Source organism: Mastacembelus armatus, chromosome 14, assembly GCF_900324485.2.
Source record: "Mastacembelus armatus chromosome 14, fMasArm1.2, whole genome shotgun sequence".
Lineage (NCBI taxonomy): Eukaryota > Metazoa > Chordata > Actinopteri > Synbranchiformes > Mastacembelidae > Mastacembelus > Mastacembelus armatus.
In genome coordinates this window covers 22857030-23001208 of record NC_046646.1, presented here as the reverse complement: position 1 = coordinate 23001208, position 144179 = coordinate 22857030, and the positions used below count along the sequence as shown (strand labels likewise).

At 42.1% G+C, this 144179-nt stretch overlaps 1 protein-coding gene and 1 long non-coding RNA gene across 3 annotated transcripts; both read left to right on the top strand.

The window, feature by feature from the left end:
• The first annotated feature begins 35244 nt into the window (after positions 1–35244).
• On the top strand, positions 35245–37642 carry LOC113143435 (uncharacterized). The gene is made up of 3 exons (XR_003297030.2): positions 35245–35398; positions 36101–36169; positions 37550–37642. It is a non-coding gene; the product is annotated as an uncharacterized LOC113143435 (long non-coding RNA).
• Positions 37643–56122: 18480 nt separating this feature from the next.
• On the top strand, positions 56123–119594 carry LOC113142778 (polypeptide N-acetylgalactosaminyltransferase 10-like). Of its 2 annotated transcripts, XM_026328021.1 has the most exons (12): positions 56247–56405; positions 78889–78991; positions 80076–80214; positions 84048–84214; positions 97292–97477; positions 98283–98466; positions 102988–103105; positions 106734–106841; positions 111490–111711; positions 111986–112102; positions 114630–114779; positions 115270–119594. In XM_026328021.1, the coding sequence occupies exons 1-12, from the start codon at positions 56247–56249 to the stop codon at positions 115432–115434; spliced, it is 1818 nt and encodes a 605-aa protein (XP_026183806.1). In that variant the 3' UTR covers positions 115435–119594. The 2 variants fall into 2 exon arrangements, with proteins under 2 accessions (XP_026183807.1, XP_026183806.1); XM_026328022.2 differs by lacking the exons at positions 114630–114779; positions 115270–119594 and adding an exon at positions 112181–114623 and having other exon boundaries at positions 56123–56405.
• The last annotated feature ends 24585 nt before the right edge of the window (positions 119595–144179 follow it).

The window sequence follows — 144179 nt, the reverse complement described above, 5'->3', positions numbered from 1 at the left end:
AGTACTTTTACACTTTTAAAGTTGTCTACTAGGATTTAAAACACACACACACACACACACACACAAAAAAAGTCCCATTTTTCATTTCTGTTGATATTTCACACTACAATTATTATTTACCACTTGCTTTACTGGATCTCTACCTGCTGTCGATCTTACAGGTCCAAAACTTCTACAGCCTTGGTGAATCATCATTTCCACAGCTGAAATACTGCAGGTCAGGGTACTGACACTTTAACTGCTGCAGTCCCGTATCTTAATCTCATGGCTGTATTTTGTATCCACAGCTGGAAAAAAACTGCTTCACTGGAGATACAGCTCTCCAGCAGTTGTCAGCCTCAAAGAGCTTTTGATTTAATAGCAGAGAGGACTCCTCTTTTGCTTCTGAGAGCCCAGTAAGAAGCTCTTGAAGGCTTCTAGCATTAACTGATCTGTAACTATAGTGCTCTGATTTTCTCTCCTCTTTCATCGAGATGGGACCTGGAATATTAATTAACCTGAAGAGTCCCCGCGGACAAAATTAGTAATTTATTGCTAAACAGGAGCAAATTTCTGCAAAAGTCAAACACTGGTTTGTTCCTCTGCTTCTTGCTGAATCAGTTTCACATTGACCCAGAAAGTAAAACTGATTATAGCTAAATGTTTGATCAGTTTGATCAGTAGCACATTAGATGCATGCAACAGACTGAAGATCAGATCACGTCATCACCAATTAAGCAGAAAACCAGGGAACTGCCCTTAGTCTTTTAATGTGAGGCAGAAACTGAATGGAAGAGACACGTACAGTTAAAAGACAAATCTCCATCAACAGGCTCAGCTGCTGAATGAGGTACAGCAGATAAAGACCAGGAACATAATTGAGTGTTTCTGGGAGGTTATCTGCTCCTTTATCAACTTTTGGAAGCAGAGGGTGGTGTGATCTCACGGCATAAACGGGGGGTTACAGACCCTGCAGCATTTTTAGGTGGGAAAAATGGTGGGTCAGCAGCTGCTGTGGACAGATGCAAAATCAGGTAATTACACTCATTTACATTTTGAGATCATGTGCTGTTTTAACCCCAGGTGCTTTTGGTTTGTTTTGTCATGAGAAATATCTTTGTGTGTGTGTGTGTTGGTAATGAGCAGCAGGTGGTCTGCTGTGATTGGTCCATTTGAAGTGATTGCAGCAGATGACACAGGTGACTTAATGTGACTTAATGTTCCTCAGCGTGCTCTTACCAAGCTCAGTTCTGTTTGTGTGCTGTCATTTTCTGTAGCTCTGTTGTTTCTGCCAAGTGTAAGTCCAGTTTTACCGCATTGTCTTGATGACTCCTGCTGCTTTCATGTTTTGTTTGGTAATCCTCTCAGAAAGAAGCTTTAGACCCTGAGAACCTGGTCTTGATCAGGTACCTTTCCCCACTGAAAAACACAGAGGAAACAAAACCATAAAAAAGCAGTGGGTTTATTGTCTTCCTGCTATTGCTGCACTACACACCAGTGTCTGATGTCTGAAACCAAACAAAACTAAATACACTGCTGGAAAATATAAATAACAGCAAATAAAAGGTTTTTAAAATCCAACATTAGTTAAAATTTATATTCATTTCAAAATGATTCAGTGCCAACAAAAAACACTTTCTCCCTCTGTCAAATGACCTCCGCATACACATTACAAATTAAATCATGAATAATAATTTGTGTTTTCTGTTTTACAGTTGTGTTGTCATGCAAAGAATAATTACAAAACTTTAAGTTGTTTTTCATTTTTAATACGTTTTATGAGAAAAACATTTGAATCAGATGCACCAGCAGATGCATGCTATATACAGTATATATATATATACCTAAAGCAAATGCAAATTTCAGTTGAACCACTTTCTCGGTACTTGATCGCATGATCCACCAGAAACCTGTGAGCTGCTGTGCTGCCAGGTCATGTGATAGTCGCTCGCCTGCTGCTCTGACTCATTTATTGCATTAACAGGCCTGCTGTTGTTTTTGAGTTCAATACAAAGGCAGGTAAAATATAATCCGTTACAATAGTCACTATTATATTATTGTTAACAACACCAGGCTAAAATAATTCAAAATAAAACATTTTTAATCTTCTTTGTTTCTATTTAGTGCTGTACCGTCACAGCCCGAGGGAGGGACAAGTTAGCGTATAGTGCGACGTGACGGTAATTTGCTAAGTGAAATGTGCCTGAAATATGCAAACAAACAACAGCGAGTGAAGGTGAAAGGCTGTGTAATCAGCAGTGATTATGGTGCACGTGGGAAACTGCTGTAAGGTTTCAGTGAAGTGTGAACACAAAACCATACCTGCAAAAAAACAGAAGCTCAGGAGAGCAAGAGGGAAAGTGCCCAGATGCCAATAAAATCTAAAAGTGCTCTCACATCTGTTGCTTTAGTTTTGTGTAACACAATTATCAATTTGTTTTCAAATCAATTATCTAATTCTGTTCTAATTGTATCTGTGAAATGTCACTGATAGGTCCACTGGAAAAACCCCAGTGCTATTAAAAAGCGCTGTACTGCAGCAGCGTGCCGGGATAAGACTTTAATTATGAAACAGAGTTGTAAGTATATGTCGAACAAAAAAGATGAAGAATAATCTACATTCACACATGATGTGTCCTGTTTCCTCTCAACTGTGGAACTGCATCTATGGCCAACACGCTCCATGCACTTTCTCCTGGGACTGGTTTTGCTGTATCCAGTCCCACTTTTCACTGTCTGACGACAGCGTTTCCATCTCTTCTTACTGTGCTGTCATTCACACTGAGGACTGTCACAATAAGAGCTCCTGTTTGGAAATGTGTCTGACAGATGTTGACAGGCTCTGACAATGGAATTCTTTCCTGGAGCCTAAAGGGAAACACCTCTGAGGAACGAACCTCTGAAATGTCACAGAGACGGGACAGTCTGTACAAACTTTATTTTATCTCCCTGTGAAGGTCCCAAAGTTTCCAAACGTGTCAGGCTGAACTCTGGGCAAATATTTAAATTTGATGGAATAACAGAGTCATAACAACATGGAGTCTCAGGGCGTACGTCACATCGGTTCAATAATATTTTTATTTTGTGCTTTATTGCAGTGTTGGCTCCATACTTTGTCCTCAGTGCCTGAAGTTGGACATAAAATCTAACTTTAGCAGGTTGTGTCTGTTACTTTGTGAGTGAAGCAGCACCATCGAGCAGGTCTGAAGACTTATTTACACCATCTGGACTGAAGCTTGTTCCACAGAAAAAGCAGCAGTGAAAGTTAGAAATTGAATCATTGAAGGTTTTGAAGGTTTTTAACATTAACACACAAACGTCATCGTTCAGTTTGAAATAAATTGCTGTGAATTTTTTCTGGGTTTGACACTGTTCTCGCTTCATATTTCATTTTGAAAGATCTTTGCCTCCAGTGTTTGATAAGTCCGAAACTAAAATGATCAAAGTTTGACATTTACCTGAAAATATTCAGCTGACATTAATAACAATGAAAGACCAGAGTTCACCTGTGCAAACCTCAGAAAACAGAAGCAGTAAAAGGCGACGCGTGTGCACCTGGGTCTGTGATTATAAAAGATGTGTTCTGTCGATGAGGTCTGTATTGAATTCACCTGTTAAATCTATTTCATCCCTCAGAGGTTAATAAACCAGAGGGAGGGGAAAAAACATCGAGATGAAAACCCCAGAGATATGGATTGTTAAAAAATAGACTGTTTTTATACTCAAGTGCATCACAGTCCAGTGGGAGTGAAATTAAAGCCTCATTCTGTCTCTGCTGAGATGTTTGCTCCCGATGTGACTAATAACCATAATGACAACTGTTCCACTGGCCTGTGAGTCTCCAGCTGCAGCGAGCCAGGAGATGTGCGACAGTCCCGCTCTGCTCATCACCCATCAGCTGGATAATTACTCCTAACCTGCTGCTAGCCCCACTGTCTCACACTAATGGAGAGTCACGGCGGTGGCAGTGTCGCAGCGGGAGGTCACTGGGGACCAGGGTGGACGTTTTCAGGTCACAGTTAATGTCTGGAGAGGAAGAGTGAGGCCTTCGAGTAAAGGACCATGAGTGAAACATGCTGTTTATCATTCAGCCAAGATTTCACACGATCAAGGTCACGGAAATAACCGTCAAGTTATGGGTCAATGGAAGCATATGGTGCACATGCTCTACCTGCTGCGGCACGTTGTTTGCTAGCCACAAATTCTTACGTTCCCAAAGTTGCAGTGGTTTGCACTGGTGCCGCACGGAGGGAAGGTTCTGGGTTTGAATCCCGTTCAATCCCAGTCTCTGTGGGTTTTCTCCTCCCACAGTGCAAACACATGCAGGTTAGGCTGGATGGTGACTATAAATTGTCCATAGGTGTGAATCCTGAATTTTTTGGTTAATTAAATTACCTGGGGTTGAAGGTTCTGTTGTTGTGTGTAGCCATGGTTACATCGTGCATAGAAAGAAGAAAGTCCACTTGTGTGCTTGATGAGGCGTTCAGGCATTTGTCTGCATATTAAATTCTCATTTGATGAGATATATATATATATATATACATATATATATATATATATATATATACAGGCTTCATTTCTAAACACTCTTCAGAAAGTTGGAGGCTGTGTAGTTTTTTTTCTTCAACTGTGTAAAATCCATCAAAGGGTCATTTACAGAATTCATGTGCTGACACGCTCTGGCTGTTATCTGTTGTACATCGTATCTTCGGGTGTACTCAAAGACAAGTTTCACACACAGTAGATAAGCTAACGAGATTCTGCCTTTGTTGTTGTCGCTCTCTAATCCCCACTCGAGGAGACAGTGAGCTGGCAGTGTCGGCCTCTTCCTGCATGTTTTATGTTTTATCTTTGAGGTGTGACACAGTTTCTGTCTTTTTAGTATGAACACACATCCCCTGCATGCTTGAAAAGTGTCCTTACAGTCTGTTCAGCTTGGATTCACGTTGGTGAAAATCTTTCACTGTGGGGAAAAAATACTCCAGGAACATCCATCCATACGTTTCAGTATACGGTATATTTTCTCCCTAATAGTGTGTATGTGCACACATTCGCCTTAACATCTAGACAGATCTATTCAAAGAATAAAAGGTTTTATTTTTATAGCTCTGGCCATTGGTTCTATCATTTCTATTACGTTTGTATTGTTTGTGGTACATGTGCATTTAGATTAAACTGTATGTATCTGTGCTAAATGCACAGGAGGCTGTGCAGCCCTGCACATAGAATGGCCTCTTTCAATCATTTCTAGTTATGTATTTTTTCTGGTATATCACCAGTTAACACACAGCATGTGCTGAGACCGCAGTGATACTGCTGGTACTACTCATATTATGCCAGTGGTTGAAGAAATGAAGATGTTGCTTGAGATCTCAGTACAGCAGATTGTGTCTTAATTGGTTGTTTATGAGTTTCTATTCTCTCTCCTGTAGAAGATAATATCAAAAGTTGGCATTATCACATGCACACTGGTGCTGAAGCAAGCTGGGGTTTCTTAAGAATGATACAATAAAGTGAATACATAGAGTTTATGTTAGTAGATTACAGCACGTGGTGTGTTCCTTCAGCTAAACATGGACTCTTTATAATAATCTATCAATACAGCAACACTTTAGATTCACTGAGGCAGTTTTACTTTTCACAAGCTCTAAATTAAGAGTAAAGTCACCTGATGATGATGTTGACTCAAACGATATTTTCTCTTTTCTGCCATAACTTTTCTTGATCTAAAAATTCTGTGTCTAATTTTGATTAGAGGCTCTTAGCCCCACATCTGCTCACCAGTCTGTCAAACTCCTGAAGTTTGCAGACGACACCACCCTCATCGGCCTCATCTCTGACGGGGACGAGTCGGCCTACAGGAGTGAGATGGACCGTCTGGTGTCATGGTGCAGCACCAACAACCTGGAGCTCAACTCCCTCAAAACAGTGGAGAGGATTGTGGACTTCAGGAAGGACCCAGAGACCCAGAGACCCCCCATTATTTTATTTTATTTTTAAGCTTTATTCTTCTTCCTAGTTTATTATTTTTAAATATCCAAAGGGAATACTTTTGTTTTGTAAACAGGATGTGAATGAACCCTGATCTCGGATGTCAAAGGTCACCTGAAGCAGCTCTCTAAGCCTGTGGAGCACTTGGCAATCACTACGACTGCAAATCACATGGGCCGAGGCGCAGGCTGCAAACACTACAACACACCAGCTTTTCACAGTCAGCTGGGACTCGTACATTTCATTAAGAAAACATCTGGCCCTTTGATTGGTGCACTCTCTTCCAGCTAGACCCCTAAATTACAGGAGGCGGGACGGAGCTGCAGACAGGGTTCTGCTCCATATATAACTACATACATGTCTTACATGAAAATATCAAATTTCTTAGTGGCTTCAATTTATGAATGAAACATTCATGGGCCTTGTACAGCAGCATCCTTGGTCTTCACCTTGGCTGTAAAATGTAAGTCTGGATTTAAAGTTGAGATCAAAGTGAATGTTTGATAGAGAGAAGGCTGAAAGAAGGTTTTCTTCTCACTGTGCCCTCTGAGAGAGACATGTTGTCCATATCCTGGTGTTCTCAGGAGTACCCAAGCCTGAAAGTAGCTGCTCTAACATTAGTAAAATCATCCAGCAATAAGAAGTGAGGTAAGAGCAGTGTCCTTTCATGCAAACAGCACTAAAATGTTTAAACTTGATGAAAAAAGAACAGGTGCTCAAATTTCTGATCGTCACCTGTGTTTAGTTTATACAAAAGAACAGACCAGAGAGCAGCATACCAAACATGTTTAATAAGAATGCTTTCCTGCCATCAGCCTTTGGTTTCAGTGCATTTCAGGACACTACGAAAGGCAAATGCCAGACACGTGAACGCAGCTTCATTATTTTGTCTCCTATTTTATTGTGTCATGCTGCAGTTGTAAGAATTGTTGACACATTCAGTATTGAAAAGCTATTCTCTTATTTTTCTGTATCACTATGTCACATTCAGAATAGAAACAAATAGATGTGACTGTTGTGGAAAGTGATGAGGTTTCAGTAAACGATGTGATACCGATCCTGAGCCAAAGACACATGACGCGAATCCAAACCGGCACATGATAATTACTGTATACGATGTCAGCGACATAACACGCTGCTGAAACCAAACAAAATAGAATATGCACACACGCTCCTTTCATTGTATTAATGATGCATGTTGTCATGTCACGTGCACAAGCCTGATTTTCACTCCCACAGATTTTCTTAGGTATGAATCAGCCTGTCCACTCCATTGAAAGAACAGCAAGGATGCACACAGCACATCTGGGTCCTCAGATTATCCAAACTACAAGCTGTGATTCCTACGTACACATGTGCTGACTGACATCTTGAAACCACATTCACGGGATTTAATGTCCTGGTTGGGTTGTGGATCCACTGGGAGTGAATGGAAACTTTGAAACAACAGATTAAAGCCAGTTGACTTGATATAAATACGACCGATCAGTGAGCAATACTGAGAATTTTGAAACTGAAATAAATTTCATGCATGTGTAGTGGCGTTACTATCAGTCAAGATGTTCATATTTGTATTCTGGAAATTCTCCAGAATCACTTTGGACAGTTTACTGTTCGCTTCCACGACCACTGGTTTGATCTTTTAAACCATCATCTAATTTTTTCAGCTCCTGTTGATGCTTTACTGTCAGAAAATGTTTTAGTGGAGGCAGAAGGGAACGTCAGCAACAAAATAATTTGCATTCAAGTCTTAGTTCTCATTTCACAAAGTGCTTTGTGGTGAATTATAACAGCAGCAGCAGGTGTGGGAGGAAACATCAGTCTGACAAGTTCAAATGGATTTTGGCAAGGACACACCAATCATTTCATCTGTCACAACTGCTTTGTTTAGTCATTGAGCTTAGGAGTCAAACACTCGCTGGTTATTCAAAGAAATCTCACAAAGCCAATAACCACAAACACACACACACACACACACACACACACACACACACACACATATATAAGAATTTAAAGTGCATGTGCACCCAAGCCCAGAAGGACTGTAGCTCCAAATACATGCTAATATCATGATTTCTTGATTATTTGTGCAATTTTCGTTTCCACTTGAGAGTCAGCACTAATGTAATCTCTGTGCATACAGAACGAGCAGGTCCTACCTTCACAGGGTGACTGAAAGCAGGGAGGAGCTGTTACTGAACGTCCCCGTCACAGCTAACATGTTTATGGCAAATTTAACATCCTCCTGTGACACCAGCTCACTACATGTAAATTCATTCAAAGCTCCGGAGCTGACGAGAACTCGCCTCATTTTCCAGATCAGGCTGCTTCTCTCAGGACACGGTGGATGTTTATACTTCATTATTAATGTATTAGCCACAGTGACAGGGGAGCCTTATCCTTTGTTGATGCCATTCATGCTCATTAATGCCATCAATCATCACTTGTGCTTTCAGCTCATAGTTCAGAGATGTGTAGTGACAATTTACAAGGCAGAGATTTGTTTATGACATGAGAGTAAACAGCAGTGTAAATACAATATATATCAAGTTTATTTGAAAATTAAAAGGATCTCACATAAGCTTTTTTTGTCTGGAGTTGATCCCAGCAGACACTGAGTGATAGATGGATCCACCCTGGGCAGATCACCAATCTATCACAGGGCTGACAAAGACTGACAAACACAACAAAGGTCATTTGAGCCAAACCTGCTTTTGTACGTAAACCTAATGAAAAAGTGACGGGTCCGTAATCATAACTGCGTGGACCAACCTGAACCAACACCAACACCTGAACACCTGTATAACTAACATTAACAGAGCAGCAGCACTGATTTCACCTCCTGACTTCTGAAGTCACCTTCACTTAATTCTGATGACTGTCTCTAAGCGAAACAGTCATTAAAATCACTAAACCAATATTTTCTCAAAAAGTTCACCCAGCACTCTGCAGGACTGTTGCCATGGAGATGCTGAGCACTACTTCGTGGATGAGGTTAAAAATACTCAGTATATCTGTTGGATAGGTGTGTTGGAAGATGATTCGGAGACAAATGAGAAACAGTTCAGCTTCACAGTTTAGCAGCTGATTTACACAGACAAACAGATATTCCTATTTAATTCGGTACCTAATGGAAAAAAAACAAAACACTGACTAATAGTAATAACAAGTAATATGTGTTCACTGATGACAAACCAAATCATTATTATTGTTGGAATTATTAATATTACTAAATCTCTGAAGATTATGTTTGTAATTTCAATCCATCATCACATCATTGTATTTTCAGTCTGAATTCATTTTTCTGTTCCAGTGTTTGAAGAAAAAATCTGCTCTTCAGATAATTTTAGTGGGAAACAAACAGTCTGTACAAGGCCGTTGTGTTCAAGCTTCAGTCTGTTTACTGTTTGCTAATTATTTGCCAGAACAATAGGAAATGACAGTACAGCAGAACATATCCAGCGGTGTTCTTCTACATAAGCTACGTACTAGATCATATCACAGACGGAGGATTATTGATTTAATTACTTCAAGCACTGCAGAGATAAAACCCTCGTTGGTCAGGCTGGCACAGTTGCTCTGTTTATTCAGAACAAACAAAACGTTGTTTGATTTCGAGGGAAGTGATTCAAAAACTCAGGACGGTCAGTGCAGCAAAATGTATGAGAACAGTATCCGAGAACCACACACAGGCTGATTTATTCAACATTCAGGTAAAGTACCTCTGTTTTAATTTAACATCATTAATTCATTTGAAGTCGTTTTTAATTGCAGAGGGTTTTGTGCAGACCTGTGCAGACCAGCATCAACCTAGTTGGTGTAGTGGAGCAATCAGCTGCTCACCTGGTCTTTATTAGCTGCTGATTCCTGGCACCTTTTCCTGCTCCTGATGATTGTTTAAAACTTGAGTCAAGATCAAGAAGCTGCTGCTGCGTCTCTGGGCTGTTTTTGGAGCTTTAACTCTAAACTGACAGGTGTTAATCTACACACTGCTCTCAGGAGCTCTATACACATCAAACAGAGCAGAAACACCTCTGGACCTTGCACAGAGTCCATGTTTTGCTCAAAGACCTTCCTGCAGGACAAACATAGGATCACAGAGAATTTTCCCCTTTAGATTTCTGACATATTACTTAATATAGAAGCAACAAGGTTCTGCATTTGGAGGAAACCTGCGACAACAAGTAGGTTAACAGCTCCCAAAATTAGAAAGCCTAATGTTACTCGTTTGGTACGGAAACTGGATACCAGGCTTCAACATGGCTGCCAAAGATTTAACAAGGCTGTGCAGCCTGGAGGCAATTCAGGCTGCATTTAGGAACAATGGGATTTGTTCTTAAAGAATGATCTACAGTATATTTGCAATTTATGACTGTAGAAGCAACATTTTGTGTTTCGTCTCGAGGTTCAACACAAGACAAATTAGAAGTTCATAAAATGTATCTTAACAAAATATATATCAAGTCTTTACATAAAAACCACAGTCCAGCAGAGTTTTTGTAATGATGGTTCCCCAGAGATCAAAGATTTTGGAGTTGTTCTAACACACACACACACACACACACACACACACCCCACGCTTTTCCAAAACGTTCTCTCTTCTCTTAATTGTCTTCCATATTATGTGGCCCATTGCACGTGCTCATTAGTGTTTCTTTCCCTGACACCTCTGGTCCATCCCAAAGACTTTACAGTGATAATATATAATAATTCACCTCAGAAGGTTTTACAGAGCAAATAAATCGTCCTGTGATTCACCTTTTAAAGACTAATTGTTGAACAAAACTATTATTATCAGCATGGCCAGATATCACCAGACGTACGTGAAATATATTATTAGTCATTTAGATGAGCCGACGCTCTAAAGCTGCTGAAAGTCTAATTTCTTTCATAGAGCTCCAAGAGCTTGACAGCTGACTGACAAACAGTAGCGTTTTCAGTGGAAGAGCCTTCTAACTCCACATTATCCTGTTTGATGAAAACCATGTTTGCTTCTTGTTTATCAGATTTCAATGATAGTTTGTGTAGCTGGAGCTCAACACCAGCATCTTGGCTCAGTCTCCAGACTCAGCACTGGATCCAACTGTGATGTACTCTGCCCAGGCCTGGAGTGTCTGTTGTGCAGACAAACATGTCTGTTGTGCAGAGAAACATCATGTCTGTTGGAGAGAGAAACATGTCTGTTGTGTAGAGAAATGTCTGTTGTGCAGAGAAACATGTCTGTTGTGTATCGAAAAATATCTGTTGCATATCAAAACATCATGTCTGTTGTGCAGAGAAATGTCTGTAGTGCAGAGAAACATGGCTGTTGTGTAGAGAAACATGTCTGTTGTGCAGAGAAACAACATGTCTGTTGTGCAGAGAAACAACATGTCTGTTGTGCAGAGAAACATGTCTGTTGTGCAGAGAAACATGTCTGTTGTGCAGAGAAACAACATGTCTGTTGTGCAGAGAAACATGTCTGTTGTGCAGAGAAACAACATGTCTGTTGTGCAGAGAAACATGTCTGTTGTGCAGAGAAACATCATGTCTGTTGTGCAGAGAAACATCATGTCTGTTGTGCAGAGAAACAACATGTCTGTTGTGTATCGAAACATCATGTCTGTTGTGCAGAGAAACATCATGTCTGTTGTGTATCGAAACATCATGTCTGTTGTGCAGAGAAACATCATGTCTGTTGTGTATCGAAACATCATGTCTGTTGTGCAGAGAAACATCATGTCTGTTGTGTATCGAAACATCATGTCTGTTGTGTATCGAAACATCATGTCTGTTGTGCAGAGAAACAACATGTCTGTTGTGTATCGAAACATCATGTCTGTTGTGCAGAGAAACATCATGTCTGTTGTGTATCGAAACATCATGTCTGTTGTGCAGAGAAACATCATGTCTGTTGTGCAGCTTGATTACTAATTAAGGATCTCAGTGACTAAAAACCTGCAGATACAACACTGATGGAAAATAAGAAAACATGTTTTAAAGCTAAATATTCAGCCCAGCACTTCAGTAAATACACAGTGGTGCCAGATGCATAATCCCAAAATCAAATTAGCTGTAATTTCCAACTCTTAAAATGAATGAGCTCTCATTTAAACAAGTTTTTTTATTTGACAATTTGAAGCACTAAGGCCTGTGGAGAGGATCAAAAGTCACCCTGACTCCCGCAAATCCACTTTCTGAGTGTACTCAAGATGCATGCAAATGTATTCAGAGTCAGTGTGAGGAGAATTATCCATTAATTTGATATTAATGTGGGTGTTCTGTCTCACAGGTGGTGAAAATGGAACCTGACCATTCGTCTCTAATCACTGCATCAGTTCGACGCAGAACCTAATGGAAGGTGCTGTCAGACCTAATGGCAGAAGGTGCATTCTGTGATAAAACAGGGTAATTCCACTTCACAATAATCACAGGGGTCCTATCAAGTCGATAACGGCGTTTACAGCAAATATCTCTCAGCACAGACTGGGCAATTTTCTCTCCTGCAATCGGCGGAAACCCATTTTACTCGGGGAGAGGAGGGAATTGGTGGGTGCTGAAAGTGAAATTTCCCAGGAGGGCTGGGACATATTGTGAAAATCACTCGTATTGGAATGTATCCAACAGATTGTCACTCAGCGACGGGTGAATTTGGGAACAATACTGTGTGCACTCACAGGAACAAATGTGCTCCAAAGTCGAAAGGGGCAGCCATGTCAACACAGCAGTAGTTTTTGAATCTGTTGGACTAAGGCTAGAGATTTTATTACTTTACAAAAATGCTTTAATTTTCACATTGTACAGTAATGACTAGACTGAAGGATTTTATGGTCAGAGTTTGGCTTTATTCATGCAAGACAGCTCAACCTTTCAGTTGGCAATTTGTTTAATCTGCATGGTCACATAGGGACAGTTTTGTCGCCCAAAGCCACCACAGTTTTGTTCTGTAGAGCAGTGACTTAACAGGAAATCTATGTTTTATAGCCTCATGTACATGTTGGAAAATACATCTCTGAGTTACACATACTGACACTATTAAACTGTTTAGCACCTTTACACATTGTGACCTTCTGAGCGAGCAGTGCTGTCACCATTAATACCCTCCACCAAATGCTTCTTCGAGAGGCTCAACACACTGACTTTAACTCCACTCTTGGCTTGATCCGAACCTTTTGCTAAAGTCAGGGTGCTGGCACACCAACACAGCTTTGCAGAATGACTGCAGCTCCTCACAGGTTATGTTAAAGTTGCATTTGAATGCAAGATGACATGCAAGTGCCTGCTGACTGTCTTCATGCACATACGTCCTGGTTCTCCTTGAGAAGAAACATGTTCTCAGATGGCAATAAAAATGACCAAACCAGTTCAGCTGGAACCCAAACTGAGAAAGTGTCTAATTAGACAAAACTGCAGCCAAGACGCTAAAGTTTCACTTGGCACTTAGTTGTATTGTCAGCCTTATGCTTGTTAACAAAGTTTGACAGGTGAAAATAAAGAAAGTAACTGAGGTAGGACACAAAGCACAATGTCACAGTGTAAGTTGCAGCTTTGCATGCAAGAGAGAACAGTTATTATTATAATTATCAGTCACGCAAACGTAAACATAAGTTTTGTTAAGCGCCTGAAGTAACAAGTGCCTTTGTTTTTCTTTTGAGGACAACTGGGTCAGACATTTGATGCTGTCATTGGGACGAGGTCTTATAAAGGCCAAACCAGCTGAGGGCACAAAAAATGTTTGTCTGCATTTATTCACATCAGTCACAACTTAATTAATCCCAGCTAATTCTTCATAGTTTCTGGCCACTTTCCACAGAAGACTCCAAACAAGCACTGATCCACTGGATATCCATTTCTTCCTCAGTACAGCTTTTGATGTGACAAATCACTGTTTTGACAAGCAGGGTATTTTAAATGATAAGCATTTCTCCCCAGCAAAATTAATTTCGATATGTATCTGGCAAGTGGAGCCATGCTATCGCAGCCAGGCAGCTGGCTCTGAGTCAAGGTAAAGCAATCATTATTTCCCAATTAATCTCAGCAATATCAATCCTGTCCTTATACTCTAAGTGGCAATGGCAGGAACAAAAGACACAAGTTCTTTGACTCGGTTTGCGTGTGGAATTGGCCTCACGTGACCAACAGGTTACGGCTACTCTATCCTTAATCCTAGTTTGGTTCGGATGCATCTAGTTCTAGTGATATATTGTCATGACCTTTTCAAGAATATGATGGGAGACATGAATTAATTCTTTCAGCAGACGTAATCTGCCACAGACTGTGGCTCTGCTGTAAATAGTTCATATAGGTCACATAAATAAACCAAAGGCACAACTCCCACATGGTGATCAGTCAGCAGAGCAGCTTATTTATTCAGTAACACACATATGTGGCAAGAAATTAATACACAGATATGACATTTGTCTGTCAGCGTGCCTGTCGCTTCAGATGACTTATTGTCAGCTCTAGAAAAACACTTCAGGGGAAATTGATATTGAAAGATGTTTTGTTTAGAAGTGACAGGTTTAGAGTATAGTTATTAACTTAAAGACAGACTTCACTGTTTCCCAGCTGTTTGTCTCAGTGAATAACAGTGATCTTTCCTCCGTGTGACCTATGCCCTGAGCTCTTTGGAAACTCAATGAAACTCAATGGGAAAAAGCAGAAATCCCAGTGGCGCTCCAACCTGGACACCATGATGACTAAAACCTTCCTCAACGAGTCTAACGAAAGAAAATCAAATGCTCGTCCATTACAGCTCGTCTCTCGTCAAAAGGAAGTTGGTGTTAAACTAAACTACAATGGACGTAACATTGCGACACACTGGGCGCAATGCATCCTGGGTGTTGTAGGATTTTTCACCTTGGGAGCTTTTAGGTATAAGACATCCTGTTTCACTTTACAGTTTTTAGATACCCCAATTGCAAAACCCAAACTCTACAATACGTACAAAAACCTTGGATATTCCTTCATGGCTGATGTCAGTGTATTTATCTCTTCTTCTTCTTCTTGTTTTGTGCATGTGTCACTACAGTGTGTCTTTAGGAAAACAGCACTGGGCCATTGCATGTAGACACAATAGAAAGGCAGTTTCCTTCGAGCATTTACCAAATAGATCTGACACATATTTTCTAGTCACCCGTTTTTAAAGCTGCTGGTATCAATTTCAGCTCAGTTCAGCATTATATTGTGGATGACCAACAGCGATTCCATGCTTTCAGTTTAGCACCACGATTCAGTGGAGCTTTTATTATTTAGTTTTTAATACACTTACATGCTGATTTATCAGTGTCTCAGGTGGTGTTGAGAATACTATACATATACCCGAATTCGATCTACTTTTATGTTAGTTATGCTGAAATTTTATATTAAACCACAGAGGGCCGAGAGCCAGCGATACATCATTGTTCAGCTGCTGTCAGACAATGTTTCTTTCTACTCTCTGGGTAATACTGTAATGAATGTAGTTGTGATGGTCTGGAGATAATGATGTCATTTATTTGAATTATGATAATAAACAAGATGAGGTGCTGCTTGCTGTCAGGTAAGAGGTGCAGCCTGTCAAATGCATTTCATGTGTTGGTTTACACAGATTGATTCGGTGGACGGTGATTTAAGCAGCTCAGGCCTCAATATGCATTCAGCCTGATGTGTTGGACAGAAAACAGACAATTTACGATTGTTTATCCCAAGAGTGCAGGTGAAACCTTGATTGGTTTGCTGGGACATAAAAAGGTGGAACACAAAAGTTAGGGGAGGGTCTGTGCACCTGTCACTAGCCAGACTGAATTATTGCTCTGAAGCTACAGACTCAAAGGCTGCACTAACTGCCTCCTCTGTCACAGCCTAAAGATTAGACATATTCATCAGCAGGAAAACAATTGGTCTTTATTAATTATACTGACGGCATTATTCATTAACCTGTGGGCTCTGTCGTATGTCTTTCAAACAAATACTGATTGATTTGAGGGTTGATATCCACAGGGGCTGAGGTTTACAATTCCAGCATAATCAATGCACTTTTTGTCACAGTGACACCAGAGTGTCCATGATGATGGATTGAACGCCCATAAACTTGTTTTTCTTTTCCAACAAGCAGCCTAGTTGCAAATGCAGCCATTTTATGATGCTTATTGGAGAATTCTGCATGCAGAGATGAGGTAGCAGGCGGTTTTAACCAAAGTGTGCTAAATAAACAATGTTAATGTTTTCCTGACAAAGTTAGGAAAAATATACATATACAAAAAGACCTGCTGAGGTTCTAACGCCACAAATAATACTTTCACTGCAATGGGGTCTCAGTTTCGTTGAAGCCATCTAGTGGCCAATGAAGGAATTGCATCTTCGAGGACCTTTAACTTTATGTTCACCCTAATGAAATATTATCATGCTATTCAATGGCCTGTTTGGGCTTCAGACTATTGTTATGACACAGTACCTATCTACTCAGCTACTCAAAGGTTCAGTAGGTTGCTATCTTCCCATAGTTCCTGATTTACATAAGTTACACCTCCCGCCCCCCTTCCCAGTTTTGTTATTTCTGAAATGTAAATACCTGTGAATAATGACATCAATATATTATTATGAGGTTGTCCAGATGCATGAAACGCATCTTACTCACACAATCAACTTGTCATACAAACTTCAACGCATTTGTGACCTCGACCTGACAACCTGCAACTCAGTTGCATTGTTGATATCGGGAAATTGAAGCAAGCGTCACTCAGGTGGTGCTCCACAAAAAAAAAACAATATATACATGCAAATTTAAAAACAGCTGGACGGAGGAATTTATTCTCATATCTGAATATCAATGGCCTCTACTTTTACAAAGTGTGTCACACTGATTTTAATATCAGAAAAACGACATTAGCCAGCACATTAAATCACAACGGGACAATCATGTAATGGAGGCACTGAATGGCACGTCGTCACTAAAGGACAGGTGGAATCAGAAACTGTTACAGACGGTTTATGCTTTAAAATTTAATAATAAAAATACGTAAAAAGAAACATAAGTCACCTTGTTACCGTAGCCCCCCTGCCAAATGCCATCGACTCTGATAGGTGCAGTCAGGCCCTACTGACCCCCACAGTACATATGGGACTGATATATATGGATACAGATGCATTCAGAGGTAAAGTACCAATTTTTTATCCATTGCTTTGTTACCTGAACTCTTCTGCTCCTCAGCAAATTGATTTAATCACAAAATGGGATTTTGGTCTGAAATATGAATCCAAAAGGTCAAATAAAAGTACATTTTTTTATTAAGAAAGACCTGCAGCAGCAGTGGCCATCTGGCTACCAAAACAGTCCACAGGCTATTGTCTGGATGAGAAACATTACTCAGCAGGAAGGAGGTGAGAACCTGAGCTCCAGGCAAGGTCAGTGGACACAGACCAGACGAGCTGGCTCGACTCTTCCTCACACACACACACACACAAACAGATGGATAACCGGCCCCTGAAGCTTCTGTCGATCCTTCTGTGGATTATTCTTATCATTTCAAAAAAGGTGATGATATTGATTTTCTGGGGTTTGGCTGAGTGTTTGTGTGTTTGAGTGATGCCTATCTCAGTATGCAGCACATCACCTGTCTGTCAGTGTCAGGCTGCAGAACCAGTCTGAGTCAAGTAAAGGCCTGCACCAGCCAAAAAATAAAAGTGTCATTATTTACCATTTAACTTGATACCATAAGTGATAAAACCATTTGTGTTTGCATAGAAACAGTCTATGGAATTAATGAAGCTTTCACGATTAAAAACACAACAACTGTTTTCAATGCAGACGACAGAGCTGCACAGAGCCTGATCATCTGTGCTTGTACCACAGGTCAAAGCCCAGAAAAATCACAGCATCTGCCAAACACAGATAAAAAGCTAAGCTCCAACCTGTATGTGCTGTTTTTGTTTAACAGCTAATTTGTGCAGACGGATTCAAACTGCTGAACAATCTGATAAACACTTGACAATAATCACCTTGGTATTTGCAGATGGTCCAGAATGACTGTGCTGCTGAAGAACCTTTGTGCCCTCGGGAAGCGTCACCAGTAGAACTTTTGTCTCAAAATTAATTTTGCCACAAATGAAACCACTGGGCACTTTATTGACAGCCTGGCACCAACACCTCCTCCAAAATAGGTAGCAAACCATGCCAAAGGTTTTCTGCACCTCAAAGAAACAAATCAAGTGTGGAAAATGGCAGAGATACTTAAAGATTTACTTATTTTTCCTTTAGGTGTTTGCTACACTCGTGCTGTGCTTTCACCTATTGACTTAATTACAGTTGTGCTTAACTTTCCTCTGCTAGAATCATAGAAAAGTCTTTAACACACAAGTCTCTATATACTCCACCTCCAGCTGCTGAGTTCCTTTTTATAATGGATGTTTTTTTTAAATTCTTTATGTCTTATGCTACCTGCATGGTGCTGACATTTCCTTTGCTCTGGGCTGTGTGCTTGGTTGTTCAAACCAGCGTGAAATGGACAGAACTGCACTGGGACATGGGGTCTCCCATGAATTACCTACAGTGACCTACAGGGGATAGCACTTAGATTCAGCACACTGCAAATATCCACCTCTGTGAACACTGTGACTGTCGTTTGCTCTCCGGCAACATGTTCCCAACAAAGTAGAGTTTCACTTTAAGAGGTGGCACAAAGTCAGCAGAAAGACAAGTTTTTAATAAAGACAAGAGAAACTGCACTGGCACAAACTTTACACTCCAAGCACAACACTCAGGAGAAAACTACTCTACCACAGGTGAGACCCAGCACCTTTTAACTGTGGGATGTGAGTCCACTTCCTGTGAAGAAAAAGCCACAGTTCATACAGATGCCCAGTAACAATTTGACAAACCCAGGAGTTATAGACTCTGGTCTATAGGGAGCAGAGCAGAAAATACTGTGGCAGTATTACAGAATAACGAAGTCCACAGACAGACAAGCTCCAGGTGGATGGATGGTCAAATAAATTGTCTTTGACGCAGGTACTTGCTGCTCACTTCCTCTTTCCTGCCCTCAACAATTATTCCCCCATTTTAACCAGTAGTTTTTAGCTTAAATATAAAAACACCAGTCCCCTTTTCTTAAGGAAGCAGTGATTTTATCTCAAAACATCTCTTTTCTCTAAACCTTTTAAAGTCTTTTTGTGCTGAAACCTGTCAGATCAGATTATTTCCATTTGTAACGGGGGCTTTGTAATTATTCTGAAGGACAAATACAAACGTCATGAACCAGGAGAACCAACAAAATGTGCTGCACTGGGTGTGTGTGTATAGTGTAGCTGCACTTTGAATACATTTTCAGTCTGGGTATATGTTTTCTTTCTTAAGCTTCAGTCGGAGATTACTATAGTCTTTTAATGTGCAGCATTTGAGGGTTCTTCGCAGTGTCTTAGCTGTTCCTAGCACTGCGCTCCTCTGGACTGAGAGCTCTGTTCCTGGGATCTGTTGGAGCCACTCTCCCAGTTTGGGGGTCACAGCCCCGAGGGTGCCGATTACCACGGGGACCACTGTTGCCTTCACCTTCCACATCTTTTCTAGCTCTTCTTTCAGCCCTTGGTATTTCTCCAGCTTCTCATGTTCCTTCTTTCTGATGTTGCTGTCACTTGGGATCGCTACATCTACCACTACGGCTTTCTTCTGCTGTTTGTCCACCACTACTATGTCCGGTTGGTTAGCCATCACCTGTTTGTCGGTGTGTATCTGGAAGTCCCACAGGATCTTAGCTCGGTCATTCTCCACTACCTTTGGAGGTGTGTCCCACGTTGACCTTGGGACCTCCAGCCCATACTCAGCACAGATGTTCCTGTACACTATGCCAGCCACTTAGTTATGGTGTTCCATGTACACTCTGCCTGCTAGCATCTTACAACCTGCTGTTATGTGCTGGACTGTCTCAGGGGCATCTTTGCACAGCCTGCACCTGGGGTCCTGCCTGGTGTGGTAGATCCCAGCCTCTATCGATCTTGTGCTCAGGGCCTGCTCTTGTGCTGCTACGATTAGTGCCTCTGTGCTGTCTTTCAGTCCAGCCTTTTCCAGCCACCGGTAGGACTTTTGAGGGTTCTTCTTATGTGTACATATATATATATATATATATATATATATATATATATATATCATGCTGAGCCTAATTATTTTCAGTCTTAGTGTTTGTAAAACAAATGGGAAAAGTCTCCATCTTGTTAAAAATGTTCCTCCATCCATATAAAATATATTTTACAAAAATCTGATAGAACCACAAGAATATTCTTATGCTGGTGATGTAGTGATTGTTGTTGGGTTGTAAAATAAACGTTATCTGGTTAAGCCGTAGGTGAGTCAGTATAGTCCTGACTGGTGTAAAGAAACGGAGAACAACATCACAGACTGCGTCAGGCTCATTACAGTTGAGGTTTCAGCTACAGATTTTCCTGCCTCACTCAGTGAAAATCTTTTTGAACCACAGACAAAGTGTAAGCCTAGCGGAGTGAGATACAGAATTACAGCTCCATTGTAATATGAAATATTCAGCATCTCTCACATGTCCCTGTCTTCGTTCATTTGTTTTTAATTTGCTCCAGTTTTAATGTCAAATGAATTAATGACTCCATACATTCCTCCTGTATTTTCACAGCCCTGCCAGGCACCTGAGACTTAAAGCTGCTGTCTGCTTTAGTGGAGAGATGTATTTGGTGCAGCAGTAAAGTATTGAACTGCGAGGAGCTGGTGTCACCGTGAGATGGGAGATGCTAGTTAACCTGCCATGATGAACTGCTTTAATGCCATTTGTCCAGCAGCAGACTGTGAAGCTCTGCTAGACTTGGGCTCCTGGAGGGAGAGGGGGGGAAAAAAAAAGAAAAACTCCTCCAGACAGCACTAAATAGTGTAGAAGGTCAGATTTATTTCAAACATATATCACCATTACTGGCACCCAACAAGAGAGTGGAGCTCAAACACTCCTTTGCCTTTCTGCAGTGAAAGGATTTTCATCAAATTACAACACAAAGTTCACTGTGTAGCCAATAAATGAGCAATTTATGGACAACAGAATTAAGCTAATGCATTTTGTGGTTTTTAATGCGATACAGTTTTATGTTGTAAGTGTAACTCTTGCATGATTAGATGTTTTTTTTTCTGTTTTTTCCCTTCTACTTGTGTTATATGATGTGCTGTAAATGTTAGCTTACTAAAACACACTCTGATCCATAGTGTGTGTTCATCTGTCTGAGGAACAGAGCTCTTTCTAATGAAAACAAGAAACTTTTGTCATACATTTTACTTTTGAGCGCAGATGTGAGGGTGGTGGATTCAGGTGCATGTGCTGGTTTATGGAAAGCAACAGGATTCAGGCGTCACCACGTTGCTCTACTCCTTTAGTGTGCCGTCTTTACAGAGCTGAAAAGAAAATGAATGTGATTCCTTCCTGGAATACTACAGTCGGGAGAAGCCTGAGGACAGGTGTGTGTGCGGGAACACCTAATAAACCATGTTGAAACCAATCTCTGCACTTGCAGTACTACTACAGCACTGCTTGTTTTATTTGACCTCCTTCATCAGTGTGATTGATTTGCTCCACAAAACCCGTTTACTTTCGGCAGAGAGGATAAACACTCGACTTCTCCTGTGCTTTGAAATCTGTTTTGAGACTAACTAACCAAAAACCTGTTTATACTGTGTACTGATATTATCTGGTACCAAAATGTTAAAACCAGAAATGTCCAACATTTTGTTTCACAGCTTAGGTTGAACACTTCACAGGTTTTCAAGGCCTGAAGAGCTGAAAACGTCAAAATATCCAGCAACACTAGTTTTTTTTTTTTGTTAACATCAAGTCACATAAAAAAAATTCACCTTGAAAAAAGGACCTGGGCAAAAAGCTTTGTAGTTTACTTCGCTTGATTTCTGCACCTGCAGCCTGTGCCACAGAGAGATTTCAGTTTGTTTTTATTTGTTTTGTTTTGAGCATTTTTTCTCAGACTATACATTTGTGTCAGGCCTGCTGTGAAAAAGTCTTTATTCTGGGTATTTCATGCAGCTCAGGAACGCGTTACTGATGGATGGTGATGTGATTTAAAGGAATTCTTTTGTGCAAGCACTCAGATAAATCTCCATGTATTGAATGCTTTATACTGTGTGTGCCACCTCCAAAGGATAGTGGTTCACATTTTCCTCTAGGAACTGAACAGCAGATTCAGGTAATTGATTAAACCACAATAACAAAACCTTCCAAGATGACCATCCACCACAATCAGTGGCTATTTATTGTGATGGGGTTGTGCATCATCCAGGTGGAGTTTCACCAACTTTAATGAAAAATAAAACATTTTTATCTTAGAAGAGCTGAAGTTTTTTCAGACATGAAGGACCTGCCTTTTTTTTCTTTTGCATAAATACCATATCTATATATTTCCTATACGATCAAGGGGTGAAAGGATAATTTTTAATGCAATATTTTTCATGCTATTCATTGCATGAGGTGAATCACATCAATTAAGAAAAGCATTTACACTCGTCGTCTGCCTGTGTAACACCCACAGATGATGACCCAACAGTAACAAATCATTTCCTGGGTGACAATTTGTCATTTAATTAGCGAGCACACAATACCAGCAGGATAGTCACCCGCCTTGGCTGTGTCATCCATCATGAAAATATGCCAACAGTATTGTATATCCATAATCATTCCCTGCAGACGGAATAGAAAAACAATAAGCCACCTTGCCCATCTCTTTCCTTTTGTCTCCACACCTAAGGCGAAGTAAAGGTTGGCCTGCTGTTTTCCTGTTGCCATTTATAGGACATCTATTATGGAGATGTCAGGGCGCTGAGGACTGGGCTCCCACCAAGAACCTCCAGCAGGCAGACAGAAGTGAACTTTGTTGCAGCGCTGCCTTCCATCTCTGCCTTTTTATCTAATAAAGTCGAACTGACATTAGAAACAACCTTTAATAACAGAAGTGACCTTTTAGCGTGGAAGTGTGTATATGTGAGTGGGTGTACGGTGCGAAATGGTGGCTCAAAGTTTTTGGGATCATGAACTCAAATGTCTCTACTGGTGGCATGCAAAGTGCACGGCTCTACAGACAGACCTCTGGGAAAATGAATACAAGTGTCAAACTGTAGTGCAGGTATATATGAAGAGTATTAACGAAAAAAAATGTGGTGCAGCAGCGATGCAGGAATTACATTATGTGGCAAATGAATAGGAGAGGCATAAAATAGTGTAAATGTCTAAATACTTATATATATATAAGTATATATATATATATATATAAGTATATATATATATATATATAAGTATATATATATATATATATATATAGATATACTTATATATATATAGTATATATATATATATATAAGTATATATATATATATATATAGTATATATATATATATATATATATATATACTTATATATATATAAGTATATATATATATATATATAAGTATATATATATATATATATAAGTATATATATATATATATACTTATATATATAAGTATATATATCAAAACACATCAAGCAAAAACATCTCAACCTCCAGTCAAGGGAAAAGGGAAATCAAGGAATTCTTAGGTGTTGCTGCCTCCCATTGTATCTGCATGTTCCTTCACCTGTTTGTTGACTGAACAAATATGATTTCTGTCATTTCCCTCCCTCCAGGCAGCTGCTACATGCATCTCTGGCTTTGGTGAAGTGGTTAGCAACATGCTGTTGTCTCCAGTGACCAAACATTAGAGGCCGATGCAACAGGATGCAGACAGGAGAAGGTTGATACCTTGAAAACAAGTAGAAAATGCAGCTCAGCTCGAGGTTCTGCTGGAAGAAACTGTGTTAATTACACGTGTCAGTGCTGAGCGTGTACTTCAGCTGTTAAAATCCCGTTTTGCTGCTTGTTTTTTCAGCACCAATCAGGAATTTTTTTGCTGCCCTCACTTCAGGCAGCTTTTTAATGATATTAAGGCTTTTGATGAAGTGATTAGCAGCATGCTGACTGAAGCTAGTAAGCAGGAGATTTAAACTCTGATGAAGAGAGAAGGGTTTCAAATTAACAAGCAGAGCTTTTAAGGCAGTTTGCACAGATCAGTTTCATGATGCTTTTATTCTATAAAGTCATTATTGTTAAAGCCTGTGCAGCTGGAGTTGGAGCAGGACTGATATGTTTCATCAATGGTGACCAAAGCTTTCCATTGAAATCTAATCAATGACAGGTTAACAAGTAAAACCGAGAAACATCAACAGCCTTTTTTTTCATTACGACTTGTGTCTCATCATCCACTTGTTGTGTGTGCACATTCATCCATTCTTCCTCTTTTCAGCTTCGTCCAGTTCAGGGTCATGGTGTGCAGGAGCCAATCCCAGCTGTCACTGGGCGAGACGACACCCTGGACACCAACAACTGTACCTCCTGTATGTTTGTGTTGCCAAATATTGTCTAGAAAATACAAGTGAGCAAAGAGCAAACTACGTAGCTGCGAAGCTGTTTTCAGGTGTTTGACGTTGCGCCATTGTTAGTTTCTGGACTTCCTTAGGGACTGTCATTCCCTCCTCCAGCCTCCAGATGTCCTGAGACACCTTTCCATCCCCTCTGTTCCCAGTCACATGACCTCTGCTCACCTGTGTCCACTTCCCAGTCAGTTTGCCAGATCATCTGTTGTGCCTTTCTTGTTTCTGGTCATTCCTTAATGCTTTCTTAGTGGCTCACACATTTTTGGATTTATATACCTGCTGTGGACTCTGCTTGGATTGTTGCTTTTGTTTGTTTTTACTTTCTCCCCTTGGGCTTTGTCAGTGCATTACTTGTTCCTGTCGGCCTCAGACTGGACTCTGTTTCTCCCTGTTTAATTTATCTTCCTGGATCCACAGTAAGTCTATATGCTTTGTGTTTAATACTCTGTCTAAAGTTATCTGCCAGCTTGTCTGTCTTATGTGTCTGCAGATGGGTCCCAATCTACTGTTTCTTACCAGGATCTTGACAAGTGTGAGGCTCTTTCTTTCCTCCAGCAGAACTGAAGTGAGGTGTTTGTTGGTGACTGTGCAGATGGTCTGAGATGAGCCAAGTCAACACTATGACACCCAACAGAAACTTTGATTCTATTTGATTCTAATATCCATCAGCTTTTTTATTCCCTTGTGTCTCATCCCACATTCTTGTCATGTGGGTTAGTTTATTCATTTCACCAGACAGCTCAGATTGCAGAGCTGGTTGTAAGATAGTAAATTTTGCTATATACCCTCTATTCATTAAATTAATTACATTAAACAACGGATTAACAATCTTATCCAGATCTATTTGCATTAGATTATTATCATTTAAAGATAAACTAGAAAAAAAAAAAACAGAAAAGTGAATTGCAGGAATGTGATGAGTCAATCATGCTCTATTTTACTCTCATTAACACCCTGAGACACTTAAAGGAAGTTAAGAAATAAAACTTAATTAATCTAAAGTCTGATGAAAGAAACTCTCCACGAGAAAGTGCACAGAGTTACAGAAGGTAATGCAACAGAGGCCAACTAGGAGAGGGGGTGGCTGTATAGGGGCCCATAACTTACTAACAAGTATTGGGCGACTGTGTGGGCCTGTAAAAACTTGATTTATTGAGGGCAGCATGTGTGTCATTAGAGGGAGTTGGCCTGAGAAGTGCTTGTACAGAGGGACGTTAAATCTACAGTAAATTGTTTCTGGCGGCACCTGCCTCTGATGGAGTAAATTTTAGACAGTAAATGAATCACTGTGCAAGGAGGAACCATGGGAAGAGTTTTGTTGAGTCAGAGACGCCGTGCACCCAGAACATGAATGTAAATCATATGCAGAAGTAAATGCATGACAGGACAGCACTGAAGGAGCGAGAGGAGAAGGTCTGGTTGTTCAGCTCCTTTGCTTTTGTCACATCCAGAAGTGAAAGTGCAGTGGAGTCCTGTATGCTGGAGGAGGAGAATCTGCAAACATAATACAAACATAATGGGTCTGCTGGTATGTGCTGTTCCCCTGCAGCCTAATGGCTCGGCATAATGACTCCGATGTAAAGAAAGCGCCTACCACCCACCAGAAGTAATGACACAAATGTGTTACCCTCCCATCAAAGTGCATTCATTTCAAATGAGGGATTCTATTAGTGCTGCATCTTAGCATTGCTAATGCACTGCATGCAAATTACTTACTGTGCAAGGGTTTATTTAGGCTTGCACAAGCTGGATGTTGTTTGGCCCTGGGGCTGACATTGTATTTAACAAAATCTTCAATGTTAACCTAATAAGAAACGTGTCTTTTTTTGTTCAGCAGGATCAGGTGTTAATTAGGCAGCTTCCTGTACTACTCTTCAGCTCCTATCAGCATTCAGGAGTGTGATCTGTTTAGGATCGCAGGAGAAGCTGCTGTTTCGTTCTGCGGCAGGCGACACGTCAGACGAGCCAAACGGGGAGGAACTCTTTATCTTCACAAGATGAAATACCTGCTTAAACACTGCTGTTCTTATGCCCATGCAGATTCATCTGTGTGACAAGTTACTGTGGAAACAACAGCTCTCCACCACAACCTTTGTCTGTGTCGAACATGGATGTGGATGATTCATTTACTCCTTTGCATGTCTTTGTCTGTTTCCTGGGTCAACCTGCTGCTGTCTGGCTAATACAATGTTCTAGCTCTGAGATAAATAAAGGCTCCTTTCTTATCTTCATATCTTTGAATCAAAGCATTGAAATCCTCCTTATATGTTTTTTTTTTCTGAATCTTTTGGAAAAATAAATGAAAAATGTGATATAGAAGATACGTATGTACATTTAAAACTATAAAATCAACAAGATGATTCAGAGATTTAAGCAGCTGATTCAGTTTTACTGTTGACTAGAAGCCTTTGGGTTTGGAGACTCTGCAGAAAAGTGATTAGTCGCCTTATTTTTCTGGTGTCTGACCATGTGAATAGCAACAATGGCAGTGTTATTTGGCCTTAAAGTGGTGTTGGAGAGGAGGTGGAGCGGAGGGACGGGTGTAAAAAGCGTCTGGCTTCAGGGAGAGTGTTTGATATTTCTTTAACCTGAGAGCTGAAGTGGTTTGGGGAAGGCACAGAAGTTGTACTTGGATCATCTGATTGGAATCAGCTGGTTCATCTGTGCTTCACCATCAGCTGACAACAAGGACCAATCACCATTCATGCAGCTGTACCACATGACCTTCATGTACAGGCACTTTTACAGCTGGCTCTGTTTGCACCCTCATGCTGAACAGTGTTTCATCCTTTCTCTTTTTACCTCCAATAATCTGACGCCTTTAAACTCCTTTTTTTTTTTCTTTGAGTTTCTGGGATTAGGGCAAATATTTGCAGCACCAAACATTTGTTTACTATAGTTAATTTGTTCTAGTATTTTCTCATATGATGACACTGCAGTACACATGTATACACACTATGTTTATCTGTTCAGCAGCACCCACATAGAGCACAGCTACCCCAGCAGTCAATTCACTCTTCACATCTCTACACTGAGAAATAAAAAATAAAAAAAAGCAAAAGCCAGCAGGGGGTGATCCAAAAGAGTATTAAGTGCTCCTGAATAAGTGTCTATGCCAACAGGCAGAGATTAGCAGATAATGTTTTCATGTACCAGCCAGGAGATGCTTGCTTTCAGTGAGAACACGGCTTGGCCTCGACAAAGTGCCTCCACTGTAGCTTTAAGCCAAAATCTTCATGCAGCTCTGCTGAAAAACTTTTTAACTGTTCTGCTGAGACATGACAAGTAACCCTCCACTCTCTGTGCTGTGGGGGAACAGAGAAACAAACTGTGCAGAGAGGAGGACAATACAAGCTGCACACTGACAGTGAAAACACAAGGCAGAACAGAAACCCCAGAAATAGGAAGGTTTTCATCTTTTCACACGTAGTGTCTGAATATTACAGCGGAGTTTTTTTGAAATGGTGCGAAAAAACCGAGAATCTGAAGTGAAAATCAGGGAAGTCTCAGACAGGCGTGAAGAGGAAGAGCAGCAATGCACAGACCAGTCTGAACACTGCTCTGGGATTTCATTGTTTTGTCCAGGTTTTCATTCAAATTAGAGGCTGTTGCTCCCATGAAACCTGATTTTTTTGGAAAAGCTGCAAGTTTGTTTTTTGCTGAAAACTCAAAATGTGGCAAATAAAATCATTTGCTCACAGCAGCTATGGAGGAATCACTGCTCTTTAGTTTTTGGCCTTAGAAACAGTAGTTTGACAGAAAATATCTGTAATATCTATAAGGATGGAAACAACGATCATCTCCATTGTGCCCATCTGTGTTTTTGTCTGGCTGTGCAGCATCCAGACTAATCCCTCTCAGATCTGCCCCGTCAGCCTCACAGGAATCAGATCAGATAAAGCAGCGTGGTCCGGCTCGTACATGTCCTGGGCTGCAGTCGGTCATTAAATGGGCTGCAGATTCCTCTCAAAGTGTTTCATCCATTGTTCGTCCTGAAAAAAAAGATCTAAACTACAGCTAATGGACAGCTGCTTCAGGTTGGCTCATCAAGCTGCTATTTGTGCATTTTGAGTTTTTATATTTTTTGTCCCTACTTTTGCTGTAAATGTTCCTATTTAGTGTCATCCCACTGTGCCTATTTGTTTTATTTATGGTAAGCTAAATAATTCTCATTGTCCTCTGGTGGTTTGTCGCCGTGCAGACGGTTTTATTATTAAATATGTGATATATTTTTGAACAGCACAACAAAGATCTGCTGCTGGGATCATCACATCACACACAACTCTAAACCTGGACGTGTTAAAAACCAACGTTCAGAACATCATTTTACACACATGCATGATTAACCTCATCAATCAAAGCTGGTTGTCCTGGGAAAGACGCTCACACACGCAAGGAAAGCGTGTGTCCTTGAAGAGGATCATGTTTGACTTAATTTAGGTTTAACTTAATTATCCTTGCAGAGAGGTCCCAATTTCTGTCTGACTTGTTGTGTTTAACATATAAATGTAGCAGAGTGTGTGTTCCCACTTCACTTAACCTTTGAATGTTTTGGTGAGCTGTGACACACCAATTACACCGGACAAAAACTGCCTGTAGCCACAAAGAGGACAAATCGTGTTTTGGAAGTAAATCATTAATAATCACTAACCTGACTGTTTGTCTTCAGCACCTCTAAAACTCCTCATGCTTTTTGCTGCTAACACCACTGTGCTGTTTCCACCAGGTCTTGTGCTTTTACTCGGATGTAGCTTCCAGCGAATGCAGCTTGCTCATTAGCATTCACTGTGTTCACCTCGGTGCACTGCTGGCCCATCTCGTTCCCACTCGCAGCGCTGTCTTCCTCACTGTAGGACATGATACATAATGCATGTGCTCCAATGACTCCCTTCTCACTCCCTCTTTCCTCTAACTTCTCTCCCTCTGGTCCGAGGAGAATAATCGGGTAAAGGATGAAGAAAGAGAAATTCCTTCTAAATCCAACTTCCTGACCTCAAGCAGCAACACATCAGCAAATATACAAATCACCTTTATGTGAAACTGGCTAATGTCAACTTAAGCAAAATTGTCCGTTCCTCAGTACCAGCGTGAAGAACTGAAGAAGCCTGTAGGCTGGATGGAGGAAGATGTTTAGATCCTGAGTTAGACGGTTAAATCAAAGTGGATCTCAGTTCCTTAGTGTTCATTTGCTGTTATTTTTAGCTTTGTGTGTTTGTATATTATTAAACTAAACAGAAAACATCCAGTTTTGGGGCATCTTTTGGTTCTGGGTGCAAACGTGACGTTTTTTTAAGAGACTGAATCAAAAACTGCTCAGTCTTTCTTCTGATGCTGTGAACAAAGACCCTGCAACATTTTTTTTTTGGCAGTGATTTTTCCTGCCCAGCTTCTTCCACCATGAAAAAGTACATCAGTGAGTTTGTGGCTCTGAGTGTTTCAGCTGAAACAGTTGCTGACTGTTTGCTTTTAGCGGCTGATTGACAGGCGCTAATGTCATTAGATTAGTTGCCTCGCAACAGTACAAGGATGTTGTCGGAGCTTTTTCCTGTGCAGACTTCTCAGAATAAAGACACAGTCGTGTTCGTGTGTCTCTTTAGCATCACATTTTCTCTTATTCTACTTGTTCTACGTGCAGCACATTTTACATGAAGCAACTAATTCTCTTGAGGTTAGAAAATCTATTACCAACCTTTACTTTTTCTCTTTCTTCCAGTCTCCACAATATTTCTTTCTAAATAAACCTCATCAATCTACTGCAACAACAGAGCCTCCACAGTCTTCAGAGACGGCCCACGTCATGCTCTGCCGCACCTCAGACACGGCCCAGCTCGGCCCTGGAGCGGAGGATTCACACAGTTTTGGGTCCAGCAAAATGATTCTCGGACTGATGACTGAGAGCAGGTGTCAGGCCGAGAAACATCAATTCAAGGCTATAACCTGTAGAGTCTAAAACTAATTATGTGCCAGAGGAAGCTGCAGAGGGGGGACAGCGCTGTGACGTCTTGCTGGACTTCGAAAACAAGCCCAGAAAACTAACCATTAAATGGCTGTTGTGAGTTGTTGTTTTGCTTCTGCAGGGACAGACTGGACCTACCAGCAGGCCAGAGGGTGCATATCATTTTACATTAGTTAGAGTTGTTAACTTGACAAACTGAATGAGAGGTCACAGCACTCCAAGGTTAAATATTCCCTTTTACACTGTTTGTTACAAGCATCTTCTACAATTATATGCTCAGCCCAGTGATTATCTCTCCTCTGTATGACCTATGACCTGAGCTCTTTGGAAACTCTGAAGCAGTGAATTATTCCTTTAATAGTCTTGTGTCTTCATTCTCTTTGGATTATTTGCTTAAAGTCTTTGCACTGAATGATCGTTTAAAGTTGCTGGTCAATCTTTATTTCTGTCAGCAACAAGAACTGACACTGTAAATTTGTAAATCCGGTCGATTTGTAAACTAAAGTTTGTAAATGAAGTTACATCACCACTGATTCAGCTGATGCTTGTGCAGCGTTACTGACAACAGCGTTCAGATTGTATTACTGAACTATAATCGGGATGCACAGTTTCATGTGTAGTGTTTTAATATTTCAACGCAGATGATGTAGTATGTATGTGTATGTATGAGTCATGGAGGAACAACTTGACTGGACATGTGGGCAGTCATGGCAGATTAGTGAGAGGTGGCTGCTCTGCAGGTGCACCGGTTCACTGTGACTGAGACAGACCAAGAATATTTTTGCATAATCTAATAATTTAGCATAATCTTTGAAACATCTTTCATGTGGCGCTTTTATTGTGATTTTCATGAGGTTTTAAAGTCGTATGCACTGTCCTGAAAACCAAGCATGCGATTGCTCTGATAACTGAGATGGCAATTATTCTGTAAAAACAAAAGAATTGTCTTTACTCGTATTTGTAGAGTCGGTGCAAATGCCACAAATGGAAACTGCACTGCCCACTCATGAACCCTCACTATTTGAAAATGGCTTCTGTAATACACATTAGCATTCATTTCATGCAGTAAGGAAGGAGAGATAAAGAGAGAGGGAGAAGCAGAGCACATAAACAAAGACTGAGCGAATGGGGAAATGGGAAGCAGAATACTTCGGCAAATGAGCTGACGATGAAAGTTTCACCCATTTACTGAACCTGGACTTCAGCCTCACAGAGATCCTGCATGAAGCTGTTCAGGAGAAAGATGCATGTCCTAATATTAATGAGCAGCACGTTACCATTAATGTCTTTGCCTGTTGTTTGTCACAACCGGAACCAGCTTTTATTCAGCTCCACGACACCAAAGCGAAGCCGCTGAGAGAGAAATGAGGCTGCCATCTTTGTATTCAGTGAAGTCAGTGTTATGTTGTGAGGTCGGCAGGTTTATTCCTACCAGTATTTACGGATGCAGCTGATGTTAGGTAAAGAAATAGTTACACAGACTGTGATTTCAACTTTATGACTGTTCATAAAGTTCAGTCTGTGGGTGACAGTTAACAGGGCACTGCCAGGTACCAAGACCCAGTTCACCCTCCTTCAGATCCAACGGACTTCAGCACCAAACATCCTGCATTCAGATCCAGGAATTAATTTCCAGTTTATGTCAGTTTGTGGTAGTCTCACACTCAGGGGGGATGTTTTTTGGTGCTGAACAGTGAAATTGCATGTGGTCTCATTTATTAAAGACTTAAAAGAAACAGATACAGCAGTAAATTGCACATTTGGTCTCATGCGTTTATGAAAATGTAGTGTTTTAAGACGTTCCTGTTCAGTGAGGAGGATGGAAATTGGTCCACATGCCTTCAGCAGCTGATTTCCCAGCGCTGCCGAGGAAGCAGCGGCTGATATTCAGCGTCAGGAGAGAGCAGGTTTAAAATGTGCGGCTCTGTCGTCAGCGTGGCAGCTGTTCTGTGCTCGCCCTTAACACGTGAGGAAGGAGAAGCTGCTTCTGCATCACGTCTGTGTGTGTGTGTGTGTGTGTGTGTGTGTGTTTGGGAAGCCAGAGACGTCTATAGGTTTTGGGGTCAAACTGTTCTTTACGTACTGAACCAAATGAAAGATGATTTATGTGCAAAACATTACATCATTGCAACTAATATTAGAGTTCAGTGAACTTTTCTTCTGTGGTTCGTCTCCACACAAACACAAACACCAGTGTATTCAAATGAGCACTGCTGCAGCTCATTTACATCATCAGTGAGTTTCAGTCAATATAATCTGTGACAGTTTATACATTTAAGTGATATAAAGGGTGTCGCCAAGTTAAACAGTCCTGTAATATAAAATGATGCATTGCACACCTCATATCCTCATTGAATCCAGGCTGTGGTTATATATATATATATAAAGGTGTAAATGCCTCTGTGCAGGGTGTATATCTACAGTATATGCAGACACACAAACAGCCCACACACTCACATCTAGCCATCAAGTGGATGGCTGCTCATATTTTTACTGCAGCCATCAAAACACCTACTGAGGTTAAAATGTCGACTGCTCTGAGTGACTTCAATCTGCCCCGGTGCTACTGGTGCACAGGAAGCCTCGTCTCTGCCCGGTCTAATCTTCTGTGTAATCCATGGCCCGACTGCAGTCCCAGTACCACCATCTGCACCGCCACCCGAGCCATTTGGCAGCAGAAAAAGCACAGAAATGGTCAAAGAGGCAGGATTTTGTCACTTTGTGCCCAACGGAGCAGTTCTTTTAAATCCAGGCTGCCTTAAACTCTAATGGGTTCATCTCACTTAGTACCAGATCTCAGTGGAGATGGGGGCTGTACGATCATTTTTAAAGGAGACAGGGTTAGAAACTTTTTTTGTATGGGCACTTATTCTAGTGCTGTATTAATGAAGATACACACCGGGCAGTTATTTTAGTGAAGATAGATACAAAGCAATGGATGGATTAAGAGGGACCAAGGAAACAGCCTCAGTGACGTAAAGTGAGTTTGGACCAACTATCTGCATCTTGAGGTGCATCAGTGTAGCAGCTTTACCCTGATACACCTTGAAACTTTAATAAATCTGTCTCACTCATTATACTGCCTGCTTTACTCGCTGAGATACATGTTTATCTTGGCAAAGGGGGGAAGGTTATCAAGCTTGGGGCAAATTATTTTAAAAATGAGTCTGAGGCTTTATTGTGATATTCAAGGTGAAGGAAAATTGAAATTCTAATGAATTATTTCTCCATGCTGCATTACGGTGGTTTGTGCGCACAGACTGGTCAGGTGGGGATAATCAAGATGAGGATAAATCACATCGTACCAAGACGCTCAAGGTTAAGACTGAACTGTTGTCCTCTGGAGGAAAAGTAGAAGACTGAAACTTTGCTTTTTAAAACTTCATACCTTTGAGTCTGAGCCTCCACTTATTTGGGAACACGCTCCAGACGAACCATGTGACAAAATGTGATTGAAAAAATTCAATTCAATTCAACTCAATTTTAAAATCACAATACAAATCATTTCAGGGCACTTTAAATAAACCCAACAAATCCCTTATGAGCAGCACTTGGCGACAGTGGAGAGGAAAAACTCCCTTTAACGGAAGAAAAAACCTCCAGCAGGACCGGGCTCAGTTTGGGCAGCCATCTGCCTCGACCGGTTGGGGTGAGTGGATAGAGGAGAGAGAAAAGAACAGCAACAATTAACAACAAATAGACACTGCAGGTTGGTGGGACCAGTAACTGCACATCAGCGATATACAGCTCCAGGACCAGGGACACCTGCAGAAGGTACAGAGAGAGAACAGAGAGAGAGGGAGAGAGCACAAACTAGGGGAGAGAGAGAGCACAAGGTTAGTGACATTCAATGGTGGAATATACATGTGAGGAGGGAAGAGAGGAAGAGAGGGGAGGGGAGCTCAGTACACCGATGGTTGGTCCTCGGGCAGTCTAGGCCTATAGCAGCATAACTAACTAAGGGATGGTTCAGGGTTGCCTGAAGCCAGCCCTAACTATACGCTTTGACAAAGAGGAAGGTTTTAAGTCTAGCCTTAAAAGTACAGAGAGTGTCTGCCTCCTGAACCCAGGCTGGGAGCTGGTTCCACAGGAGAGGAGCTTGATAGCTAAAGGCTCTGCCTCCCATTCTGCTTTTGGAAACTCTGGGAACCACAAATAGACCTGCACTCTGAGGGCGAAGTGGTCTATTGGGATAAATGAATGAAGTAATGAAGGGGAACGAGCAGGCTGCTTTAGCTCGAGCTTTGGTGTCGGTGAAGCTGCAGCTCTTTCCTTTTAAAGCAGAACAACAAATTTAATCTGGGAGATGAGAAGGCTGCTAAAAGCCAACGCTCTCTCACAAGCAGAGTGTGGCAGCTGCAGCTCCACGGGCACAGGAGGTTCACAGCAGTGAGTTGTAGCCGTCAGCCGCCCTTTGCTCAGATGTGTATGTACGTTTTTATACATCTGTTAATGTCAGTCAGGAAAGCGTGTGCAGTACGTTCTCTGATGCGGTGACTTGAATGTTCATTTCATTATCGCTGTGGGCGGTAAAGATCCATCCATCTTTAGACTGGGATCTTTGAAAACAATGCACTGGGGTTGCAGTAAATAGTTTTACAAACTGGATCTGATAAATGCTGACTTGGAGCTGCTTTAATCCACTTAAGTCAGCCACTAAACAAAACATCATAAAACATGGGATACACATCCACCACAAATCTCTGGCTCACAGATCTTTGCTTACACAACAGGGTCATCCAGTCGGTTTGGGGTCCCCCTGAGGATAAGTAAATCCAGTTTTCTCTTTTTTGCTTCTGGTTTGGTCTCCACCAGCTGCTGATGAAGATAGCTAGATAGATTTTTTTTTTTTTACTTTAAATATTCCACTTTCATCACCAGCTAGTTTCAGTTTTGTCTGTCTGCTGTCTGGTGGTAGGCAGGCGGTGTGAAGTGGATTGGACTGTACAGAGCTAAATCAGGATGAGCGTCCTCACAGAGCTCCATTTCTAAAAAGGCTTTGGTGATAGAGGCTGTGCTACAGTATCCTGGAGGCAGTGATAAAATGGATGTAAATCAGGTAATATCATAAAAATGTAAAAATGACCCAACATAGATAAAGGTCACTGCACTTTATCTAACCTGCAGTGTGTAGACTCTTCTCTTATCCCTGAGGCTTTTTATCACAGAATCTCTGCTGATCTGGATTTTGTGAAACCTGAATTGTTTATTGGGACTGTGCTTGTCTGGTGCATTGCTGCATTTCTTGGCCGGTCACAAACTCTCAAACTCTGGATTTGTGAGTAACGTTTCATCAAGTGGAACCACTGATAGAACCAAAAGGAAAAAACAAAAAAAAAAGAAAGACCGACCGACCTTTAATAAAACTGCGTCTTCATCTGTCTCACGCTGCGACTGCAAATCACGGACGGACTGCAGCAGGAAAAGTCGGTGGAACAGAAGGACGGAGCAGTCGCAGCTTTTTGTTCCAGTTCAAGCATCAAGCTTAATGTCTGAGCCAGTTAAGCCTCAACTGCATTAAACCTCTTAAACTGCACAGACTCGTCATTACAAACATATGCAGTGCAAACATGCACAGCTAAAAACTTTTACCCTCAGTACGATTAGATGGTTAATCCATTGTGTCAGCTCTTTTTACTTCTCACCACTTTCCTTCTCTTTCTTCTTCCTGTCCGCCCTCTGTTTGTCTTGGCAGCTGCAGAAGCTTCTGCCCCTCTGGCTCCCAGTTATCAGTCACTTATTCTCTAATCTCTCCGTCCAGGAGCAGCCTTGGTCTGGCTCCATGTGGCAGAAAGCTGAGGTGGCGCTTTACCACAGTACTCCTATCCAGGTTACACATCAACCCACACACACACTAACAAAAACCAGAGTAAGCACACACACACACACACATATAAAGTAACAACGGTTTAAACCCTATCACATCAAAAAATCAACAAGGCCCACTGCAGCATGAACATCCTGTCAGGGGCAGTTTGGACGTCTGAGTCTGCTGAGGACGTCCATGAACCCGGGGACGACTGCTTGACTGGGGCTGTTAATGGTATTCCAGAGTCCAATTTATCACCTTGTAAATCCTGTTTCGACTGAAAGACTCTTACTTATTGAACCCATCTCTTCCCCTGGTGCTCCTGTTTCTGCTGCCTCCTGTTAATGTCTTATAGCAATGGAGAAAAATGTTGTGGGTTTTAGCCTGATCAATACTGATAGACCTCTATAACCTCATAATATCGATAAACCTCCTAATCACTCCAGTAAACCATCACACACTTAGTAAAACGACAGCGATTTGAAATCTTTGACTCACAGATGAATGTTGGAAAACAACAAAGGTTTTCACCACAAACTGTTCTCGCTTAAGCTTGATATTTGTGCAGGAACGAACAGTATATAACAGATTATAGATCACACCCCTGATCAATATCATTACAGTGTTCTGTAATTAAATAGCCTGTCTTTTAAATACAGTTTTATATGTTTTGAGCAAAAAGCAAGAAGAACTTAGTCAATTTGTCTGAGTGAATCATAATGAAAGTGCTGTAGATGGATGAAAGGTCTTTATTTATGAACCAGTTGGAACAAGTCAGTACACACTTTATTAGTGACTTATTTTTTATATTTTGTTCACTCACCTTCATTTTTGATGCTTCTGGCCATGGATGACACTGTGGAGAGATGTTCTGCTGATGTTCTGTCGCTCTATGTAAACAGCAAATGGTCAAAGTCATTTTTCAAGAATGTTATTTTATGACTCGTCCTGTTGCTGCGTCTGTGTAAGTATCGGACGACGCGTCAGTCGAGGAAACTACTCATAGTTTGTTTACGTAGCCTGTTGCTGATTGGTCATTGTGCCCTCTCTGGCTTTAAAACCTGAATACTCCTGTCAAGCTGAGCTTTTTGCAGCAGAAATGCTGCTGAAATGGGTTTTGGCCTGAATTCAACACATGAATAATCTGCACTATTTTCTCAGGAAACAGGACAGGAAGACCCCCACTATGCCACGTTAATAACTGAATCACTGAAACAACTTTGTTTTGTGAGATCAATGTGGATAAACACACTGAAAAACACAATATAATAATATATTGCTTCAGAACTAAAAGTGATGTTGGGATAAAATTACAGGTTTGATACAGATAACACTTGTTAGTCATTTCATTTAGCCATTTGTGTTGCTAATGGCTCTTTCACTTGCTTTTTCTTTCTTTAGACGACCCACCATGCTCTATTGTGGAGTCAAATCCCTCCTTGTCAAGCATCGGCAGCAATTGTGTTTGAGTCCCATTGTCCAAGTCGACGAGTGATTAAATGAGTATTACAGCAGTGAAAGGGAGAGGACCCCGGTGACAATAATCAGTGTTGTAATAATGAGGACTAATGGACAGTCGGGCACATCCGGCCTGTTGTGTTCAGGCCTGAGCAGCATCTGCGAGGGACGAAGACCAAAAACCACAATGGAGAACACGGAATCCTTAATAATCCTCGGTGCTTGTCCCTGTTCCGGACAGCGACTCCTGAGCCAGATCACAAATATCAGTGGGAATTCTGATCACATGATCATTTCTATGGGTGAAAAATCGAATTCAATGATGCAAGAGCATTTTCATGCTCGCACCCTGAAGCCCTTGTGATTTCTGTGTTCAAAGATTTTGCACAACTCAACTCACCATCTGGCTGTCCTGACCATGCATGAGCATGACTGAGGGTTGATTGCATTGACTGCATAAAAACCACCAGTGAGGTGCTCCATAACGCTACCTGTTCTGCTCTATTTATGGGCCATATTCAGCCACAAATGTCAGGAACAATTTCACACTGTGGAGCTTTATATCCGGCTGTCAGCACAGTGTAGTGACAGAAATCTACTGTGACAGAAACAAAGAACAAACGGTCTGATGTGCATTGAAATGCCAGAAAATGTACTGCTTTAAATATTTCTGCTTTTTTATTATAATAAAAAGTATTAAAAAAATCATCAACTGTAGCTTCTCCAGAAACACGACTGCAGATGAATGATGTGACTCTATGGGGACATTAAGACACTGTCTAACGAGCACATTGTGTATGAGTGTGTAGTTATGATGCTAAGATACTGTACCTTCTGTCTGTAAACTAGAAACTCAGGGAAAATATTAGTTTTATTAAACAGTTGGCAGCTGGATTTCAGTTTTGACAAAGACTCAAGGAACCAGAACTGGGGAAACAAGACTAGAACAAGTGAAAGTTCTTTCTTTCTCTCTCCTTCTGAAACATACGTCACATCAGTAAAGAGGTTTGAGGTAATGACATACTGAAGCCCAAGACTGAGGCAGAGATAACCATGGTTATGAATAACGGGGGGACTAAAACATCCCACTCTGCAGATCATTTCAATGCCTCTGCCACATAGAGAGCTCCAGTTTCACGCCAGCAATCATTTTGTTGGAACAGGCATCGAAATGAAGCTTTTTAGAGGAAGAATTCACTATTTTCTGTGATTACACTTGAGTGTCAGACAGTTGCAGCAGCCATGTGATTGCTTCCTTCACATTCGCAGGCTGGAGACGAGCGCCTCCTCAGTTTCTAATGCCTGGGTATCAAAATAAAAGCAGAGGAAAATAAACATGCACATGATAAATGTCATTCATGAACTCATTATTTGATGGCACACTCTCTGATAGCTTGTGTATCCCCCACAACCTCAGGTCCTGATATGCTGCTCCGCCTCCTGAGAGATGAGTTTTCAGCAACATATCGACATAATGAAGCTTTTTCTGGAGCCTACAAGTCACAGGGACCCTGATCACTGATAAAATGAGAAAATGTTCTGTGCTGATTACTGTAAAAAATATTCTTAGTGGGAATAAGGAGAAAATATTTACAGTAACTGTCCAATAACTTTAAGAACAAGAAGTTCTCAGTCTCCCCACTGAGACTGATTATATATCGCACATCAATTTAAAATGTTGTTTTTCTCCTGAGAAAAACTTACTCCTTTACCGGCAGGTAAATGTTTCATCATCTTACTTCACACTAGATTTTCACAGCAGCTGTTCGGAGCCTGCAAACACAAAGAAGAGCAGAAAACAAACATCGGTACAGGACCAGTGAAGTGCACGAGGGTGTGTTTGTTCACATTAGGGCGGAATGACCACGTCTGCAGCCTCAGTGATTAATAAACTGCTTTTACAGCCAACATGTTGACAGACTCTAATACTCAGATGTGGTGGCTGCTGGTTGATGTTGCATTAATAGATGACGGTGCAAACCTTTAGATCATTGCATAAGTTCATGAATAATAAAAAATGATTTTGCTTATTTTACTTGTTTAAGCTTTTACAAAGGATCTGCACATGCAGGTTGTTCAGTGACTCTTAAATGTCCTTTTAAGTTTAGCATCGTAATACAAACCTACTTGTGTCACATCTCTGATGAATAAAAGATAAAGCTTCAATTTCGAACACCGACTTTGAAATATTTAGACTGTTTTTCACGAGCAGGAGCAGCTGAGAGGATCTCAAACACATTCACACATTTCTTAGGATCACTCCGAGGTCTCCTCTCCATCTTTTGCCCCTGTTTCTCATCTCTTTTTCTCTGTGTGTCTCTGCAGCAGGCATAATTAATCGGCCACAGACTGTGTTTACAGAGTCTGATGGTCTGAACTGGAGAAAAGTGTCTCTGAGGCGAAAATCAAATCCCTGCCTCAGCAAAAACAGAAAAGACTCTGATAAGAAGAGACAAGAGGAAAGAGTTTAACTCCTGCCTGGTCCTGCACTTTACTCATCTATTTTGAAATGAATGTTTTTTTAGTTTACATCAAATAAATGTGGTAAATTAGTTTGTGTCCATGTTTTAAACAAGAGTCCATAATAAAATAGCCATTTAAATGAAGGCACTTAGAAATTTTTAATGGAGAAGTCCGGGGTTTTAGGTATTCTTTAGTGGTCTTTTACTTTTTATGATCTCTTTTACTACATCATTTACAGTAAAGAGAGCAAGAGGAGGTGTGAGGGGAGTGAGATAAACAAGGAGGGGGGTAACGTCTCATTAAATTTACAACTGGGAGCATTATTCCTGATTCTGCACATCCGATCACTTCTTTTAACACTTTGACTTTCTGAGTACTGTACTTAAGATTTTACACAGAGTTTACAGCCAATTTTAGAAATACTGCACTCGCTAAAATGAATATATCACATATGAAACACATTTCTCACTGGTGCAGCATCGTTTTATATGCAGGTATGCAGCACATTTCCACCTCTGGGGTGGGGGATTTACCATGTACCTAAAAATATCTGCAGTTACATTTTGCAGGATAAGGTACTCTGTGGTGTTTACTGTGCACAGTGACCAAAACTGTACCGAGTCTGGAAAGAGGTGCTGTTTCATGTCTAATTGCATCTTCATCTACAAAATCTCATCGCTCAAATCTGTCTCTACTGAGGTAGATGTTGGCACCATGTGTCTGTTGTTTAAGTGTTTTGAGGCCCTGATGGTGATTGAGTGAGAAAATCAGCGCAGGCTCGAAACTGTGTAAATAAATATACGTGTTCCAGGCTGGAAAAGAGGTGCTTGTTGAATCAATTGACTCTTTGGGGGCAAAGCAGCATCATCAAGTGAAAACTAAAGGCACTGGTTGATGAATCACCTTGATATGTAACATGCATTCCTCTGGTTTGATGTGTTTTTATGGGACATCTTAAATCGTTGTTAATGGAGTGTAAATTTAGACGCATCAGCACAGTCAATACAAGTGTAGTCCATCTGACCCTGCACACAATTAGTCAGTGTGTATTTAACCAAACCTCACTCGCTGTCAGATCCAGTGCTGGACTAACCAGGAACCTTTGTTCTTCCTCATGGCGCTCGTGTTTTCTTGTGTTCATTGTTCTTTGGGGGATAAACTGTCAGTCGGGTTTTTCTGCAGCATTTCAGTCCATCTCCTGTTTGGAGTCATTTCCTTCAGGTGTCGTTAGACCCTGGATCTTTCTGTTTTGAGTTTGCTGGTGCAAAATGATTCATATTTGTTGTTGTTTAGTCTGAAGTAATGGAACTGGCCTTTAAACAGCATCACGGAACAAAATCAGAATATTATCCAGAATAAAATGTGCTTCAGTCTTTATGTTCCTGTGAGCCCTGCAGATATTTTGCAGCTTTTTATATAAGCTGTCAAAGGACAAGAAGGTTATTACCAAATTACATACATGGAGTGATTATTAATAAATCCTCAATCTATTTGGCAGTAAAAAGTGAAAAGGTAACAACCATTTTCCTGGTTAGAAATATTTAATGTGCAGAGATGTTTCCACTCCTCTATACAATAAGAAATAAACTTTTTTTTTTAAAGATTGAAGCCATTTAAACAAGCAGTTAAAGACTACCTTTAATCTCTGTTTGTGGTTTCTCTGCAATGCAGCGATTATTAATGCATGACTCCTTTCACAGTTTCCTTTCACTCAGCCCCGGCCACGGCTTTAATATGCTAAGTGTTTATTTGTTTGTGCTCTCTCGCTGACTTGGTTTTGAAATCTCACTGCATGAGAGGGAATTATTAATCAGATACCAGTTTCTCTGACTGCTTCCTACTGTTATACATTAACTGGTGCATCACAAGCTGTTTGTGCAGCTTAGGAGAGGAGGAAACATCTCCTCCGTCTATTGCTCCTACAAATTATCTTGCAGAATTAGAAAGGGGGGCCTTTCAACTAGAAAACACCATCCACATGCCCCAGAAAGTAATGAACTTTTCTCCTCTTTTTAGTATTTTGTAAACACCACAGACTTAGACTAGTTTTGGCAACGATTAGAAATGGATTAAGAGCTTTAAGAGAGCTAGACAGTAGCCCCTGGTCCACTTTAGGCTGCTGCTTAATTTTATGGGTTTGGAAAAAAGCACATGAGTCACGTCATCATGGTGAACGTAACATTATAGTTTGTTTTCTTTATGAAATACAAAGTCCAGTCCAGGCACCGCTTTAATTTCTCATAATCAGTTACTTGTTGCTGAGCCCTTTGGAAACATCAGGAGGGGATGATGAAGAAACACACAGCACATTATGGTGAATCATGACAAACACTCTCTGAGTTTAAGTCCCATCTTCAGGTCCATGTCACACTTTCTTTGTAATGTGTCCTGGTCAGCTGTTGGCTAAAAAAAGGCTTGAGTTTAAAGAGATAGTAGCAAAACTGTTCTTACTTTTCATCTCTTAGCGTTTTCCTGTATCGCTGTTTAAGGGCATTTTTGCAAATTGAGGATGAGCACACAGCTTCTTTTCATTAACCAGCTCAAAATACAAGATCTCATTTAGATCAGTGCAGCCAAGTGAATGAAATACGATGGCTCTGACTAGACGGAGGCTCAGATTAAATTGTCCAGTTATTGATGGGCTGATGATAATGACGAAGAGGAGGAGGCTGAGGGGGCTTTAACATTTTGATTATTGCACATCCTGCCTTATTCCTGCCTTAGGGGCTTTGTTGTGTCTGACAAAGCTGCAGGTTTAAAGTTTTAACCTCAGCATTGTTTTACATTGACATCGGATTTGAGGTTGGACAGTCACATCAGTGAAGGAGGACGACACCTGCGGTCACTCACCTGTACAAACTCTGCAGTAAGGTCAGTGCTACTATGTTAGCAACAATGCTAAAGCTAACCAAAGCATCAGAAGATATGCAGACCCCTTCATTTTTGGCACATTTATTCAGCTGTGAATTTCATTTTAAACGGATAAAATCACCAACCCTGATCACAAGGTGAACATATTAGCAAATTTAATCAAAAACTGACATAACATACCAGCAGGGGGCGACAGTCTGTGACCTATACCGCAGATATACAAAGGAAGAGGTGGAGATGGGAAATAAGGAGAAACTGCATGAAATGGGTGAAATCATTGATCACACATTGATCCAGCAGGATCAGCTGCTGACGCCAATCAGACTAGTGCCAATTGCAAAGGACACATGGCGAAGCTGACCATCAGTTTGATGTGTCACAGGCTCTTCCAGCATCGTCTAAACCATTTGCTTCAGGTCACCCTTATGTTGTAAAGTGAAATGTGGCCCAATGTCAAGTGAGTGAACTCTTTTCTTCAAGAACCTCTATAATTGGCTGCATGGTCTCCCTGTCCCTGCTGCTGAGAAGCCCCCAGTGCCTGCTGTTCTCCAGACATAATTTTCCTTTAAATGCTATTTGGCAAACGCTCTTTTTACTCAGAGTGGCTTCAGTCCAGCTACTGTTCTTTAAATCCCCGATCAGTGGAGAAGCTGCTCAGATGGTTGTCATTCCAGCAGCTGAGGACTTCTGAAGCCCTGTTAGAAGGACTGACGGGTTCTTGCAGTTCCAGTGGTGATTCAGGTTTACACAAGAAAAAGCAGCAAAATGACCTTAGACAGCCCTCGAACACTCCTGCAGTATGATCCAGGTGTCTGTGTGCCCATCTTGTACTGCAGCCCTGCCCTGTCCAGACAACAGACCAGTGAGATGATGAATGTTCTTGTCATTTATCCACAACACTGCAGTTCTGGCAGCAGAGGAATCAATGTGAAAGTCCCAGACAACCAACCTGCTCTTTATATTCCCACCAACACACACACACACACACACACACAGTGACCAGAGCATGAGGATGCCAGAGACGCCTCATTCATCATCCAGTCTTTCAGCGTAAAGACTGAGTGGAACAGTTCTTCTCTCCACCTTGAATTACAGGGTAGAACCAGTCAGGGACATGTGCTCAGTGCTGTCTTCTGTCCAGTTAGTCTGAAAAACATGATCCTGCACTGAAGGTAAAGACACAGTGTCAAAAGTTGCATTTTGCAATTTTTATGACGTCTTTCAATCATTTCCTCCCAAACCGGATCTACCCCTGATGTCTTGTTCTATTATTCCTCGGAGCTGAGGTGGAAATGCCATTATTATTGATTTTCTAGCTCCCATGCAGCATATTCAGTGGTGAAACATGCTAACGATACAATAACCAGCCCACTTTCATCAATACACGACATAAGGACTCTGACTGTTTATTTATAGCACATCTTAGAACATGAAAAAGCAGCTAGACTTGTCCTCATGGTGATTCTCTGCATCTGCATCTCTTGTTTGCTCTAAGCTGCTTGGCTTCATCTTTACTCTCTCCTCTCCCATCATCCACTGCTAGTCTGCGTTACGCCGTTTGTCTTTCCCGCATTGGACATTTTCTACTTTTAATCTTTTGGTCTTATTTCCTTGTCAAGAGTTAAATGATTAACTTCAAAACCCTCTCACATCTTTACACTTAATCTGTTGAGTGAAGCTAACTATTAGTCGGCTTTAGCTGCAGCTTTACCGTGGAAGTACGTGCTGGGTGGTGTATTCCTCAAAATGTCAATTATTACTTTGTCTCTGCTGCAGAGGCTCGTGGTTGGTCATGAGCTACCAGCTCAGGTTAGAGGTGGACAGAGATGCTGAGGTTTACATGAGGTCGCTCAACAAGCAAAAATGCTGTGATGTGGCCTCTGTTTGCAGGTGCAGAGTGAAGGAGATGTCATTGGTCTAATCAGTAAATATAAACCAGAACATGTCTGTAAGTGGACTGCAGGTGTGTGTGCAGACTTCCAACATCTCCACACATATTATGAAGAACTATTCTGCTGAAGGTGACCTGCAATCCTGCTCGCTGCTCACAAGCCTGAGACTAAATGTACGATTTTACTCTTCTTTTATTCAAACGTCTCCTTCTGGGTGTCCTGCTCAGACGTCCTGCTGTCTTATAAAAGTAGAGAAGCAGTGACGGGGGCAGACGGCTGACTCCTCTGATGAATAAAAGAAACCAACTTTCCCCCGCTTATGGTGGCTGACAGATAACAGCATGATATCAAGAATCACAACAGATTCTTTCTGTTTTACTCTTACAGCGGGTTCGGTTCTCCCCTCTGGTCTCATTAAACACAGTTCTCCTGTCATGGCGCTGGAGGTGTGGTCAGGGTTTATTGACATCTGGCTCCAGAAACCAGCAGAAAAAAAAAAAACAAAACACTTCAGCTGGAGACTCCTCTTTAGAGCTGCTCTACACAAATGGCAGGTTTCTGCTAGAAACTCTCAATGTCCAGAAATCCTCATCAGTAAAACTGCACCCAGCCCGTTCATCTTTACAAACCAGGACGCTCCATGATGCTTCTCACCGAAGAGACAAGTGGGAGAAAGGATCTCACATTTGTGTCATGCAGATTCCTTTAAAGAGGAACCTGGTTGCTGATCTAGACGCTGTTTAGATTTAGATGGCAGTGTTCAATGTGACTACATGCTTCTTATGTCCCTGTGCCCACCTGCAGGACCTGGACTGGAGCAAACTGGAGTTTTTGACTACAAAATGCTTTGATAGTCCAGTAATTACTTATCAGGACAAACACTCACAAGGATTTCCTGTGTTTGTCTGCATTGAGAAATGGTTCTGCACAAAACAGCAGCAATCTGAAGAATCAGCATAACCTCCGATGGGCCCATGTCTGTCATTTCTTCTGACAAATAGATGAATTAAAAAAAAATGAGAGTAACCATTATTGAAAGTAATTAGCTGGAGATTTAGATGGATGGAGCAACAGTGGTATAAGGAAAAAAGCTAAAGTTATTATCAGTCATTAGGCATTACATTTCACTTGCAAATTAGACACTGGAACAGCAGAAGAGATAATTGAGTCTTTGGTTCTTTTTCTTTCAGGCTTGAAAGTTTAAAAAAAATCAAAATCTCTTTTGCACTTCGGAGTTTATATCCTCAAGGATACATGTCCCAGCTCCAAACTCTTGAATATAATGCGGCCTCTTAATATAGCCACGGCCTCTCAGAGCCGGTGTGACAAGTTGAGAATTATGTGACATCCCAGGAGACTTAGGGAAATGGACCAAGCTGTAAAAGCAATATCACTCCAGCTATGAACACATCACTGATAGCTGCGCACTCTCGGAGTTTGCAAGATGCCAAGGGAAATGATTATGGGATTAACATTTAGAGAAAGTGTGTTTTAGCAACATCAGTGTGGGAGATGATTAAAGTAATATAAAACCTACAACAAGGAGTGACAGGGGAAGGAAATTAGAAAGCTGTGGGCAGCAAACATTCCCACAGAACGTATTTAAAGACGATGTCTGGGATGATGGAAAGGAGCGGGACGAGGGAAGAATGAGGAAAACCGATTCCCACTGATACACAGGGAGCAAATGAAAAGATGCACAACAGAAGAGAAGCCGCTACAAGAAAAAAATCACATTAACCTTTGTCCAGCCGCCACCGTATTGCAAACAACATTGTTGAGTCAGATGTTTGCATGTTCGATCTCATGGGAAATTCATTTGTTTGTATTAAAATGCAAATGCAAGTTTGTTTGTCAATACAAAAAAACACAGAATCCAAAGAAATCAAAAGCGAGGCTCTCCACGGCTGCGTTCAACGCAAAAAATAAGCTTGAATTATTTAAACCTTCATCAGGGCAAAGCAATTCAATGTTTGACACAAACTGGACATAAACTGTGTCAAGTTTTATTCCTTTTCTTTTATATTGCCAGTGATGACGTACGCACACCACAAGAAAGGTCCTGCATTCCTTATTTACCCAGTGAACGTGAACATACTTGTATTTATAGACAACTGGTGCTGAGACAGAAACGGGCTCCTAAAGGAATAATTCGCTAAATATAAGAGAACCATTTGTACAATCTTCACGCATTAAAGTTGTAAATGTAGCAATATCATGTAGTTATTTGTGTCAGAATATGACACCGTCTATCCTTAGATCCTTGATTTGAGTCATTTAGATACTGTGGATTTATCTATGCTCCATCCACACACACACACACACATGCACGCACACACACACATATATGTCTGTTATAAACACTCTCTCTCCTCCAAGCTTTCAGACATGCATGAGATGAAATGAATTGTTCACTCTGGTCTTCAGCAAAAAGATGGAGGGAAGTGAAATAGAACGAGCACAGTGCTAATTGACTCTCAGAGGTCGCGACCCTGGCAGGATTTTATCGATCACCATGACAACTTCACTGATAAGACGATAGGGACCTGCAGCATCACAGCCTCACCTGTTCTCTCTCTCTCTGCTTTTGTGTCCTTGACGTGTTTGTGCATGACGTGTTCATGCTCAGCAGAAGCGTAACCGCAGCACACTATATGACTGGATTTTAATTTATTCCATAAAAAAATCTGAATAAAACCTGGAATCATTTTTCTTTTGGAGAATGAATAGAAAAAATACACCAAGAAAACAAGATGATGCAAGAAAACAACTTCACATTGTACAATAGATGTGTCACTGGCTGCACACTTGGAAGATGAACTATAGAAATATACTAGTAGCTATACATAATACATATCTCACACATCATTACATTAGAAATCTCAATGTCAGCATGGACTGAGATAGTGTGTGCAGAATCAGTAAATATTAAATGTTATGTCTGATGATACTTTTAAAAAAACACAAAGTAAAAGTAAGTTCTTTCAATAAAATCACGAAAAGTAAAACATTAGGATCACACTCCTCTTGTCGACGATGAATAACTGTAGATATCTGAGCAGCAACCACCTAAAAATGTTAAGTTTCCTGTGTCGTTATGATGGTTCATCATCTGGGGAGCATGATTGTGTTCAGCAAATTTCACAGCAGGTTAAGTCATTGGGTTTCTTTATGTGTTGGTGTGAAAATGATGCTTAACGCCACAACAGGTTTCACGACACTGTTTGTAGAATTTGAACTTTTTAAACACTGACATTGAGACTGTCTCATGTTTCTACAAACAAAAATGGAAAGATGAGTCGCATACGTGGCAGTAAAAGAATAATTCCACTTTATTGCAGTTTGGCTTTTGGTTTAATAGGTCTTGTCATCGTTTCGATTGGTTCTGGTGGGGCTGTGCCGAGAAAAGTCATAGCTGGGGTTTGGGAAGGGGCCAGTCAGAAACACAGGCTGTCAGATGGTCGGACAGGCTGCAAACAAACCCCCAGCTCAGCCGAAATCCAAGTGATAAAAGTTCTTTCATTACTGACCGTTGTCTTCCTTATCCCGCCAGTGACACAGAAATGCAAAATAGTCCACATGTAATCACAATCCATTCACAGCACGTCTAGATAACACATTAGGTAACTGTTCAGTTTAAGTGCACAGGCCTGCAGCTTAACTTTTAGTGATTCACTCATGCACCCGCCTCCGCAGCGTTTCGTCAGGCAGAAACTTTAGACCAGTATTTATTTGTGTATAAAACACAAAGCAGCAGCCACCACCACCAACTGCCTGGGTGCAGCTGAAAATGCTGTGTAATAAGATGTCACCAGGGAGTACACAGGCTGTTAAATCAACGATCTCAGTCGCTGACAGGAAACACCAAATGACTATGTTTTCATTTCATTCAAGATCAGTTCACATTTCAGTGTTTGTTTAAACGCTTGCTCTTCCTATTTACATACAGGCTGCGGTTATGTAATATTTCTCTATTGCATTAGGAAGGCAGCCCAGGAGACTGAAAAACACTGCTGGTGATGTTGTGTGTCGACAGGGACGAACGTTATAACCTCATTTCGGTTCTGCTCTTGCAGCTGTTTACAAATCTGCACATGTGCATATAGGGTCAAAAGGTCACTTACATAAGTAGACAATAACAAATCCACAAAAACATTCGTAAATGTTTTACACAAATAGTGTTTAATATGAAATGTGTCACTCAGTCACTGAAAGCTGGACATTTTTCTGAGGAGGTGGACACCAAATAAGGGTGTAGGTCACGGGGATCTGTCTGTAGCTTGTTGTGAAACTCTGGCACCAAATGTCACTGCAGAATTTGTTGTAGATCTTCTTCTCTGACTCTGGGTCAGAATGTAAAATGTGATTTCCAGCTGCTCCTTTGAATATCAGAATTCCTGTTCGAGTCCATTTCTGCCCCTTTTCCCAAACCTTCTGTTCTCCAGTTCTCCAGCACTTAAAGGCTGATTTCACTGAATCGATTCATCAAATTTCAGGTAGCCCAGATGCCATCAGTAACTCTGAATTGCCACCTTCAGCAGTGACTGCTGTGTTACACTGTGACTGTGAAGGCGGAGGACAGTGTTCATGCCAAACCGGCCATATGGAGCAGATGTTCCCGTCTAATCAGGCCTCTACTGTGGCCTTTTTATGGCATCGATATCCAGCAGATTATTTGGGCTTAATGGACATGTGGCTGCAGGATCGAGAATGTGGGAGGTTTAAAACATCTGACTGGAGGCCACAGGTGTTTTTTGTAACTGTATTTGAAGAACACGCTGCCTATAAATATAATCTGGTCATTAATTATTTCTTACCTGAAAAGCTGCTCCCTCTTATTTTTTCTTTGTAGTTGCCTGAAGTGTGATATTTTCTGACAGATAGAGCCAGATGTCTGTGAAGTTCATTTTGGTTCATTCTGCACAAACAGTAAACGTGTCGCTGCTTTTATTTTTAATCCAAATAACCGTGGTTCATATCACATCCCACACAGACCTGCAACTCATTTTAATTTTAATATAATACATTTAATATTTTAATTGTCCCACCCAAAACTGATCTCTACTAAGCATTATTTTTAAAACACTGGCAATCAACATAAAAATATTTGATCATTTAACATATTCATATTTGCAGCATGGTCAAATATTGAAGTTGACCTCTGCTGATAGAACTAGAACACAGGTAATCCCTAAACATGACAGTTATTTTAATGTTTGATCAGGATATCTTGCCAAATCATGTGAGAGAAACACTTAAATAAATTAAAACATAAATTAAACAATAACTAAAGTGCAGCTTCAGGACATATAGTGCTGATTTCAAAATTCAGCCACAGTGGTTGCCGATTCACATCTAGGAACACACTTAACATTCTCGGACAGCAGCACGCTTTAAATTTTCAGCAGTGCAGCTGTCGATCACGGAGCTATCATTGATTGGTTTCATGGCAGGAGAAAGCAGAGTCCTTGCTCCTCACCAGAGGCCAAAACGAAGCATGTTCAGTCACTCACGCTGAGCAGAACTCCCATTAGTGAGAAACGTGTTTGATGTGCATCAGTGTTTCTGGAATCATATGCGGGTTAACTCTGGGTGCAGCAGCTGGGAGTCTGGGTAGCAAACGGCCGTGCACACCCAGTTTTTACACGTGCCAAGTACAAGCCAGGTATTAACTGAAAGAGTGTAACAGGCTCATTAACAGACGCTGAGGATTTAGCTAATGGGAGATTTGCATTCTTTACTATTTATGTAAACATAAGCCTTATTATTATTATTATTATTAGTAGTAGTAGTAGTAGTAGTAGTAGTAGTAGGGTGGGGGGTCATGTGGGGTCAAAACTACATGGCTTGTACTAAAATTTAGAAAATCATGGTCTCCTGTATTTTCTTACTTTCCTAGAAGTCAAATCAACTTAATGGCAGTCCAGGTCAGTGGAACCCAAACAGCAGAAATATGATTTTCCATATACTGTGAATTACATGCACGTGCAAAATTAGCTGTGCCCACCTCAAAACAAGCCCCAAAACACATAATGATTCAATATGATTCAAAAACAGACACATACACAGCTCAGAGCTTGTACAGTGTGTGTGCCAGCACAGAGACAAATATAAATCTGGTTTCTGTGTAGAGAGAGTGTGTGTGTTTAACATTGTTGTATGAATACACCCAGCTTGTACATGTGGTCCGTGGTATTTGGAGTTTCAGTTTTAGAAAGAAAGAACCGAGTGTCCTGTTATTTAATTATCCTCATGCACAAATAACATGAAAGTTCTTCTTTTCTTTCTTGGGAAGTCGGTGTCTCACTGCATTACAATGAGCCCCCTGCTGAATATTGGGATCATTAACCAGCCTGTTGCAGCTCTTGTCCTGCAATAATACTCACATTTAACTTGCCAAAATGTAAAGGGTCATTGTGGGCAAAGATTAGCACCATTATAGACTTAAAGTCAAGATGTGTTGGAATTGCTCTCTGTGCTAATCCTTCTCTTTCTATTCCTTCTCAGGATGCTGAGAGAGGGAACAGCTCATTCCCCTCTCCTCCTCTGAACCAGCCTGAGATGTGACAATTCAATCTGTTCAGTGTCTTCCGGCATGAATTATGGATGAACCCTGCAACCTCTCAATGTGGTGGGGATTTACGTTGATTGAGCGGCCTTTCGCTTTATAACTCCTCCTGCTTGTGTCACAGGCTCAGTGTGGATTTGAAAGAGGTCGGGAAAAAAATCAAGGTAATTTGCAGAGCATCAAAGCCGAGCATCCTGTTAGCACTGTTAGCACCTTTATTCCCCTGCTGGCAGACCGCTGATTGACTGTTGTGTGCTGAAAACCCATTAGCTGTGTTAATTCTGGCACAGAGTCCCTTCTGATAAACAATTATCAGTCCACTCAAGTATACAATGCACTGATGGTGTAGTAAATAAAAAGCTTTGGTTTGTGGAAAGATGTTTTTATGTATAAACTAGTTGAGTGCAATTGTAAAACATTTCTAAATGGACACCAAAGGTAAAATCCCATTAAGAGATAGAAAAACAAAAAACTGCGAGGTGTATCTTTTTTAGGTTATTACTCATTACCAGACCTGAGTAATCGATCTGTTTGATCTATTGGTCGACCCCTCTGGTCCAAACTGAAACAGCTCAACAAATATAAGATGGATTAAGAGGAAATAAACCTCCAGCCTCAGGTCAAAGTTTTCACTAATCTATTCAAATGTCTGTGGATCGTCCAGATGGTCTGGGATACATTTTGATACAGAACCGTATGATGCTCAGATGATAATCTTAGTGATGATAGTGATCCCCTGACTCCTCCAGCATCAGCATTAAGTTCATATTTGTGCAGAATGCCATTTAGAGATTATTAAACTAAAATTAAATCTGGCAATCATGACCTTCTCTTAATCAACTCTGGTAACTTTTGTGATCCAGGTGTTGTTTTTCTTTCGCCCAGTAAAGTGTTGCAGTTTGTATTTCTTATGCCGATTAGCAGAAATAAGGCCGATGTGAAGCCAAGCAGCTGCCCACCTGCATCAGCCTCACTAAAGGTAAATAATAAAGTCGTGCTCATGTTATCCAGCATATTGATGACACTGTTTTTGTTTTTTTTTTTGCAGACCAGCAGCAAAAAAGTCTAAAAACTATTTTACAACTGACACCCCAGATGTTTCATCATCTTTACTGCAGTTTGAATGTGACACACAGCATCTGACAGAGCGTTTCCAAACTGCTGTGTAAGGGCAGTAACTACTGTTTATCACAGGAGTTCAGCTGCAAATCATACCATGAAAATCAGAGGGGCCTGATTCTCCCTGTCCTGACCTGACAGAGCCTCCGAGCTTTTCTGCAGAAACTAGACCATTAAGCAATACTCGTTAAATGATTTATTTAATTTAGTAACATCATAGGCACCAACAAAAGCAAACTATTACACCTTATAAAGGCAGCCTGGGACCACAGACTGGCACTGCCCCCATAACACACACATATACACACACGGAGCTTGACAGCTGGCCGACACAATCGTACAGGATACGTACAGAAAGGCAACAAAACACAAACATTAAAACAAGCTTACTGGGTGAAATGAGACTTAGAATATCACCCTCCTATTAAAGTAGCTGAAACAGCAGCGTAATGTGCACCCATGCACCCGATGAACTATTATACTACTGTACACTGGAGGGGCGAATATTGTAAATAACTGCATGTCTGCACTGAAATTGTTTCCCCCCACTCCACTGGTTCAGTGAGAGAGAAGGGTTGAGTCTGTGTGTCCTCCCCGATGACCCGATGCCCGGTTTCATTTGACTGACAGCTCCGAACAGTGACATCACTGTACAGTCTGTAGGACACGATCCAGAACCGTGTCTCTGGGGTTTAACCTTAGGCTCTGTATGTACACCCCCAGAAAGGATGGACTCACACTCGTGTGGGCGTTCCCGAACGTGCACGGTTTATCAGCAGTGTTGACAAGGCAGGTTAACGAACACTGTGCAGCTGATTTTCACCCAAAATGACTCCACCCAAGTTGTTCTGTGGCACATTCTTTGTTTTCGTATTTTCCAGATCCTCCACCCAAGTGATTCATTTATTTAATCATCATTAAATTACACAGTATTTCAATACGTCAACAGGTGAAAGAACTTGTCCAACTCACGCTGTTCTCATTCAACACTTAATAACGTCCATGTCCACTCCAGCTTTGGATTTGTCAGCCAGCGTGATCTCTGGATGTTTGATTATCTAAAAATACTCTCAGGTTATTCTTTAAAGTTGTCATTTCTGCTCATGCATTTGATGCCTTTTGTTGTGTCACACACACTCCGTCTCGACTCGCATTGATTTTTTTAAAATCCATAACTCTGCAGGTTGCATGCAAAGACAGAACCAATGGTTTTTGTGGTGCTTGCTGGCAGCATGTGTAATACTGATGCAACAAACATTGAAAAAAAAAAAAAACGAAAAGTCAGGAGGCACAGAGCAGGACATCACAATAACAAATTCTTCCTCACAGTTTTTCTTCAGCAAACATTAAAATTCTCATTTATTTTCTGTGCATGAAAAAGTGAAACCCTGAAGAGATGCTGATATTCAGTATAGGCCTGTGTTTTCTCAGCTCATGCTCAGTGAGCCCCCCACATTTCCTCCCAGCCGTTAGTCTTTGTGGGTCTTCAACTTCATCTGGAGCCAAATGACACCAGCGTGCACACAGGCTTGAGTTTACCTCTTTCATTTTCAATGGGGCACAAGCAAATCGCTCTGCAAAGCATCCCAGGTGTGGCCACTGCTGCACAGAAAAGGGAAGGAAGTTGAAAGTAGCTGTCTTTATACAGATGAGGTTAAAATTGGCCCACAACTCTGCAGGGATAGAAATATGCAGCAGCGGCACCTGCAGTGGACATGTACAGTATAATGCATGTCTGTGGAGGAGACGGTTATTTATGAGTGTGATTCCCAAGTCACTCAGTAGACACACCAGCAGGAAGAGCAGAATAAAGCTGAGTTTCTTCTTTGTTGGTGGGCCAAGGCAAACTGTTCCTCCACCAACACAATGCAGGCGCACCTGCTTGCAGTCAGTCCGCAGACACAGGCTTTGTCCTGTGTTTACAAAGTAGGTGTGGTGGCTGCTTGGATTTCCATCAGAGATGCACTTAGGCTTGTTTCAGCCTCGGCTCTGGCTCAGCTGTGCTGAAGGATTTGCAGGAGATAAATAGAACAGATGGTTGTTGATCAGTAAATACCATCTTCACTTACAACTGTCTCTCAATGACATTTCCAACATGTGTTGATCGCACTGAGATTTTATTTTGAGTGACTGAAATATCTCAGGAATTATCTGCCTGTATTACAAAGTTTGGCTCGTGTCCACTGAGATGTCATGTGTGTTCGTTTTCACTAAATAGAGCAAAAACTATGGGCTTTTGTTTACTGATGTAAACAATGTGTTTACTGAAACGTTCAACTCATTCATTCAGAGGGAATCTTCAGTACTGTTTTAACAGTGTCTGGTGCAGCTGGAAGTGACACCACTGACTGCAGAAGTCACCGGTTAGTCCCTGTTGAGTGGCAAACACAAAACAGCCAGGATCTATGCCACCGTGCATCATCAGCCGTTGAAGAATAAAGAGAGGAGAGGAAACATAAAGCACCACATTCCAACTGGGCGGCTAACATTTACCACAAACATGCTTTTGAGAAAACGTGACGTGTCTAAATAGTTTGCAAATCACGTCACAGACAACCAGTTTGATCAGGTTCATAAACCCTGTGACGCACCCACAGGCTTCCTCACTGTGTCAGTGCGTTGTGGGTGTCAAGCCTCATATATATGTATGAGGCCTATGCAGTTCCTATCCTCACTCATTAAACACAGTGTCGTTAAGTGTTTGCTTTTTTCAGAAAATGAATAGAAACTTGGATTGTTTTGTTTTGTTGAACAGATTCAGTGTCGAAGGAAGTTTAGCAGTGACAGAAAAGTCCGTCCCACCTGATGTTTTTATGATCATCTCTATTGGTCTTCACTACATGTCAGAGCCAAACCTTGGACTGTGTCCTGCTCTACATTTATCTGATAACTTTAGTTCCTTTTCAGGATCAGATGGATCAAACAAAATACAGATTGATCATCAAACTTTATTGATCCCAGCAAGTATATAAAGTACTATAAATTATGATCAACACAATAATTCATCAATAATTAGAATCCAGTAATATCAGATACATTCATGTGAAATGGGCCATTCGGCACAATGAGTACTTTTACTTTGGATACTTCAAGTACATTTGGAGGCAGCACACTGGATTAGTGGTTAGCACTGTTGCCTCACATCAAGAAGGTTCCTGGTTTGAAACCCATCAGGGGCCTTTCTGTGTGGAGTTTGCATGTTCTCCCTGTGCTTGTGTGGGTTTTCTCCAGGTACTCTGGTTTCCTCCCACAGTCCAAAAACATGTATGTCAGGTTGATTGGTGTGTGAGGTTGTTTGTCTCTATGTGGCCCTGTGATGGACTGGGGACCTGTCCAGGGTGGACCCCTGCCTTTCACCCAGAGAGAGCTGGGATAGGCTCCAGCAGATCCCTGGGACCCTGGTTAGGACTAAGGGGGTATAGATGATGGATGGATGGATGGTGTGGTTAGTGATGGAAATATTCTTATGATTAAACAGCTTTTTCACGTGTCCTTTACATTTATTTTCCATATTTCCGGGGCGAATTTACCACAGATGCACTACAGATACGTGCACCTTATTTCCGAGGTGGTCCCCCTGGCGGCGGACCGCGCAGCCGCGCAGCGTCACAGGCAGCGCCGGTGTCCGTCGCCCAGTCAGAGTGAAAGTTGTCTCCGCTTGGCAAAGCGCAGCTTCGGGACTCGCTAGTTTCCACCGTCGCTGCTTCACTCGGTTCCTCCCGGAGACATGAGGCGGAAAGAGAAGAGGCTGCTGCAGGTCGCCGGGCTGCTCGTGGCCGCGATCCTGTTCTTCCCCAACGTGGGGCTGTGGTCTTTGTACCGGGACCGAGTGCTCGACAACTCGCCCGACGCGGCGGACGGTCCGGGCGGCATCCCCCCGGTACAGGTAAGGGAAGCTCGGCTTGGTTTTGGGGGAAGCGGTGTGAGGTGTTCACGGCTCTGCGCTGGTTCTCGCTCGTCTTAAAAATGTGAGTTTGGTGGATTCGTGCGCTGAGGACGCAGGGATCGGGGAAGCGCTGCGCAGTTCCCAGTGTCTCTCAAACGCCCCCCCTCCCTTCCTAAATACACTAACCTTCACATTCCCATAGTGTGTGTGTGTACATGTGCGTGTACGTGTGCATGTGCGTGTGCGTGCTGGGCCGTGGGCAGGTCAGGAGCTGCGGCCGGCAGGGTGATCAGGGAGCCACGTAGCTGACCCGGATCTGTGCGTCGCAGCGAAGTTCAAACAACACGAGAGTCCAGGAAGTTGTGAGAAAGCGACGCAGGCGGTGCTGACAGACCTGATGCCGCTGACGCTCCTTCACGTATCGTTTAATGTTCAGACATGTGCCAGGTGGAAGCAGAGTCCGCTGCTGTGAAGCTTAGACGACCGGAAACAGTTTGTTTTCATTGTCAGTGAGTTGATTGTGATTAATTAAAGTGGGAGCTGCCTTCAGGTTCTCAGATGCTGAGTGAGCTGCAACACAAACCTGATCAGATCAAAACAACGATATGAACAATAAGTACATTTACTCACATACTGCACTGAAGTACACATTTGTAGCTTTGTACTTCTACTCCACTACATATTGTACTTTTTACTGCACTGCTGCAGTACTTCAAAAAGTACTACTTCAACCTGGTCTAATGCAGTAAACTTCAACATATACAGTAATGCAGCAGGAAAACAGTTTACTGCACAATGAGTACTTTTGCTTTGATACTTTAAGTACAATTTGCTGCTAATACTTAGATACTTTTACTTAATGCAGGATTTCTCATATCTGAGATTCCTGCAAATGACTTTTGGGATCCACTGATTAATAAAAATATATCTCTGTGATTCGACACATCACATATCACAAATATTTCTGTGTAGAAAAATTGAAGAAACACCTGCTCCAATCCTACACATGTGAAGTACTTCAAACATTAGTTTTACCCTGATATAAATGTGATTTCTTATCAAATATTCACGAGTTGGACTGTGGAGGTTTCATGGATTTATTGATTAATACAACTCAGCCCTTTATGTGTGAATTGAATTGAAGGTTTTAGTCATCATGGTGTCCAGGCTGGAGCTCCACTGGGATTTCTGCTTTTTTTTTCCATATTAAGAGTTTCCAAAGAGCTCAGGTCATAGGTCATACAGAGGAAACATCACTATCACTCCTTTAAGTTGCAGCTTGTTAAATGTGTTTAAAGTCTGTTTGTGTGAACAGCAGACAGAACATGTTTGTAGGGCAGAAGAAGGTTTTTAAGATACGACTTCATAAGGTTCCTACATCCGTTTATTTCTCGAGGAAAAGTGCGGGTTGTTTATGTGGTTTCAGTTGATTCGTGATGGCAAGAAGATGAATAAATGGGCTGTTGTTTTCTTGGTCCACATAAAAATGCAACATCCTCCTCTAAGCAAACTGTTTTGCAGACAATAGTAGCTCCTCAGATTCAAATGAGGCAAACTCTGCTGAATGGAGGCTTTCATGGGTTGGATGTGTGTATGTGCATGTGTGTTAATGTGTGTTTTGTTGAGAGCAAACTTGCTTGACTGGACTGTTTGTGGGTGATTATTGAGAAGGGCCAAGTTCAGCTGTGATGTTTTAGCTGGAAATTCAGAATAAAGCTGGAATAAAACCAGAAATCTGCTCTGTAAACAGACGGACTGGCCTCATCCAGCCCGACAGACATGGCAGTCAGCAGTTTAACCACTGTGCCAAATCTAGAAAGCTCACATTTAAAACACTAGTGACCTGAGAGCTGGGTCAGTGGGACCTGGAAGTGAAATGTAAGACTTCTACTCTTTTCCTTAGAAGCTGATGGTGTTTAAGGACCAAAAAGCTCCAGTGAGCCAGTTCCAGGAACCAGCCCACTGAGGATCGGACCTGAGAACTGCAGACCTTAGGGGCCTTTTTTTCTCTTTGCATTCACACCCCCGGTAGGAGCGTTGACGTAACGTAAGGTGGCTCAATATGTCGACTGCGCGTCATTCGACAAAAACACTAGTGGAAAGTTTTACATTTCGCTTTGATCCGTCAAGATCTCTCTGAATTTTCCACGTCACATAGGAACAATAAAGCTTTGGATCCACTGAAAACTGTAGCCCTGCTAAAATGAACCTGTAAAAATGGCAGAGCCTGCATTGCCTTAATATAAATGTGTCACTCGTGGTTCCTATTGTACTAAAAGGCACTGACTCTGAAGTAGGAGCTAAAAGATTCCCCCATGAAAAAGGTTCCTCGACAACTGTTGTCTGCTGTTCTTGCACTTGAGCAGCTCCTGCTTTACTTTTCCGTCCTAAAGCTCAACAAAGATCGTCTTTCTCTGAGGCGTCAGCCTCAAACGCAGCAGCTCCGAGCAGTGGAAGCTGGACCCATGTGCCTGAATGAGAATCTCATCCTCCACTCCTGCAGCAAACATGAGCTGCCTCGCAGCTTCCCCACTGTGACAGTGACAGAAAGGTAATTTGTAAATTTCCCGTGTCTCGTTGAGGACGCCTGTAAAGCAGAGGTGGCTCGGCTTCCTCCCGCTGCTCAGGTTAAGTGGAGGATAGAGGAGACGAGAGCAGAAAATAAAAAGAGGCCACGTGCTCCGACCTTCTGACTGACTGGACTGGACAGGCTGTCTGCAGTGACCGAGACAAATGCATGTCCAGGCAAAAACCTGGCACACTTGTGCAAATGCATATTGCCTCAGATATTTTAAACCAGCTCCACCCTGATGAATGGGAGAGTCCCGCCTGTGGATTTGGCAGCAGTCAGCAGACTGTGCTTGTAGCCAGATTTGCAGGAAAATGTTGAACTCAGCAAAGCATTTTCTCAGTTTGTTGTTCAGTCACTTGAAACAGTCCACATCCTCGCCGGCTAAAGAGGGTGTTCCCCTCGGTGTGTCTCTCGAGCTTATTTGCAGCAGATGAGGTCTGAGGTCTGAGATAAGTTTTCGCCGTACCTCTGGTGGACTCGGACTGAGCTGTTTCAAGATTTCTCTTTGACAGCAGCGCATTTTACTTTGGTTTGCACAACCGTCGGTCTTTAGCTGTCGTGCCGTCTCAGCTGTGACATAACAAAGCTGTAGAGGCATCGATTTACCATAGAGCTTTATTCTCCTGTTGTCATATGTCACCTTGTTTGTGTCCGTGATCATTTCAATGTAAACAAAAAGAAATAAATCAAGGAAAGTGGCGCCCACTTCAGTGACCGCTGGCCCACACCCAAACCGTGCACGATTAAATAAATATGATTTTGTAAATGGGATTGATCAGCAGAATGTCAGAAACTTCCACCCCTGGAGTTCAGATTTTACCAAACTGAGGCTAAACTGCCTCCAGTGACTGTAACTCAGCACTTCCTCATTCTGTTTCACTGTCGGTCTTCCAGTCGAGGCAACAGCTCAGGCTTTTGCCACGAAGATGGAACCCCCATGAATTATTCATGAATCAGCCGACTGAGAAAATTAATCAATAATTAATCATTTAAGTCGGTGGTATTCTCTGCCTGCCAATCAGAGAGGATGAAAATATTCAGCCTACGGTCGTATGAATCTGACATTACTCTTATAACCTGCTTGAAAAATGACCTGACCTGGTAAAGCTCAGACTTGATAGTTTTTCTGTATGTATATGTGTTGCTGGTGGATTTTTTTCAGGATGTGATCAGCTCTGATAAAAATCCTGAAGATAAAGTGTGCTCCTGAAAGGAAAGTTGGCAGAGATTCACAGTCCTGTCACACAAGAGATGAGAATCGTGCAGGCTTCTGTACACTGGAGGCTACGTTTATGAGCCGCACACTGTAGGTCGGATTACTGTTCATTCATCACCGCAGGACCTTGTGTGTTTCGCCTGTGACACACGTACAGTACAGTCCCTGACACAGTTGTGTTTATATACTGCTTTTAGAGGCAGTGGAAGGTCAGTCAGCGACAGTCTGGCCTTATTAATGAGCAGAGCTCAAACGCGAACAAGGACATCTGTGTAGAACATTTCAGGACAAGGACAAATCCGAGCTGCAGAATTTTGCAGAACAACTTTTAATGTCTCGTGTGGTTGCAGCTTGTTGAATCACAGCTTGCAGAGGAAATTATTACTGTAGAACAAAGTGCTTTTCTGAATAAGTGCACCCTTGCTTCAGTCTGATTTTAATCTCCATGGCTTGTGATGAGCACCTGCCCCACAGTCGCAATGCACGTCAGTAATGAAGCCCTCTGTCCTTTAGGCCTTTAAAACACAGACTGTGATATCTGTGCTTTTGAAACCTGTTTGAAACCTTTTGAGGGGCACATGTTGGACATAATTAGGCTGCAAGTGTGCAGAGGCATGATTGGGCCTAATGAAATCATTTCATGGAGTAATTTGGTTTGTAGCCCACATCATTATAATAAGAAAAGCTAATATTTACATAACACAGTGTTGTGAAAAATCTGTAGCTATTTCTGTACATATTGACATGGTGTCGGTGTTAATTATGCAGCCGCTTGACGAATAATAGAACTAGCCGAATGACTGGTTTCTCCTTCAGCCGTTTAGTCTGCAGGAGACCACGGAGAAGTTGACATGTTTGTCGTCACTAAAACTAAATTTCAGGAAATGGGCCAAACTAGACGTGCGGTCAGCTAACGCCTCAGATTCTGATGCCTCGGTACCAGCGTGTTTGGCCTGGGCCCTGCTTTTCCACAGCGCTCGGCAGTGTCGAACTGTTTGACCTGCAGCTCCCTGTGTGTTTCCTCCCTGTTGCCGTCTGATAAACATTAAAGCTGAAGAACAGCGTAGCCCGTGGTTTTGCTCTATTGACTCAAGAGAGAGAGAGAGGGAACGATGTTTCACGCCAATAGCAGGCAGTGATTTCTGAGCACTCGGAAACCTCCAGGCTGCACCTACAGGAAGCACGAATCCAAAGAGCGCAGAGACAAAATTGAAATTGAATGGATTTAGGCTGCCCTTGCAAAACTGCTCATATGGATTGCACCACACATGCACAAAGATTTAAAGAAAAACTCAGGCTTGTCAAGGCACATTTTGGAATTCAGGGTAGTTTCAGGCTGCACTGAATTTCCTCATATGACTTCAAACACATGTGGGAAATGTTCAGCCTCTGTGCAATTAATGAAATCGCATCAACCCTGTGGATCCTGTGAGGTTAAGTGCAATTAGAGAGACTGAGAGAGCAGGATTAAGGCAGTTTAGCAAGGTTTATAATAACTTCTGAGAGTTCATTAGAGTTTATTACTCTGCATGCTGCTGTATGGTTGTTTTTTTTTTGTTTTGTTTTTGGAACCTCTTATTTTTTATTTATGAGTGATTGATTAATGTCAGAGAAGTTTTATCACTTTGTCATAATTATGAGAGGAATATTTTTGGTTTAAGGCCATTTTCTTGAACACTTACAATGTGATGACGAAAAGCTGTTAAAGTTGATTTTTGAAGCTTTAGCCATGTTTGTGGTTCTGCTAACAAACATACTCACCATGGTAATTCCTGAGATGGTATCATCAGTACAATGTCCACGACAGTCAGCTGGACAGTCAGACAGGTTTAAACCATGTTCTCCAAGTTGACCTTCAGACCTGAACTTTGACCTGCAGTACTCGCTGCAGTTGTGCATGTTTTCTGTGTATTTCCAGGGTAAATGAGGGAATTAAATAAATTGTGAAAGGGGCTGATGAAAGACAACAGCTGGGATGCATCTGCCAATAAATGCAGGTATCAATAGTGTTAGAATTACAACAAAAACAAATCTGTTTAGATTCTGAGGTGGTCCCTGTTGCTCCTGCTCAATGAAACAGTAAGCACTGCTCAGTAGAAACCAGTGGGAGAAGCTCTGCTGTTGCTTTGCTTCTCCCTGTTGGACCAAAGGTTATTCTGATCCTGCCCTGCTGTTTGTTACTTTCTTTTATTGTCTGTTGACCCTCTGCCCGTCTACGCTTTTCTTCTTACTTGTAACTTCCAACAGTTCGCTCATTGGCAGATCTTCCATTTTGGTTCCTTTTCCTTTTTTTCGGCGGCTGGTGAACTCTACAGTGACTCACTACTGCACTGGACCCTGCAGTGGACTGTGCCATCGACGTCTTCTATGTCAGAACCTTTGCTCACACCTTGTTTCATGGGGACACATTTGATGGCATCTCCCGCCCAGCTCTTATAGACAAAGGCCGTTTTGTTTCTTATCTACCGTTTGTTTTTAGAAGAATAAAATTGAGATTTTTTTATTTTCATTTTTATTTTTAAACAAAGTATTTCAGTCCATCAGTTTAAACCTAATGAGCCAATGTCAGAGTGGTTTTGTCATATTTGATAGGTAGCTAAATATTTTTCATTGTTGGTTGGACGAAAAAAGATGTGAAGATGCTACCTTGTTATCTGGGGAATTTTTAGAATTAATTTCTAATTTCTAACATTTTCTGGACAGAACTATTGATTAATTGAGAAACTGATTTGTTATTTGCAGCCTTGAGCATTAGATCAGAGCTCGTGCAGGCCACGTGGACCAAACTGTGTTATTAATCCTGATTACTGAAGTTAATGTGGTAGTGATCCCATGACTATTCCATTGAATGACATTGTAACTTGTGTTAACATGAGATTTTGTCACAGTGAGATCGTTTGGAGAGACAGTAAATCTGCACCAAGAGTTTGCGATCGGGAGAGAAGCTGTTAACGTCAGCACCTGATGCAGTCTGAGCTGTGGGCTGCCTGTGCTGCTGGGAAATGAGATTTTATCTTTAATGTGTTAAGCCTCTGGAAACGAGGGAGACCGAGGAGACTGAGGGGTGAAAGTCATTTGCAAAGACAAGTGGAGTTACTTGCTGCAGACTTAAGTCGTTGCACTTTATCACTGAGAGCTGAGAGAGGAAGGGAGGGGATGAAGCACCTCAGGACAGAAAGCCAGCGAGTGGGTAAAAGCGGTGTTTGTTCACAGGCTGACTTTGTTGGAGAGCATTTCCTCCCCAGGTTCCTCACACAAAGCAGACGTTGACTTGCTGCTGGCTGCAGCACAGACTGAGCGTGTGCAGTAGCTGCTCTGTATGCCTGTCAGGGATCTGCTGACCCAGATCAGTGCAAGGAGCCAAATGAGGGACAGGTGCAGCAAACAGCCTGTGGAATACAGGCTTTTAATTACAGCCATGTGGGTGATGGAGCTGCTCTTTTTTATGTTCAAATGATTAAGCTAATCCCTGGATGCTATTTAAGGCCGACCCTGTGCTTCACTTTGCTGAACCTGATGCACGCTGGTGTGTTATGTTGACTATATTCAGCACATCAATCTCACGAAAAACTGATCTTTGTCCCCGTTTCTCTGACAGACACTCTGTGTTTGTTAGACTTGCTGACCCTGGCCTCTTTATCAGCTGCTGCTAATCTCGGTGAAGCAGGAACCAAAGGTCACTAACTGTTAAATGCTGGTATTGTTACTGGTTTTCATCAGCCAAAGTCCTGTTGCTGTTTAACTTGTACTATTGATCACATATTGATATATCACGAGCTCCTTGTCACCTCAGGTTGTGTCCAGTTATGTTGCACTTGGCAGCAGCTGACCCTCGGTCACTGCAGGTGGATGCAGGGAAATGCACCAGTGTATTTAAAGCCTGCTGCATTCAAAGGCAGTGTGTTGTTGGCTTTGTGCATGTGCGATAAAAGCAGTGTGTGTGCGTACAAAACGCAGGCAGCAGTGTATCTTCTCTACATCACCTGCATGGCCGCCCAGCCGTAAAGATCAGGTGATAACGCGAACTCCAGTCATTTTCCAGACGTGACAGTTAAATCAGCCAAGCATCATGGGAAAAGGAGGATCAGTTTGAGTGTCCACGGCAGATGACCCATTTAACCCTGTGGTGTGTTCACATGCTTTTCACTAATGTGATTCTTCTTCTTTTTGAGTAGTGCCATGAATCAGAAGTATCAGTACAAATGTGAAGCCTGGTTTTCTTTTTTTTTTTAGCTTCCAGCATCCAGAGTGGCTCAGTGCTGGAGAGATGCCATAACCTGACTCATATAAAGCCCTTTATTAGCTTTTATTGAAGTCTTATTATTTCTTATCAAATCTGATTAAAGTCTCAGAGTAAAACGATACTCAGGAAAAATCAGCCAAGCATCATGGGAAAAGGAGGAACTGCTGCTTGTGATTGTCATTATATGTGTTTCTGTTACAAAAAGATGCAGCACTGTTGAAGTCTAGAGGGGATAACTTTCAGCCTGCACAGCTCGAACAGCTTCTCCTGGGTGACATTATTAGTGCTGTAGTCGGCTGTTCGCATGAAAAGTGTGAATAAAAAGAGTTGGAGTGAGAACATCAACAACTTTCCAATTATTTCTAATATCATATTAATAAGCTTCCATGTGTGTCCTTGAATAGGGACAATAAATAAAGTGGCGCAGCAGCGACAGGAGGAAGTGGCTGCCTTGTGACTAAAGTTGAAATCCATATTTCAACTAAGAGAAGCGAGACCTTTCGGCCGCCTCTCCTGTCCTGTCCTGTCCTGTCCTGTCCTGTCCTGTCCTGTCCTGTCCTGTCCTGTCCTGTCCTCTCCTGTCCTGTCCTGTCCTGTCCTGTCCTGTCCTGTCCTGTCCTCTCCTGTCCTGTCCTCTCCTGTCCTGTCCTGTCCTGTCCTGTCCTGTCCTCTCCTGTCCTGTCCTCTCCTGTCCTCTCCTGTCCTGTCCTGTCCTCTCCTGTCCTGTCCTCTCCTGTCCTCTCCTGTCCTGTCCTCTCCTGTCCTCTCCTGTCCTCTCCTATCCTGTCCTCTCCTGTCCTGTCCTGTCCTCTCCTGTCCTGTCCTGTCTTGCAGAAGAGTGCAGTCGTGGCAGAAACCCAAGCAGATTAGTTGATGTCCTGCGTCTGTTGGACCACTTAAGGACTTAAGGTTGTACATATCTAAACAGATTCATTTTCATTTTGGGTTAAAGAGCACTAGACTGGCATCAAAAGCTTTAATGAAGTATTGTAAACACTGAACAGAACAATTCAAACTCAGCTGCAACAGGTCGTGTGTTTCGTTCTTGTGATGAAACAGTAATGAGTTCCTCTTTTCGCTGAATGAATGCAAACCTGGAGACGCAGGGCTCAGCTCTCAGCAGTTGTTTTTGTTTTTTTGTTTTTTTTTTTACCCATGTTCCCACAGTCATGATCCAAACCGACCAGTTTCCTGAGCAAAAGCTCTTTTTCTCCTGCCATTAGTCTGCTGCCACCCCGCTTCCCTATAAGTGTGATGGCTTCATTTCATTTTGACACATCGTGGCCTAACAGACATGTGCTATAGAGCACCAGAGGAAAGGTCTGGACCGAGGCAGTCCTGTTTCAAAGCACTTTTCAGAAATCAGACTGCAGCACTTCTGAACAGCTGTTTGAAGATCGACGTGCTGTCTCCAGGAGAAATTGCTGCATTTTTTGCTCCAGTAGACCGTGGCTTTCCTTACTGAGCTACTTGTAGGAACAGCAGGTGATGTCACTGTTAGCATTTATGAGGCTTTGATCATTTCACACACACAAACACACACACACACACACACACACACACACCTTACCTCATCTTGGATCCCAGTCAAGGAAATTTCCCTTTTTCACCGTCGTCTTGTAAAATATTTTCATTGGCGTTGATTATGGATGTAAAGCGATGCAGGGAACGAGAAGGTGTGTGGGTGAGAAGACAGTAAATTAAAAAAAGCTGTAAATACTGGGATTTTTTCCAAGCTCAGGAAATGACTGAGTTGGGAACTGATGCAATGTAGTACAAGGCCCATGTAATTTAACATCGACGCTGCTGTCACTGAAACTGCTGATTTGCTGGATGCAGTTGTATTTTTTGCTGAGTTAACCTTTGGTAACTCCCCTGTAGTCATGTGACTTGTGGTATGACTGAAATAATTAGTAAATAAGGGACAACTTGGATTGTAAAATTACAATTTTTGTTTGGGCTCATTCTTCTAATTCTTTCCTCGTCCCCCCCTGATCTGATTAAAGCTCCTCCTGTGCAGGTACCTGTTGGCTGCGCATCTGGGGAATCATCACTATCAATAATACCTGATATCTATGGTATTGAGTTGAACTATGGTTGTTTCTGTATAGTGAGACGAGGGTCTGGCAGCCTGGTGATGTAGCGACAGTCTGGAATGACGTTACCTTGTGTCGGCTCCGCTGGATGAGCCGGTCTGGTTCACTCAAAACTGGATGCTTTCTGTCCAGATGTTGAAGCATTGATGAAGTTCTGTTGTGGTTCGTCAGTTCTACTTCACAAAACACACATTACGCCGTGTTGTCGTCTTTTATAAGTTTGAAATGATCCCAAACTTTGGACGTTTTCTGCCTTTCACAGACGGTTTCGCTCTCAGCCATAGGACCAACTGTTGATACTGAAATACTTTGTGCGACAGTGATTACGGTCCGTGTGGAACAATGATCCCCAGGTAGAGCAGGTCCAATAACACAAGTGATAGTAATTAAACGAATCCTCAAGTCATTGTGTCACTGTATTTTATCCCTCTATTTACCTGTCGACGGGCTGAGTTGCGTTTGATTCAGGTTTACAGGCTACCAGGGAACATGCTTTCCATGAACACACCCACAATCCTGCAAACTTCACAGGAATAGATATCCAAAAAATACTTCCACTATTTCTGGAGCTGTAGCATGTCAAACTGAAGACCTTCCCTCGGTTGCAGTCATTTGTAGTGTTTGCAGATGCTGCAGGTAGCACCCCTCTGGTATCTTTGTACTGCATTAAAATGTTTTTTGCCCTTAGAAGTAATTTACATAGAAGTGGTGGATGTCAACCTTCTAGGAAATGTGACACACACCCTCATTGGAAATGTGATTAGCTGTAGTTGCTTTCAGCCGAGGCCGATGTGTAACTGACACATGAATCGGGCTCATGACGAACGCGTCACGCTGTGGGAAAAATAACTCCTTTGATGTCATTAAAATTCAGCCATGAAACCTTTCATGAGACTCGAGATGTCACCGGTGTCAACAAGTTTCCAATGGCAGTAACAGCAGGTCAAACATCGACATTAGTCGAAGAAACAAAATCAGCGGATTAGACTTCAACGGAGTGAAAGGAGCCTTTTCACATGAGGTTTTTTCACTGTGGGAACACGGTCGGAGTGGGTTGTTTTCAGACCTTTGCGCTGTGTGAGGGTGGATGTTTGAGAAGGCGGAGAAGAGCTCTTAATGATTTCTGAATGCTGCTGTGAGCTGCTCCTTTCTTGAACTGCTGTGTGGCTGAGAAGGGAAACAGCTTCTGTTCTGTCAATGTGTCTTCACTTCTTGGACAAATCCAGTGTTTTGGAGTTGATGGCACAAAATTCTCTATAACCTCTTAAGATCTTTATTGTTTTAGACAATGGAGGTCAACGGGATTTTATTTGTGTAGCTTAAAGCAGGATGCCTTTTTGAAAAGCATGGAACAGCTTTATCTGAAAAATGGTGGTTCAAACGTAACAATGTCTCTGGATTATCATCTGTAAGATGAATAATTGATTATCTGTCCATCCATTTTCTTCTGCTTTATATGGGGCCAGGTCATGGGGGCAGTAGTCTTTCCCTGGACACTTCCTCCAGCTCTTCCGGGGTGACACCAAGGCATTCCCAGGCAGAGACAGAGTCCCCCCAGCTTCTCCTGGGTCTTCCCGGGAGCCTCCTCCCAGTTGGACATGCCCCCCAGGGAGGCGTCTAGGAGGCATCCAGATGGTGCCTGATGCCTGATCCACCTCAGCTGTCTCCTCTCGATGTGGAGGAGCAGCAGCTTTACTCCGAGCTCCTCCCGGGTGACCGAGCTCCTCACCCTATCTCTTAAGGGAGCGTCCAGCCACCCTGCGGAGGGGTGACCAGGACACTTATATCCCAGATCTTGTTCTGTTGGTCATGACCCAGAGCTCATGGACCTCCTTCTTCACCACAACAGACCAGTACATCGACCCAATAACTGACTAATCTGTGGCGTTTTTTAATTATTATGTAAAATGCCTGTAAACACACAAATGACAGTGATACCTTCCATTTGGTCCTTTTTTCTGGAAATTGATGTTCCACTGGAATTTCTGCTTTTCCCATTGTTTCGGGAAGAGTTTCCAAAGAGCTCAGGTCATAGGTCACACAGAGGAAAGATCACTGTTATACACAAACAGCTGAGACCGGCTGTTTTAATTTTGTAAAGACACATTTCTCCTCCCCTCCGTTGAACGTGGCAGCAGAAATGTCATGGACAGAGAAAATGTGAAGGGATCTTTTAAGGACGTGGCTGCTTTTTGTTTTTTAATCATCATTTCTGCTTCTGTTGGGAGTCTCTTTACTGCTGATGAGCCAGATCTTGTCATTGTGTCTGTGCCCGAGCGCTGATGTGAGGCAGCGAGCTGAAACGAGTTGAGGGCTGTACAGCGTGTTGTTGTGTTATGAACCAGCCTCTGAGTCGGGGTCTTTCTTACAAAGCGTTACCTCTGCCCTCTTTGTTTCACATTATGCTCTTATAGTGGACTGTTGTCTCCAGCCTGATTGCTCCCTCACTGACAAATGTTGATAATTGCCTTCCAGTGGAGCTGTAAAAGCTTTCCCTGCTGAACCCATTGAGTCGCTTACTAGCAACGGGACGGAGCCGAGCGCCCTGGGCTCTCCGACTCGACACGCCACAGTAAAGCTTGGCACAGCAGGATGAAGCAGCCGTAGGGATATATGTATGAAGGGATGTTAGCAGGATTAGGGCCGCTGAGATAACTGATTTGCTGATCATTATATAAGCCACATCTGTCCTCTTTCCCCTCAGTGGCGCCCAGCCTCCCACGCTGAACACAGCCAAACCCAGCAGCAACATAAAGAGACAGGGCTCTGACTTGTGCTTACACAGAGGAAGCCATGGGAAGGGGTGAGGGCGTGTGGGAGGCGGAGGTGAATACTTCCTGGCTGTGAGTCTCAGAAACTCTCAGTGAATGATGGAGGATACTGGAAATATGGTTCATATAGTGACAGAAAGAGTGACCAGCCAAGTGTGTGCAATTTCAGTACAAAAGCCTCCCCAGAGTTATCACATTTCCTTTGGACCTGAAGCTGCTGGACAATCATTTTCTGTATTGATCCATTGTCTTGATTGATAGGTGGTATTGTAACTTGTCAGAAATGCCCATTACAGTTTCCCAGAGCCCAAAGTTTTGTTTTGTTCCTCCAGCCAAGGTATAAAAGCCAAAACTTACAGCAGATTTAAAAAGCTGCAAAATATGGAAATAAGACCCTTTGTTTAGCCTGATACACGGCTTCATTGATTTAATCGATGACCAAGACTTGCTGAACAGCGTCGTGTGGATTTAACAGCTTTCAGTCTGGAGTTGAAATTTGTCTTCTTTGACCCCACTACAAGTGGAGGGACTTGTGTTGTTGCAGAGCAATGTCCCAGGCAGAATTAATTGGCATACTGAGGCAGATTGTCTCCATCATTGAAGCTTGACCCCGAAACAAGCCTGAAGGACAGTCTCCTCCTCTGCATCAGTTCCAGGGACGACAGGAGAGCTTTGGTGTCTTGGTGGGACAGAACAGCAAGGTTCTGTTTGAGCCGGCAGAATCACTGCTCGGTGCTTAATGGCCATCGTACAGTGTTTCCCTGCTTCCTCTCCCCCAGACATGATAATAAGGAGCTTATTTGAACAGCACTTTGCTGAGATGGGTTTGGACAGGAGCCAGTGGAGGCAGTGATCGTGGCAGCGCCAACACGGCTGTAAATTACCACTGAAGTCCCTCACACATCCATCACACTGCGTCTCCAGTTAAAATTCAATTTTTATCTTAAATGGCATGGTGTAATCTTTCTTGCGTAATGTTGGCTGAGTTGCCTGCAGCAGATTAACATATGGTATGTCATACGCATCTGTTCTAGTTGGAGTTTTGGTTCCACTGTACTCCTCTCTTCCAGCACATTGGCTTTAAATTAGGATGTTGGGGACGTGTTTCGCCACTTTTGACGGATGCACAGACTTTTCCAAGTTGTTTGTTCAATACTTACCCTGTTTGTGTGATAAAGAATTAGATAAAGAGGCCATGCTGATAAACAAAGTCTCATGAATCCTGCAAAAACGTTTAATACTCTGCTCGCCTCTGTTCCTGGCGGCACACTGCTGTAGGTACGGCAGGGGCTTGTTGTTGCTATTGAGTGCGGTTGAGATAAACACTGACTCCCTGTTTTCCCACAGAATAAACATCCTGCATTAGAGTCTAATTGCCAGTTTTTTCTTTTTGTTTTATTTGAGTCTATGTGCATCCAAGATTTAAGCAGAGAGTTAAGCAGAGCAGAGAGGCAGCCATCTGTCATGGCCTTTGTCCAGTCCTCTGCCTGGTGTGTCTGGTTGCAGCAGAGCTGTGGATAATGATTCCTGTTGGGAGATGAGAGGCTGTGTGGCAGCCCTGCTGGGCCCCGCTGCCACCAACGTCTTAAAGCCTGGGTCTCCACCCGGAAATCCTCAACTTCAGCTGCAAAGCAAACAGAGTTTTGGAATAGATCCAGTCTAAACTCCCACTGGCTTTTCTACATCTCTGTATTTTTCTGAAGATTATGAAAATACGACAGTAAACAACAGAAAGAAATCACTGCCACTATCTGTTTACTTAATAGTGTCAAAAGGTTTTTTTTCTGAAACTGTTTTCTTTTGCCCTTTGCCCAAGATCTTGCTGCTTATATTGTTTTTCAGTCTTCTTTTCTGCCTGAATCTTCACACCTACAGGGTGAGATCCTGGAAGAAATGATTTCCTTTGCAATCTTTCTTTTCTTTTTCAGAGAGAAGGGGACAGTATCTGAGAGACAGTTCAAAACTTTGGGGAATTATGCATCCCACTGCTGTGCAGCATTTTCAGAATTACAGTAGCAGTGATGACCATTTGCCAACAAACCACTTTGCAGGAGATGATGTTAGATTTACAGGTGGATCAATAGTTTGTTGGATCTGTGGAGGTGTGGGTTGTTGGTGGTACAGTGGTACAGTGTGCTATTTTTAGGCATGGAGGATCGGTAGCTGATGTTTGTGGGTGTGAGTCAGGACAGCCAGAGCAAATTGACTCGTCTGTGAAATGGTTGATGAGAGGAAGAGGTAGAGGAGGAGCAGAGGGTGAGGCAGAACAAGAAATCCAGGTAATTGTGTCTCTGGGGGTCGAGGTAGAGCTGTCTGTGATCTGACACAACAGGAGGGCGACAACAAAGAGAAGAGAAAAGCTTCGTCCTCTCACTCAGGGCTACTGTTGGCTCTCAGCAGGAGGAGAGGAAACTGAAAAGCGAGGTATTGACCCAAGGTGGTGTGATCCGTCCTCCTCACAGATTGAATGGGCAGCTCTGTTCTTATCAGACTTACATTGTTGGTAATTTTAGCCCTTCCTGTGTTACAAACAAAGACTCAGAGTTTCCCCAAGCACAACAATAATATGTAGGATAATTAATGTTTCCATGTATGAAGATGGAGCCTTCATGAAAGTCAGGCAGCCTCAGCTCACAGAACCGTTTTTCCTTTGGGTCCTGGGCTGCAGTTCCTTCCCACCAGCATCTTCCCTCTCCAGAGGCAGCATGTTCTGATGAGCAAGCATCAGGACAGTATTGAACAGCACTGACTCATACAAGCCTCACGACTGAATCTGCTTGTGTGCAACATTTTTAAGGCTGTATGTAAACACCGGTGGTTGCAGTGTGGTTCGGACAGGCCTCAGTCTGCTGTCAGCGCCGTCGGTCTTCATACTTGTGCAATGGTAAACAAATTTCTGTATGATGTAGTATCATTGTGTTGTTGCATGCAAAACTGACACATTTACTGCCTGCACTTTTTAATATATAATAGTATATAAAAGTTGAGGTGTGGTGAATGAGGCTTCAGCCTGTTTTAGTACAAGAATTTTCCTTTTTGTTGCATCTGCGAACTGCTTTGATAAAACTATTGAAGGTTTAGCTTAGCTTTAGCTTTAGCTTAGATAAACTTTGGACTATATTTTTAGGTCCACCGTGTCTCGGTGTTGAGCGTAGACGGGGGAATGATAACGACGAGCAGAAACTGTTTGAGTGTAGGTGTGTGAGTATTGACGTGAAAAAAAAAAAAACATGAACCTATTCTTTAAGCGCTCACCATAAAATCTTTACAGATTGCTTTTATACACTACAAGTCCCTGAGTCTGAGGATTAACAACACTTTAACATCATACTTGCTCCCTGTCTTGCTCTTGTCTTTTTATTGTTATAGCATGAATGCAATGAAAAAATCAATACAGTGAGCTGAGGCTCTTAGGCGGCACTACTCTTCATCTGTAACCTAAATTAAATGCAGCAGAAATTGTATGCAGCCTGAGAGGATGTTCTGTCTGCTGAGCCTGACAGAGAGCCCTGCAAAACTGCATCCTACAGGTGTTCCAGACCAGACCCTATCAGATATTAAGAAAAGTAATATGCATGCAAAACAACTCGGCGACAGATTTAGGATAGATGCAGTACACAAAACCACAGTGTGCGTCCACTTCATGTCCCAGGGCTTCATTTATGGCTGAATGCTGAAGGTGTCAGGCAGCTGGCAAGATAATGAATTAGTAAATCTGAAGAGGGGGAAAGAAATCTATTGTGTTACTCTCCAGAGCTTATTTTTCTCCTTTCTTTCAGTAGTGCCTCTCAGGTAATCATTCATGGGTGGCAGCAGCATTACCTGGACACTGCACCTCTAAAAATGAAAGAATGTTAGCCTGTTTGTGGTTGGACCTCAGCACTGTGGGGCTGAATGCAGCCAAAGTAAAACCAAACATAATGTTTTGTTGATCGTCTCTGACCAAATAATGAGAATAAGCAATACAAATATCTCAACTCCAATGGTTAGGCTTCAGGAGACACATGGGACAACACAGACTCACTGGAGAAGGAAACCTCATCCACGTCTGCCTGGCAGGTCAGAGCTGTGTTACTGTATAATGTCCCACAGCAGCTGCTGAGACCAATCTGAGACCAGCTGCGGCACCAATCCCACCATATCTGACCAAACAGCAAACATAATCTGCTGTTGGGAAGATTAGCAGAAGACCAGAGCACCATGGAAATGAGGTTAGGCAGCCATCGTTTCAGAGAGGCTTGTCATAATCTGCAAATCCCTCCATCGAGGTCACCAGGAGGAAAACCGATGGACCAATGACTGTCTGTGCCTTCCAGACAGTCCTGATTCAGGTGTTGCCCACATTTCAATATTGAACATGTCATGATGACTCGCCTTGTTATGGCCAGATGTTGAAGATGAGTCCATGTAAGCTTTGGGGCCTTAAGAATGTATGCCACAATCACATTTTAATTATCAGGTGTTCACAAATCATCAGAGTCACTTTAATCCACCCTCTTAAGCCCCGTTCTCTCTCAGTTCCTATGGGAAGGCTTCAGGAAAACAGAAACCCTGACAGAACGCGAGCACAAACACTGACAGCACATAATGTGCTATCATATAATGTGATCAATCAACAACACATCAGCAATAATATGAGGATGTCCTCAGAACAAGCTAAAAAAAGAAACCTGTTTATAGAGCAAAGATAAATTGATATAAATAAGTGAAAGCTGTTTACTATCAATAAATCAGGTTCTTATTTAATAGCGTTGTTGCTTCCTAAAATACGCTGCTGATTTGTTTATTTCCATTTTAAAGAAATATAATGTGAGCAAACACAAAGACGCAGGTTCATCATGATCATTGGTAGGTAACTCTCGTTAATATGTTCCACATATGCTGCTATAGGTGATTGTTATGAATGGGGTGAGTGAATATAGCATTTGTGACCATATATTACTGAATATGTTGTATGAATCGGGGGGGGTAGAAGACAATCCTATGTATCATCGTACAGGAAATATCTGACCTTTCTGCATGTGGCCTGTTGGTTCTGTACTGTGTAACACACATTCCCTGGTCTAGTACTATGTACACACAGTACCATACAGGTGACAGGTGGACGTAATGAATGCCTTATGCAGTTCATACCCATGTGTGATGATAACGCTGCAGGCTGTGCCATGTTGACTTAGACAATCTTTGCTCAGGGTTTTTACTACTGTTTGCTTTTCCAGGGCAGTGTCCTGGTCTGTAAACCTGACCTATCCTGAGTGTTAACTGTTGTAGTGGCTGCCTGGCTGGGAAAAGTGGGAGCGTAGCACAGCTGTGGCCAAAGCTCTGTAGAATGTGTCTTTTTAGTCGGAGCTGCAGCTTCAATGGATTAACCTGTGGACAAGCGGTCCTGAATTCGTGTCCAGCTAATGTCTCATTTTAGGTGGATTAGAAGACGCGCATGTATCTTTCTCCGTGACTTATGCAAATACACACACACATTTGTTAACTGACGCTCGCAGTCTGTCTTTTGTGAATCCGTGTGCAAACGCTGACTGACATGTGGCCTTCTGTCATCGGTTAAATAGACCACTAAACAGCTACATTAAATTTAATGAGGGATCACGCTGCCAGGTGACACCAGTTACATCCGTCTTCTGCAAATCTTTCCCTCTGCATCCCTTCCATTTGCAGGGATGCACGTTATTCTTTGCAGCTATATATCTGATTGTTACCCTTTAGATTTGCATATCTTTGTGTTAAAATCTACTGATGTCAGATGGAGACAAAACAGCCTGTGCGGACTGTGGTGTCATTCCCCCGACGTCCTATCACGGTTTGTGCTGTGTCTTGAATATTAATAGAGCGGAAAAGTGCCCAGAGTGGAATGAGTTTGTGGCAGCATGGAGCCTCGGCTTTCTGATGATGGCGATTATCGGAGTAGAGGAAGGCTGTGCAGCACAGCAGAGAAACCGATGACTGTGTTTGGTACTGCCCTGTTTCCAGCTCAGTTTCGATGCTTCATCTGGGCCGGCGTGTGTGTGAGTTGGCGATGATTGTGCCTTTTTACGAGCTGGCTGAGACACAACTGGAGTCATTTTGTTGAATACTTCTCTTGCATTAGATTTCATATTCATTCTAAGTCATTTTTCGAACATTCAACCCTTCTCACTAGGACCCATCCTTGAGATCAATGAGCCAACATAAACATCTACAGTAAATATATGAGTGCTGTCTATGCATAGAAGTTTGTAATGTTTTCTTTGTTTTCTATTGGCTATTGCATTGACTTTAATGAAGTGTATTCTGGTGATGTTTGTAATGCAGACACATTCAAATGTCTTTTACAAAGAGCAGCAGGACTAAGCAGTGTTGATGGATGGATGTGTTTTCTGGCCAACAGTACTGTTGCTGTTAAATTTTTAAACAAGATGTTGATCTCACGACTTTTCATTTAGTGAGCAGGTGAACTTTCAAACTTTCTTGTGAAGTATTTCAACATCTATTGGATGGACTGCTTCACCCATTTTTGGTGATTTTCTGACTTTGTGTCTTTCACCCACAGAGCATCCAGAAATTATGCAAGTCAAGTGGCTCTTAATGAAGAGCGTGCAGTGAATTTAAGGCTTTTCATTGCAGGGTTCTTTTACTTGTCTTACCCCACTTTAATTACACATATGTGATCTTATCCCATCTGCTCCTCAAGATTATTCTGTCTTTCTCATACGCATCCTCTTTAGCTGTCTGTCTCAATTACCTTCCTTCGCTTCAGCAGCCGCCCACGTTCTGCTTCCACAAAACTAAACATGTGCACACATTAGCCGAAAAGTTTTGCTCTCTCCTTGTCTTGTTTTTCAAGGTCTTGTTGAGCAGCAAGTAAAGCCCCGGAGGAATATCATGGCGACGTGCACTGAAATTTTAATCAGGAGGAAATGGGGCGGCACAACCTCGCTTCTTTTTAGTATTAAATTTGCACAGATGGACTCTTGCTGCTTGTCATATTCTTGTGTGACACACAGAGGGTGTCTGCCTGAGACAGAGACTGGGAGAGTTGTAGAGGGGGTGAAGGAGAGAGGTGAGGAGAAAGGAGGGAAGGAGAAGAAACAGAGGAAACGGAGTAGGACTACGGAGTAGGGAGCGCTGAACGGAGGTTTATATCAGGCTTTTTTCACAAAGCTCCATGTTTAAGCAGAGGCCAGTCAGGATGGTGTGATAGGCTGTGCATTCACCACACAAATGGACTGAAACACACAAAGTTTCCACTATGGCAAGTTGGCCTACAGTCGGATACTGCACAGACGAATGATGCAAAAATACCTGAAGTACAAGTGCAGATGACAATATTAAGTCAATATGACAGGAATCGATCGATCGTTTGATTGATTGATTGTGAGGTGTGCACTTCCTAAGTTTAACACAGAGCTAAAATGGGAAATAAAATCATCCACATGTCAGCGGTGTCAGTCTCTGACCGGGTGGTTTAGCCACACTGTCTTTGTCATTACAGATGTTCTGCAGAAATATTATTTTGATTCCACCTTAGAACCTGAATCCACTTTGCACAGTTTGAGCAACTTGGGGTTTAGTGTCTTACTTATAAGGACACAGTGTCATGTAAAGGAAGATCAGAAGAGACTGTGTGATACAAAGTGTTTTATCAGTGTATTTGTGCAGAAACTGAACAGGACATGAACCAACAAAGGTTCAGTGAGAGTTGCAAAGACGGGTTCCAAAGCTGACTTTGGCCTGACATTTATGGCCCCTTCCCTCGACATGTACAGTAGATATCATCAGCATCAATGAATCAGACGTGGGTTATCAGAACACAGTCTTTGTTCCCATCAGTCTGGTCTCATCCCTGAGCAGAGTAGAACAGTGTCTGACCTGTGCATGAAGCTGTTCTGTATCTCTGACCTGTCATCATCATCTTTGTGTTCGGGATAGAAAGTCTCCTGGTGGGTCTGAACTTGTTCGGCTTCATCCAGTCAGAAGCTGAAGTTTAGAGACACGGCCCACTGTGGTCTCTCTGGGCAGCTGGAGTCCTGGTGAAGCCGAGGTCCAGATCTGCCTCGTCGTCTGGTTTTTGGTTCCTCACACGTTTGGAGCTGCGGCTGTTGGTTTGTCATCTGTTTTGGGGACGTTTTGTGAGTTTAATTTGAGCTAAACCCTAAAAATCAAGTCTTAACCATTAGTCACTGTTTGACGAAGCGACAAACCAGAAAGACCAGAAAGATGTTTGAACTGTCGCGTTCCAATAAAGATCTCAAAAAACACCCTCCCACACATACCAGGAGAGCTCAGAGCAAATCTGTGTTTATATACTGTACATTAGTTTATTATTCAGTGTCAGATTCCTCTTCCCCAGCAGTCTGATTAATAATTCGCAGTATTTCGTGCACTCAGTGGTGCCATTTGTACTTAAAGTGTTTCACTAATTGCCTCCTCCCATCGAGCTAATTATTTCTCCATTGTGCTGTGATCGTGTAATTCACGATGCAGTCACTGAAAGTCGCTCGGTGTGTAGAATGACTAAGTGGAAGAAGAAACAGCCTCAGCCTTTGTATGCTGAGCTGCAGTGTATCTGTCTGTATGTGTGGTTGTGTATATATAAGGCCTCCACAGAGCCGTGCGTCATAGCATTGATATTCTCCTCACAGGGTCGTCAAGCATGAAATAGAAGAGAACGCTTTCTGTGGATAGACTCTCACCAGAGCACTGCTGGATAGTGAGAGGCTGATGCTCTGGAGAAATCTCTTAGCTGACGCTGATACTGACACAGTGCTGAGGGGGAAGGTCTTGTGTGTTGTTGTGTAAGAGTGTGACCATGTTTAAAAGTTCATCACACCTGTGATTTCTGCGGCAATAATCTAACACGTTTGACTTTACCGCTGTCCATCTCTCAGTGTTCAACTTCCATGCAGTCAGTTTCCAGTTGATGAAAATAAAAAATATAAAAATTCTGTTTGCAATAGCATTTAAAATGAATCCTGGTAATCGTGTCTTACATGCCTATAATCAATTACAATTCCCAGTCTGTCAGGTTTTATCAGCTAATGTTGCGCAATAATGAAATGGTACACAGGACCTGTTTAAAACTCTTCCTTGTGTTGCATTTACGGACCCTCTGACATTAGAGATTTTCTAGTCAGCTGCCAAACATGGATGATGACCAAGTGCAGATGATCCGTTTTACAGTGTCCGTGTCTGCTTGTCCCATGCCTGTCTGAGTTTTATTTCACAATGTAGCTCATGAATTTGATGCTTTTTAGTAACTGACTCTCAAATCTGTCCTTGAATGCACCAATAAAGGTAGTTTCACTTTACGGTTTACTTATAATGCGCCTTGTGGAGCAGGTCAGCGTGATGTGAGACTCAAGTCTCTGGACATTTAAGGCATTTAAGGCATCTAAGTGATCTAAATCACAAAGTCTTCCCAGAAACCGGTTTAAAAAAAAAATCCTCTTTGGGCAATAATGGACAGAAATGTAATAAACTGTAATATGTGATTTGGCTGTAACAAACCATGGGGGTGGTCCTTTAAACCAGCCATCAGTGCAAAACAAATGCTGAGCGTCTGACATCGTTTTATGTGCTTTCATGTGTCTGCAGGGGGTCAACAGGATGGGGAAGGACCCTCAGGTGGGACGCAATGGGGTACGGAGGAGAGACTGGCACGACCATGAAGCAATCAAACGAGACTCCTCTCGATCTGGTAGGTCTGAATCCCCCACCCCGCCCTCCATGGTCCCTCCTTATTAATATTCTGTCAAATAAAATGAGAGCCACATGGCACGTTCATCATCACACACCTCAGATATACCATACAGTGTTAGAAGGATTCATACATTTACACACACACACATATTCAGATGAACTGCTCTTTCCACACACACTACACTGTTCCTCCCCCTGGTTTTATTGCTCCCCAGCTCTGCAGCAGCAGTGTAAATCTGTGCTTTCAATGCAGTTCTGCTGTCATAAATACAGTTTATATGTACTACAATAATCACCAAGTCAGTTTAATGTTCTGTTCAGGGAAATCAGCTCCTATACCAACAGTGTAAATTAGCTGAAATGGGTTTATCCCTGAAATGAGCCACTAAAGTCTAAAAGTTATTTTTCACACTTGTTGCCTTTACAGTGGACGGTGGATAATTTCAGCCTAATGAAACATGCATGCGTGTAAATGATGATGGTTGTTTTTTTTTTTGTTCTCCTGGCATCCACAAATCCCTGATTCTCCTTTTAATAAATCTGCGTAATGCGAAGCTGTAAAATCAGCCATTACTGTTCGTATGTCGAAACATGTTTCTTCCTGTTTCTTGCTCTGAATGTGCAGGTTTTGATTGAACAAGCTGGAGATGTAAACAAATGTCTTTTATTTAGTTACGTTTGACTTGAGCTTTAACCAAAACTGGACTTTTTATTGTGACTTATTATTATTTTACGCTTTGGTTATTTTCAATTCTGCAGCTTTTAAAATGAATCTGTTGGTGCAGTATAAGAATCACTATGCTCCACAGTCTTAGTCTGGAATGTTTTCTATATCTTTATACTTAAATGTCCTTGTTATCTCGTTAGAATTCCTGTTTCCAAACACATGAAGCCTCGTCTTGCTCATATTTGCTTTTGATGAAGTTGTTTTCCATTTATATTCAATGCTTTTCTTATTGTTCAGTTTTGGTCTGAAGACTCTAGAGTCACACTTTAAAAATATGATTTATGCCTTTACCTTGCTCAGAATGATGTGGGGAGGTTTGACTTCTGTGGGTCCTAATAGTGTGTGTTTAATGCAGGTAATGGTGAACAGGGGAAGCCGTTCCCCCTGACCGACGCCGACCGGGTCGACCAGGCCTACAGGGAGAACGGCTTCAACATTTTCGTCAGCGACCGGATCTCCCTCAACCGCTCCCTCCCCGACATCCGCCACCCGAAGTGAGTCCTGTGTGTCCAGTTTTCCGTTGCACCAAGAAAACTACAACATCTCTGTGCTTCCTAAAAATCCCTCCAAGTGTGTTAGAGTCATATTGCACCACAGTTAGAGTCACTTCTTATTTTACCTCCACATTAATGCAAAGGTAAACTAGAAAGTCACTTTCAGCAGCGCTAAGTGTGTTAGAAGTGAAAGGATTTTACACTACTCGTTTGTTTTTCCTCTTTTTCAGCCATGACTTTTTAAATGGTGAGATTTTGAGTAAATAAAGATTTTTTTTGGTGGTGCACCTGCACCTGGACCTGGTCCTGGACCATGTTGAGGATTTTTCTGCCACAGGAGTCATTTTTTATGGGCTGTACAGAAGTGACCAGACAAGAAACCCCTTTTATAATTTCCAGTAAAGCGCCCACTAACCTCAGGCAGTGCTGCCATTTCTCTAACAAAAATATAATCTTCTTGGTCAGTGTGAGCAGTTTCATTTGAATAAGGGCAGGAACAGGACTCAGAGAGCCAGGAGTCTGTAGGTTTTCATTCTAGCCCAACGCTGCAGCAGGTTATTTCACAGATTGGCTCTCCATCAGCTGGAGAGGAAAAATGAATCACCTGGTGCAGTCTTTGGTTAGATTGAAAATCTGCAGACTCTCTGCCCTGTGTGGTGGAAGGTTATTGTTCCCAAAAAAATAAGGTTGACTAGTGGACGTGAGTGAGGCCAGATGGAGTGCGGGACTGACCTGGGAAATCTGTCAGCGGCACACAGGCCTTGCAGCCACTCAGTGTGAATGTTTAATTAGTCGGCCTGTGCACTGAGGCAGTGTCAAATTTTCAGATACTGTCATTTCACTGATCAGTACTTAAAAACTGAAAATATTTGAGTCTTGACAGGAACCTTCCTTACCAAATCCTACTTAGTGTTGTTTACACCTTTATTTTCCCATGCTGGATCTGTCCCAACTCATTACAACAAGCACTGTTTGGAACAATTGTTCCAATTATCAACCTGCCCAGTCTATTCGCAGGAGAGCTGTAGCTGTGCACAGACAGAAGCTGATTACACACAGCACCTTTGTTCCTATAAACCATGTTCTTGACAGCAGTTATCAGTGTCATCGACGTGCACCTCTGTGCACAGGGTGTGAAAAACTGAGGCCTTCTGTGTTATTTTTAAAGAGCTGGCGTTCCTCGACAGAGGAAAGACCACATGGGCGTTAACGAGCAGCAGGTTCATCAGTCGGGAGCAGGAGTGTAGGTGCGGAGCACGTGTGCAGTGCTGACATTCAGAAATGGACCCGTGTTTTCCTGTTAAGTGCATAATTAACCAGAGCTGACCCTTACATTACATGTTCTTCTATGGTTATGGACATTTTTATGTTGTGGAGGCATCAAGCAGAAGGTGAAGGGTATGATCCTGATTCAGGAGCAGTTTTTTTTAAATCCAGTCGTCCCATGAGTTAACACATGTTCATGCCCCTCACGTACTGTCATGAGCTTTGGGTTGAGACCAGAAGAACGAGGGAGCAGATACAGGCAGCTGAAATCAGGTTTTTCACGGGGTGACAGTGCACAGCCTTAGAGACTGGTCCTTCCTGTTTAGAGTCGATGTGGGTCAGGTGTACAATCAGGACGCCTCCTGGATATCTACCTCTGGAGGTTCCACAGGCACATGCAGAAGTGCAACACCCTAAAGGGATTACATCTCCTATCTGGCCTGGAAACACCTTGGGAATGCCAAGGAGAAGCTGGAGCATGTGGATGAGGAGAACGGTATTTGAGCTGCCTTGTTTAGGCTCCTGCCAACGTCAGACCTGGATTTGTGGCAGAAAATCAAAGGGTTGATTGGAATAACACACGCTAACATGGTAAATATTAGCCTGTTAGCACGTTAACGAAACACGGCTTAGACTCCTGCTAAGCTGAATGTGGTTTGACAGCGTTTAACTTACACCAGTTCAGCTTGAGAAGTGGTTACTGCCCTTTCGTCACGGACTAGAGGTGTGGAGTAGGTTGGCATTAAGCTATACACTATAGAGACACGATGAGCCATGTGGACCTGTGGGTATAGCACAGACTGCTGGGTTTATTCCAACTCTCCTCTGACTCATTAAAGAACAAAATACTGAAAATAAACACACCAGCAACACTATAAATATCGTCTGCTGAACAGCTTGGGACCTGCTGACCCGATTCGTCACAGATCAGCCTTCAGCGCTTTGCCTCTACCGGACAGGAGCCTTTTCCTGACCTGCCGCCACTTTCATTTTTAAATGTGGGCTCCTGTAAGGTTTCTTCAGTGTTCTCTCATTTTTCCCTTCATATTTATAAATCTCCTCCATCTGGTGACCTTTTTTCCAATCCCACATTCAGTTCAGTCACTGTTGCAAAAAACACTGCAGCATATTATGGAATTAAAAGTGAAAAAATTAAATATGTTGTAAACTGTGAGGCGGAGCAGCAGCTGTGGAGCCAATGAGGGATCAAATGTGTGGTTTTTATCTTCATGTCATTAAACCAGCTGAAACTTTTTTTACACGTTAGCACAGTAGAAACGTTAGTAGAGATTCCAGGGGTGTCCGGTCATGAAGCTTGAACTCAGCCGGCCTGCTAATGGCACAGTGGAGTTTGAGTGTTTATATTCATCACTGTTTAGTGATTTGTTGGGATGTGTCACTGTTTCAGCAGACGATGTCTTTTTACTCCTGTGGAGCTAAAACCCACAGTATTACCAAATAATAGAGCAGAGAGAGACTCTCTTCTGTTTGAAAGATACAGATGCTATAACTAGTATAACGCTGTTCAGATGTGTGTAAACATTTGCGATGGCTTTAAACTGCACAGACCAACAATAAGAGGCGATCAAAGGCTAATAGGGAAGCCAGGCGCCAGGACCCCGGGGTGTCACACGGGACAGACAGAGGTCAGGGTATTGCACTGGGTGATGGACTGGACGTGGTGATTGGTCACCGTGGCAGCAGAGTGACAGGTGTCTGACAGTCAGGTGCCACGTTAGTCTTCAGCGGGTCCAGACGTCACTACAGCATTCAGCAGTCGTTTATTTCAGCCTTACTGACTGACTGACTGGGTGACATGACAGAGAGGTGGAGTTTTAGCAGCCAGACAGGCCTGAACTTCTCTGAAATAATTACTGTTTCTGCAGACCCCCCCCCCTCGCCCGGCTTCTCAGGGGGAGAGAGAGAAAAGAGAAATGAGTGCAAGGGCAAGCCTGCCGGAGCTATGCTTCATTACATCGTATTAAAAGAGCAACACATTGTTCAGGTTGGGCTGGTTAAAAGCACTGCAGGGCAACGTCACGGGCTCCACATGATTTGCTTCCTCACTGGTGATTAACATCAGGAAGTTTAATTGATAACATCAACACAGAAACATAGTCAATAAGTTTATAACACTCTCCTTTATGTTTCCTACTTTTGTTGTGTTATGGATTTGTAGCCTCTACAGTTTATTGAACATTGATTTAAACCTAACACTGGGTTTTAATTGGTTGTAACTGCTACATGTCTGTACTTCTCTGTTACTAAATCAAAGATATTGTCGCAATCAGAACTTCCCCAACTTTATGAATCAGATGGTGACGTGAGCGTTTTTCTGACTGAGCAGTGTGTGTGCAGGTCAAACAGTCGGCAACGCCATGAACAGGACTACAGCCAAAACAAAATCAGGTCTCTTAATGTGAAGTGAGACTGTGATGACGCTGTTGTTGGGCCAACTTGTGCCACACTTCAGTACACAGCCTTGCTAATTATCATTTAACAGGTGCAGCACACCTCTATCTCCCTCTGTCACTCATTCCTTCATTTGGTTTCATGTGTTCGTGCAGCTGTAAACAGAAACTGTACGCGGAGAAGTTGCCCAACACCAGCATCATCATCCCGTTCCATAACGAGGGCTGGTCGTCACTGCTGAGGACCGTGCACAGCGTGCTCAACCGCTCTCCGCCACAGCTCATCGCAGAGATCATCCTGGTCGACGACTTCAGCGACAAAGGTACGGAGGACACACACTCTGGCTCGCTTTCTCGCACACACACACACACACACACACAAACCACGGAGTCATTTGTGTAGGTGACTGTTGCAGAAATAATGAGCTGTTCAGAAACAAAAGCATTAGCCAGATTCTCCAGAGGACCAAATGGGATCTCAAGGCTCTCTTGTGTTTGCATATCACATTGAGGCAGGGGGAAAAATACACGAGGTGAGTCAGTGTCTCACTGGTCATTTATTAACAAGACCAGAGCAGCTACTGTGGCATTATGCATCACTGAGCCTGTGTGCGTGTGTGTGTGTACTGTGGTTCCTCTGGTGTATCAGTGCAAACTTTGCTGTTTTAAATTACCGGATGTTGGTTTCTGTGCTTCTCATTAATGTAGGGAGGTTTCTTACTGGCCGCGGGTACACACAGATGATCTGCAATACATGCTAACATGCTAACAACCCACATGCAAATAATGTGACTGACAAACAATCTGTAAAAAAAACACTGTGGTGGTCGACATAACTGACATCACTCACTTTAATTACATCTCTACAGAACTACAGTGTGTGCAGAAGCTCCTTGACTAACAAAAGCACATGAACCCTGCTCTGATAATTATAGTCAATTTAAAACATAAAGCTAAAGCTCAGATTTAGCTTCATCAAACTATTTTGTTTATAATGTCTGAGCATCACATCCTGAACTCGCTCATTTAAAAAACAAAACGAATAATATTTTTATTGTTTTAAATCTTTGACCCTGTTTATTTTGCACTGAATGTTTTGTTTTTTTCATCTTTCTTATAAAACTGAAGCTGAAGCTGAAACTGAAGCTTCCTCACAGCCTATATGGGAATCCTATTATTATCATTATCATTATGTCTGTTGAACAGGTGGCGATGATGAGGCCATTCTGTGACCCTGTGAGTGGCAGTGAGGGTAGAGGGAGAATTACTCAGGGCCTGATGTGGATTGGTTTTCAGGCGCAGGTGGTCTAATCAGTCTGATCTCTGAAGATAATGTACAGCTTTGATCCCTTACATAATAAATCGAGCGACAAGTGCAATATCATCACCAGGGTCTTTGCGGAGGCGAGAGCTAGATATTCATCATGGAGCCTGGTTCACGGCCGCCGTGTGACGCGTAATTTCCTGCGCACTTCTCCATTTCCTTAGATGTTAAATAAAGCTCTAAAAAATGTATATTGAGGGGAAAGAAGAAATGACTCTGAGGGAGATATTTTCTCAGGTTTCAGAGGGACAGATAATATTAAAAAATGAGGTACACGCTCGCATTTTATCATATTCTCTGTCTGTCTGATTCGTGGCAGCACAGCCTGCAGTTACACTGACGCCCTGTTAGGTTCATTGACGCTGTTTTGTTTTAGTACCTCACAGCCAACAGGAGGAAGATAAACAATTGATGAGATGTTTTTCAGACTGCAGTTATATTTTCTGAGGTGCTAATTAGTATCAGCTTTCTATGTTGTCTAATTATAGCCTCGCTGCAGTGCGGTGTTTTTGGAACACGCTCTTCTCTCCGTTTTTAACATCTTAATTAATACAACTATTCATATTTGACTCAAGGTGAAGAATACGTGGTTGCTATGCTCGGAGTTTTACTCGAGCAGAAAGCCTTTCTCTTGGGTTCAGGATGTTTTATTTCTAGCTGCTTCATCTTCTGGTGATCTCACCATCTTCTCTGGTGTGTGTGTGTGTGTGTGTGTGTGTGTGTGTGAGCTCAAGCTAAAGTGGTGCAGTGCTTTTATTTGTCCATTATACCTGGGAAACACGACAGACAGAGTGTGAGGAGCAGTGAGGAGCTGGGATGGTGTCAGTCGGGGATCGTCAGATTCAAGGTGGGGGAGTTTTTAATCATATCAGCAAATTGAGTTCACCCAATTTCCATGGTCCCAGCTCTTTAAGGACTCCATGGCTGAAAGCTGAGGTTTACCAGTAATATTTTAAATGGTCTTTTTTTTTTTCTTTCTACAAAGCTTCTCTATAGCTGTGAGTATTGAAGTTTTAGCTTCTCTCTCCTTTTCTGTAACTAATCTAAAGCTTTGAATTAAATTGGCTTCTTCTCCTTCACACCAGCTGAGTCTCTGCCCTCCAACTCAAGAAGCATGAAATGGATAAATGCAATAACAATGTGAGTTTGTCCACTAAAAATAAAGCTATTTCTATCTATGGAGTTAGTGTTTCTGATCATCTTTTTCTGTCCACGCGTTCACGCAGAATTAAACCCTGCAGCTCTGCTTTCATGCCACCTGTAAGTTAGTCGTCCTGGTGTCTCCCCTCAGTCTTCAGGTGGAAGAAGCTCATTTGTGTCTTTCTGGGACGGAGACAAAAAAAAAAAAGTCATATAATCAACAGGTCACAGTAAATGTTGTTTGTTTTTTATTAACATTTATTTCAAACATGCAATAATGATTGTAAAAAAGAAATAATATTAACAATAAATAACTAAATAATGAAACAACTAGCTCCAATGTTAACATCCAAAATCCATTGTGTCCATTCTTGTCCATAGCTCATTAGTCTCCATATATTTGTTACATAAAGTCCTAATTAAAACAACCTCTATAAATACTAGAGGGTTGAAAGGGAGTAGGAAGGAGTAAAGCACTTATCTAGACTCCTTTTCTTATTCCCGTTGTCCCCCATATCATCGAGGTCCCACCGATGTGTTGCACCTGTAGGTGTCTTTGTTTTCCCTCTTCACCTGGTGAGTCTGGAGACTGAGCTGTCGTTCCATCATTTGAAGCCGAGCGTCTTGTTCTTTTCTTCCACAGCCTCATTATCCCGACTCCCTTTGTTCATTGGAAAAGCCGGACCCAGTCCTGCTTCCCGCTGGGCTGGATGGTCCAAATAATGGACCACAGTCTTTATAGTTTGTTGGAAGGACCCAACAAAAGCTGGGACACCTGGAGGAAACTGTTTGTATCCATTTCCAAGGCCTTTTCCTTTATCCATTTCCTTCTTCTGCTGCAGGAAATCTGACATTTACATTAATGTTCACCTTTTAGTGACCTTTTTTCACCTCTGCCAGTTTACACTTTGCTTTGCACCATTTAAGGTTAATTACTGGACCTGAACTGTTTAAATGTTAATAAGATCTGAATGAATGAGGGAGGAACAAATGAGGGTGACCCCAAAGTTTAGTCTGTGTTAGAAAAATCAAACCCTGGAGATGAAATATAAGCAAACTAGTTTCATCATAGCATGTTGAAAACAATATAGAGTAGTACTTATTTAAATTACACTCTATTTGAAATTAATTGGGCTGTTTTTAATTTTTCCCCCATTAATTATAAGACGACAATTGACATCCTGCATCTAGATACAAACAACAGATTAAAGATAACACTGGAAACAGATTTTAAGGTTATTGAAACCTACAAAGTCTAAATATCCAACACTTTCAACAAATTATCTTTTTTTTTTTTTTTTAGTTGTGACAGACACATACCGACTGGTAACCAACAAAAACATGCAAGACAAATTCCTGTGTTGTCCTGTAGAGATACAGAAACCAGGCTGTCGTGCTAATTCACATGGATGCGATGGCCTTGCTACATAAAAACAGAAGGTGAAAGCACTGAAACCGAATATAATGGAGTTTAAAATAAGAGCTTTTTGGTCAATCAGCTTTTTCACCACCTGTGATGTCCACACTTCAGTTTTAGACGTGTACATAATGTTAGAAATAATTGTAATGCATTCTGCATGTAATGCATGTAATGCATAATGTGGTAGATTAGAAGAAATGAAGTATCCAACAAGTTGTAGACTCTCATATGTCTGTTTTTAAACTTTTATAATTAGTTCCTAATGCTTGGATGTTTTGTAATGACGGTTATCGTGGAAAATGAAAGGGCAGCGTGGAGGCAGGTAATAAATGGACTCATGAAATAAATTTAAAGTGGGACAATCGAGACGGAGGAAACGGGAGGCGAAAGGCAGCGACAGAGAGGAGGAGGTTGATGCTTTAAAGGGGAATTAAGTCATTTCTACCTGTGAATGATGTCGACATCAACAGATCTGATGGTGACCTGAGATAGACAGAAATGTAAAAGGCACCTTTACAATGGAAGGAATAAAACAGTTCATTAGTGCAGAGTTCCAGCAGAACAGCGTAATGAAGAGGTCATTTATCACCACACCTAATTTTAGTGTCTTTTCCTCTTCGAGCTTGAGCTGAAACTGTTGAGATCTCATTAGCGGGAACACCCTGTATGTTGAAGTATTTAATAAAGGTCAATCCACTGTCTGTGAAACAGCCTGCAGCCTGAATGTGACTTGTTGGAAAATGAACTCTGTGTTTACCAGATTAACCAGATTAGCTCAGTCACTGTTTGGGCGTTTGAGTTAGAGCTGGGTCGGTAATCGCTTGACAGCAGGGCAGGTGGAAAATGAGAATGAATTAATAAAATGGCTGTTATGGTTATGGTGAGTAACTACCTGTGGATTTGATTCCAACAGTGACACAGACACAGTATGATTGTGTTGGCGTTCAGGGCTTATTCACTGGATTTCTGTCACACCACCAAAGGACGGATTTGTTTAAGGATTGGTGCCCCTGTGTTGATGCCGTTGACCTTTGAGGGAGACGACAGCGGGAGAGTTGCAGCCTATCAGCTCTGCTGCCTGATCAGTTTCTGTCTGACCTTCCTCTGGTGAAGTGAACTCCACAAATGAGGCCTGGTTTTCAGACAGTGATGACAAAATGATTGATATGAGTCACTTATTGTTCCACAAGCAACCAAGCTAATGAGCGTGTTAGCCATTAGCTGCCCTCAGATCAGTAGATCAGCAGTTAGTCCTGGGAGAGCTTCCTACGTCTCTGACCTCTTTAACGCTGCTTCTTCCACACAGGGGTGAGAGAGACCTTTGCTCTGAACTCTCTCTCTCTCTAAACCTGCAAAGACTCTCGAACACAGAAAACTAATTTGGTTATTTTACATGAACCTGTCAGTGCTGTTCTTATCAATATTGTAACATTGCCCAACATTGAGTTTTTTTTTATGCATCTTCCGATAAACAAAGGAGACTGAATACAGGGGTCAGTGAGAGATGGAAGGAAAGAACAATAGGAGGCGAATGCAGTGTAATAATAACAGGGCGAGACACCAGCAGACCTGCTAACCTGCCAGCCTGCAATCCATAATGAGCTTCAGCTGGCTAAGAGGCGGGAGGGAAGAGGAGGGGTGCTGATGCTGAGGGGAGGGGAGGTCAGCTCACTCTTCATTAGGCTGTAATTGAATTTCCGCAGCCCCTGCAGGGAGGATGCTCAACCCTCTCTCTCCCTGCAGGGGCCGTGTTGGCTCGCTCCGGCTTCCCAACCTCCCTGATACTTTCAAGGTTAGCTCAGCTAATTTGGGCTCCTTTCTCCACCGATTCCTCTGCTCGCCATCTGTCATCTTCATGTCCGACCACGTGGGCGCACAGGTACACGCTGCGACACGTCATGCGGCTGAAATTAAAAACAGAGCGTTAAGAGACCGGTCGGTGCGGCAGTAGATCATCTCAGGCTGCCTCTAATAACCGCCGACACATGCTGTGACCAAACAAGTGTCTCAGTGTTTGAACCGACCAGGCAGATACGGAAGGACAGTCGTCAGTATCTCCCAGAACAGTGGACGTCATCAACATGTGTCACAGAAACACACCCGGCTGCCTGATCCTGCATTGCCAGTGTACCTGTGTTATAAAGACACAGGTGAGGAGGTTTAAATGCGTCGTTATTGATTGTATTAGGTGATAGATGTGAATTGGATGTCGTTCATCACAAGGTTAAATCAACAGGTTAGTGATTATAGTCAGTTATTGTCTTGGACCCAAACAATATCCAGTTATAATAGAAAAGAAGAGAAAATAATCACACATTTGTTTACGAGGAGATGTCTCAAAAGACTAATTAGAGCTTAGATTAGATTGTCAAAACTATTGGCAATTATTTTTCGTTGGATTCACTAATTGATTAATCGGCTAATTGTGTCACCTCAGAAATAATTAGCAGACGAGGTTTTGTGTGTTTCAGTCAGTTTTACATGTTTGAGATTTTGCCTTTGTGGCTTCAGATCATTTTCCTGCAGAGCGGCAGCTGAAATGTTGGATGCAGCACGGAGCCTGTTTTTAACGTTGTTAAACTGCTTTTACGCTGATTTTATTTTATTTTTTCCAGGTTTCATTTCTGTTGGTTAATTTTGTTTCCTCTTAATGAAGCTGTGTTTCCAGGGCCAGGGGGTAAAAGGTGGTGTTTTTACACGAGAGGCAGCACAAAGCAGTGGAGCATGTTATCATGGTTTAGCAAGTGTTTATTTTTTCTCTCCTTTTTAATTGGAGTGTACTTAGCAGATGAGAGCTGTTCTTTGGGGAGGCCGACTTCATTATCACCTGTAAGTGTCCGAGCATGTTAGCGGAAAGTAGGGGTTCGAGAAAGAACTGCAGAAACATGGAGAGATGTCTTTTAATACGTTCTTGTCAGAGAACATGAATAAGACAGACTTGAGTTCTGTCTTTCTGATTTAATATAAAGCCATAAAGTCTCTTCTTCTCCCCCAGTTTCAAATTGAAATTAGAATTTTCTGCTCAATTTAAAGCGACTTCAGAGACAGACAGATGTTCTTTGTGTTATCTTTCTTCCCATAAAGCTGTTGCTACTGTTGCTGTTTAATTGAAGATTACATTGAGAACCGGTGCCGCTCCCTAAGGAGTGTCATTAGCATCCTTCATTGTGGAAATAACTGGCATCTCGTCAGCTTAATGGGGGCAATCTTTGTACCAAAACAATCATAAACACAAGTTAAACATTAAGCACGAGGCCGAAAAGAAGGGAAGGGAAATGGAAAGAAATGAGCGATAAGAGAAATGGCCAATAAGAGAAGCTAAAGAGTTGTTGCTCTGTTTTAATAACGTTCCCCGGAGAACAGGCTGCTTGGCTGTTCGGCAAGTAGAACGAGCAGATCTAAAGGATGGACTGATAGTGGATCAGGAGCATGAGAACGTACCTGTATGTTCGCTGACGTGATGATTTTAAGCAGATGGAAACTCACAGATGGTGATTCGCTGATGAATGAAGGCTGTGAAAATTAATTTCCATACACACTGACCCTCCTTCTCTTCACCTCTTGTCATTTACCTTTTTCTTTCCTTCTTGTCTTTTTCCACCTCTTGTGTTTTCGGTGTTATATCTTTTGGTTTTTCTCTCTTATAATGACATGAAAGAAAACCCTTAGGGGTTTGATTATCCGAGCAGGGTTGGGGCTGAGGGGGATCCTAAACATCATTACCGTAAACTACCAGACCATATTTCCACATTTACTCACCAAATGTATCTCCTGACAGACTTGCTGATCCAGACTCCCACATCACACATAAGTGATGCATGTGATATTTCTGTTGCTTTGATGGAAGGAAAACAAGTAGGTAGTTTGATGTGTGTCATGATTAATCTGTGTGATTTGCATGTCTTTAATTCAACTTCACAACCACGGGATGAGATGACTGGACTATTATTGTTACTGTATTTTTTATTTTTTGTTTTGTCTGGTGCTCCCTCCAGGCTCTTGATGATACTGAAAAACATCATATTCATCATATTCACACTAACGAAACAGCTTGACAGCTTTACTTTCTCAGGGGCCGTGTGCATTTTGAAATGTAAAAGAATGATAATGCACAAGAAAAGCAGCTTGAAGCTCTTCCTCTTTTCTCTTCCTCTTCTTTCATCCTCTTTAAACAGTTTCAACGGAAGCTCCGGCAGCGTCTGTGAGCAGACTTGACCTCACAGGTCCGAGCAGGCGGGCTGCTGCTCAGACTCTGACGGTGTCTTTCTCAAGGACCAACAGTTCCCACGGGGATGTTTTTACAGCAGTCGACGGCAGCAGTATGAGAGCCGCTCGACAGGATGAGGCTCGGAGATTTAGAGCCGACACAACATCAGTGCTGCCTTGTTAGCAGAGCTCTCTTTCTGTCTTTATGAAGTCAGTCTGGCCTCTGCTTTCTTCTGACGTTCTGCCGCTTCCACTTCAGTTTGTTTATTTGCAGTAAAATAACAAATTCGTAGATGCACGTAGCTTTGTGCTTAAACTACATGATGTTTTAAATCCTGAGTCTCTTGCTGGACCTGCCAGAGAGACAAGACCAGAAACAGTATTTTCCTTCTGATTTCAGTGATTTAAAGGTCCAGATCTGAGAAAATAAACTGATGCTTCTTGAGAATCACTAAATAAGTATCGGAGGTAATCGGAACAAAGCTTGTGAGAAAAGCAAGAGAACTGGATGAAACGGACCAAAGACGTTAGACGATATTTCTCGTTAGGTGAAGAAAGTTAAAATAAAGTTCAAGATCCAAAACAGAACCTGCTTTTAGAACTAGAGGCCTTGACTCATCCAGAGTTTTGGATCCGAAACAGAAATGTGGAAAACCACCAAACCTGACGCGCACTGATTTGTTTTCTCAAAGAAGCACAGTCAGATAAAGGTCTGAGACGGACCCGGAATCGTTAGACCCCATTCCAAAAGGACATGGACCCAAACGGAAACTAATGGACAGAGAACAGCAGCTGCAGGAACAATAAACATCTGTTCTCCTGAACTCAGGTGTTAGACAACCTGATCAGACTGGGAAGATCTGGGTCTGGTCTTGGTTACTTAAAATTGAGTGGACTCTTGTGGGCCTGTAGTCAGGACCAAGGCCCTGTTGTCCTCTGAGACTGCATGGTTGATGTCAGGCAGGAGAAATGACACAGCCGATTTACAGATTCATATTTCTAATAATATTGTGACTTTACAGCAGAAACAGAGACATTAGCAGCAGTTTGTGCGTCTGTGCTGCAGATGTGTGACAGTGCTCGAAGGCAGAGACATGAAATTGTCCGTCCTCTCCTCTTCTTATCAGAACGCTGCTTTCATCATTTTACAACATGACAGCAAAGAGCATATCTGTAATACGTCTCGTATCGTCGCCTCAGTAGCTATTTAAGCTGTGTGTGTTTTGAATGAAGGGAGCCGAGGGGGCTGTGTGCTTTTAAAATCCCCCTGAGACTGGCTTATATCATCACACACTCTCCCTCAGCATCCTTTTCTTTTTTTAATGATGGTTGCAGAAAAGCAGCTTCAAATGTTCCCAACCTGGCACTCGGCGAAAAGCGAGGATGCGTGCCGGGGTTCACACGAGCAGCCGAATATTTTGGAGGAATAAATTAGCAGCTTGGCTCTTTGGTGCTGCGCCAACACTTCTGGGAAGTAATCCAGCACCTTGGAAAGACAAGATTTGGATGTCATATTGGATCCACTGTAATTTGAGGTTAATTGAATTGAAAATATCCCTGTCTCGCTCCCCCCGCCTCTAAAAACAGCTATGGTTGGGGAAGAGCTGCATGTATTAAGGAAAATATAGCATGTACCGTTTTAGGCAGCAGATTTCTGCACCGACATAATCTGTAAATACTTCACATGATATTGCCAAAGCACTTCACTGTGCCTCCGTTTTAGTGTTTGCGGTTGAATTGTAATTCATGTCTCAGAAGAAGATGCAGTGCATCCCTGCAGCAGAAACAGATGGAGCCCGGCGAATGTGCGGCTGTTTGGTAAATGGGGTCTGTGGAAGTGACCCAGGCATTGATGATGTCTGAGCCCTCATCATGTCCTGGACTTCACATTCTAATAATGACTAATGTGTTTGCCGACGTCAGCCTGCTCTCATTAGTGTGATTTATAGCCTCTCCAGTTTTCGGTAAACCAGAGGAGCTGTATCCCAATTTATTCAGGTCAAATTAACCATTCATAATTAAATGTGCTAACCTTTCCCGCCCTCTTCTCCCTCACTGAATGTGCTGCACATCCAATGCAGATGTTCGTTGTTGAATCTCAGTGGCTGTCATTAGAAAAAAGTTACGTAAGAATCTCTGAGCGCAGGCCAAGACTTTAGCCTGAGTCACTCTCCTAATGGTTTACAGCTAATGGGCAGATTTAATGTGGTGCTATTAAGGTGAAGGCTCGCCCTTTCCTGTGAGGGTGACACCCAGCCTTCCATAGAGCCCTGTTGATCCACTATAACGTAGAATTACTAGTCATTTATAGAGACTTCATTTACTTTGTTGTTCCACGATTTAGCCAAATGTTCAGTTCGGTCACTGGGCTGGAAAAAAGATGAAATATTTAGTTTAAACTTTTTATAAAAATGTAGCATGTTCAAGAAAAACAACAAACTGAGCAAATGAAGGATGCAAACACATGAAACAGTAGTTTACTTTACCTGTTGCTTTGTGTCACTGCACCACAATATGTAATGATATTATAATATAAAATGGCACAGACATAACTGCGATAGAGGATTTTATCCATATTACACACCTCTAACGACCTGTCATAGATGGAAATTATGGTCTGAATATCAGCACTTATGTCTCACTGTAATACCTTCTCTTTGCATTTTAATTTAACGAGCAGGTTCGTTATTGCTTCGGTAAATAATCAGTCGTTTGCTTGTTATTGCTGAATCTTTTGGCAGCACCTTTAACACACAGAACAGGAGCTAATTTGATCCAGAGCACTTCAGGACAGGCTGCATCCCAAACAGGGCGTTCGGGATTAAGCAGCAGACGCCTGTGCGACCGTGATAGACAGCTCTCCACGCTCTGCTCCTACTGGCTGCTCTGCTCTAATGTGCTTTGCTCTGCTTTAATAATCGCTGGTCAGAGCTGGTCTTATCCAAACACTCTGGTTTGGACCGGCATGTCCATGAATGTGAAGGTGGGATTTGATGCTGTTCAACTTGAGGAGATGGGCTGTCATTTACCGAGGTTCATTTAAAAACAATAAAGCACAGGGGACAGAAGGGAAACGGGGATGGATGGGAGAGACCCAGAGAGCAGGGCGACGGATCAGAGGACCCGCTGCCTCCAGGTCTGTTGGTTTTGGCCGGTCCTGTTGTCTTCAGTGTCTCAGCTGTCTGTTGGGATCAGGAGTCCCTCCCCAAAAAGTCAGCTGCTGCCAAACAGCATCAAAGCAGAAGGGTGAGCCGGATGAGAAGAGGATGAACAAAGCAGGGACAGAAAAAGGAAATAAGAGATGTAGAGGAAGGGGTTCCTCAGTCACAGTGGCCCAGATGTTTTATCTATGAGAAATATCAGACTGTATCCAACAACTAACAGCCACTTTTTTCAGTCCTGACATTCTTTTCCTGTGTTGCTGTTTAGAGACAGTGGATTGATGTTTGTTGTGAACTGAAAGATGAACAGTGTGTTGACATGGAGAGGTTTATGAATCGCATCATCTCCCATTAAAGAGCCCGTTATCCTGGACTTAAAGATAAGGATGCCATTCATTTATCTCCATATTATTAGAAACAAAAGCCTAAAACCAACCCTGCTAGGACGTGCAGCATGGACACGGCTTTGTAGCAGGAAATTGATGTTCTGAAATCAAAAAGCAGCCCTGTAATAGTGTTTGGAATCATTTTTGAGGCAGATTGTGTGAATGTGCTGAAGGAAGATAAACCAGTTTGTCTTCAAGGAGACAGACAGTTATTAAAAGTCAGTTGACTCATGTCTGTCTGGCTGAGAGCGTTAAGCTTCACGTTTCGGTGTCTCATCTGTTGTATTTATGCTCATGGTGGACACGGTTGTATCTGGGAGCGTTTTTGGCCAGTCCGTTTGTGCCATATGGGATTTTTTCAGATCTTCCTCCTGTGAAAACAACATGAAATGCAAATGAATGTTAGTGACATGCAAAAACTAAAAAACAGGGCGAGGATGGATGATGTTAGACACATGTCTTTATACATATTTTAGGTGTGTTTTGTTATGCTATTTGTAGGAGTTGGTTCATTCTCCAGTTGGGTTTCATTAAACCAGTGCAAATATGCAGAAAGCAGAAAAATGGCATTTCCTGTTTGTTTTAAATCTACTCACTTGAGGAACCTTATATCTCTCCATCGCTGCACACGCCTGTTTCAATTTGCTGCTGATTTTTTAGCTCCTCATGTCTGCAGAGAAACTTTTACACCTCTGCCAAACATGAAACCGTTTTTCGACTCTGCTTCTACCACTTCGCCAGCTGTGGATCCAGCAGCTGGATCCAGCCAGACCAGAACTGACGATCAGTTTCATGCTGTCTCGCAGTGATGGCTGCCAGTGTTTCAGCTCTGGAAACAGCAGACAGAATGAAACACTGAGTCCAGCTCCAGTTTTTTATTGACCTGTCAGTCTGAGCAGAAAGATTTACAGGCTCCATTTAGGCCGAGATTGATCTCTGTCCGAGGCAGTTCTGAGGAAAGATCGGAGAAAAATGTGTATGTAACGCCCGGTCTTTGATGGATTGATGTTCTCTTTAAATTTCTGGTTTGCCCTTTCTCCCTGTTTCTCTGTAGCAGTTCACCTCCCAGCATATTCACCGTTTTGGCACGAGAAACCGGCCGTTTTGCTGACATCGTCCTGTCTCCCGTGATATTTATTGTGTCACTGCAGCGTGAGAGGCTTGAAATCAGCTCCGGTCTGATCCGGAGCAGGACTGCCGTGCTGTGCTCGAAAGAAAGTTGAATTGTTTGATGCAGTCACTGATAATAAACTGAACATGTTATTGGACAACGAGGTATTTCTAATTTCCTCACAGGGCATTATAAATTTTGTCTGGTGTCTTAGAGGACCTGCTGTTTTTCACCAAAAGGTTTTATGACCGCACATGTTCAGAGGCGCTGATTTAATTCCTTTTTCATTTCTCACGGTTGGATTCTTCCTCTTTGGGGTAACATTCTGGCTAATGACTGCAGCAGAAATACAAAAACCATCAGTGACTGTGGAAAAGTAAGTGAAAAGCTAAAGTTTTTCCCAGTTTGAGTGAGCGTGTGTTATGATGTAGAGGCCTAAAGGGAAACGTTTCAGCGTGGAGCATGTGGCACCGGCAGATGTCGTGTTTGATGGTGACGACTAACGGTTCACTTTCCCTCTGATGTTTCTTCTCGGGGAGATTTTGCCTTTTGCAGGCGACGTTCGTGTCGGTGGGACATGATTTACCTGATGTGTGCACGTCGTCTGAACCTGTTCTGCCTGTTACGTTATTCTGAACTCTTCTCTCTGCAGAGCACCTAAAGGTGGCCCTGGAGGAGTACATGACGCGGTTGCCAAAAGTTCGTATCCTCAGGACAAAGAAGAGGGAGGGGCTGATCAGGACCCGCCTGCTGGGAGCCGCCGCCGCTACAGGAGAAGTCATCACCTTCCTGGACTCCCACTGTGAGGCCAACGTCAACTGGCTGCCTCCGCTGCTGGGTGAGGAACACACACACTCCACACACACACACCCCACACCCCACACACACACACTCCACACACACACACTACACACACACACTACACACACTCCACACACACACACTCCACACACACACTCCACACACACACACTACACACACTCCACACACACACACTACACACACTCCACACACACACTACACACACTCCACACACACTCCACACACACACACTCCACACACACACTACACACACTCACACTACACACACACACTACACACACTCCACACACACACACTCCACACACACACACTCCACACACACACTACACACACTCCACACACACTCCACACACACACACTCCACACACACACTACACACACTCACACTACACACACACACTACACACACTCCACACACACACACTCCACACACACACACTCCACACACACACACTACACACACACACTACACACACTCCACACACACACACTCCACACACACACACTCCACACACACACTACACACACTCCACACACACTCCACACACACACTCCTCAGCAGGAGCTCAGCCTCTTCCACGCCACAGGAACCTTTTCATAATTATTTTGGAAAACCATAATAGTTCCACTATAGTACAATAGGATCCATGAGTGACAAACAGCAGCTTTAGAAAACTGGACGAATCCTTCAGTCGGGCAGCTCAGGTCACTTCAGCGTTTCTACGGATGTTTCACACACAAACAGAAAAAAGCCCTTTGGGTTTGTAGTTCGTCTTCTGAAAAGTCTAAAACTCACATCTGCCTCTGTCTGTGTGTCTCAGACCGAATCGCCCAGAACAGGAAGACCATCGTGTGTCCGATGATCGACGTGATCGACCACGACAACTTTGGCTACGAGACGCAGGCGGGGGACGCCATGCGGGGGGCCTTTGACTGGGAGATGTACTACAAACGGATCCCCATCCCTCAAGAACTCCAGAAAGACGACCCCAGTGAACCATTTGAGTGAGTGCAGTTATTTGGACGTGCTCGATGTTAGTTGTACAACTGGATTGTGCCATGAGTGAACGTTCTCTTTGCCAACACCGTCCTGCTTCCACGTTTAAAAACACACTTAGCTGCTAAGCTGCTAAATCTGAAAAAAGAATAATGTCCGTCACATTTGGGCCTTGTGTCGTCACTAGACCAAACACCTTCACATCGAGGAACTGAACTTTTCATGAGGTCCCCAGGCAGCACTACTTTAACACTCATCCACACAGACAGGTACCCTCCACCTCGCAGAGTCCAGAATAAATAAACTGAACCCAGACTGACTTTGCTGTTTGTGGGGCCACATAACTCTGAGCGTGATCCCCGACCCACCATTTGTAAACCTCGAGGGATTAGCTGGAAAATAAAATCTCTCTCTACATTTGGATGCCAAGGACTATTTGGGTGTCCTGGGAAATACAGTGTAAGTATCATCATGCTGGGCGACCATGGTGCAGGAAGATAAGAGACTAAAGAAGAAGAATTGAGCAGCAGAACAATCAGAATCAATCCTCATTTGGTGAATTAGTCTGCTCTTCTTGCCCAATGAAATGACCTTCATCAGTGCAAATCCAATTTGAGTCACAAAGATTTTCATTTTCATTCTGATTGACATTGTCGCAGCGAAGAATGAGGCATGGAGACACGGCAAAATCCATCTCGAAGGTGTGTGTGTGTGTGTGTGTGTGTGTGTGTGTGTGCGTGTGTGTGCGTGTGTGTGCGTGTGTGTGCGTGTGTGTGCGTGCGTGTGTGTGTGTGTGGGAGTATGACTTTATCCCTGTTCTCATGCCTCTGTCAGCAGCGTCTCTTTTGTCAGCACCATCACCTCTTTCTTTTTCTTTTTATTCTCATCTCTCCTTCGGGTATCAGTGTTTCATTTGGCTGTGAGCTCAGGCCTTAACTCTCTCAAGGTCAATAGACTGAAATGGAGAATATCAACTTGAGCATTTCTAATTAAATCTAAATTGTGAGTTGGAATATTCATGGACCATTGAATTTTTTTGTTCTAAAGCAGAATGACACTTAACAAAGAACAGTGACTAAGGAAAACCAGAGGGGATTTGGAAAACGATCTGTGCTCTCAGCAGAAGTTAACACAAGCAGATGTTCTTCAACTTTATCAGAATAAAATCATCTAAAATCAGCATTTGTTCATATAAATCAGACTCTATTATTAAAGAATAGCTGAATGAAAAACTAGACGTTCTTCATGGCTTCTAATGCAAACTGTAACCTGAAAGTCTGCAGGTCTGAGGGAACAGCCATATAAATAATTACACCAGTGTTTTATTTGTCTGATGTTAAATTTCTGTGCTTGTTTTCTGTTGAGTATTAATCCAGTGGAGCTGCACACTGGAAGCAGAAATCTGCAGCGAGTCTGTGAAGATCCACTTTACCACGACATTTCCGACATGATTTTCGAAATAATAAAATGCAACATCAAAATTTCTGAGAAGATAATTACATTCACAGCTGCACAGTTCTCTCCCTGCTTCTCTTTGAAAGAAGGAATAAGGGTTTTAAGAAACTGTTGTTGGGGTCGATTTTGAGCACAAGGTGTTTGAACAGGTGATCAAAAAGAGCGTGTGTGTGTGTGTGTGTGTGTGTGTGTGTGTGTGTGTGTTCACTGTCAATACAACAGAAACTGGCTGCAAACAAGAGCAGCACTGTGAGCAGGCATGTGTAATAGGTTGGCCTTCATCTTCAGGGGGACATGAATGTCTGAACAAAAGATCGTGGCAGTGTTTTCACTGGACACACATGGTGCCATGAATATCTGTGCAGATGTTTCTGTAGATGTTGAGATAATGTAAGGTGGTGCTGGATTTGTCCACTGGGCTCCGTGGGCGCCTGTGTCCAGGTCTGTGGCTATATTACCACATGACCTGGTGCTTGAGGATTCACCTCTCCCAGCAATATAGGCCCAGCATACAACTCTGTTTTACGTCCCAGGCGGAAGGATACAGCCTAGTGATCAGGTCAGGCGTCAGATCTCTGTGCTGTAATGGCTTTATCTTTCCTTCTGACTCAGACACAAGTGTGAAAAATGATTAGAGTGAAGTCAGGTTAATTCTGAGCTCTCATCACTTTGATAGTTCCTGCTGCTCTTCTCCTCTCAGAGTCGATGGCGTGACGGTGATTAACGTCCAGGACATGACGCACGTTGAATCAAAAATGATAATTTTTGCTGAAAAATTATCAGTATCAGTAACAGGCCTCGGATCTAAGATCGTGGGAAAGATCATGGTTCGAGATGTAACATTAGAGGAAACTGTGTTTTTGTTGATCAGTGTAATGGAAACTTTGGGTAACTGATCTAATGTCAGTGTTGTCTGTCCTGAAGCTGGTGTGTATCGTCCCGTACAGCTGTGTTGTGTTTGTGTGTGCTGTGCTCACACCGTCCAACATCTGGCAGCCCTCCGTCCCCCTGCAGCCACTGTTGTTGATCCTGTGTGTCCTGATGAAAGTCTGCTCGCTGCACTGAAGGCTTTGTGTCATCTTCATCTGTCTTCCTCCAGCAGACGCCGTTACCCGCTCAGGCGAGTCCAGTCGGCGTGGGAAAACATATTTAAAGAGTTGGGGGGCAACATTTGTGTTTTCACCGTCTCCTCTCAGTCAAAGCAGTTTAGCGAAACCTGAATCGCATTTTTTCCCACAGTGCAGTGGGAGGCTCAGAGACGGACGGCTGAGCGTAGCTTTTGTCTTTGTGGATTTCACACGGTTTAATGTGTGATTATTCGGAGACATGCTAATTCTTCCTCACTTAACGAACTTCCCTGTAGAGTTTTCTTTAAAGATTGATTTTAAAGTGGATCATAGAAAGACTGAGGATGTTAAAAACGGATGTTTGAGCGTCAGCTCCTACACAATCAACAGCCGTCGGTGCATTGATTTATCGAGAACCATGATTCCAGACCCAGACTGGGACTGATCGAATAACATGCCCAGAACTCCAGCTCCTTCTGTCTGTCTCCACTTTCTTTCCTCACACCTCTTTTCCCTGAATGAAGTGGATTCAGAAAGTTGTTTTTTTTTTTAGTCACATTAGAAACATTTTGAACTTTCATAAATTCGCCTGCCTCAGCTTAAAGTGTGAACAACACTCTGCATCTGCGATTTGAAAACATTTATATAAAGTCTTTTCTTAGTTGTAATATAGTTTAGAAAATACAATGGCTTTAAAAAATTTGAGGGCAAAACAAGCAGCCCTGATAACTATGAGTCTCTTTATCCACCTGGCTGAGAAAAAACGCTGACAAATTCATGTTACACATAAAAGAGCTGAGAAATTCTGAGTTTCCAGCTCTTATATGTGTCATTTCAACATTTCAACCCAACATAAAGATGCAGATCATTGTTATCAATCTGTAAATGTAGTAAATGCAACAAAAGACGTGTTTCTGAACGTTAATGTGCACAGAAAAACATTTTATTAGCTCTGTGAACTTGAACACCTCAAATTGTTTGGTGTGTGTTTATTGCACGGTACAGTCAGTGTGTTTTAATTTATATGTTCTGCAACACTCGTCTGTCACCACTATTGAAACTATTTTCCTTCCACAGTCTTTGTTTTTCTGTGCGTAAGGTCAGAGTGAGGATAAAGCAGGATGCTCAGCCACTGAGATTTCATCTGGCTTGTGTTATGTCATAGTCGAATACACAAAATGCACAAAAAAAATCTTTCTCTCTCCCCTACCGCTCCTTCTGGTTTCTACCAGTCGACACTGTTGTCCTGGTGAGAAGCTGTTCAGTACATTTGATTCGGCTTGCACTCCAGGGAGGAGCTCTGACTGCACTCTGAGCTGAGGACCATTATGCTGTGTGGCACTGCAGAGCTTGTCATACAGTCAGAATTCACAGTGGATCAGTGGGTTAATTGGTTTTGTACTGTGCAGTGTCACCAGGTTGCTAAACACGTGCAGGCATATAAAAAGAAAAAACAGACAGATGCACAGGCCTGGGGAGGAAAGGAGCTCGGGTCTAACAACAGAGTCTTGTGATTTAATCCTCTGGGGTCAAAAAGAGTTTTCACCACTAGAGATATGCAACTCTTAAGTTCTAGCAGAGCACTAACCAGCAGGGCACTAATCTGAGCGCTGAAGCCCCCAAGAACACGATGGGTGCCATGTGATGCATCGATTTTAATTTGGGTTTGCACGGAGATTTCCACTGAAATCCAATGAAAGCATTACCACATCAGTGCATCATTCATCACACCTAATATGTTCATTTCCTACATTTGGAGCCAAAGTGTCGAATAAGAAGAATTTATTAAAATTCATTAGAAACAATAAAGTGATTATTGCCAGTATCACAGCCATGTTTAATAAGACAATACGCTCAGTGTAAGCATTAATATCTGATTTAGAGAGTGGTCTAGGTCTTAAGGCAAATGTCACCAGAGAACAGTTTGTGTTATCGTGTGTTTGTGTTTGCTTTACTGAAACGCTGCATTTCTTATTTGGTGTCTGACTGTGTGTGGATCTTTCACAGGTCCCCAGTGATGGCAGGCGGGCTGTTTGCTGTGGACAGGAAGTGGTTTTGGGAGCTGGGAGGATACGACACGGGTCTGGAGATCTGGGGAGGGGAGCAGTACGAGATCTCCTTCAAGGTAAACACACACAAAATACCCCAGTTTTGACACTTTATGAACATAATCTCTGACCCGGCTTCTTCCAGAACTTTTAATGTCCAGTTACTGACTTTGAGCTGAGATGCATTTAGAGAACAAGCTACTGTACGTTTACTTTAATTAGCTTTTAATATGACGTTTTATTTGTTTATCCCGAGGGAATAAGTTATATAGTTTCATAGAACCAGACTTACTCTGTTGCGTCAAAGCCTCTCCTCATTAATCATACTCACAATCCCACAGTCGATTATGTTTGTGTCTGTTGTTGGAATAACTGGCCCGTACGTGAAAACCCAGTCTCGCCCTCCACCCTGCTGCCTCTGTCAGTGAGCTCTGGCTCCTCACAATAATTCAATTCTGCTTTGAATGAGTAAGGACTTTTGTCGTTTCACTCAATTAAGCACAAAGGCCGATGCTGGGTAGTTTGATTTGATTGGACATATGCTGCAGTGTGGTTCTACTGCGATTCACTCATAGGCTGAAATTTTCAGTCCAGTGGTTTAGTTGTTTATAAAGATTAAATGCCCAAATCAAATTCACTGTTGAAATTGTTTTACTGTCCTGTGCTGCTTTATATTAATGCGTCTCCTGTTTAACACAGTAAATTGTACTGAATAACAGCAATTCAGTGAATATTGGCTTCAGAGTAGGAAAGTTTTTGATTTACATGTTTTCACTTTGAGTGACATGTAAGAAAAACTGTTTTGTTCTTTTAAATTAATATAAAAATTATAATATAAATGGTTTTACTTTTACTTTTATAAAGTAAACCAGCTCGTACGCTCTGCAGCTGATGAGGGGAAATACCTCTCCTTACCAGCAGGGGGCAGTAGTCTGTATTGGTCATTCAAAAAGGAGAAAGTGGAAGACCTGCACTGCAGATACAGCCAATCACAGCGTCCTCTCACCGATGAATCCTGGTGCTGATGGTGCAGGACGCACCACAGACGTGTTGACCAGCCTGTCAACAGCCACAAACAACAGCTTGTCAACAACAAGCAAAGGTGAATCTTTAATATGACAGCAAACAAAAGAAAAGGCTCAGTGCAGCCACATGGATCACGTCAACATCTTCAGCAACATCAGCAGCTTCAGTTTGGAGTCAGGTCAGACAGGATCTAAACTCACAGGGAGAAGATATTTGATCTCACGACAGTTCCAGTCTTCTTCCCCGTCTTTGTTGCAGCAGCGATATGTTCATCAACGTGCTAACACCCATAGCTGTGGTATAGTGTGATGGTGTTCACTGCGTGAATACATATGTGCCCTCGTCTGCTTTCATCAAGTCATGCTCATAAAAACACTGCACCACTCAGAAATAGCTCAGGAGCCTTTAGGCGTGCAAAGGCCAAAAATATCGTTTTCTTCCAGGTAATTTATCCCTGCAGCGTATGAAGAAGATGCTCTGTGTCTCCTCACCGCATGTAGGACCCACATGCTGCCTTTTTATGATGTTTCAGAACTTACTGCCTGGAATAATCAGATTATTACATGTTTGTGGTGAAGTAATGTTGATGGGGCCACCGGTATTGAAAAGCACTACATTAAAAAAGTCATTACTTGTTGAAGGAGATAGAAAAATCAACCCTGGCCATGGTGTTGTGGTTGTAGTGTTCATGTTTTTGAGGCGAGCAGCTTGTGGAGGTCGTGTGTTAAAGGTGAGTGATAAGACTTTCAATTTAATCTGACTGCCGCAGAACTCGAGCTCTTGATCCCTGCTGCAGCGAGACGCCCCTGTTATTAAGCTCAAGTGTTTCAGTGCAGGGATGAAGAGGATGGAAGGAATCGGCACAGCGGGTCAGACCTTCCCCACGGCGAGATGTGGAGAAGGTGGATTCAATCTGTTTTTTCCCCTGGTTCTGTTTGTCCACACTGAAGTGGTGCAACAGATTTGACAGGGGGTAATTGAATTGAAATAACAGCCAGCTGATGTCCACTCTGGAGAATCAGGAAGACGCATGATGCAGAATATCAACAAACTCAATGGAAAACACAGAGGACAGAACAAAAATACTGCGCACCAGCAGTATATTTTCTTTCATTTTGATGTGCTGAGCTCACACGTGGCCCCGAGTCCTTGTCCATTACTCGTCTTTGAGGTAGAAGGTGAACTCCGACCTGCCGAATCCCTGGAAGCCAGAATGGGGGAGACATGAAAAATGATGTTTCAAATAAGTTTTCTAAACTGAAGCTGAGAGATTCTGGACACGACAGGAGGAGGAGCAGACTGCGAGGTCTGTGAGCATATGGAGGACGGTGTGCTGTGAGGGGGCAGGACAGGTCAAAGAAAGCATGAATAACCCAGCAGGACCGGGATCACAGAGTAGAGTCATGGTCTCCTGCATCGCAGTTTATGTTTCGATGTGTTTGAATGAGCGAACGCACAGATGAAGAAAAAGGGATCAAGCTGATGATGTCTCATCAAGACAGCAAGACGAGACGCTGCTCATTTGTTTCTAATATTTGCTTTTACTATTTTCAGCTGCAGGTTTTTTACATATGTCTCTGTTTCAAGCTGCCGTTGGTTCCTCTTTGTTTCTCTGACATCAAATAGCTTCTGCTGATTGATTGATTGATTGATTGATTGATTGATTGATTGATTAGTTGGTTATCACGACATTCAACAACAGTTTTTACAATCAGTTTATAATAATAAGCTTCCAACGTAAAATCTATAGAGTCCAGTCTTTAATTCTCTGTTTCTCTTTACGTTTTACGTTTGAAATGATTAATTGAAAAAACTAATTAATCAATAATGAGAACAGTGACTGTTAAACAAGTAGATTTTCAGTGTGTGAAACCAAAAACAAGCTGTTTTTTTTTTTTTACAAACAATCTCAGCCGCACGTCACGTTTACACGTTTACAGCTTTGTGCATTAAAATGACCTGTTCAACAGGGAAAATGCTGCTGTGTGAACTCATCTGTAGTCCAGAAAGAAACTCACAGCCTTTTTAACTCTGCGACCTTCTGACCTCAGACTTTTGAGATGAACCTTCAGGTCGTTTAAAATCTGAAAAATTCAAATTTCCAACCCTCTGCTGCTGCAGACTTGAAAGGTGGCTCTGCTGTCTCTCTAAGCAGCAGAACAAATCCAGTTTCAGTCTTAGCTTAAGCATGATTGACTCGTCTTGTTCTCTTTGTTGTCTCTGGCCTCTGAATCTACAAACATACTTTTGAGTAGTTTTCCTTTGAGCTGTGCCTCCAGGATTCATATTTGCTCATTTTTAACCTGCTGGTCTCATCGATCGTTACTGTACAGTTCTGTTGTTCTAAGGTCTCGTTCCTGTTCTGTTTTTCCTCAGTTGTTCCTTCCTCATTACATTTATCGTTGCCTCCTAAGATTCCCGAGCCAGTAAACATGCTCTCCAACCCTGTACAGAGTAAACAAAGCCTGATGTGTCTCTGTTGAGTTCAGCCTCCCACCTCTTGAATCTTTCCTGTTCTTTAGATCCTGATCATGTCTGTGCTCCGTTGCTCTGCTTTCTTCTCGTCTTCCCACGCTTTGTCTTTCTTTGTGTTTGTTTTCTCTCTGATATTCACTTATTCAAACGCCCTCTAATATCATCTTTATCACTGCTGAGTCACTTTCTTCTCGGTCTCTGTAGGTTTGGATGTGCGGTGGTCGGATGGAGGACATCCCTTGCTCCAGGGTAGGACACATCTATCGGAAGTACGTCCCCTACAAAGTTCCTGGTGGGGTCAGCCTGGCCAGGGTGAGTCTCCTATGATAAGTCAATCTTTGTGTCGAGGTTTGTTTGCTGTGGAACTATTTCAGAAATGTAGCTCTCCTGGTGTCAAATCATGCTGATAGTGTTCGTTTTATTCATAGTTTGGGGATTTCTGATGCTGAAATGTTTGTTGACACAGGGTTTTTTTCTAAACACCTGGAGTCTCTAATGTGAACAATGAATCTGGGTGTTTCAAACCTCGAGATGTAAGAAATTAAGACTTTTTTTGTTTGTAATTTGGGTGAACTGACCCTTTAAACCCTGATTTAAATTCATTTAGCAGTGGACAAGGCAGTGACGAAGCCACACAAGGATCCACAAACCGCATCTCACAGTTTTCCAACAATAATCTGAAGCCTCTTCAAGCCGCGTGAGTTTTAACGCTACGACACAGGATGAGAAGTGTTCGGAGAAATGATGTGTCCTGTAGCCGAGTACGATTCATTATTCATGACTCAGCCTGACACTGGGCTTTGTTTGGCTCAGAGGAATATGTAATTAAAAGTCTCGGCCTGTGTTTTTGTCTTGTCTGTGTGACCATTAGCCCGTCACCAAGGCTGCACTCACTGCTGATATCAAACAGGCAGCAGCTTTACCAGCTCTGAAATACTCACTGTACCTCTCTCTCGTTTAAAAACCATCAAATACACAATCAGACTTTTTTCTGCAGCAGATTTGCTTCATTTGTGTGTGTTTGATATTCATTTGTTCAATTATCACAAAGGGCCACAGAGGGCAGGCTGATCTCAGTGACAGTTCTGACTGTTAAATATACAGAAACACAAAACAGAATCCTCAGAGCTGCATGTGTCGTCAGAGCTGGTCTGAAGTGTGAAGAGCCGTCATTTCAATCTGTTTTCACAAAGGTGCAGACACAGAAAACTGTTGGAAAATGGTTTATGTTTGGGAATAACTTTAAAAGAGCAGCAGCTGAAAACAACAGCAACAGGCCTGACGCTCAAAACAGAATAAAAAACGGCAGAAATGCATCAGAAAAGAGTTTGGGTCCACAGTTTGGGAATATTTAGCTATTTTCATGTTATTTATTTGTCTGTTCGTGTGGACAGTAAGGGTCAGGACATGAAAATGCTTTTCACATGTAAACAGCACTGAGATTTACCTGAGCAACGATCATTTTATCCAGTCTAGGTGCAGGTTTTGCAGCAGAAGTTGGTTTGATTGGTGGATCCAGGCCTTTGCAGCTTTAGTGCTGGATCACGCTGCATTTTCTGTCACGTCCTCTGGGCACAGCAGTGAGATAATGAGTGCACTCAGGCTTCGAGTCGGTCGGTGCTGATTTTCCACGACTTTTAGATGACCAGCAATGATCAGAACACAGGAAAAGTATAGTTATCTAATTGTTAGTGCGTTTTTATTTAGATTACATCACAATTTATAACCACAATGCAATAACAACATAGTGTAGGTGTGTAGGTGTTTGTGTGTGTGTGAGACAGAAAGCGAGGGAGAAACAGCAGGTGAGTATCTGTGGGAGGGAAGGAGACAATGTGTGCAAGCAGACAAAGGATTACGAGCCCGAGGCAGAAAGCTCACGGTTCCAAGCAACTTTCTAAATGAATCTTTTATAGCAACTTGCTCCAACAGCAGCGCTGAGATCCCAGAGTTTTGAGAGAAGCAGGGAGGAAGAGAGCTCAAACAAAACTTCACAACGAGCGAAGAGTCTCAGCCAAAGACCTAACACACAAAATACATTCACCATAAATGATAGAAATATTTTAGTGGCTGCGGAAATAGAAATAATATCACACTGCAAAATGGTGAAGATGAATTGAGGTGTATCTGCCGTGCACTACAGACGCGTCGTTTACATTGTGGTACTGTGGGTTGACTTCAGATACTAATTGCTGTTGTAACACGGCCCCTGCCTGGACCTGGAGGTAACTAATTTTAACTCAAAGCTTCCTGTTGGTGCAGAGTTTGAAAGATGCGGGTGTTTGCATTTAAAGGTGTCTTAATTATTTTACCAAAAAAAAAAAAACACCACATGAGCAGGCGGGTACCGAGAACAAAAGCCCTCCAGACACATCCTCTGACTTCCCTGTGTGTGTGAATGTGCCTCGGTTTATCCTTCCCCCGAGTCCAGTCAACATGAAGGTAGATACAACCACTGAAATCTGCTTCCCCTGGAGAACACAGAGCTTGGGTTTAGCTGCAGGCAATAAGCTATGGTACAAGGAGTCTGTGTGTGTGTGTGTGTGTGTGTCTGTGTGTGTGTGTGTGTGTGTGTGTGTGTGTGTGTGTGTGTGTGTGTGTGTGTGTGTGTGTGTGTGTGTGTGTGTGTGTCTGTGCGTGCGTGTGTGTGTGTGTGTGTCTGTGCGTGCGTGTGTGTGTGTGTGTGTGTGTGTGTGTGTGTGTGTGTGTGTGTGTGCGTGCGTGTGTGTGTGTGTGTGTGTGTGTGTGTGCGTGCGTGTGTGTGTGTGTGTGTGTGTGTAGGTCTGTGCGTGCGTGTGTGTGTGTCTGTGTCTGTGTGTGTGCGTGCGTGCTGGAGGGTTTTTTCCACTACACCTGTACCTCCAAAGGCTGGAGGATTTGTAGTTATTCTTCCCTGGGAGGCTTGCTGCACCACTATTCTCATTCATTTCACCATCCGTACCTCCAAGGCTGCTGCCATCTGTATTCCCAGACATGCGCCTGGCAGGGTCTGTGTTTTTTTTTTAAGCCTCTACACCTGAATGACTTGAGCCGAGTGGATTCTCATTGTTCAGGTGTAAATTGTTCATGTTTGCAGTTGTCTGAGCTTGAAGAAACTGTTGATGAAGCTGTCTGTTCATTTTCGGTTCCCTCCACTCATGTGTTTTTTTTTCTTTCTTTCATAACCATTTGCACAGCATAATGAATGCATACGGATCATACCTCTTGCATGTATTCAGACCCATTAATCTATAATTTGGTGGCCTGTAAACACACTGAATAAGTGTCACAGTCCATTTTCTTCCACTTGTTCCTGCTAAAAAAAAAAATAGCAAAAATGCAAGAAAACATCCCAGTGAGCATAACAGGACATAACAGTGTATTTTATTGTGTCGTCCAAACTAACAGGCAAATTACACTTTTTAAAATAGGTGCATTCACAGAAACATGTCTCATCTGTGTGTCTGTAAGATAAAACAATCTGTCGTTTACCCGCCAAGTTCTTTGCCGCGTTATTTCCCTGAAGTAGTGATCTTTTTTTTCTAAGGCTTAACACCAGACCTGCGGGCGACTCGGTCTTAAAATGAAATGGTGAAATAAAAAGACAAGCAGCTTCATAATTCTTCCCTTTATGCTCCAGGCTTTTATCGTCATTACTGTCAGTGTTTCTCTCAGTAAAGACTCAGCAGCAGCAGCAGCAGCAGCAGAAAGCATCACACCAGGGTCAAAGGGTCTGAATACAGACACAATACAGTGTTTGAATATCCACTAATATACATGTGCAGGAGTTTTACACATCTTAGCTCTTCAGCTTTAAAGCTTTCCACTACGTGATGTTTACATCAGCACCGTGTTCTCAGGCCTGAGCACAAATACTGTAGTGACGGGGGGAAATGCTTTCTGAAGAAACTCCACGTCAACATCAAACACAGCTCTGTTTGAGTTTGTACTGGGTTCATTCAGGCTAATGCAGTTCTCAGTCCGTTTAGTGTTTTGTGAGGGTTGATCTGTCATCAGAGATCATCTTCATAAGGCCAAACACAAAAACATTTCCCTCTTCTACAGAGCGACCCTGGAAATTAGCAGATAATTGAGTTGATTGTTGTATCTGCTTTCATGACAAGAAACAAGTTGCTTCTGTTTCGTCGTCGCTCGCCTCCTGGGGCACCATGACAGCTCCCGTATGATGATGGTCGCCTTTCTACTGAGCAGTTTTGATCAATTTATCACGTCTCGTCGAGACATCGGGGACGGCAGAGAAGTCAGATGACGGCTCGGTCTGTGTTTCAGTGAACGCACGATGTCCAGGAACAGAAAGCTGGATTCTGTGGTCTGACAGGGGAAGAATTCAGGCCCCGTCAGTAAATCGCTCTCACTGAAAATAACATTTTCATATTGAATTTAAATGTTCTGGCATCTCAAAAACCTCTTCACAAATTGTGTTGACATTTTACCAGGTGTAGAGGATCTGGACTGAGATTAGTTTGTCGTTAAACCTGTTTGTCCCTGACAAATACGGATATAAATAAATAGAAACTGGATTCTTCCCGTGTGTCTGTTCAGACACAGGCAGTGTTCACAAACCATCACCTGCTTCTTATGTACAGACTGAATGGACCTGTCAGTGCAGGATTATTTTGATGATGCCACAGTCAAAACTAATTCCTGATGAGGCTTTCAAACACAGTGAGTAAACTGGAAATCATTTTAGTCCAGTCTAGGAAAATAGGCCTCTATATCCTCTACAAAGCCCCTTTGTGGTTTCTGTTATTGGGCCGTATAAATGAAAGTGACTGTTCCTGATTTTTGTTTGTGCTACATAAATAATGCAGAGTCAGCAGAATGCCGTCTGTGGCTCTGATGTCTCCGCCCCTAAACACTGGTTGTAGTTTTCTCTGTTGTCCTCTGAAAATTACCGGTTGTCATGTTGTTGTTTGCCTAAAACGTGGAATATAAGCAGAAGGTTTCGCTCTGATTTCAGAACCTTAAACGTGTAGCGGAGGTGTGGATGGATGAATACGCCGAGTACGTCTACCAGCGCCGGCCTGAGTACCGCCACCTGTCAGCAGGAGACATGACGGCGCAGAAGGAGCTGAGGAACCGGCTCAACTGCAAAAGCTTCAAGTGGTTCATGAGCGAAGTGGCCTGGGACCTGCCCAAACACTACCCGCCTGTGGAGCCGCCCGCTGCCGCGTGGGGAGAGGTGAGGGTCGGCTCTTGTACCTCAGATGTGTTAAATGTCTGAAAAGCTAATTCAAGATGAGAATAGAGAGAATTGTCTCAACGTTATATTTGTTGGATCTGCACCTTAGACATCTGAGCAGCAGGAACTCAGCTGATCTGTGCTGCACTTCTCAAAGTCAGAGGCAGGACTTTAGTCTGGACTTTAGTCTGTGTGTTCCCAGGGAGGGAACTGGACAGTGTGAAATCATGATGTCGTTGTATTTTAAGCCGTTTGTGTGTGTTTGTGTGTGCAGGTTCGTAACGCTGGCAGCAACATGTGTATGGAGAGCAAACACTTCATGTCGGGGAGCCCCATCCGACTGGAGACCTGTGTGAAGGGACGGGGCGAGGTGAGCTGGAGCCATGGACAGGTGAGCAGCAACATCTACACATGGTCAACATGAATTTACATGTTTGTTGGGCTTCCTGTATTTATTTCCACTCTGCAGGTTCACTTGTTTACCCAGTGGTGGATCGGGTTCTGGTGGTTCTCGGTTGTTTTCCTCGTGAGGTTTCGGCACCGTTGAGAGATTGTCTCCTCACTAACTGTATTTCTTTTGCTAAACACACATTAATGTCAAACGAACTTAGTCAGATACATAAACAACAACACACACATGCACCACACAGCTTCATTATCTTTGCATTGTTCTTAAGGAGTCTGTTTGTTCTCACACTGAGCATTGTTAAACCCAGCTCATAATACAATCTTAATGGATTGAATGTCCCCTTTTGTTTCCACAGTTGAGATACTGCACCTCCGAGCTCTGACAGTTTAATTGCTTTAATCTGAAGATGCATTGTGGTTTAATCTGTGTCACAGTTGCGGTCTGTATTCAGCGCCAGTGAGAAATGGATTTGCTGCAAATCACAGGAGGGCCTGTGGCAGCTGTTGCTGTCAGGGCTTTTTGATTTGGTACAAGAGGAGCAGAAAGTCTATTGTGAGCCGACGAAGCGACGGCTACTTGGACGTCAAGTTGTTTTTTATTGTCAGAAGCCAGAGAGATCAGGAACTAGCGCCGCTTTTAACAACTGCATAAATGTGAGAGCTTTTTTTATTCATGGCAAATGTAAATGCACAGAGATATGGCCCCGTTAATTTAATGCAGTGACAAGCTCTGTCAAACTTTATGCAAAAACCAGGTTTTACTGAAAGCAGCACCTGCGGCTCCTCAATCACATCTTCTCAAACGCATCTTGTTTTTTTATAAGCTGCTAGAAGATGCATGTGTCAGTCCAGACTTCTCTGTTCATCGTGGTAATTTTAGCTGCAGTCTTCAGATGAACAGACGTGAATAGTGACAAACAATAAACAGCAGTCACCATTAAGAAGTTCAGCTTCGGGGGGGTCAGATAGTACTAAAGGTAAACACACTTTAATCCACGTTTGGCCTAATAACTCAGGGCTGGTTCTGTTAATGGAGGCAGATGAACACACTGCGCAGACTCTCACCATCAGGATGCCAGAAGTATTTACACTTCAGTAGCATTTTTAGTTGTTGTTTGTTTGTTTTTTAAGCTCTCGATCCTCCTCAGGACTGGGGGGAGTCTGCTAAATAGGACTTTTAGCAGTTCCTGTCCCTCTTGGCTTTAAGATGAACCTTGATAATGTGGCTGAATGCTGCTGGTGTTATAAATATGTTGTCTATTGTCAAATTGACAAATTGAAAAAGATCTAGGGTGCATCACCTGCTCAGCATCAAACAGCAGACAGGAAAACTCAGGGAGCAGCTGCAGAGCCTGATACTTGTCTCAGAACAAACAGGAAAAACCGGACTGGACTTCACGTCCGGCCATCAGCCTACACTCAGTAACACATGATGACATTAGACATTTTTAAATTAAAAATCAAAAACTCAAATCTCTAATTTACAGATTGATTCAAACATTTACCTGTGACACTCCTGCACGATGGAGTCAGGACCAGGGTATAAAACTATTTCTAAAGCTCTGAGCCGTCCCAGGAGCTGAGCTTCAGAAGTCTGAGAAGCTGCTGGAAGGACGAGCATCTCAGCAGCTCTTCATCATTCAGGCCGAACAGTGTTCGACAGCCTAGAAACATGTTTCCACATTGTCATTATGGGGTTTTTGAGTGAACAATCCGTCAGTCCATTTAACCTACAACTAAGTGAGGAGGTGTGGATGCTTCTCCTTCGTCCCTGAACGCTGATGATGTGTTCACTGCTCCTATAAAAATCTGTTCCTGCATGTTTGGCCTTGTTTCATATTCCTGCGGTCAGTAAAAACATGTATAATCTGCCGGCTCTGATGTTTTCAGCTGTGCAGCACAAATGTCATCTGTGTCAGAGAATAACTAACCTTGGTTTGCCTGGAAGATAATCAGCAGGCTGCACGAATCTTAAAGAACACCTGTTGGTTATTCAGTTTGAGAAATGAAATGCATTAATATCCACAGAGGCCACACACACACACACACACACACACTCACACACACACACACACTTGGATTGATTTGATTTTAAATAGGCAATATGACAAGTGTAAAGGCCACAACTCTACTTCTCAACAATTCAGAGGAACCTTGGATAAAAGCTTTAATTATGTCCCAGCACTAAAACTGTGTTCGGGTCAGAACCAGAGTCTCCAGCGAAGAAACGAGATGAAGTTCATGTGCAACGTTCTGACTGCAGCGTTAGATAAAACCTTTTTCTTCTGCCTTAAGATTTTTCCTCTACTACCACTGTTCCTAGAGTGAAAGACACATGATTAATGATCAGATTTAAAGACTAAAGCTGCTGCATGTTCTGTTTAAATGAAACAGGTTAGTGCACTTTGTCCCTGACTCTCATCTCGTCGCCCTTTGCTGAAGAAAACACACGTTTTTATCATTAAGTTAGAAGCAAATGTGATGTTACACTGGAGGTATCTTCCCTGCAGGTGTTCACATTTGGCTGGAGAGAGGACGTCCGGGTGGGCGACCCCATGCACACGAAAAAGGTTTGCTTTGACGCCATCTCCCACAACAGCCCCGTCACCCTGTACGACTGCCACGGCATGAAGGGCAACCAGCTGTGGCGCTACAGGAAGGTACGGCAAAGGAAAGAGGACACAAGTGTCAAAGCCCAAAGTGTAGGCACATTATCTCTGAGTGTCTCTTTTACAGAACAGCAAAGCTGCAAACATAATTGCTTTAAAATAAATGGCTTCAAGGCTGCTTAATCATTTGCACCTTTAAACAGAACCTACCCCGAAGCTCAGTGATATTTATAGGAGCTCATTATGCTGCTGTTATGCATTTAAGCCCGTTTATTTGAAAAACACGCCATACAGGCCGCTCCATTTGTATTTTCTTATGTTTCTAGGATTTGATGCAGTGTCACAAACCAGCTTTGCTGTTCACAAGTCAAAAACGTACAAGACCAAAAGGGATCAGAGAATATTTATGCAGTTTTAGCTGAAACTCAAGTAATGTGACAGGAATTAAATCACAGATCACTGCACCAGCACAGGAAGCAGCAGTGGGGTCATTTCCATGGGAAGTTTTTTAAAATGGAAATTCTGTTTCTTCGCCCTCCAGGATAAGAGTCTGTTCCATCCCGTCAGTAACAGCTGCGTCGACAGCAACCCGAGCGAGCGGCGCATCTTCATGAACACGTGTGACCCCTCCTCTCCCAGCCAGCGGTGGCTCTTCGAGAGAACCAACGCCACCGTGCTGGAGCACTTCAACCGGGGCACTGACTGAGGCACCTGAGAGCAAAGACTCATGATGCGCTCAGACGTGGACCTGCTGCTCCTGTGAAATGGGGTTTTACTCTGTTTCCTGTTCACCTGGCGTCGAGGTGACAGCCGCTTTTTTTCTGGGTGCACGCAGTGAGGCATGATGGGATACTGTTGGGGAAGGTGGTTAAACACATCTGTCAGGGGAAGGACTGAGTTGAGCTCTGACTGATGTGTTTGTGTTTAAAAGCAACTTTGTGTGTGAGACGTGTTTGTTCTGTCACTGCAGTGCTGTGGCGGTGGCTCTGTCTATTTCCTGGTTTGACAGGTGATTAGTTATCTGACGTTCCTGTCTCTATTTTCCCTCTTTTTTTAAAAAATTTCTCCACCTTTTTCTGTTGATTTTCTTTTTTTATCCCTGACTGTTCTGTTTCTCCTCTTCTGTTGGCCTTTATCCTCGGTCTCCATCTCTTCCCCCTCCCGTCTCTATTGGTCTGCCTCTGCCTTCCCGTCTGTCTCTATCTGCCTGCTTGACTGCACCTTAGCCCACCTCCTCCATTTTCCGTCTCAAATCCCCTTATGTCTGTCTTGCTCTGACAACCTCCCTGAGGGCTGAGGAGGGGGGGGGGGGACTCCTACTGAGCCAAAGTCATCCTGACACTTGGGTGAAGCCAGAGAGAACCACTCTGAAAATCAACTGCTGAATTGATTTTCCTTTACAATCCTCATCCACCCTCCATTCCCTCCCTCATTTTCCCCTCCCTGGTGTCTTGGCTCCCAGTTTCTCCTGGTTTGTTTGCTCCTCTCTGTGAATTTAGCAGATGGAGGTGATGGAAAAATACAGCAACCTTTTCAATATGCCCTTTTTCCTGCATTTCTCGTTTCCTTGCTGGATTTTTCAACGGCTTGTGCGTCACTGTGTCTTTATTCCTCAGAGGTGAGCGCTAACACCAGGGTCAGTGCAGGCCAACTCCTGCTGCCTTTGGGTTGAGGTGTTGCTATGGTAGCGATGGCGGACGCGGGAGCTGCTCCCCAGTAAGTTGCTGGATCGACCTCGTCACGGCCGGCCGAGCTCAGGGTCACGTCACTGTTTGAAACGGCGGGCATGACCGCCTGGCTGGATGACTGCTTGTGTGACTGGCAGGCCAGGTGATTCACAGCAGAGCCACCTTATCGGCCGGTCGCCGAGCTGACACATCACTTCAGTGTGCGGTGTGAGCGGGACGAGAGACAAATGGGGGAATTACTGTGGACAGGCTCACCGAGGCAGCTCTGGGATAGAGACGAATGTGGGGGCTTGAAATGCATAAAGCACTTGTGTAATGATAAACTTGAAAGAAATCTTAGTGCCTTGTTGGGAGAGGACTACATGTTGGTGTGTGTGTGTGTGTGTGTGTGTGTGTGTGTACGTATGTATGTGTGTGTTTGTGTGGTCTAGATTGCCCAGAGAAGTGCAGTGAACAATATTGACCTGGACTCTGGTGCAGGACATTAAAGGCACCACTGACTGTGACAAAGAAACACAGTCTGGCTGTGAATAGAGCTGAAGAACTTTCTCCACCGTGTTTTTTCTGCCTTTTTTCCACCTGTTCAACCCAAAGTCTTTTTCTGGGAAAGGAAACTGTTATTGTTTACCACCTTTCTAAATACTCGTTGTTTTTCTTTCATTTCTTAATGAAATTGATCCTGTGATTCATTTTGAACTTGTGTTCGATCTGATGGTGTGCTCTGTCGCCCGCTCCCATTCTCTAGTCCCATTTTGTGAAGGAGAACAATGTACAGCCTGATTTCCGTGGTCACACCAGGCGCTCTGGTGGATTTTAAGAGTCAGATGCCAAACAAAACACAAAGTCAGACTCTCTAATACACCTTGGTCTAGTTAGTTTTAGCTGCCAAACACAGCTTTGGACACAATAATGTGTAAATCTAGAGGTTGGACTACTAGAAGTCCGGCTTCCATGACTGAACCTATAGGTAACTTCACCTGGTCGACTGAGAAGCTCCACAGAAATAGTGTGTAAAGTTTAGAGTGAGTACATTTGTGTGTGCATGCACTCGCACTACTACAACAGATATTTGGTCTGAAGTCAGGACATTAGGTTTTATCCTTATCAGTTTAAACATCCCTGCAGCCAAACTATCATATAAATGCATCATAAACCAAAACTGTTTGCATAGATTAAGTCCCTGTATGAAGAGCAGAGTTGGCAAACAGCTGTGATTTATATTTTATTCCATTTTGACTAGAAGGACGACTCGACACAGTCAATTTATAATTTAACCTTAAGACTCCAAATTCAATTTCAGGCAGTGAAAATGGAAAGTGATAAGTGAACTGATCTTATCAGACGTGGCCGAACATCCATCTGTTTAAAATGATGGATTTGCTAACAGAAAAAATTAATTCCACTGGAAAATGCTCCACCACTAAATCTTAGTAGGTTATGGCTGGTACAGTCTCCACAAGTTGATCAGGATTTATGACAGACAGCTGAGCCCTGTTGGCAAAAGTCTGTTTCCTGGACTCAGAAAAGTTTTCTCTGTGTTTTATAGAAGTTTGTCAGCTCGTGCATCTGGTCTGTCAGTATAATATTTACAGTCTCACCTCTTTTCTGTTGTTTCTGTTTGAAAATCGTCACAATCATGGCTCCATGTGTCCACTATGGTCTTAGTCTGCAACACAATCCTGACCCTGCACTCAGCACAGAGCAGAGTGTTTTACATTTAGTTCAGATTCTCTGTGTGACATTTTTCAAGATACACTCCCCAACAACTTGTACACCTTTCACATCGTTGAGAGAAATTTCTGCCTCGGACCAGTCGCCGCTTTAGTTTCCACCACAGAAGCAGACGAGAGCAAAGTGAACGCACATCTGACCTTTTAACACCCGACTCCAGTTCCTCTTCCTACATCTCTGCTTCTCTTCGTCACATATTCATGCTAACGGTGTTTTGGAATGAACTCCTGTTTGTGATCTGGGTTGTGTGACTTTATTGTGAAGGACTCTTGAAGAGTAGATATACGGGGCTGAAATGAGACAAATATAAAAAAATATTGCCATGGTAGTTTTTGTTTTGAGAGCTGTAACCATCAGCGCATCCCTCCTGCATCTGAGTCAGACTTATCAGGAGTAAACCCAGATGCTGAAAGATGATTCGATTAATCTTAAATTAGCAAGATCATCACAGATGTCTGCAGCTGGATCGAGCCTTTTAGTCGCCACGGTCGCTAACATGTTAGTGACTTTAATTAATGTAGCTGTGTGTGTTTCTTGCGTGGAGACGAAAACATTAATTCATGCAGATTTATGCAAACAGAAGCTACTGACGGTGCAGCTCTGGCTCAGTCAGCATTTGTTTATTTTTTAAAACAACAGCACCTCCATTTAAAGCCAGAGCAGATGATGATGATGATGATGATGATGATGATGATGATGATGATGATGATGATAGTGGACTGACTATGGGATGTGGAGCAGAGGAGATGATGTCAAAGTGTTTATAAAACCTCTGCACCATTACAGAAAATCAGTCTTCTAAGGAAACGTCGTCAGTAGCATCGTTTAAGTCTCTTGTTTACTTTTGGCCTCGGGATGAGCTGATGGGAGTAAACTGTTCCTTTCCTTCGCACATGTGAGGCGCGTTTTTATTCCATCAAACTGTGACTGGGGTCAGTGGTTTACGTTTGCTCTGTCCCAGCGTCTTTTCCACTGTCAGGACGTATTAACACCCTCTTGTCTATTTACTGTAACAGTGTCATGAAGTGCATCGTACAAACACCTTCTCCACAGTGAATTGAGTAATGATCATTGTGAATGTGTTGCATTTCTTTGTGATATCAAAAATGTTTTTTGAAGTGGTGACTTTGTTTTCCCATGAAATTATGTTCGTTGTAAAATCGACTGAGCAGCGTAAAGAAATCTCATTTTATAAGGGCAAAGGTTTTTATTGTCAACAGCCAGCATCGACCGGTCACACAATATTGTGAACCTGTGTGTGGATTTTGCTGTGTAGGAAGGTGTACATTTTCTATCTCATAAAAATGATCCAATATTTTTTTCTACTGACCTTGCAGCTGTAAAAGTGTATTTAGATATTTAACAAAGTGTACAATGAAACTGGAATTGTATGATATTTTTGCTGAGATCTGTGAAATAAAAAGGTTTCTATATTTGGACGAAAACATGTTTGTGTTTGTGTTTAAATGCAAACTTAATGAGTACATGGTGTGACCGTGTTGGAGGAGTGACCCCTGCTTCCTCTCATTACTGTTAGTTAGTGTTTAGACTGTTTGAGACCTAAACTAGCAGGTAGAGGTTTCCTGTTTTAAAATCATGATCCTGGTTTGTTTGCCACCCAGTTTCCCGTGATTCATTTCTCCTTCAGCTTCATATGTTGTTCCTCGTGGCCTTGCCCCTTCGTATCTACCTGATCTGTCTCATCCCCCCCTAGTGTGGTTCATCTCTCCAGTCCTGCAGGGTTTCTGTCTGCAGCCTTATCCTGCCTCCCAGCTGAACACCGACAGTCTGATTGAGGTAAATCCAGACTTTAAACTCTTTGCTGTGTCTCGGGCACAGTCCTGATTACTTCTTGTATTGTACTTGCTGCTCGTCTCCTGCTGGTGGGTCGATGCGGTGTAGTCCCTGCTGCATCCTTTGAGCACATGAGCATCCAAGCTGCGTAGCCAGCTCTCTTCTCTGATTTATTCAGGTGCTGGACCTGGATCTGGACCTGGGACCTCACTCTCTCTCCCGATTCCTTGTCCTTCAGGAGTCTCTTCTCTTTCATCTGCCGTCTGCCCATCCATTCGTTCATTTCCCCTCATCCTTTAGTTTCTCTAATGTGTGTTTGTTTCGTTCCCCTTCAGATGTGTGTGATGTGCTTTGGTTTGTGCTCCTTCAGGTCTTTGTCCGGAGAGCAGCTCGGAGAGGTCGGGGCTTGTGGATGAACCTGGAAGATGCTCGTCCTCCTGCATCATGTTCTTCATGTGCTGTATGTTTAACATATACAATTTTATTATTCAGAACCTACAGTACTCTGCAAATGTACTAGGCACTAAAATACACAGGGAATGATTTTAATACAAATTGCATAAATATTTTTTTCATGTATCAAGTAACTTTATACAAAGAACAAAACCTAAATATCTAATCAGTATTTGCTGCAGAGATCTGGGCTCTGTGGGGGTCAGACCATCTGCTGCAGGACCCCTGATTCTTTATGGACTTGTTGTCCTGCACAATGAACCTGGGATCATTTAGACACCTGTTCATGTCATAATAACCTGAAACTGTACATAGTGTAAAGCTCTGTCAGGGAAGAGGGATCCCTCCTCTTGCTCCTCCTGTTTCTTCTCATTTTTCCTATTGAAGGTTTTCTTTGGTCTGCTCTGTCCTTATCCAGTTTGAGAGTCCAAGGACTGTAACACCCTTTTAGACAAATTTCTGATTCATGAAATTAGGTAATCTAAATAAAATTTGAGTTGTTCACACAGGACGTGTCAGGAGAAGCTGCCTCACTTCAAGTCAAGACTTTACAATGAAATTAAACTGTAAAAGCAGATTCCTTGACAGATGTTCTTCGGCCAGAAAGCATGTAGCGTTCTCATCTTAACTCCTCAAGCACAACATATGCAGGAGCTTTTATTATCAGTGTGAGGCAGCGGATCCATCCACAGCAGAGATGACACAGCACCAGGTGGACAGAGAGGCTGCTCATTCCAGCTGCAATCGTCTCCTCTAAATAACTTCCGCACGCACGTCTGCTGCCCAGAGCTTTCTAATTTCCTCCCCTTGTCACTTCTTGTTGTAGGTTTTGTATTACTTTAATCGCTTCTGTGACTGATGGTGCAAAAACACACTCCCCCAAACGTTAATCCCATAATCATTTCACCTGGGAAACTGCTAACTCTGATGGCTTTCAGGTTTCTGTGATTTATTCGTGGCTGGAGTGATATTGCTTTTGCGAGTCGGCCCATTTCCTCGAGTCTCCTGGGACATCACATAAACCTCAACTTGTCACAGGGAGAACATTTGGGCTGGGTACACTGTACTGCACTGTAACACTTTATAGCCTGCATGTTATTAGAGCTTTCCCATAATTACACAGTAAACTGAGACAGTTGAGCAGTAAAACGTCAATTAAATCATATTTTTTTGGTTTTTTATTTATTTATTTATTTATTTCTTCTTGCATTATTATTGAAACCCCGGTTTTATACTTCTGTGTTCATGAACTAAAGTGATCTTATCAGCAGAGGTTAATTTTCTGCATAATAGCTTCCCCATTCATATTTATTTCCAGTTAATTAGCAAATAATCAGCACTCCACCAGACTCATGAGCTGTAACTGGGACAGAGATCAGGCTATTACATTAGCACATTATTCCACTGAAGATATCCATTAGGTTTCTTTATTGGGCTCTGCACCATTATAAAAAGAAAAAGCCAATGCAATTGTCTCCTATTACTCACTAATACCGCCCTTCTCTTTTGGCCCACAGCTTTACCTGCTAAAATGGAAAAATGTTTCAGTGACAGTTTTGTTAGCACATGTTTTCCTGAGGGCAGGGTGAGTTTGACCAGTTTAACTTTATGTGGAAATATAATTTTCCCAAGATAATTTTTATTATTTTTATTTTTTTCCTGCACTTCATGGGGGGAAGTTTGTTCATCGTTCTTATTGTGAAAGATTTCACACTACAGTTTCTTTCTAGAGATCAAATAATCCATTTATTCCAGTTATCTGGACCATGTAGTGAAAGCAGCCTCAGTCCTCTGATTGAAACACTCGATGATCAGATGTGCTGCAGACGGACAGACTGAAGGTTAAAGTTTTTGTCCCATCAGCCTCGGCTTTGTGTTCAGTGATTGTTGACATAGCAAACTAACAATTTTCCATTTGCATGGGAACGTCTGCATCACTTTTCTCAAACCTACTGTACCGATGTAAAATCAAATGACCTGTATGACATCTCACTGATTTGCATCTGTAGCAAACATTACTCTTCTTTGTTATATCCTGCTGTTATAAAGCAAAGCTTTTGCACTCAGTGTAACACTTGGAACCTGGTGATGGTTTTGTGGGGAAACATGATTTGGGAACTGTTCCCTACCTCCTGCGGGTCTGACCCGTTGATTTGTGGCCAGACTCTTGTCTCTCAACTGTGTTGCCGTTTTCGCTGGGTTCTCTTACTTTCTCAGACCCACTCTTTGCTCCCCGTATGTGGGCTCACACTCTGTTCTGCTGCTGAGAGATCTTTGACAGTTTCTTTGACAGCGAGCTTTGCTCCACAACTCGACTAACTGCAGATGTGTCAAAGCCCCTGCAGTCGGCCGGTATGGGTCTCTACCCCCACAGCTGAGCATTGGTCCTCAGGTCCAGGTTTCCACTGAGTCCTTCCTCTTTCGGCTCCAACCCACGTCACTGCTGTTTGGTCTGGCTCTGCTCTACACCTTTCTAATACATTTTGAATTCTTCAGTTTTAAGTTCTGGTCATTTAGCAGGTGTTTGCTTTGCGCTGGAAAAGGTTTGTCAGACCTGTCGGGCAGGTCTTATGACACAATACACCTGTAACCTGCACACACACACAGTTCACATGTGAGAATGAATTAAATCTGTGTGTTCATAGCAAAGTTATGAAAACTCAAGAGAATCTCCTCAGCCTGAATTTCCCTTTGGGGATTAATAAAGTTTATCTCATCTCGTCTCAATCAAACATGAAGAAAAGACACAGGCTCAGTGTGAGATTCAATAATGAAAGAGACAACAAGAAAAAACAAGGAAGACGAGAAAGAAAACAACCAGTGAACTAAATGATCCTGCGCATTTACCCATGACCTACTCTTTCTTCTTCTCTTTCAGCAATCAGCTCTTCACTCTGAGCTTGTTATCTTGGTCCATGAAGGATAATACAAACCGCCTGTATGTCTGAGAGATGACACTTCAACGAAACTTCACTTCAAAACAAACTAACAAGCTGCACGGATGGACGGACGGATCTCTCCATGAAATTCAAAAAGACACAGAGTTTGAGTTGAAGCAGCTTTGTCTTCATTGATTCGCTGTTAATAAGAGAAAGCAGCAGCACAACAGCCCCGCTCAGGAAAACTTCAGGTATATTCCTCTTTTCTACTTCTTCTTTTCTATAATTTATCATTTTGTATTTTTGTATTAACGTTAGATCAGAAGCTGAGTAATGTGTGAGGGCTTCCTCACAAACACCAACAAAGATCCGATCCCAGTATTTACCCTCCAGACTGTTTTAGCATCAGTGTTTTACTTTTATTTACTTCTCAGCATTTCTCAACAGCTAAAAGGCCAGTGAATATTAGACCCACATGCCCACTCACTAGGTAGCCACTCAATGTCTTGCTTATATGAAAACAAATGTATATTACTGTCAAATAAGAACCTCAAGCACTTTTGGATATAGGCCTGCCATGACCTGGTATGTGAGAGTTTCCACAGACATTTGGGAACGTGCACTATGAACACAATATCAGCTTGAAATAATCACAAGCCCTCAAAACTGCTACCCCTTTAAAAATAATCCTGAAAGACAATAAACTGGAGGCCTTGATCTCATTTGCTGCAAACAGACGTTAAATGCCAAAACAACGTGAACTAACTCCTTAGAGTAGAAACTGAACATTTATTTCTGAATGTTTTGTCAAAGTTTGTTCCAGTGATTTGTGTTGCTGCACTGTGGGTATTGAGACGAAAATGACAAGAAAAGTGAGTTTTATCTCCCTGCATTGATTAAACAAAGGTCTGAACGTTTTTTATTTTAGGATTGTTGCACATTCTGAAATACGGACGCTGAATGGATTTTTTTTTTCCAGCTGTGACTGATGAATGGGGCCTATTGTGATGCTCATGCTGTGGTCATTGTGTCTGTGCTGTAGCAGAACAGGATGATTCTCCGGTGATTTAGCATTGATTCTTCTGCTGCTAGAGCTGCAGCTACGTATGTAGAGAAATGACAGCAACATTCATTATAGTCCTGGTGGTTTAAAACAGCAGAGTTTGGTTGAAGGTTCAGAGTTTAGTCTGTACGTGTACACTGAGTCTGAGCAGGTTGGTGCTTGGTGAAAAGTTGCAAAATGTCTACATACGTTAATGAGTTGAGAAGTAAATAATTGTTTAGGATAACGAGGAGATAGAAGTGCAAACAGGAATAACTTTAATATTTGAATAGTGCTTAAAAATAAGAGGATGCAGGATTAACCCCAGTAAAAGCCTTGTTTAGAGCTCCAGGTTGTGTCACTATGCTGTGAGGTTTCTGTTGTCTGTGTTTATAGTATTGTTGTCTCTATAAATACTCTCTGATATACCTCATCCAGCCAGTGCGTCTCTTATTAATGACAATTTCAGTGAAAACAGTCTAGCATAAGATTCGTGTTTTTATTAGCAGCAAAAACATCAACAAATTCTTCCTTAGCCCAGTCAAATAGCTAAGGAAGTAGCTTTTCAGTAAAACCATTTGTCAGTGCTTGAAACTCAATCTGTTACACAAACTATTATTTTTACTGGTTTATAAGCTGTTGGACACTGGACCAGATCTGCTCCAGGTAACACATTAAACTAAAGGGTTCAGAGGTTTGGGTTTCAGGTTAGGCAAGTTGTTGACTAATGAGAGGGATAAAGTCCAGTTTCTCCTCTAAAAGTTTATTTTGATACTAAGGACATGAGGGAGAGAGGAATGGCAGACAGCTGGGATCTGAGCTTTCAGTTATTCTGGGCATCTTTCCCCTAAAGTTTCATAAAAACTACAGTCTGTGCACTGTTGGAGAGAGCTGAGGAATTCAACACAGGTTGTACTACAGATGACTCTAACTGAGAAAGACACAGAAAAATCAACAAAGACAAGGAGTGAAGTATAAAAGCACAGCAGGAATGTTAAAGAGGAGGTACGAAAGGAAACAGGCCGAAAAGAAAAAGTTAAGAGACTGAAAAAGAATAAAAAAAGATAATGGCAACAGGTGGAGACCAGACAGAGAACTAGAAACACAGGAGGTGGATAAAATATGAGAAAGATAAAGGCAAACACACAGCAAAAATGTTCTCAGGATAAAGAGATGTACGGTTTCATTCCCACCGCAGGCCATCATGTTCAATTCAGAGTCACCACTCATATCTAATTTTTGTGCATGACTCTTCACATCTACATCAGGATGGAGCCTGTTTCCAGCCCCAATGTGAACTGACAGCAGCACGTGTGGGCACAGCAACAAGAGCAGAAGATGTCACATCCGTTTTGTACCTTCGCTTCCCCCAACATGTGCTCAGACGCATTTCGGTTCTGCTGTCTGCCCCCAGTTTGTGACTGGATCGGGGGCGTCTCCTCGAATACCAATCAGGACGGCTCCCTGGTTCTTTCCTCTGTCGTCTCTCAGGCTCATGCTGCTTCAGCCAAGCTGCTAAATTTATGGCTCTTCACTAACAAGTGACTGATGTAAGCTTTAATCATGTCAGTGCTTAAAAATATCCAGCTGTCACTGTTCAGACACAAGTTTCACAAGGGTCGAATGCAGTTGAATCTTGGTCTGAACCATGAAAATGCAAAACTGTGATCCCGCCCACAGATAAAGAGAAAACTGAGAAAAAATATTTTAAAAAAGTGTTTGGTGATCCAGTGCCAGGTTAACATTTTAACTCGGGTGTAGGTGTCTGACCATATACCTGCAAAGTGCTGCATGCCAAGATTATGAAGATGAAAACAATCACACCTGCTAAACACCATGTTGGTGTTTTTCATTCTGAGGATGTTAGCATTAGCATTTAGCTCAGACTCTAATTGCAGCAGAGCTGTTAGCATGGCCTTAGTCTGGCTTTGTGCGGTCTCCATGCAGTCTTTGCCTGATCATAGATGAGGGTGAATAGATTTGGGGCATCTGAGGGAGACCAGTGAGTCTTGGGGCTGAAATCACTCTGAGTCTGAGAGATGAATACGGGCACAGTGTGAGGCTGCCTGCTCTCCGATGGCAGTGATGAACAAACTGTGAGACGGCTGTCTGCCTCATAACCTTTGTTTATTGGCCTGACAGGCTGAAAGCTGTGCTGGCTGGAGGTTTATGTAAAAACACACCCATCTTGTCTGCCTAAATCACAAGCTGTGGCTGCAGTGAAGAGCAGTGTCACATCACTAATTGGGGCACAGAATAAAAATGAAATTCTCATGCTAGCTGGGCACTGGAAGGGAAAAATCTCTGCCAAAAGGAAGCCACAGATCAAATATCAGGAGCAAAATACACAGTGGCAAACAGCAGCAGCAGCTGCCGAGTCGTGACAGAGATTGAATTTTCGTTCCAGAGTTTTTCTGCCTTGTTTTCTCACTAAATAATGTCATAAAAAACTAGGACAATACAGTCAGATTACGTAAAGGAACACCTGAAGTCACAGTACGTAAGGTGAAATCACATCAGTGACACGGAGGGGCTGGTTTGAGAATTCAAAAAGAAAGTCAGTACATAAGTGATACTGGGCTTCAGGTGTCTGTCATTGTGAATCTCAATACCTGCCTGTGTACCTGCTTTGTTTTGTCAGAGTCTCAGTTATTTGTTATGCTGTAAAATATACCCCACAAACGTCAACAGCTGTTTGTCTTCTCAGCTCTGTAATCACAGAATATCTGGCTACATGGATCATTTAGCAGGAGGTAAGCATGGGCACATCCATGACAATAACGACCATTTGTGCATAATAACAGGAGTAGAGCGGAGGATAATAGACGTCTGATTCTTCCCGCCTGCTGTGTTCGGGCCTGACCAGCAGCTGTGAGGGACAAAGACCAAAAAGCACAATGGAAGACACAGACTCTTTAATAACCATAATGACTGTCTCCGCTCTGGGCAGCAGCTTATGGATCAATTTGGGAAGTGGCTGGCAGGCTGACCCGAGCCACACAAACAGCTTTGACTCACAGACTTAAATGATGGTGACGCCACAGCTCCCAGGATTAGCAGCTCTATCACCTCTGAGGCCTAGTCGGCTAAAAATAGACTTTTTCTTCTGCAGGAATAACAGCAGCGCTTTACCCAGGGAGTTCGAAGATAGCATGACGCTGGTCCTGAGCTTACAGCTTCTATTTCTTTGTAGAAAAATCTCCTAAACTCATTTTTCCTGTTTTTACCTATGATTTAAATATTGACTTCTGTTGCCTAAACCAAACTGCACGCTGGACACAGAAAACAAAACCTGGTCTCTGGTGCCAAAGTCCTGCCCCTGTGTCTGCTACAGCACAACTGGACTATGGACACATGAAGAAAATAGACTGAGTCATGTTTCCCACAGCACTTAACTGTTGATATAGAGACAGAAAAATACAAGGACGTTGTTGAGCCACTTTACAGCTGCTGAACAACATGTCGTTTACATTTCACACATCTCTTCTAAACACGTTGTACTACCTTGTTTTGTACTACATCTTTGTACTTGCCGTCACTGCACTGTCCATAATTGCACCCTGGTCTCTTACATTGTCTGACGTACTGTCTGCACTGCTCAGCACACATGCACTCACCCGCTTTTCTGCAGCTTAGTGTAATTATTACATATGTGTTGTGTTGTTCTGCGTAGCACCATGGTTACTGTTTCACGGCACCGTGCTCTGTATTCACTGGACAGTTCAGGGTTTAGGGCTTTTGTATTTAGGCACAGAAACTTTGGTGTCCAAGGCTGAACACATGTGAGTGTTTAGCTTTGTGTGGTTTTCACTAATGTGGCAGCTGGAAACTGGGAATAGCCCAGTATCCCTAGAGGTTAACGTTCATACTGGAAGGGTCAGGAAAGCAAGAACAATATGTCTGGTGCTACTGTAGGAAGTGGGTGTCCTTTCTGGGATCATGCAGGTTTCTGTCATACACAGAACAATATGTGAGAGGAAAAAAAACAATAAAACAATATGTGTATGCCTTTGTCCAAATGCACCTTTTTGATGACAGGTCATATTATATAGTGTGGAGGTTCCCACATACAGAATGTGATTTGATAAAACGTTACAGACACCAAACATATACTTTTACTGCCTGATGATGTGAAATCAGGAACAAAAAGGTTCAATTCGCAAATAAAAACAACTGAGGTTTGAATATTTTATCTACCAGGAGAGAAACCAGAGTGCAAGAGAAGAAAAACACTTTTAATGTCACATATTCGTTTTTGGTACAACCACTTCACATTTAAAACTTTTTATGTGACTGACAATGATGGTGTGATATTTTGAAACGTCTTGTCAGTTTTTTCCTTTTCAGAACTCAAATTTCTTCCCTGTTTGAGACGGTGACCTTTGGAGGCAAAACCCATCATTTTGAGACATCTGTTGGTATTAGTCTTTGATTTTCTTTCTCTCACTTACATACACACACCTGCGCACACACACACACACACACAGTCATTGTGAATCCAGCACACAGCATGGCAATTCGTTAATTACACAGCTCCCAAAGTTCAATATTTCTGAGGCCATAACTACAAAGGAAAGAATGAGATGTATAAATAATGAATTCGGCATTCTCTGTGATTAAAGCTGAATATCAAACCAATCAGACAAGCGTCGCGGCAGCTATCTGATTATCATTCTCAGGCTTCTTTCTGGCTGGAGTGATGCTCGCTTTTCCTCAGTTTTCATACTTTAAAACACCAGGGGAAAAAGAAATGGAGGAAAAGAATAAGCATGAAATATTTGTTATTCATGAGTTCATTTTATTCAGATTTCCCTGTGTGTGAAAGTTCATATCTCAGCCTAATATGGTTTCATGCAGACGAGTGTCTCGGGTGAGGCTTGGTAGATGGTTTTTGTCTGTGAGAGGCAAAGAGATGACTTTCAACTATATGCACCATGAGGAAAAAGAAAAAAAAACTCCTTCACACTTGCTCTGACTCACAAGGTCACGCACACAGTGAAGGGCGTCAGATGTGGGTCTGCATCACTTGACTTAGATGAATAATAGATATCAGCTCAATTTAAACACTTTTGGTTTGCACTTCAGCACCTTCTCGCCTCAGTCCTCCCACAGATCATGCCTGTCTCTGTGTGCGAAAAAAAAAAAAAAAATCTCAATACGACTTCAGGCGATTGCTTTGAACTTTTCTTTTCTCATGCTCACTGCCTCCTTCTATCCTCCTCTATCTTTTCTTTGTTTCCATCCCACTTTATCCATAAAAAATCTATTCTTCCATTATTCCCTCTGCTCCTCCCCCTCTCTCAATGACTCAGAAAGTGTCCGGTACAATTACTCAGACTCATGCTGGACTATACGTCAATGCATTTGGAAAACAAGGAAGTCTCCTGTTAAATAGACTTTACATTAGATTAATTAGGTCAAAAACGTACACCTTTATAGAGGCCTAGGCCACTACACACCACCAGGACAGAACAGTGTAAGAAATATGGCTCTCTGTCAAAATACTGAAAGCATAAAACAAATCAATAATAAACTGATATAAAATAGCTGCCCACATCATCTGACGATAAATGTGGCTCTAAAGGTCACTGGTCAAACTCACAACCTTAACCCCAAACATGTCAATTTTTTCACAGGAGGCAGCACATTTGATCTCCTAGCAGCCAGATTTGGCAGAATCTGAAGGTAGAATGTAAGATGAACTTTTTAGCATTTTATTAGAGCTTTTTTAATTGCACATGCATTTTAAGGAGCCAAAAATCACAGGTTTAAAATTATAAATAGCCTGAAAGTCATTAAAATGAAACTACAAGTTATATTTGGCTTCAGCACAACGACTTCATCAAAGATTTTCAAATCAGAACTAATGATCCAGCACTAAAACAACACCACACGGAGAGAGAGGCACATCCTTACACACTAGGAGTTTATGTCACTTTTTTTCAAATGAATTATTTTGGATTGGACGTAGAAATCTTAGGGACAGATCCCAAAACCAGAGTAAAGAAAACCAAAGCTATCTGCATGGCGAGATACTGCTGGGAGTAACTGTGAAATGTGACTTTCTGTAATCTAGATAGTGTGACAAACATCAGGGTGGATGTTGCATGTTGGTAGAAACACTGCAGCTTCCACTCAGCTCAGAAAACAGCAAAATTCAACTAACTCTAAGCATCACATCGTCAGACTGAGATCAGCTGCACAGTCTGCCAAACCCATTAATGCTGCTATTTGTTTAGAGGCTGATGAAGACATTAAGGCAGCAGCAGGGAGGAAATAAGTTAGTAAATGAGAGGAAGGCTGGCTGTGATCTGCTCCGTATGAAGCAAACAATGCTGAGAGAGGACATGAAATACTGAATTTACTGCAAATAGATTTGACACTCTTTACTGTCAACATCCCAGGAGAATGATATTTTCTTATTTACCTCATGTCTGCACTGAAATCATCAAGTTAAATCTCAAATCACAAACATCATAGCTGCATTTCCTTTTCACCCACACAGCATGATGGCCTCCGTGATCCTGAAGCTCAACTGGTGACACTGATTTTCATTCCCAGCACATGTCACATTAAACCCAGTCTCATGCAGTAGTGAGCTTATTACCTCATCTCACCACATGATGTATACTGACATAATCATCTGCAAACTGCAAATCTTTGTAACATAAGACAATGATGGTGGAAGTAGGGATGGAAATTGGACTTGCCACCTCACCAGCAGCAGGTTTTTATTGTCTGTGTTGTTTTCATTTCATTTCAAATGTTTAAAAGGAGACAAACAGATATTTAAGTTTAAATTTTTACTGCTGCTTTGTCACTGTGACAGTGACAGTATGAGGTCAAAAGACTCTTTACAAAAGACTCTCTCCACAGGGGGAGTGGAGTGTTTTCCACATTACTAGATAAAAATCATCAATCTGCAAATCAGAAAGTCTCACAATGACTTTAGCAACAACATACAACTGAACAAAACAAAATTTGGAACAAGATGATCCTAAAAAACTTTTCCAGAAATTGATCATTTATTATGGAGGCCAGGTTTTCTTATAGATAGAAATGAAATTTCAGCGGCTCCCTGCACTTTTTATTCCAACAGCAACAAAGAAGGATCTATTATGTGACATTGATTGAAGAGTGTTGTCTGCATGCACATAATTCACATAATTGTTCTCTGCGGTGCACATCAAATTCATTCCTTGAGTTTGCTCTTTTTGTTCTGCGAGCAAACTGTTATGCCATTATGTGTATTTATTTTCATGTTTTCCTGTAGCAGAATAATGAGAGACACAAACAGAAGAGTAGTGAAGGACACCGCTGTATTGTTCTACATGCATGCAAAAAAATACAGGGAGCTGTTTAGTGACATTATAAATAGCACCTCTGGTCCCATAACTGTGTCTCTTGAATCTGTGGCCCTGTTTTAACTGTATATTCTAAAACGTATAAGATTTAATATCTTCCTTAAACATTGAATCAGGAGTTTCTGTCATAAAAATATCATTTTATCCAGGAAGTTCTAACAGTCAGTGTTTGTGCTAATGTTGGCTTACATCATCAAACTGACTGTGGCAGTGTTTAGTCATGCAGTCAGTCAGACCACCCAGCAGGTCACCCTGTCAGTCTGGTGCGTGTTAACATGACCTACATCAATTGGGCAACTGGAGAAGCACAACACTTCTCTGGCCCCTGTTACAACCTGTGTCATGTTTAAATGTATAGCTGAGGTTTTGTTGAAGCTAGAAACAGATGTTAGTGCTTCAGACATTCAGGGCTTTTCTTTCTCAAACCACTCAGAGACCGATCAGTCAGAACCGCTCAGAAATTAATAAATCAACTTACCTTTGTACGTCCATTAAACTTATTTATGAAAATGTGTTTTTATTATGCATTTGACCAACCATACGGCCTTTGCAGTGAAGCTTCCCAGGCTGCTGTACTTTAACTTTTGGCAAAAAGAAGTGTCGCATCTTTGGGACTGAAATTTCAACCTTCAGAGCTGTTTGTAGCCCTGGTGAAGAGCAGGTGAGTTTACCTGTGTTGATAATTGTGTGTTTATCTGTGTGTGCATTTCTGAGATTTGCACTTTGAAATATGGTGTGTGTTTGTGTATAAACTCGCGCTCAGGGTTCTCTGCTGTGTTGTGAAGTGCCAGTTGCCACCTCACCTCTCTGCCATATGGAGCCAGACCAAGGCTGCTCCTGGACAGAGAGATTAGAGAATAAATAACTGATAACCAGCAGCCAGAGGGGCTCAGAGAGCAGAGACACACATCACAACTGAGTGTAACTGCAGAGACAGGCTGAGAGAGCTTGGAAAGAAAAAGAGGTATGGGCACAAAGAGAGGGAGAGTGATTGAATAAAGGATGATAAAGCAGGAAAGAGAGAAAAAATAAAAAAGAGAGGAATAGAAAAATAAAAATGGGTCAAATGAAGAGAAGTAGAATCTGGAAGTAACATCAGTCTCCAGGGTTGAACAGTGTCAGACTCCACAGAAGAAAATATATCAGCCTTTCTGTTATGACTTTCTACCTGCTTCTCTGAGACCTGCTCATGGAACATTCAAGAGCTCTAAGCACAACCACCACCCTCACCTTCACCACAGGGCACCTGAATGCTGACTGACAGCAGGATACTGGGGGTTGTTTCAGGTTTTTGTTTTTGTCCAGAATCCTCTGTGGTCCCAGCTGATGTAAAACTGCATGATCACAGTTATTTATGATTTACCAGCATTGTATTTCTTATTTTTTTCCATCCTCCTGCTTATCAAGAGTGTTTTTATAGAAAGGATCATCCTATTTTCCTATCTTCTCGTACCAAAATAAAAACCATTTTTGATAACACAATACTTACGACCAGCACCCGTCTCTGAATCAATAGGGGAAAATGAGACTGGAAGCAGAGCAGATAAAATCCCAGCAATCTGCAGGACTTCTCAATGAGCAGACATGTTTCTTTGTGTGACTGACTGCTCTAATCCTTTTCACTGGAGACTGAAGGTGCTTTCACACCTGCTGTGTTGGAGCGGTTGAATGGAAATCTGAAGCCACTTGGAATAAATTTGGGGACATGTGGTTTGACTGTGCTGCAGTAAAATCACTAGAAGACATTTTACCTCCTGAGAACTTCACAAACTTTATATAACAATAAATATAAACTACTACATTTTAGAGATAGAAGAGCCAGGTAGTCCATTTAAATTTCCATCCATCCATCATCAATACCCGCTTAGTCCTAACCAGGGTCCCAGGGACCTGCTGGAGCCTATTCCAGCTCTCTTTGGGTGAAAGGCAGGGGTCCACCCTGGACAGGTCCCCAGTCCATCACAGGGCCACATAGAGACAAACAACCTCACACACTCACACTCACTCCTATGGGCAATTTAGAGTCACCAATCAACCTGACATACATGTTTTTGGACTGTGGGAGGAAACCAGAGTACCTGGAGAAAACCCACACAAGCACAGGGAGAACATGCAGACTCCACACAGAAAGGCCCCTGATGGGTTTCAAACCAGCAACCTTCTTGATATGAGGTAACAGTGCTAACCACCAAGCCACCGGCATGCACATGTCACTGGATTTTAAATTTTTTTGAGCTGGTTTATAAAAGCCACAACAAGCGTTATGGATTTATTGGTAAACACCGTTGTGGCGGTGGACAGATTGTGCGCATGCCCAGAAGCTGGCGCCAGGAATGATGGGATTAAAAACGAAAATAAAAACGGCGCGAAGAATGGCCGGTGCAGCACCGACGGAAAATCGATTTTAAGCAAATATCTGAGTAAGTTTTCAAACTCTCTTTCAAATATATAATCTGTTTAGATATTGGTAATATATTAATCGTAAATGGGCAGTGTCGTTAAGAATAACAAATAACGTTACCAATCTTTAAGGAGAAGCTAACTCGGTAGTTAGCTAATATGAACTTTAGCTAGCAGAAGTAACGTTAGTTCAGTGTAAAGTTGTTTTAATGTCTTGAATTTTAGCGAAAACTGCAGTTTATTAATGCTGACCCTTATAGTGAAGTGATGAATTCCAACCTGTGCTGGTTACTGCAGCTTAAGGCCACGAACTGAACATAAAAATAAAGATAATATTTTTTTGCGTTTTGTTTTACGACCAAGGACCACACCTTGTTATGTTCCTGCTGTGAGAAATGTCTATAGAGCCATAAAAGAGAAAGAAATAAAGCACAACGCAAAGAAAAACTGTGCTCTCTGACTGGCACATAATGTGAAGTGGATATAAAATGCATTCACAACGTCTATAACCATTTCTAAAGGTAGTTTCATACACTAAACCTGGAATGCTTTGTCTCAGTTAACACATAAGAAAGGAAAAGACTGAATTAATTATAAGAGAAATGTAAAAATAGAAACATAGCAATAGGAGATGCTTCCATGTGGGGCCCACAGGTCAGTTGTGTATAAAATCATCTTATAAAAGTGATGGTAATATAATAATAATACGATGAGCCTCCCAGTTACCTGATTTCAATCCAGTTGAACACCTGTAAATGATTTTGGAGTGACAGACAGTGGAGTGACAGTCATATAACACTTGTACAGTGTGTTAAATTAAAGAGATGAAACAGATGTTCGAATAATAAAAAACTTCAAAGACATTTTGCATGTTCACAGTAACAGCAGTAAGGCTCGTCAGTTGTTTGACGGTTCATCACTAAACAAGAAATGTACGTAGAAGATGATATGCAGAAACTTGGTCTGGCAAATGTTCATCTAAGAACAATTCCCACCTTATCAGGTTTGTTAAATGAAAGTCAATCACAGTAAAAAATTCTTTGTTTTGAGTGTGACTGTGTGGTTGCTGCTGCAGGATTAGTTATTAGAGGGAAAGAGCACTCTGGGTATTTTTTAAGTTCTGCATTTATTCTCCAGCCATGCAATATATTGTGGCTCTTTTACAGCAGCTGAATGTGGGGAAAAAAAGCCATGTTTTGTTGTTACAGCAAGCACAGCTAACCTCTATGAAACTTATTTATGGATGAAGCATTTGTATTACACAGACATAGTGGAGTGAACATGCAGGTACTTTGGGTGAGCAGAACAGAGAATTGCTATTGAAGCCCTTCACTGGCTGATGGACACATAACCAAAGTGTGTGACCTTCTGTTGTGACAGCTACAACTCTCTGCGGAGCTGTGGCTGACTTGCTGTTCTTTGTTGGGATTTTTTTGTGTGTACTGGTGCATCATTGAGAAAGTCCTTCAATGTAGTCTTCATCCAGATTTTATTTTTTACTGTCCTTGCTTTGTAGACCTTTTTGATTACAAGTAGCTGGTGACTTAATGGTGATCTCCGGAGACTGAGAACAGTTGCTTGCTTGACATCTCCTTTTATGTCATGGGTTTGTAGTTAATGATTGGTTGTTTTAAATCTGAGGGAACAAATCAGGTGTTGGGACCAGAAGCCAGTGGAAGCAAACCAGCTGATCACACCTGGAAAGAAAATAAACCGTTTTCATGGCAGTCATTGCTGAGCACAGGTCAAACAAATTTCATTAATGGTGGCAGTAAGCCCTGCCAGTGTGGCAGCAGCACAATACCAGCACCCTGGAACAAGCTCACCTAAGTGGTTTTTAATGTTATCAGTTACACCTGTGCTTTTACTGCTATAATAAGCTAAATGCCTGCTGTGAAAAAGGTCTATAGAGCCCGAAAGGAGAAGGAAATAAAGCACAACGCAAAGAACAACTGTGCTTTTTGACTGGCACATAATGTGAAGTGGATATAAAATGCATTCACATCTACAACCCAACCATTTCTAAAGGTAGTTTCATACACTAAACCTAGAATCCTTTGCTTCAGTTAACACATGCGAAAGAAAAAGACTGAATTAATTATAAAACAAATGTAAAAATAGAAACATAGCAATAAGAGATGATTCCATGTGGGGCTCACAGATGAGTTATGTATAAGATCTTAAAATATTATAAAAGTGATGGGAATATAATATGACGAGCCTCCCAGTTGAACACCTGTATATAGAATATTTTAATGTGTTCTTGCACTGGAATCCCACAGATTTAGAGAATCAGAGTGACAAAAAACACTGAAGCTGCTCTTGTTTGTGGTGTAGCTATACCTTAATACGTCTGTCTGATGGCTTTTTTCCTTTTAATCTGTCATCTATCTGTAGATTTCAGTGTATTTTTGCTCTGAAGCAGTTTATATGGCCGTAAAGATTTGTGTTGACACACTCATTTATAATTCATTTCACAGCAAAACTCATTATTCATTCAACAGCTATGCTCTCCTGAGCAACAAGCTGTATGATACCCATAACAGCTACAAACAAAAAGTGATGTCTGCATCACCGTGCTATATACTGTATGTTTGAAAGCATGAAAACAAACTGAAAATATGGTGGGTATGTGTGGGTGAGCATTTAGCATTTGAACTGCATAGAGAATAGCACTGTGGTGTTCACGTTTTACATTCATTCTATTCAGATAAATCTATACGTGACTTTCTCCTGGACAATAGTCAAATTCACACGTTCCTTCTTCTCTCCAATTATACATTCATCACTTTACCCTAGAAACCCCAACTGATTTACTTTTATTAGCCAAATACACTGAACTAAGCTGTAACTTATGTTGATGTGGGTCTGATAGTGAGAGGTTGTACTTGTGTGATGGTGGGTTGAACATTTAACTTGGCAATAGTCCTCAACAGTTTCTGTTGGCATTTTATCTCTCTTGTCTCTCACTGCACCACTCTGTAAAAATGGCACGATAACATATTGTGAGTGGGCGTGAGTGGGCAGCACTCCTGCCATTAGTGGCATTCACAGCAGCTATATCACGCTTAACGGAAAACCTTTGTAATTGAAACTGATTGGATCTGAATTAGGTTTGGGATTTGGTGCTTTCCTCTGGTGGTTTTTGGCAGTTGCATGTGGGCAGCAGCATCTCCTCTGAAGTTCTCTGCTTGCGTTTTACTGTAGAGCAATGAGTAATGAGGCTGAAACATGAGCCATGAAAATCAATAAAAACCGTCTGCTGTGGACGCTGACAAGTTGTTTTTTCTTTATGTTTAATTTAGTGAAAAGTCTGGCAGCTTTGATCAGCACTTTCAAACCTCAACACAGCAAAACAAATCTCTCCTTTATTTCTGAAAGACCCACCGTTAGGCTGTGATGAATTACTGGTAATAAGTTCTGTAACGGTTACTGTAAACTAGCAGCAATACAGATACAATGAGGACAACAGTAACAGTATTACACTAAGTTATTGCCTGCAAACTGTAATAATTCAGCCGGAAGCAACATGAAATGATATTTTGTTCCCTCAGTGCAAAGTGTAATGAACTGAAACTGATTTGTGTAGCTTGGCAATGTATTTATATCAATCAAATTATAGGGACATAGTCACAAAAAGTTGGTTGCTGCTATGGCTACAGTTAGTTTTAATCAGCCACTGTGCCATTTGCTTTTTTTTTTTTTTTTTTTTTGCCTTTTTTTTTTTTTTTTGCCTTTTTATTTTCAGTGCAATTTTCAGTTTAAATGTGTTTTATTGTTACATTTACAGAAATGAGACAAGGACAGAACTTTATTTGGCTTCGTCTGTTTCCCTTTGTGTGTTACAGCCTAGATGAATAAACAAAATTTGAATTGAAAAATTTGTCAGAAAATACTGTGCTGAACATTGTCTGTCACAGTCTGTGCTATCATGAATTGCAGTTCAAAGCCACTGAAACTTTTACATTTTAGTTGGCTTTGCCTTAGTGTATATAACCTTCAATATTTTTTATGCACACATTTCATTAGTGTTGAGAGGAAATGAGGTTCAGTTTGGGAAATTTTCCAGATCATCGTCATTGTCATCTTAGAAACTGAGCCAAAATGCAGCTGTTCACCCAGTGACCTCTGTCTTCAGAAGTAAGGCCAGTGGTTGTTTTCATGGATATGAATACACTTTGGTTACCGTAGCAGTATAGGCAAAGTTTGAAGATTTGAATGTTTCTCTTTGTACTGAATTATCATATAAAATAACATCTGTTTTGTGCCATGTTGACCATTAGCTGTTTAAAAGCAGGTAAAACCTATCAAATTCATCCTTTTCATGACACTGGTGTCTTATACTTTGCTTTTTAAGGTGGATTTTTTGGACCTACAGCTCTTAAAAGCTGGATTGGTTTTGCAGACACAAATGTGCCAAACACAGACTAAAGCATCGATAATGTTACCCATAGGTGTCTGAAGGAACATTTTTGCATTTAAATCAAAAGGTGTTTTCAACCCCAACATTTTAAGGGAACCAGTTCTAGGAACTACACTTCTTAGGAACAAACTGAAGAACTATAGACCTTAAGGGTCTCTTTTCTGTTCACTTTCATACCGCCAGTAGGAAAGTTAAAGTAGCCAGCTGATGGGTGCGCCAGTGAAAGATGTTTGTGAAGATTCTCAGTCATCCAGGTGAAGCTGAGTCATTTCAACTGGTCTTTTTGTAGTTGATCAAATCAGAAATGTTCACGTTTCACTTTGATCCACAAAGATCTCTCTAAATTTTGTCCTTTGCATAGGCAGCCCAGACTTCAGTGTGAGAGTTCATTTCATTTGTGAGAGTTTTTGTTCTCCGTTGAAAGCAGTTTGCAGTACTAAAATGTACTTTTAAAAATGCCTGTTAATGGTGCTGCATTGGCTTTAGTTAATGTTTGACGCATCAGCGTAACTGTACATCACACATGGTTCCTATTGTACTGGTACCTACCCTGAAGTAGGAGCTAAAAAAGTCCCCTAAATTAACATTCTAAGAACTGTGTAGTTCTTAGATCTTAGATTTTAGATTGTGGACAAGGAACTTACTCCAAAATTGTTTGGAAAACAGTATAAAAAGGTTCCTCTGGTCAAAAGGGTCTGAAGTTATTATGGTGAGAAAATCTTGTTTTAATTCTGGGGGAAAACAACAAACCTCGATGGAACAATGTCTTAAAAATCACCGTATGATGCAAACTGTTAGAATCAAAGCTAACAAATTCAGTGATAGCTTGTGTAGAAAATATTCATCTTGTATTGTGAGTAGAATTTGAGACTTTGGAATTTGGACTCTTAACTAGTGGCCATAACGGCAAATGAAGTCACTTTCTATTTATGTGCTAACTATAAATGCAAACAGTGTTGGATGTGGTTTGTTTCCTACCTTTGGTTGGAATCTTTCAGACCTTTACATGTATAGAAGACAGTGTGTGTTCATTGAAGGAGCTCTGGTAGTCTCTAGCTCAGTGACCTAGTTGCATAAAGCACCAGAAGGGTAAATGCTCCAAACTTGTCTGTCTGCTTGTTAGGTTCTGGTGGCAGGCAGTGCTAGCAGGAAAGACAAGTCAGGAGGGGCACACTGTGGCTGCTTCCTCTGACTCAGGAGTACGTTTGACAAATCAGCATGTCCTGCAACACCCATAGCTGTCAAAAGTGGGCTCAACTGTTGAAGGAGGAGGACAATGTGAATAACTGAAGGGGCCAATTCATGGTTTGCCTCATATATTCCGACTTTTGATGTCATTTTTTTTACCATCTGAAGAGAGGAAATGTGGTGTGGACATGAATGTTGAGACAGTCCTATCATGTGCAGATATGCTTACATAGGTCACAAATGACAAATGCAAACAATTGCCATGATGTTACTATTAAATGGACAAATGTCTTGAGACTTTTTGACATTTGGTTGACATTGCAATCCACTGTGGCCATTTTGGCAAGTTGTTTAATTTTCCACACAATTTTCTAACAGCATTTAACCAACGTTTGCACTTTAACCTCAGGCTTGTTGTTACTAAGACTGTGTTGACAGAAACATTTTCTTCTGTGCCCTTACGAGTGGTACCGGCTGTGCTGCAGTACATTTGTCACATATTGAGGTGTAGCATCAAACTCCCACATAAATTTCAATCAAAATATAATGGTTAGATGTTCTGCAACAGATCAATCTAATAATGCTTATGTAATTCTTATATGATTGTTTTTTTTTTCTTATGTAGCCATTATCCTTATACATTTTTATGAGCTGTTTTTATTATTTGGCACCAGTTTTAGCAGTTTCCAAAAACATTTTGACCAAATACACGCAAGAAAAAAACACACAATTTGAAACAGAATTATCTTTAGAAGAAGAAATGTTTAGAGGACTGTGTGTTCACTGAAGGAGCTCTAGGAATCCTTAGCTCAGTGACCTAGTTACGTAAATCACCAGGAGGATAAATGCTCCCTACTCACAACCAAACTTGAAGAATTTATAGATTTAAAGAGAAGCTAAGCCTGGATAATAATCCTGTTTGTGCAGTGACACCTAGTGGTTGCTCTATGCAGACTCTGCAGAATTGAGTTCTTGTATAATCACTGCAAGAACCACAACTGGTATGTATAGTCATTAGTAATAGCACATTATTGTATCCAGTTAGTGGTGTAGTGTTGAACTGGGACATAGCTTTAGAGTAAAATAGCTCTTTGACCTTTTATCATCTAAAGAGAAAAAAATGCCCTGCTGCGGCTCCTGCGATGCTAACAGCTGACACAGCAAACATTAAAAAGCCGCACAGTTCGTGTTGTCTGTGATGGGACCTAGGGAGATGCTCCCCCTGATCCCATCAACCATGTCCAGCAGCAGAGGATGATAAATAGGGTGAAGTCTGGTCCTCACTCGTGCAGCGCTGAGCTGATCTGCTTGCGGTGTCTGTCAGAGGCAGTGCCATGTCTTCCACTGGGGACCCTCAAGCTTCTCATGTAACTCACTACAGAGAAAGAGTGACTAAAGGAGGAGAGAGATTTAGCTTAGGTTACAGTCCTGCAATCATATAATCCTATTTCTTTATTCAAGTACTTATTATAGGCTTGGTTCAGATGGAGCCACTTTAGTAGGGCAGGGATTTGAACTCTTTCACGCATGAATTATAAAGCACAAGACGAGATTTTTTTTCAGCGTATTTTTAATCTACATTAGGCATGAAAATATATTTTGAACTTTTTGTAGTTTACATGTATTTTTATAGTGTGCACAGTTTTTTTTTAAAAACTGATATCATTTAATACAGATTGCTATTAGCTATCAAAAACAACCGTAGTGTTGAATTGTGAGGATATACTTTTGTTTGTAGAGATTAGCTATAAGCCTTTATTGTAAACATTATTGTCTAGAGCTGACTGATTAGCTAATTACTCATTGCTCAAGTAGAAAAGAATAATTTGTCAATCAAAAGTGACTACTTTGCATTTTATAAGTTGCAACTACTAAAATGTATGGAGTTGTTATCTATTATATATTGTTATGTTGTTATATCTCTGCCATATCTTCCATTTTCTGATTTCTGATTAACCAGTTAATTGGGATCTGCAGATGAATTGATAATGAAAATAAATTAGTTGCAGCCCTGATAAAGTCTCCAAAAGCTTTTGTCAGCATGCACCTTAATTTGTTTGCGTTGTTTGTTGTCAGTAGGCGGGGCCCAGTGGTTTCCAGTCTGTACAGAAGACACTCTAGAAATGACATAATTATTAGACTTATGTAAATCAGTGTTATTGATATATTAAATATTGCATTATGATTTAAAGTTGAATTACAACCAGTAATGTATGATTAATATTTTACATAACATTCATTGTAATTTTCTGCTTGTACAAAATCATTGTTTGAGAAATATAATATACACAGTAAAAGGAAAGTACAATACTCTCCTGAACTTGATTGGCCTGCGCAGTATGGTGCTTGGCAAACCTGGCATTCTTTTGATTGTTGTGGGCTTAGCTGCAAAGACATTGCCACTAGGTGACTGCTTATAGTGTTTTAATGCTGTATTGACATACACCAAGTATGACTGCAGAAATGACTGACTACTGCGGTGACCACAATAGGAGATTTGTAGACATATGTTTCTTCTATTTTTCTTTGGTATCATCCAATTATAGGCAAGAGGGGGGTAAAGGGAAGCTGCTTTTGTTGAAACACAGAAGACTGTATAAATGGAACCCATTACATGTGATATATTTAGCATGAAAGAGAGGGTGGCCATAACACTGAGGTGAACAGCCTGAATGTAAATGAAGAAAAAGAAATTTCATTAAGAGGCTGAGGACAAATGGTAGAAAAGAGCCTACTCTGAACATCATCGAGGGGGAAATCAAAGTTTAAATATAAAGAAGGGGCAGTTGTTTCCTTCTCACTGGAACTTTTGTTTCAAGGTGGAAAGACCCGAGGACAGAAAATAGAGGTGAATCATTTGTGTTGCTGGAAAAAAATAAAATGTGCCTCAGACGTCTCCAGGTCTTTGAGAATAATTTGAGTTGTTGTCATGGAGCTGTATTCTGCAGAATAATAAGAGCAGGGAAAGATGTGAGGAAGAAGCCTGGGCACAACTTAAGGGTACAGCCTGACCCTGGGCTTTGATCTCGAGTAATATGCTACTTGTTAGACTTCAAAGCTTACAAAGTCAGATGATCTTTCGGTCTGATGCACAATTGTGACTCATTTCAAATTGGAAAATGGTAAATCCTTTTTAGTGTATTGGGTGGAAAAAAAAAGACACTTGCACTGCTACAGTGGAACTGATTGTGGGAGATTTCCTTAACTGCATCATAGATATTTTATATATTTTATTCAAAAGCCGTAGCAGAGCCCAAGTACAGAATAAGATAAGATAAACTTTATTCATTCCTGAAGCGAAATTCAGGCAGTCTTGTGGTTAAGTAAGTCAGTAGTGAGAGTAGTCAGTAGTCATCTGCCATTGGCTAAGGTGTTGTAGAGCCTTATGACTGTGGGATCTCCTGTATGGTTCTGAAGGATTTTGTCAGCCCCCTGTACTCCTCTACACATGTAGAGGACAGCATCATCCACACCAATGTGTTGTCTATGAGCAAACTGCAGGGGATCTATTGTTTCCCCTGAAGTCTTAGTAGGTGTAGAATCATCCTCTCCAGGGCCTTCATAATGTGGGATATGAAATATACACAGCTGTGGCACACATCAGGTACACAGTAAGATGATGGCTGATGGTGACACTGGAGGAAATGAAATGTAACTTCATCCTACGGTCCTCATTTTAGATAGCCAGACAGCATATTCCACTAAACTCCAGTCAGCTAGTCTGTGAAAAATGTCTGGCTGTCTGTAAACTCTTCAGCCAAACACTGGGAGTTAGACCTCTTTTCTAAAAAGGGAAAAAGAGCAACTGCACAAAAAAGAAAAAATCAATAATAAATTCTGGCATTCTTCAGGCAATATGCAGGGACTGCACTAGCATTGTAATAACTGCAATGATTGACAGCTGCAGGTATTCAGTGCATGAGTAATATGTGAAAACTATTCTTCTGTGAGGCTATTCTTCTGCAGTAAATCAACTGAGATAACTTTTGAGTTCTCAAAGTCAAATTAGATCCCTGGGACCACCTGGAACTCCTGGGAGTCAGGCTACTGCTGAGATGCTAATTGGACCTTGTCTATCTCTCTCTCGTCTCCCATTCCATGCGTCATCTTGTGTGGGATGATCAAGGTCTCAATTACAGGAGACTCATGGCATGTGGGAGCAGCAAGAACTGTAAAAGTACAGAGGGAAGCAACAACAGAGAACAAAAACAGTCAGCTACGGCAGCTACGATTAAATTCACTGTTCAAAGCAATTTTGGACAAGTGATAGAAGATCAGAGCTTTCCACCATAATGTTACACTTTTCTAATATCCTCATAACTGCTCATTTATCCACTGACCACACCTTCTTTTCATTGAATAGTAATTTTAGACTGCCAAATACTCTCCCAGTGCTGTTTGTGATCGCCTGTTTATTTCTATGAAAACTTATGTTTTATATCCAATGAGCATCCCTGTGTCACCTTCCTTTGAGGCAGAAACAGGGACA

Excerpts from the sequence above, each read along its gene's own strand:
- LOC113142778 (XM_026328021.1), top strand. The coding sequence starts at position 56,247 with ATGAGGCGGAAAGAGAAGAGGCTGCTGCAGGTCGCCGGGCTGCTCGTG. Across the intron at positions 80,215-84,047 it reads CCCGACATCCGCCACCCGAA|CTGTAAACAGAAACTGTACG; the intron begins GTGAGTCCTGTG and ends GTGTTCGTGCAG. Across the intron at positions 97,478-98,282 it reads CTGGCTGCCTCCGCTGCTGG|ACCGAATCGCCCAGAACAGG; the intron begins GTGAGGAACACA and ends TGTGTGTCTCAG.